This window comes from Vulpes lagopus, chromosome 9, assembly GCF_018345385.1.
Source record: "Vulpes lagopus strain Blue_001 chromosome 9, ASM1834538v1, whole genome shotgun sequence".
In the NCBI taxonomy this organism is placed as follows: Eukaryota; Metazoa; Chordata; class Mammalia; order Carnivora; family Canidae; genus Vulpes; species Vulpes lagopus.
In genome coordinates, this window is record NC_054832.1 from 700,527 (window position 1) to 835,570 (window position 135,044).

The 135,044-nt window shown below is 63.9% G+C and overlaps 5 protein-coding genes and 1 long non-coding RNA gene across 23 annotated transcripts; 3 read left to right on the forward strand and 3 right to left on the reverse strand.

Moving 5' to 3' along the window:
- Positions 1-1,972: 1,972 nt before the first annotated feature.
- OPLAH (5-oxoprolinase, ATP-hydrolysing) lies at positions 1,973-11,923 on the forward strand. The gene is given in 28 exon segments (XM_041768712.1): positions 1,973-1,994; positions 2,885-3,099; positions 3,173-3,364; positions 3,910-4,009; positions 4,090-4,213; positions 4,300-4,495; positions 4,572-4,737; positions 4,808-4,946; positions 5,022-5,089; positions 5,226-5,491; positions 5,621-5,733; positions 5,824-5,994; positions 6,194-6,331; positions 6,422-6,560; positions 6,687-6,799; positions 6,995-7,146; positions 7,698-7,802; positions 7,805-7,857; positions 7,938-8,039; positions 8,114-8,288; positions 9,853-10,037; positions 10,161-10,307; positions 10,406-10,540; positions 10,663-10,812; positions 10,893-11,050; positions 11,118-11,278; positions 11,378-11,475; positions 11,717-11,923. Coding segments are annotated over 27 exon segments (3,864 nt in total). The 5' UTR covers positions 1,973-1,994; positions 2,885-2,928; the 3' UTR covers positions 11,864-11,923.
- On the reverse strand, positions 11,552-14,879 carry LOC121498694 (sphingomyelin phosphodiesterase 5-like). Its single transcript, XM_041768768.1, has 7 exons — positions 13,157-14,879; positions 12,989-13,061; positions 12,680-12,820; positions 12,507-12,596; positions 12,366-12,429; positions 12,145-12,280; positions 11,552-12,075 (listed from the first exon to the last, which is right to left on the reverse strand). The coding sequence occupies exons 1-7, from the start codon at positions 13,982-13,984 to the stop codon at positions 11,983-11,985; spliced, it is 1,425 nt and encodes a 474-aa protein (XP_041624702.1). The 5' UTR covers positions 13,985-14,879; the 3' UTR covers positions 11,552-11,982.
- On the forward strand, positions 14,744-19,409 carry LOC121498731. The gene is made up of 3 exons (XR_005989865.1): positions 14,744-15,674; positions 17,264-17,421; positions 17,976-19,409. It is a non-coding gene; the product is annotated as an uncharacterized LOC121498731 (long non-coding RNA).
- On the reverse strand, positions 15,927-37,668 carry SPATC1 (spermatogenesis and centriole associated 1). The gene is made up of 5 exons (XM_041768769.1): positions 37,458-37,668; positions 23,867-24,359; positions 23,194-23,792; positions 22,932-23,071; positions 15,927-16,256 (listed from the first exon to the last, which is right to left on the reverse strand). The coding sequence occupies exons 1-5, from the start codon at positions 37,666-37,668 to the stop codon at positions 15,927-15,929; spliced, it is 1,773 nt and encodes a 590-aa protein (XP_041624703.1).
- Positions 37,669-54,508: 16,840 nt separating this feature from the next.
- On the reverse strand, positions 54,509-57,568 carry GRINA (glutamate ionotropic receptor NMDA type subunit associated protein 1). The gene is made up of 7 exons (XM_041768821.1): positions 57,412-57,568; positions 56,234-56,590; positions 56,031-56,143; positions 55,765-55,965; positions 55,522-55,650; positions 55,285-55,428; positions 54,509-55,203 (listed from the first exon to the last, which is right to left on the reverse strand). The coding sequence occupies exons 2-7, from the start codon at positions 56,565-56,567 to the stop codon at positions 55,054-55,056; spliced, it is 1,071 nt and encodes a 356-aa protein (XP_041624755.1). The 5' UTR covers positions 56,568-56,590; positions 57,412-57,568; the 3' UTR covers positions 54,509-55,053.
- A 7,695-nt stretch (positions 57,569-65,263) lies between these two features.
- PLEC (plectin) lies at positions 65,264-120,616 on the forward strand. 18 transcript variants are annotated; one of them, XM_041768662.1, is made up of 34 exons: positions 65,264-65,482; positions 66,480-66,674; positions 97,400-97,461; positions 97,691-97,705; positions 97,818-97,907; positions 98,784-98,861; positions 98,943-99,035; positions 99,809-99,975; positions 100,648-100,763; positions 100,842-100,948; positions 101,025-101,144; positions 101,221-101,316; positions 101,496-101,623; positions 101,876-101,969; positions 102,503-102,657; positions 102,745-103,054; positions 103,138-103,215; positions 103,321-103,482; positions 103,617-103,721; positions 103,830-103,925; positions 104,125-104,250; positions 105,201-105,353; positions 105,445-105,599; positions 105,684-105,810; positions 105,912-106,095; positions 106,175-106,332; positions 106,446-106,624; positions 107,633-107,771; positions 107,914-108,270; positions 108,350-108,433; positions 108,608-108,712; positions 108,813-108,911; positions 109,805-113,185; positions 113,286-120,616. In XM_041768662.1, exons 2-34 carry the CDS (start codon positions 66,485-66,487, stop codon positions 119,502-119,504), a joined length of 13,728 nt encoding a protein of 4,575 aa, XP_041624596.1. In that variant the 5' UTR covers positions 65,264-65,482; positions 66,480-66,484; the 3' UTR covers positions 119,505-120,616. The 18 variants fall into 18 exon arrangements, with proteins under 18 accessions (XP_041624596.1, XP_041624598.1, XP_041624597.1 ...); XM_041768663.1 differs by lacking the exon at positions 65,264-65,482 and adding an exon at positions 65,957-65,975; XM_041768664.1 differs by lacking the exon at positions 97,691-97,705.
- Positions 120,617-135,044: the final 14,428 nt, after the last annotated feature.

A 135,044-nucleotide genomic window follows, 5' to 3' on the forward strand; every position in this document is an offset into this window, starting at 1 on the left:
AGCTTCACTCGTTCAACTTGTGCCGAGACCACGAAAGTGAGCGGGAATCCCTGCTTCCACGGCTGTGGGGTGCTGAAGGTGCTGCGGGGTGATAGGAAGCAGTGCAGCAGGGACAAAGTGAAGTCGGAGCAGGACGGGACCAGAGTGGAGCCACAGGGCTGGGGCAGAGCTGAGGGAATAGTCCGTGCAAAGGCCCTGTGGTGGCAGCAAGTTAGGTGTGTCGAGGCATAGTGCCGAGGCCAGCGCAGGTGAAGTAGGGGGTGGACGAGGACGAGGGGGGCCTTATAGGTCAGAAGGAACCTGCTGGCAGGATCTGTGCCCCTGGCTGGGCCCCTAGGCTCCCTGACTGATGGGATGAGGTGCGGGTGGCGGATAGTTCTCCCGGGGGGGAAAATGATGGGTGGGGCCAGGGCAGGGCACAGAGGCTGGTGGGGTCGGGATGTCCACCCCGAAGGTGGAGTAACAGCAGGCTGGGCGTGGCGGGACAAGGCGGGTGCGGGCAGTCCCTCGGGTTGGCCTGAGCACTGCGAGTAGGGCACTGCCCGGTGCCTCATGGGGACGGACATGCGTCTTGTGCGGGAGACGCTTACACGGTCTGGGCGGCTGTATGGCCACTCCGCAGGCGGGAGGACGTCCACGGTTCTGGGGGCGGAGGTCCGAGATCAGGGCCTGGTGGGGTTCTCCGTGAGGCTCCGTGGCTGGCTCGGAGCGGCGTCCTCACTTCCTGGGGAGAGCGGGCGAGCTCCTCCGTCTCCTCTTGCGTGTGTGGGCTGGCTGCAGTGCGCCTGCCGTGGGGGATGGAAGGACCTGCTGGGGCTGCAGGGAGGGGTCCTGGTGGCAGTGGGGCTGTGGACCGCCCCCTTGCGGTGTGCCCGGAGCAGGGAGAGGTAGAGCTCCTGCACCGTGGCCACTGGGACTGTGTAGGGCCCCAGCTGGGCTGGGGAAGGGGAAGGTGATAAGGAGCATGGTAGACGCAGGGGTGGGGAGGGGGTGGCCAGCGGCATGGCTGGCTCCCGCCACGGGGTACACTGTCGTCTGGATTTGGCCACAGCCCATCCTTGGGGCCCTGGGTCCCGTGTGCTGCGGAGCTCAAGTCCTCCACACACTGTCCAGCAGGCCTGGCTGGGCAGAGACACCCCTGGAGCCGGGGCTGCTGGGGGAGGCCACTGTCAGAGGTGCGACGGGGTCAGAGGTCACTGACTCACGTGTCTTTCTGGGTACAGTTCTTTCAAAACTGTGTCTCCTTTCCTTCCCCCACCACACAGAAGAGGATGCCGAGGCTGCCAAAAGCCACCAGTCAAAGGTGGCCCTGATGTAGCCTGGGGTGCACCCCCCCCACCTTCCAGGACCCAGCAGGCCTCCAGGGCCCCCGGGGATGGGGAGGCCTGGGGCGTGGGGTGGGCTGCTGATCCCGCACTAGGTGGAGGCCCGCTCACCTGCTGTTCCCTGTGCTTGCCCCCCCCCTTTGAGGCCTTTCCACCCGCGGGGAAACAGGCCATCGCCCCACCGTCAGGGCACCTGCGGTGGCTTTGGGGGACGTCAGCCCTGCTGTGGGGAGGGCCTCGCTGCTCCCCGCTAGGCTGAGGCGGGGCTGCCCCTGGACGGCCGCAGGGGGATGCTCCCGGAGGGGCCCTTGGTCGCTGCGCCGCGGGGAGCCAGGGGGCTGGGGGGGCGCGGGCCTCCTCCCGACGCCCAGGCCCATCCCCGCGGCGCCGGCCTCGCGCCAGGGCAGGTCGCGCTCCTGGGCCAGCCTCGCTCCGGGGGGCACCCAGGTGGCTGCAGGGCGCCCGGGCTCGCAGCCAAGTCGGCTCCCCCCCCCCCCCCCCCGTCCTCCCGGGTGGCTCCGGGCCAGCCCAGCCTGACGCAGCCGCAGCCCGGAGGGCCCTGCGCGCCCCGACCGGTCGTGCGGGGGGCGGGCCCGGCTTCCGGGAGGGGCGGCGGGGCGGGCCCGGGACAGAGCGCAGCGCGGGCGGGCGGCTCGGACCCGCGGCCAGGTGGGCCCTCGCCCGGGCGCCTCGGCCCCGGCCCCCCCGCGGCCTCCCCCCGCCCTCCCGCCCCGCCGTGCCCCCCTGCAGCCTCGCGCCCCGCCCCGCCCGCCCCGCCGTCCCTCCCCCCCGCCCCTCCCGCCCCGCCGTCCCCCCCCCGCAGCCTCCCGCCCCGCCGTCCCCCCCCTGCACCCTCCCGCCCCGCCGTCCCCCCCTGCACCCTCGCGCCCCGCCGTCCCCCCCTGCACCCTCCCGCCCCGCCGTCCCCCCCTGCACCCTCGCGCCCCGCCGTCCCCCCCTGCACCCTCGCGCCCCGCCCCTCCCGCCCCGCCGTCCCCCCTGCAGCCTCGCGCCCCGCCGTCCCCCCTGCACCCTCGCGCCCCGCCCCTCCCCCCGCCCCTCCCGCCCCGCCGTCCCCCCTGCAGCCTCGCGCCCCGCCCCTCCCGCCCCGCCGCCCGCGCACGCCCCGCCCCGCCCCGCCCCGTCCCTGCGTCCCGCGGGGCCTGGGCCCGAAGGTCGAGCAGGTGGGAGGCGGCCCGCGCACCCGCCGCAGCCCCGGGACCCCCGCCCCGCGACCCCCGACGCACCAGCCCCGGCTCCCGTGGCGCGGCCGCCTCCGCGAGAGCTGCTCCGGCCCGCGGGTTGGGGCGGCCGCGCGGGCGCCGGGATCCGGGTCAGGAGGGGCAGCACGTCCCGCGCCCCCGGCCCTGGGGCTGCCCCGTGAGCTGGGCCCGCAGCCCCGCAGCCCCACAGCCCCGCAGCCCCGCAGCCCCGCAGCCCCGCAGCCCCGCAGCCCCGCAGCCCGCAGCCCCGCAGCCTCTCCCCGACCAGGCCCTGCCCCAGGCCGCCCCCCGCGGGGAGCCGGCCCGGGCCTGATCCGACCCGCGCAGTCCTCCCAGGGCTACCGGCTGAGGAGTCGCTGCTGGACTCCAGCCCCGTCGTCATGGGCAGCCCCGAGGGACGTTTCCATTTCGCCATCGACCGCGGAGGCACCTTCACAGACGTCTTTGCCCAGTGCCCCGGGGGGCACGTGAGGGTCCTGAAGCTGCTCTCCGAGGACCCCGCCAACTACGCAGACGCGCCTACTGAGGGCATCCGCCGCATCCTGGAGCAGGTGGCCGCGCAGAGGGGCGGGCGGGGGGGACACCTGGGGACCAGAGGCCTGACGCTAGCCGCGTGGTTCCCAGGAGGGGGGCCTGCTGTTGCCCCGGGACCGGCCGCTGGACACCAGTCGCATTGCCAGCATCCGCATGGGCACGACAGTGGCCACCAACGCGTTGCTGGAGCGGCGGGGGGAGCGGGTGGCGCTGCTGGTGACACGAGGCTTCCGAGACCTGCTGCACGTGGGCACCCAGGCCCGGGAGGACCTCTTTGATCTGGTGAGCTCTCCCGCCCCAGCTGTTGGCTGCGTGGAGCAGGTCGTGTTTTCCCAGGGATGCCGTGGCCTCTCGGGGAGGGCAGTCCTTGGAAGGGTCAGTGCTGGCCCAAGGCCGCCCGCTGCCAGCCAGAGAGGAGGTTCCAGGCACCCCTGGCAGGCACTGTGTCCCCCAAGCCCTCAGAGCATTTCCAAGTTGTCCTGTTCCTGTCCCGGATTCTGGGGGTGGAGCGGCCCAAGACATACTGTTCCGAGTGGGGGGTAGGAGCCCACCACCCCACCCTCCCACTCCCTTACCCCACCCGCTCTGCATGGTTCCCAGAGGGAGCTGCCCTTGTGGGGGTGTGGCACTTGGCTACACTCAGGTGCCCTGGGGCAGAAAACCGCCCCTGGGTGGGCCCTGCTGGGGCCGCCCATCTGACTGTGCCTCCTGGGCCCATGGACCGGCCTGTTGGGGCACATCCCCTCGCCTGCACGGCCCCCCCCCACGCAGAACCCCAGCAAGGCCCATCAGGCCTGGGCGTCCTCTGAGCCTCTGCCTGCCCCCAGGCTGTGCCCATGCCAGAGGTACTGTATGAAGACGTGCTGGAGGTGGACGAGCGCGTGGTGCTGTACCGCGGGGAGCCGGGCTCCGGGACACCTGTCAAAGGTGCGGGCGCCTCCCACGCTGGGGGTGGGGGCGACCGGCCGTGGGGGGCCTCTGACAGGTGGTCTGGGGCTTCCGGGCAGGCCGGACGGGGGACCTGCTGGAGGTGCAGCAGCCCGTGGACCTTGGGGGCCTGCGTGTGAAGCTGGAGGGGCTCCTGTCCCGGGGCATTCGCAGCCTGGCCGTGGTGCTCATGCACTCCTACACGTGAGCGCAGGCCGGCCCGGCCGGGGGGCAGCGGCGGGGGGCCGTGGGCGAGGGCCGCAGTAGCCCTGGGTCGTCCTCGTCCTTAGGTGGGCCCAGCACGAGCAGCAGGTGGGGGCGCTGGCCCGGGAGCTGGGCTTCACGCACGTGTCGCTGTCCTCGGAGGCCATGCCCATGGTGCGCATCGTGCCTCGGGGGCACACGGCCTGCGCCGACGCCTACCTCACACCCGCCATCCAGCGCTACGTGCAGGGTTTCCGCCGCGGCTTCCAGGGCCAGCTCAAGGTGAGGCCCGCCTGCCCCTCCCGGCCCCCCGCGCGCCGGCCGGCGCCTCACTGTCCGGCTGCCGGTGGGTCCGCAGGACGTGCAGGTGCTCTTCATGCGCTCCGACGGCGGCCTGGCCCCCATGGATTCCTTCAGCGGCTCCCGCGCTGTGCTCTCTGGCCCCGCTGGGGGGGTGGTCGGCTACTCAGCCACCACCTACCGGGCGGAAGGTGGCCAGCCTGTCATTGGCTTTGACATGGGAGGTAAGAAGGGTGAAGGGTGGGGGCGGGCTGGGCGGCGGCGCGGGAGACGACCCGTCCGCACCCCCACCAGGCACATCCACCGACGTGAGCCGCTACGCTGGGGAGTTCGAGCATGTCTTTGAGGCCAGCACGGCTGGTGTCACCCTGCAGGCCCCCCAGCTGGACATCAACACCGTGGCAGCTGGGGGGGGCTCCCGCCTCTTCTTCAGGTAAGCCCCGGCACCTGGGCTGGGCCCCCTAGCCCTGCCTCCCGGCCCGCCTGAGTCCAGTCCTCCCTGTCCCAGGTCCGGCCTCTTTGTGGTGGGGCCTGAGTCTGCAGGAGCCCATCCTGGCCCCGCCTGCTACCGCAAGGGTAAGAGCTGCCACCTGCCCCTCCAGGCCCCTTCCTGTGCTGCCCGGGCTCACCCCACCCCTTCGGCCCTGCCCCTGCTGCCCCCTCCTGGACCCCATCTCCAGCCCCCAACCCCCACACCATGCACACCTCCCAGGGGGCCCCGTGACGGTGACGGACGCTAACTTGGTTCTGGGTCGCCTACTGCCTGCCTCCTTCCCTTGCATTTTTGGGCCGGGAGAGGACCAGCCACTGTCCCCTGAGGCCTCCCGGAAGGCCCTGGAGGCTGTGGCCACTGAGGTCAACAGCTTCCTGACCAATGGGCCTTGCCCGGCCTCCCCGCTGAGCCTGGAGGAGGTAGCCATGGGGTTCGTGCGTGTGGCCAACGAGGCTATGTGCCGGCCCATCCGCGCGCTCACGCAGGTATGCCTGCCTTTGCCCTCCAACCCTGCTCCCCACTCCCACACCTCCCACCCAGGCAACCCAATCTGGGGGAAGGGTGGGGGGCCGGACAGGGTAAGGCACGCCACCGAGCCCCTCTTGGCTTCCCAGGCACGAGGCCATGACCCCTCGGCCCACGTGCTGGCGTGCTTTGGGGGAGCTGGTGGGCAGCATGCTTGTGCCATCGCCCGCGCCCTGGGCATGGACACCGTGCACATTCACAGGTATGTTGAGAGTTGTGCACACACATGTCCTGGGGTGGGGAGCTGGCTCCGGGAGGCAGCCCCACATTGCCGCGGTCCCTGTCCCCACAGGCACAGCGGGCTGCTGTCAGCACTGGGGCTGGCCCTGGCAGACGTGGTGCATGAGGCGCAGGAGCCGTGCTCGCTGCCTTACGCGCCTGAGACCTTTGTGCAGCTGGACCAGAGGCTAAGCCGCCTGGAGGAGCAGTGTGTGGACACCTTGCTGGCCCAGGGCTTTCCCAGGTGGGGCTCGAAGGGTTGGGGTGGGCTTGGCCCTTCAGAGTCACCCCCTAGTTGGATTTACTGCCAACTTCCCCAGGTGGTGCTGGTGCCCCTTTGGGCAGTGGTCAAGGAGGGCTGGACCCCTGAGTGCTGGAGGAGGCAGGACAGGAGTCCTCTCGGGGTGCCCTGTGCAAGTGCCCCGCCTGCCCCCCTGCTGCAGGTCCCAGATCAGCACCGAGAGCTTCTTGCATCTACGCTACCAGGGCACGGACTGTGCCCTGATGGTGTCTGCGCACCAGCACCCGGCCACTGCCCACTCCCCCCGTGCCGGTGACTTCGGGGCAGCCTTCGTGGAGAGGTATGTGAACTCTGCGTCCTGGGAGCCCTGGTGGGCACCTGCCAACCTGGCCACCTTGCCCTGACGGTTCTCTCGCTGGTGGGTGTGCAGGTACATGAGGGAGTTTGGCTTCATCATCCCTGAGCGGCCAGTGGTGGTGGACGATGTGCGCGTGAGGGGCACTGGCCGCAGTGGCCTTCGCCTTGAGGATGTCCCCAAAGCTCAGAGTGGACCTCCCCGGGTAGACAAGGTGGGTGGCTCTGCCTCGGCCTGCAACACCCCCCGCCCCGCCCAAGGATATGGGGTAGGCGGGGGATGGGGATGCCCAGGGAGGGTACTGGGCCGAGGAAGCTCGCTCATCCCACACCCTCCTCAGATGACCCAGTGCTACTTTGAGGGGGGCTACCAGGAAACCCCTGTCTACCTGCTGGGAGAGCTGTGTTCCGGGCACAAGCTTCAGGGGCCCTGCCTCATTATTGACAGCAACAGGTGGGCCTTGGGGGCCTGAGCTCACCCAGGGATCCTGGCTGAGGGTTCTCTGGCCCAAGGCTACAGGAGTGTGAAGGACTCTGGGGTCCCATTATGTTCGGCGTGCCCCCCCCCCCCGCCTGGGGATGTTGGGTCCCTATTTGGGATGAGGGGGTCTGGCTTGGCGCCTCCAGCCTCTTGTGCCCCTGCCCTCAGCACCATCCTGGTGGAGCCAGGGTGTCAGGCGGAGGTGACGGAGACCGGGGACATCCGCATCTCTGTGGGGGCTGAGGCCCCGAGCACCGTGGGGGCCCAGCTTGACCCCATCCACCTGTCCATCTTCTCGCACCGCTTCATGAGCATTGCTGGTGAGTGCCCCCCGCAGTGGCCCTGCTCCCTGTGGAGCATATGGGAGTGTGCACACTGTGCAGAGGTGGGCACAGGCTGTGTGGCTGCAGGGGTGTGCAGAGGGAGGACAGCATGCCCTGGGGGAGGGAGCTGCAGTGGCACCCCTGCTGGCGACAGAATGGGCAGTGCGGCCCGGCACTGGGATGGCCAGCCCCACCGTGCCAGCATTAGTGGCCGTGGGATCCGAGATTACTGTCCTGTTGGACGGGGAGCAGGCTCAGCACAGCGGACCCATCTGTGCAGGGTCAGGCTGGGGGCTTGCTGGGGGCCCTAAGTCCTGCGTCGGGCAAGGAGGAGGGTTGGTGTGGGATTCTGGGTTCTTGTGGAAGCTCCAGGCAGGGATGGGGGGTGCCAGGCAAGACGTGGCCTGGCGGTGGCCTTGCCGCGTGCAGGTGGGTCCCAGGTCTGGGCTCCAGAGACCTCGAAGGTGGAGGTCCCGCCTCTGCATGTTCTGGGGCTGCGCTGTGTGTGGGGTGGGGCCAGCGGGCTCCTGGTCACTCTGTGCCCCCAGAGCAGATGGGCCGCATCCTGCAGCGCACAGCCATCTCCACCAACATCAAGGAGCGTCTGGACTTCTCCTGTGCTCTCTTCGGGCCTGATGGAGGGCTGGTATCCAACGCCCCCACATCCCCGTGCACCTGGGAGCCATGCAGGAGACCGTGCAGTTCCAGGTTCGGTGGGTCCCTTCTGCTTCCCTCACCCCACCCCTCACCTCCACCGCTTCCAACTCCAGACTGTCTCCTGGTTTCAGATCCAGCACTTGGGTGCCGACCTCCACCCTGGCGACGTGCTGCTGAGCAACCACCCCAGCGCCGGGGGCAGCCACCTGCCAGACCTGACTGTCATCACACCGGTGAGGACCTCGGCCTGGGTGTCTTTGGGGGGCAAGGGTGGCTGACACAGCCGACCATTGCTCTCTATCCCCAGGTGTTCTGGCCAGGTCAGACTCGGCCTGTGTTCTACGTGGCTAGTCGTGGGCATCATGCGGACATTGGGGGCATCACACCAGGCTCCATGCCCCCCCACTCCACCACACTGCAGCAGGAGGGTGCTGTCTTTCTGTCTTTCAAACTCGTCCAGGGGGGTGTCTTCCAGGAGGATGGTGAGTGGGAGTGGGGTTGGGGCCATGGCGAGGCACGGGGGAGGGTTCAGTGGGCTGGCACACGTGATCGCTCCTTCCAGTCAGGGCCGGGGCGCGTGGGAGGCACTGGGACGTGGCCTGCTGGCCCAGGCCTGCCTGGGGGAGCCAGGCGGTAACCCCACAGTGGTTGCAGATCATCTCTCAGAGGTTGCCAGACAGCTAAGCCGGGCTCTGCCTGGATCCAGGAAGGCCTCAGTGGTTTTGGGGGTAGGGAGCTGGCCAGGACACCCATGGAACCAGGCAGAGGAGGGAGGGGAGCCTATTTCAAGGTAGGCAGCTGCTCATGGTAGTCACAGTCACAGTCTGCACTGTGTTTGCACGGGGTCCAGAGGCTGCAGAGAAGCAGTGAGGACAGAGCCAGCGACTGCAGGCTCTTGGAGAACTTTCTTGGGCCTGGGTATGAGTCATTGGGTAGCAGGGTGGCCATGAATGGCTTCAGTGGGGCTTGCACTGGAGAGCGCCCAGCTACATGCAGAGTGATGGGGGGCTGGAGGGTCACCCAGAGGCCAGGCTGAGTGGGGTGGGGGGCAGCTGTGGTTGCCCTGGACGGTGCTGGCCCTCAAGCTGGGTGGCAGAAAGGGGGGTAGGGACCACTGTTCTGGAGAAAATCAAGGTTGGCATTTGGTTGGATTTGGGGATGAGGATGAGGAGTCAGGTTTGGACAGCTGGAGGATGGAGGGAGGCTCTGGCACTGAGCAGGCACAGAGCTCCTGCAGGGACGTTAGGATAGAAGTTGCAGTGTGGCCCAGGAAACAAGGGCCATGGAAAATTCAGAGCTGGTGTGAGGCCTCAGGGATCTGGGAGCCCAGGGGGGCATCCCAGAGTGAGGGTCGGTGGGGTAGGCAGGGGGCAGGGTGCAGGGTGGGCTCTCAGAGCTGCAGGCTGCTGTGGGTGCAGGAGACACAACTGAGTAGCCCTGGCCACTCCCTTGGTCAGGGTGGGGGGAGCAGGGGGCAGAGGGCAGGGATCACGGGAGAGACACGTGCAGGCATGTGACAGGACACAGTGGCCAGGGAGCCTGAGAGAGTACTGTGACCCAGACTGTTGGCTCCTGGGGCTCGTCCGGGGGCGGGTAGGGGCCTCCTTCAGCTTCGTGCGGAGGTGGGGCGCAAGCCAGAGCTAGCTGCTCTTTCGCAGGGGTGGGGCGAGGGCCCCTGGGGGCAGTGTGAGTGGGGGAGGGCCAAGGGAAGTGGGTTTTCTCCTGGAAGAGGTGGGGAAAACGCAGGTGGGGGAGAGGTGGGCAGGGGGAATGAAAGGTGGAAGCAGATTGCTGAGGGAAGCACCTCAAGCTCCTGTGAGGTCATAGGCGAGACAGCCTACGGGTGCCCTGGGTGCGGGAGGGTGGGAAGGTTGAGCAGATGGGAGGAGGCTGGGGCTTGGGGGGTTGCTTGTGGGGAGCCAGTGAAGGGCCAACATGGGGAGCCCCACACCATACAGTGCCCAGTAGAGGGGAAGTAGGTGTGAGCAGGGCCCCAGGCAGCCCCAGGGGCTGGAGGGTGGCTCAGCGGTGACCTCCTCCGTCCAGCGGTGACTGAGGCCCTGCGGGCTCCAGGCAAGATTCCCGGCTGCAGCGGTACCCGAAACCTGCACGACAACCTGTCAGACCTCCGTGCCCAGGTGGCGGCCAACCAGAAGGGCATCCAGCTGGTGGGAGAACTCATTGGGCAGTATGGCCTGGATGTGGTGCAGGCCTACATGGGCCACATTCAGGTGGGCCGAGGGGGCAGGAGCAGGTGGGCAGCTCTGTGCCACCCCAGGAGGCTGGGCCGGGAGGCGGGGAGGCGGGGGACCCCTGGAGGCGGCCGGGCTGCGGCTGACCCTCCCGACCGCCAGGCGAACGCGGAGCTGGCTGTGCGGGACATGCTGCGGGCCTTTGGAAGCTCCCGGCAGGCCCGAGGCCTGCCCCTGGAGGTGTCGGCGGAGGACCACATGGACGATGGTTCCCCCATCCGGCTCCGCGTGCAGATCAACCTGAGCCAGGTCAGGCGGCGGGAGCGGGGCGCAGGGCATGGGGGCTCAGTGGCCTGGGGGCTGCTGACCTCTCCCCCCCATCCCCTCTGCTCCCCTCCCGTGGGCAGGGCAGCGCAGTATTTGACTTCAGCGGCACCGGGCCCGAGGTGTTTGGCAACCTCAACGCCCCGCGCGCCATCACGCTGTCCGCCCTCATCTACTGCCTGCGCTGTCTGGTGGGCCGCGACATCCCGCTCAATCAGGTGCGCGGGAGCATGCGGTCCCCGCTGGGGGGGGCGACGGCGGCCGACGGCGCTGGGATCCCCGTGCTGGCCTGGGCCACGGCCCTCCCCACCCGCCCTGACAGCCGGCCCCGCCCCCGCAGGGCTGCCTGGCGCCGGTGCGCGTGGTGATCCCTAGAGGCTCCATCCTGGACCCGACCCCCGAAGCGGCCGTGGTGGGCGGCAATGTGCTCACGTCGCAGCGCGTGGTGGACGTCATCCTGGGGGCCTTCGGGGCCTGTGCCGCGTCCCAGGTGCGGGGCCGGGCGCGCTGGGGCGTGTGGCCGGGGAGGGGCTGCCCGCAGCCCAGCGCGAAGCTCGCTTGTCCCCCCAGGGCTGCATGAACAATGTGACCCTGGGCAATGCCCACATGGGCTACTACGAGACGGTGGCGGGCGGCGCGGGCGCGGGCCCCGGCTGGCACGGGCGCAGCGGCGTGCACAGCCACATGACCAACACCCGCATCACCGACCCGGAGATCCTGGAGAGCAGGTGAGGGCGCGGCCGGCGGGGGCGGGGCGGGGCCGGGGCGGCCGCACTCAGCCCCCCGCCCGCGCAGGTACCCGGTCATCGTCCGCCGCTTCGAGCTGAGGCTGGGGTCCGGGGGCCGCGGCCGCTTCCGGGGCGGCGATGGTGTCGTCCGCGAGCTGCTGTTCCGCGAAGAGGCGCTGCTGTCCGTGCTGACCGAGCGCCGCGCCTTCCAGCCCTACGGCCTCCACGGTGAGCGGCCCTGCCCCCCCCCCCGTGTGCCCCCTCCGGCCGCCCGCCCCGTGTCCCCACCAGCCCCTGCGTCCCTCCCTCCCTGGCCTCTTCCCGCAGGGGGCGAGCCCGGCGCGCGGGGCCTAAACCTGCTGATCCGCAAGGACGGCCGCACGGTGAATCTGGGGGGGAAGACGTCGGTGCCCGTGTTCCCCGGGGTAAGGGTTGCGCCCCATCCTTTCTCCATCCCGCCCGCCGCCCACGGGCCCCCCATTCCACAGGGAGTGAGCGCAGTTGCAAAGAACCAGAGACACTTTAATTTGGTTTCTGAAGGGGAGGGCGCGCAGGGGCATCGGTGGGCCAGACCTGCCGCTGCGCATGCGCCACCCGGAGGGTGGGGGGACTGCAGGGGAGGGAGGGAGGCGGACGCCCAGGCCCAGCCGCCCCTCTGTTTCGCAGGACGTGTTCTGCCTCCACACCCCCGGCGGGGGCGGCTACGGGGACCCGGAGGACCCCGCGCCACCATCAGGGTCGCCCCAGCACATCCCCGCCTTCCCTGAGCGGGGCAGCGTCTACGAGTACCGCAGGGCCCAGGAGGCGGTGTGAGGGCGGCCCCACAATAAAGATCTCCCGGCCCCGTGGCCCCGCGGCAGCCGGCCAGGCTCAGCTGTGCGTCCGTGTCTGTCTGTCCACCCGGCCTCGCCACCATCGCCTGCGTGCATGTGTCAGGGCAGCACGGACACTCGGAGCTGAAGTCCCACGGCCAAGTGGTCTGTGAGCCCGGCCAGGGCGGTGCTGAAGGTCACCTGCTCCACGTCCTGGGGGCAGGAGGCAGTCAGGGGTCGCCCCAGCGCCAGCCGGCCCAGCGCCCTGACCCCCGGACTTACTGGGCTCAGCGGGGCTCCGGCCACTCCCCGGTACAGGACGTAGTCGAGGCGCCGGCCCCGCCAGGGCTTAGGCCGGGGGCCTCCGCGGGCAGGGCCAGCCAGGTAGCGGTGGCGCCCCTTCTCCTGCTCCAGGGCCCTGAGGACGAGCAGTGTCACCAAGGCCAGGGCTCCCCTCCGAGGCAGGGCTCTGGGCGCTGGCTGACCCCCAGGTGGCCACTCACCTCCGCAGCATCTCTGGGGAGCAGACCACCGAGTGGTGGAGAGTGGAGGTGTTCAGGATCGTGCCTGGGGGGGGGCGGTGTCAGCGGGGGAGCCGCGGCCCCAGAGCCCTCCCCAGGACCCCTCCCCAGCGGCCGCCCTACCCAGGGCCCAGGGCTGCTCCCGGCGAGTGCCCAGCCGGCAGGGGTCCCGGAAGCGGTCGAAGAGCTGGTGCTCCTGCTCCTGCGCGTGGTCTGCGGAGGGAGGCCGGTGCTCGGTGGGCGGGGCCCGGCGCCGCCCTGCCCCGCCCCCGCCCGCCCGCCCCGCCCCCCCTCACCTAAAGAGCAGTTGTCGAAGTTCAGGTCACCCAGAAGCACGCTGAAGGCCACGGCCTCGCCGCTCTGGCGGCTCTCGGCTTCGAAGCGCTCGATCCAGTCCAGCAGAAGGGTCAGCTGCTTGCAGCGCAGGGGCCCGTCCTCTGCGGGGGGAGGGGGGCACCGCTGAGCCCAGCTGCGCGCCCCACCCCCGCCCCGCCCCGCCCCGCCCCGCCCCGCCCGCGGTGCTCCCGGCGGCGAACAAACGGCGCGGGCGGCGGAGACGCAGACGAGGGTAGGACCCGCCGCCAGGACGAGTCCGCGGGGCTCACCGCTCGGCGCATGCAAGTGCGTGCAGTGCAGGAAGCCCACGACGCGGCGCCCGTCCAGGATGCCCACCTGCGCCTGCAACACCGTGGACGGCCCCAGCGACCCTCGCGGCTTCCACCCCACGCCCTGCCCTCTCCCCGGCCGGGAGCGCGCGGCCGCCGGGCCCGTACCTGTGCGGAGAGCAGACCCTTGGAGGCCAGCGCGTCCTCGCGGCGTGCGTGGGGGAAAGGCCGGAAGGCGGCGCGCAGCAGCGGGTAGCGCGAGGCCAGCAGCAGCCCGCTGCCCAGCAGCTTGAGGTGCGGCCCGCGCTGCAGGCCGAGGGCGCCCACGTCGTACAGCACCGGGCCCAGGCTGGGCGCCAGGCGGCTGACCAGGCGGTGCGCCGCGCGCAGGTCGAACACCTCCTGCAAGCACACGAAGTCCAGGCCCGCCGGCAGCGCGGCCGTCAGCGCCCCAGCGGGCGCCCCCGGCCCCGGCGGCCCGCAGCCCGCGGTCCCGTAGCGCGAGGGCCGCAGGGCGCCGACCAGCAGGGCGCCCACCTCCTCGGCGCGCCGCCCGCTGCGGCCCAGGTTGCTGAAGCGCGCCAGCCCGTCGGGCAGCAGGCACACGTTGGCGCTGAGGAAGCCGAAGCGGCGCGCGGGCTGGGCCGGGGGGCGCCAGGGCGCGGGGGGCGCCCAGCAGGGCGGAGGGGGCGCGTAGCAGAAGGGGCGGCGCCAGGCCTGCAGCAGCAGCCACAGCGGCAGCGCGGGCAGCGCCAGGGGGAGGCCGGCCAGGAGCAGCAGCAGCAGCGCCCCCGCCGCGCGCGCCGCCGCCCTCAGCCCCGCCAGGCCGCCCGGACGCGCCCCGGGCGCGCAGCAGCCCAGCAGCCGGTCCAGGGCCCAGTAGGCCGGGAAGAGCAGGGCTCGGGCCAGGCGGTGGAGGGCGTGCAGCGCGGGGTGCGGGAAGGCGGAGGGCCGCAGGGCGGCGGGCGGCGGGGGCCAGGCGGGCGCCGACTGCATGGCGCGGGGCTTCCCGGCCTCGGGCGGCCCCGCCACTCGACCCAGCGCGCGAGGCGATTCGTCGGCGCCCGCGGGAGCCGCAGGGAGTCTCGGGCGGGGCTGCGTGGCGCGGCCTGTGCGCGGCGCGGGGACGGTGCGGCGCCCCGTGGGGGCGCGGGCGCGGGCGCAACGGGCGCCCCGGGCCGCGCTCCCCTCCGCCGCGCGGACTCGCCGTTGCACGGAACAAAAGGGAAAGCGAAAGAGCCCCTGGCGTCGCGGCCCCGCCTCGGATCCTCCTCGCCCCGCCCCGCCCTCCGCTGAGGGCCGCGGGAGCCCCCAGGCCTGCGCGCCGGAGCGGCCCGGGCGCAGCTGGCACCCCGGGGAGCAGCAGCCCCTGCGGCGCCGGCGGAGCGAGTGCGGGGCGCGCTGGCCCGGCTCCGTCCCCCGCCCCGCGGGCAGCGCGGAACTGCCGCCGCCGCCCCCGCCCCCACCCCCACCCCCGCCCCCACCCCCGGGTTGCGACGTCCAGCAACTGAGTTCAAAGCCACAGGAGCCAGCCAGCCCCGGGGCGCCCCGCAGAGCTTCCCCGAGGCCCCCGCGGTGCCGGCGCCCGACCCTCCCCCAGGGAGCTCCCCTCCGGGGTGAGGGGCCGTTGGTTCGGCCTGTGCCGCCGCCCCGCCCCCGGGCACGCGAACCGCACGGAAACCAGCTCCCCACCGGGGCCCACCCGCACCGGCTCCGTCGGCTCCCAGGGCCGCGCTGCCCGGCGCTGTCGGGGCTGCCGCGGGGCCCCCACCTGTCGGACCTGAGCTGTGGGCCAGACCCCACCGCGCCCCGGGCTGGCTCTTCCGTTGCTCGGGGCTGCCCTTCACCGCGCGGGCAGGGGAGGCGGGGCCATCCCCTCCGGGTTCTCCGGAATCCCGACCCCCTTCAGCACCAAGGTCTGGTGCTGGCCGTGGCCCCTTCCTGGTGATGCTGGGCCTCCCCGCAGGCAGAGCGACACTTCTGTCTCCGGGTGTCTACCTATCAGAGTCCTCCCTGCCTTCCCCAGGGGTCTGGCTGGATCCCCGAAGCAGCAGGCCCGGGAGTGGGGAGGGCCAGGAGGCAGGGAGCGCCTGGGAGAGGGCTCTAGCACACCCAGGAACCCCGGACCCTCTCCTTCCCTGCAGGAACCCCGGACCCTCTCCTTCCCTGCATTCCTTGCTGGTGGCAGCTAAGATTCCTCTGCCTGCTGGAGTCTTCTGGAAGTCAAGCCCTGGTGCTCAGGGGCCTGCTCTGCTGGGGTCCTCATTCCCCCTTCTCAGCCGCCTCTGCCTCCCACTGCAGCTCCAGCCTCTCTGGCCTCCTCAGACAGGTCCTGTGCTGTCCCCCACCCCTGTGGCCCCAGGCCACCCATGGGCTCCCCCCCACTCACAGCCTCCCAAGGACTAGCATCCTGCCTGCACTGTCCACAGGCCCTTGCCCTCCTGGTGTCCCGACTGACCCCCCTCCATCCTCCATCCTCCCCGCTCTTCCCGCCCTCCCCCCCTCTCCTCTTCCCAGCCCAGTACAGAGGGGATTCCCACATCCACATCCCGTGCCTCCCGCTTCTGCCTTCCGCTCTGCACCCAGGCTTCAGCTCCCACCTGGCACTGATGCTGCACCTGGGCTCCTGTGGCCTCCTGCTCTTCCCCGTCCCAGTGTCAGGGGCCCCTCCTACTCCCACTGCCAGGTGAGGGAAGCCATGGGACCTTTGAACACTGCCAAACTTCGGTCTTGGGGTTCTCATGAAGGGCCCTGGGCTGGGCATGGAGCCCCAGAGCAGGCAGGATTGAAGGGGTGTGGGGGGTGAGGTGCTGGCCAGCCACCCCAGGACAGGCGGCACCACCCAAGAGTTCAGGTCTGGGCCCGGCCCGCGGCTAGCGTCTGTGGAAGCTTTAATGGCCTTGCATCGGGATGCAGGGCAGGGTGGCAGGAGCCAGGGTCACCAGATGAACATGGGCTTGCCATCGTCACGTGCCAACTGGCTGAGGCAGGAGAGCAACAGCAGCGCGTCGGTGAGCACGCTGGGGTGCACGGTCTCCACCAGCACGCGCTGCAGGAAGTCCATGCTGTAGGAGCCGCCCTCGGACGCAGCCAGCTCCGGCCGCTCGCGCAGGATGCCGTAGGCGTTCACCAGCTGCTCGGTCAGCGCCGGGTGCACCCGCCCGTTGTAGCCCAGGCTTTGTAGCCGGTTCATGATGGTTACGTAGCGCTGTGTGAGCGTCTGGCACAGCTCCTCATCCAGCTTGTGGTCGCTGGGGTTCAGGGAGGCCTGAGGGGAGAGCGGCCATCAGGGTCCCTCCACCCTGCACTGGTACAAAGGCAGGAGAGGGGCGACTGTGTCTGTGGGGGTGCTGGGGTTCCTGGAGGTCCCGGGGTGTGCTAGAGGTGTCCTGGAGGTCCTGGGGGAGAGGCTCCAAGGAGCCTAGGGCAGGGGGAACCTAGTGGGTTGAGCTGCAGGGGAGGGTTCTCCACCAGCAGGGATTTGGGACTGAGCTGAGGTCATGAAATGCTGACAGCATGGCTGGGAAGGAAGGAAGACGGGGGGTCCTTAAAGATCCCGGCCATACCACTCAGGGGCTTTCCCAGGCCTCCTGCTACTCCCTGAGGCTTCCACCTCCTTTCCAGCCCCCTTCTCTGTTCCAAGCACCCTTGGTCTCAGCGCTGAGGGTCCCGCCACCCCTCTGGTGACCCCTCCTGGTACCTGGACCTGGGGACTGGCAGCGACTGGTGGGTCCCCACCCACTTCTTCCTTGCCTGGGCCCCCCAACCAGGCACTGACTGCATCCCAGCATCTCAGGAGGAAGCAGGAAGCCAGCTCCTCTCGGCTCCTGCCATCACCTCCTGGGCATGTGACCTGCACATGCACTCAGGGCTCCCTGTTCAGAAGGGCCCACACTCTGCTTCATGCTCTGCTGTAGCCACCCTGAAGTTCTTTATAAGTTTTGAACAAACAGCCCCCTGTATTTTCATTTGCACCGAGTCCTGCCAGGCCCACCGAGTGACAGGTCTGCAGTAGTTGGACAGGGTCTCGCTCTGACTGATCTCCCCCTGCACTTCCCACTGCTGCACCTCCTGGGGTTAGGGCCTATCTGGCCCCGCGCACCCCCTTCCAGCCATCCCCTGGATGCCCACCAGGCTGCTTCCTAAGCCCTCAAAACAGCGTGCTTGGCCTCACCTCCAGGAAAATCCCCTGTCCTCTCCTCCCCCGATGGTCATGTGAACAGAGCACTGGACTCACGGCTGGGCTCAGCTAACATGACCTCTGACCTCTGGCAGATGCACCCAGAGCCCTCTGCTCAGCACTCAGTGCACAGTCAGCACCAGGACAAGCCTGACTTCCTGACTCTAGGCTCCTCTTGGCCTCTAAGCCTTCTCTCTCCATCCGCCGTTTCCTTCCCCACGTCAGGCGGCAGGGAGCTCAGCCGACTCTCTGGGTAAGCGGTGAACCTGCAGCTCTTCATGCCGAACGGCACAGAGCGCAGTGGGTGGACAGCGTTAAGCCTCGTCCCCCTATGGGGATGTCAGGACCCATCGTCTGCTCCCCCTGGGGAGCACACTCCTGCTGTGTGCCACACTGGGTGTATGGAGCCCCAGATAGGAGCACAAGTCTGGGGGGAGCACACGGCACCCACTCTGCCAGGGTGCTGGACAGGGGAGAGGAGTGCGGGCACATTGACATTGAGACAGGCCAGGGCCGCCCCAAGGACATGACCCCTTGAGAGCAGAGGGCCAGGCGAGGGCAGTGAGTGGGGAGGAGCAGGACAAGGACCCCGCCGGAGCCAGGGAGCAGTGGGCATGAGTCCCTACCATGCCTCCTGGCACTGAGAAGCTGGCAGGGCTGAGCAGAGCGTGGCGGGGGGCCCTGTCATAAAGGGCCAGAGATTCCTGGTCCATTGGCTTTGTGACTCTAAAGGATCGTGCCGGCCATATGAGGGGATGGGCAGAAGCTGGCAAGAGAGAGTGAAGGTCCTGTCTATCCATCGCACAGATTCTCAGTCCTGCCCTGTGTGGGGCGCTGAGCAAAGCCTCCTGAGTTTACAAGGATAACAAAGCCGAGGAGGAAGACGGAACTGGGAGTGCTGCCGCGGGGAGCAGCCGGCTGCCGGGGCGAGGGTCTCTGGAGGGGAGAGGATGCCTGGGCTGCCTCTGAAGGATGAGGACGACGGGAGCAAAGGAGCTTCCAGGACAGGGAACAGCACGCATGGCGCAGAAGGTGCTGGGAGGCGGAGCGCAGAGCAGGGGGTCACGTGGAGAGCCGGTTTCAATGGCTGTTTCAGTGACCATACTGGGTCTGAGCCTCAGTTTCCCTGCTATGAGAGGAAGGAAACCACCTGACGGCTATTTTGAAGATTAAAGGAGGTATCTCCAGGGGTGCTGAGCACAGCATCAGTGCTGGTCTGCACCACCACGAGGGGCCCTAGTTCCATAGGACACACCAGTGGGCTCGCTCATGGGGCAGAATTGCGTTTCCCAGGAATGGAGGGAGGAGGGGCTTCCCAGGGTGTTGGAGCTGGCCCGGATGAGGCCACCCCCGCGCCTCGCTCCCACCCTAAGCTCTCCTGCCCCCCAGCATGTATCAGCCCCAAGCCCTGGCGTATATGGTCAGGGCTTTGCTCGCTGGGGAGTGGGGGAGCTCCCCGAGGGTGCGACTACTTGGCGTGAACTCCTAATCGGAGTGGGTCGCTGCAGCGGGAAGGGTGGCGGCGGCCAGCAAGGTGGCAGCAGTTTGGTCCGGGGTAGGTGACGCAGGTGCAGATGTGTGCGCGGGGAACGTCTGCGGGCAGAGCACCTGGCGCTGGAGCACCGTGGAGGAGCGCGCGGCTGTGAGCAAAGGCGCGCGCACCTCCAGGAGGCGGGGCAGGTGCTCAGCGCGCGTCTCTCCGCCCCGGGACTCCCACCGCACCGGGCACGTGTCCGCGAGGGGGCTCCGCACGTGGCTCAGCACACGCGAGCGTCGGGACTGAGCCTGGAGGACGCAGCCGGAGCGCGCCCCGCCCACCCGGGCTTCTGGTTAGGCTCCCGCGGCCCCGCCCCCGCTCCGCCCCGAGGCCTGACGTCACCGAGCTCGAGCCAATGGGAGGGCACCGCGGCCTCAAGCTCCGCCCCTGCGCCCCCGCCGGGCCCTGGGGTCCCGCCAGGGGTGGGCCGGGTCCGAGCGCGCGGCCGAGGGACGGAGCGAGTCCTGGGCACGGGGGTCCCGGCGCCTGGCGCGCTCCGGGGCTGCAGCATCGCAGGTGACCGCGCTCCGCATCGCGGGGCCGCTGCGGTTGAGGATCCGAACACCCTCTCCCGCGCCGCCGGGTGTTAGGGCAGAAGGCAGGCTGGGAAACCTCATGTGATCTTTTCTTTTTTTTTTTTTTTTTTTTTTTTTTAATTTTTATTTATGATAGTCACAGAGAGAGAGAGAGAGGCAGAGACACAGGCAGAGGGAGAAGCAGGCTCCATGCACCGGGAGCCTGACGTGGGATTCGATCCCAGGTCTCCAGGATCGCGCCCTGGGCCAAAGGCAGGCGCCAAACCGCTGCGCCACCCAGGGATCCCCTCATGTGATCTTTTCAATGATAGAAAAACATTGTTTAAAAAAAATATTTCTTCATGGTTAAGAGACCCCAGAGCTCTCAAGAAATGAGGACGAGGAAAGACTTCGTACCCTGGCGTGGGCGACGCAGGAGCTGCCTCCCCCGGCTTCTGTTCGGCTGCACGGCTGCCTGGAGCTGGGAGCCTTTCCCCGGCGCCCTGCGGCTTGGGCACCTGCCACCCGGGCTTCTGCGCGGGTGGAGGCGCCTGCCGGGGGCCGTGGTGCCCTGGGAGCAGGTTCCCTGCGAGCCAGGGCGCAGGGGCTGTGAGCCTGGGTCTTCAGGGGCGGCTGCACCAGCTCTTGTACCCACCCTGGCGTCCTCACCTAAACATTTCCAATAAACGTCTTCCTGTTTACATCAGCCAGTGTGGATTCTGTTATCTGCCGCCAGGAGCTTGACTGAGGAAGATCTGGCCAACAGCCTGGGACACACATCGCACTTAACAGGCACCCTTGACGTGCGTGTTCCTAGGCGAGTCTCAAACTGGACGGGGTTGCTGCTGTTTTATCTATTTTAATTTTCTTGTGTTTATTTTTTAAAGATTTTATTTATCCACTTGGGAGGCAGAGGGTGTGCACGAGGGGGAGGGGCAGAGGAAGAAGGAGACTCCTGGCTGAGCAGGAAGCCCCATCCATGCAAGACTCTAACCCAGGACCCTGAGATCATGACCTGAGCAGAAGGCAGACGCGTAGCTGACAGAGCCACCCAGGTGCCCCTGTTTGCGTCTCTTCAATAGTGTGCAATATGATTGTCTACATACAAAGGCCAAGATGACGTACAGGCTATTAGAACCAGAAAGAGTCTGACATGGTAGCGGGAAACGAACCGTTATGCAAAAAACAAGACCATCCTTTGCAGGCCGGTGAGTGGGACCCCAGAGGGCACCAGAGGCCCCGGGACCCATCCAGACACAGCCGAAAGGTACCACCCCCGCGACCCTCACACGGGCGTGGCTGGACTCCGGGCCTGCTCTGACTGGGAGCCGGAAGGAAAGCTGAGAGCACCCGGTCCCCCAGCAGGAGGCCTTTGCAACTGGGCAGAAGAGGTGACAGTTCTGGGCACTGGGACAACTTTTACTTGAGCTTAAAAGATGGCACAGGAACGGTCTGTGAATTTTTAAAAAAAGATGGCCCAGATTCAGAGAAAACGGTCAACAAGTCCTCACTCAGCAGTGCGGCTCTATTAAAGCTTTTCCTGTCACCCTTCCGGCGTCCGCGAAGCAGACGAGCCAGGCTTGAGCAGGTCGGGGGCCGGGATGGACTTTAGGGATTCTAGCAACGACCGATGCTGGAGTTCCACGTGCAGGGAAACAAGATGCTCTGAGGAAGGGAAATGAAAATCTGGGCAAAGTGGAACTGGATGCTGAGAGGAACCAACACGAGGGCCAGGCGGCCGGCCCGGGGAGCAGGATGCAGCTTCACGGTCCTCAGGTGGAAGCAGACGTCATCCACCTGCAGTGGGCTCTGCAGAGGCCCGGCCAGCGGGTGTTTGCCTGGCGTCAGGGGCAATTTCTGCGCAGCTGGGACCCCCGGGGGGGCGCTCCCCTGCAGTTTGGGCGGCAAGGGTATGACCTGGCAGCACTGGTCGTTGCCGATGGAAGGTGCATGGGGCCAATGGCTCCAGAAGAGCTGCAGGTGGCCATGGGGCACAATGAGCGGATGAGTGTTTGGTCCCACCAACATGAGTGTTTGGTCCCAGCCTCCCCGCCGCTGGCTGTCAGATGGTGGTCGAGGCGCTGGCCACTGGCCAAGGACTCCCGTGGCCGCCAGAGGAGAGGGCCTCACATCCTGCTCTCATCTCCCGCCTCTTCGCTACAAGCTGCCACTTAGAGCGATGACCGTTGTTCGGGGGTGGCGTAGGCAGTGACTCCCGCGAAGTGAGGAGCCCGGGTGAGGCTCGGCTTGCCCAGCCAGCTCCCGCGTCGGGGGTGAGGTGTCTCTACCTCCTTCCATCCGGACGGCATCCTCAAGCAGTAGGAAGCCTCTTTCACAATTTCATATGTGGCTTCCATGTGGGCAGCTGGACTTGTGTTCATTACATGCATCTTGGCCAGTTGATATCAGCCGCAGCATCTTAGAGACACAGATACTGTGCTTCTGCTGTGTTGGCCGCCAGTTTTTAAACAGCCGGGGCCAATCTGCCCTCGGGACCCGGAGGCGCCTCAAGCCTCGTGGGACTGAACGTGACCAGGTGGGCCCTGCTGATGCGAGCAGCAGAAACGGCAGGTGCGCGGGAACCCCCCGCAAGGTGAAGGCGGCCGGCCCCGGCCTAATCGGGAAAGCAGTACGGAACTACACATTCGACCTAGGTTTTTCCTGGAACTTGACGGACAGTCGAGGAGCAAAGAGGGGGGGGAGCAGAGACAGCCTGGAAGAAGGGAGGCGCCCCGGCTCTGCCCCCCTCCCCGTGGGGGACACCAGGGTTGGGGGTGTCAGAGTGGCGGTGGACCCCACCCTCGCTCGCGGGACTGGGAGGCGACTCGGCTGCCCTCCGCCCTCCACTGCTCTAGCCGCAAGGGAGACCCGAAGCGCACAAGCAGTAAAGGCAAAGTGGATGATTCTGACCACATTCAAATTAAAAACCTAACTGAAGGATACAAAGGAAAGGGCGGGCTCAAGCCTGGATACAAATATCGTGTCTGCAGATAAAGACGCCGCAGGGACGGAGAGAGGTGGGGGAGCACAGAGGACTATTGCCCAGAGGCCAAGTGGCCCGCCCGGAGCTGGCGCGTCCACGGGGCATGGGGAGGGGCACACGCGGAGGGGCACACACCGTCAGCCGCACCGCCCATATCCGGCGACTCAGCTCGGCGCGTGGGGCCGAGGTACAGCGTCCAGCACCCCTGCGAAGTCCCGTCCTCTGTGCCCCTCAGCGGCAGCCTGCTCGGTGAGCGGCCTGCTAAGAGTATGGGGGAACCAGCCTGGGCCTGAGGGCCTTGGCCATGAGGCCGCCCGCTGCTCAGAGGTCCTGGGACCTGCCTCCCCTGGGTCACCCCAGTGACCCTTGAGGGTCCCAATGGGTAGGGAAAGCATTAGCTCTGCTAGTCTGGGGGGGCCCTGGGGCCGAGAGATGGCCATGGGGAGGTGATCGCAGTGCAGGCCTGACCATGTTCAGCAACACCCCCCCCCCACGCCCTGTCCTCTCGGGAGCCACACCCCTTGGACCACAGGCTCTCCTGATGCCAGGTGCCCTGCACTCCCCCTGCCCCTCGGACTGAACACCGTGCTTCCTCCCTCCCAGGGTGTCCTCGGATTCTGACGTGCTTGGCCAGGCTGGGCCCCAGGGCCAGGGCCCCCCAGCAGCCTTGCACGGCCAGCGAGCTCCCCGTCCCTGACAGGCGGTGAGTGGGAGAGGGCGCCACACACCTGGATGATCTTCTCTGGAATGTTGGAGACCGTGAAGCCGTAGAGGCGCACGCGCTCCGGGAAGATGCTGGACAGGATCCTGCGGTCCAGCTGGAAGGCGATCTCGCCCACTAGCCTCTCCCAGGCCAGCTGCTTTGACTCTGGGGACGACAGGGGGCGGAAGGAGTGCTCAGCGGCCACGGTCAGCGGCCCAGGCCAGTGCCAGGGAGGTCCGCGAGGGCGTAGGGGACACCCCCTCTTGTGTTGAACGCATGTCACTGACCTCGGGGGCTCTCAGGGAACTTGCTGCTCTTGCGGTGAGCCAGCTTCCGTTCCAACTCAAGGATGCTTTTGCGAGAGGTTTCTGAGCCACGTGGGCCCCGGGTGTCGTTGATCGAAGCCGGGGAGGACGAGGTTCGCGGCGGGGAGTGTGGGTTTCGTGGAGGGGAGTGAGAGGTGGGCGAGGGCTGGGTGGGGGGGTGGTGTGCCCGGGTGGGGGACTGGGGTGGGTACGGGGTGATGTGGGTGGTGCTGGAGGGGGTGTAGTGGGTGACAGGAGGGGGGGCGGGAGTAGGGGCAGGGGCGAGGACTGCGTCCACCGTGGGGGCCGTTGTGGTGCTGGGGACAGGCACGGGGACTGCTTGTCCCTGAGTGGCACTGGGCTGGGGCCTGACATCTGAGCTGCCGTAGGAGAAGGTGGTCATGGGCCCAGGTGCGCTCCTGGTGGTGATAGGGGTGGAGGTACGGATGGGAGAACCCACAAACGTCATGCTGAGGGGATCCAGGTCCTGGGCCGGCTGGGGATGCTCCGTGGACATGGGGACTGGAGATGGGGGGGCAGGGAGGAGAAGAGGAGGGTGAGAGCAAGGCCAGCCCGCGGACCTGCCCTGGGCCGCCCCCCCCCCGCCGCCCCCCGTTGCTTACCCTGGGCAGCGGGCCCTGCTCCGGCCAACGGCTGGGGCCCCGAGGGGCAGCCTTGCAGCGGCTCTGCCAGCCGCACCCTCGGGGCCTCGGGCAGCACCAGGTTGCTCAGGGGGGTGGCCAGAAGGTTCTGAGAGACGCCGAGAGGCGCGGCCGTGGAGGTGAGCAGGGGGCTGCCCAGAGAGACGGCCACCGAGCCCGCCACCGGGCCCATGAGGGGGCTGCCCAGGGGCAGGGGGCCGGCGGAGGGCAGGCCCAGGGAGCTGGCCAGCGTGCCCCCCGGGGACACTGCTACGGGGCCGGCCAGGTGGCCGCTCAGGAGCCCGGTGAGCGGGCTGCTCTGCGACACGGACCCCGGGCCGGGCAGCAGCGAGTTGAGGGGGCCCGTCAGGGGGTTCACGATGGGGGCGGTCGCAGGGCTGGGCTGCGGGCTGCTTAGCACGTCGGCCAGGGGCGCCAGGGTCAGAATCCCCAGTTCTTCCAGGACGGGTTCGTTTGCTGCTGCCGGGGCCTGGGGCAGGAAGACACCTGGGGGACACAGAGAGAGCGCTGAGACCCCAGGCAGGCCCGAGGGGAGGGGCTGTCACCCACCGAGGCAGGGCCCAGGCCACGGTGCCCCTTTGTTTGCCTCTGACGAGCTGACCAACCGTGACCCGCCTCCGTTGGGTGGGCCAGACCATGACCCCGTACCTCCGAGGGGGCCTGGGGGCAGCCGGCAGATCCCCCAGGAGGGCCTGGCCCTTCGTCTCTCCGTCTTCGGAGGGAAACCTCATAGGGCCCTTCCACAGCTGCCCACCCCTCCTACCGGCCCACGAACAGAGCTGCTGATCTCTCGCTGGGGAGGGTCTCCAGGGGGCTGGTCCCCCGGTTGCCAAGTTGACCCACATGTTCCCTGGTGGGGAGGGGTGGGCCCAGGCCCCCTGACCACTGTTCCTGTGGGGACAGCCTAGCCTCACCAGGTGGGGGACCCACAGGGCGGCCAGAGCGAGAATAAGCGCACGGGCTCAGCGGCACCAGTGGTGGCTTGTCCCTGCCCAGTGTCTCTGGGGACAGTAAATGCAGGTTCAAGAGGGTGGGTCTGCCCTATACTTGCTGCTCTACACTCCTGGATCCCCGTGTGGGGGCCCGAGAGCCCTAGGGTTGTCCTGGGGTGTCTGAGAGTGCCCTTGATGACCAAGGTTTGGGAAGATTTGGGGGAGTGTGCATTTTAATTGAAAACTGCCACATTTGTTGTTGTCATAAAAGCCATATGTGCTCACTGTGGAGAAAGAACAGAGCTACAGAGAAGTCAAAATAAGATTGGAAATTACTGGGGGCAACTGGGGGCTCAGTGGTTGAGCATCTGCCTCCCACTCGGGTCGTGACCCCCGGGGGTCCTGGGGTCGAGCCCCCGTCAGGTTCCCCACAGGGAGCCTGCTTCTCCCTCTGCCTCTGTCTCTGTCTCTCTCTGTGTCTCATGAATAAATAAATAAAATCTTAGAAAAAAACCACACACACATTACAAACTACTGGCCGTCCTGTCACCCCACTGCTGGTCATAACACGAAGCTCCGGTTGCCTCGAAGACCTTCTCCCCGTGTTTTGTAGCTCAGGGGCCGATGCGCCTTGTCTAGGAAGGGCTGCTGGTAAATATTGCCAGTTTTGCAGCCCATCTGCTCTCTGTTGCAGCAACACAACCCAGCTGCCCTGCTGCCAAGGCCGCCTCGGACCAGCACATGGAAACAAATGTGGATCTGTAGCAACAAAACGTTATTCAGAGACACTAATATTTGAATCTCGTGTACTTTTTGTACATCCAGAAATAGAGTTCTTTTGATTTTCTCCCGTTTAAAAATGTAAAATCCGTTCTTAGCTGCAGGGCCACGTACCAACAGGTGGCAGGCAGCCTTGTGTGAGCTCCTCGCCCTTGCGTTCTCCCTGTCTTCACGGGTCGGCCTCCAGCAGCCCTGGGGGCGAACCTGCGCCGACCCTGGAGCCCCTTCCAGTCCTGGGCAATGCACATTGATTCCAGTTTTCCCAGCGGCAAATAATTCTACTACACAAATCTTTTTTAATGAGGTTTTTAACTTCCATTCGGTGTAGTTCACGCACGCCGTGCGGTGTACAGGGCGGCGATCCAACATTTGCATAAGACACGCGGTGCTCATCCGGACAGGCGCAGCCCCGAGTCCCGTCACCTGTTTCCCACCCCACCCTCTCCCCTCTAGGGACCTTCAGGGTGTTCTCTAGCCCTAAGAGTGTTTCCTGCTTTGCCTCTTTCTTTCTTTTTTCCATTTGCTTGTTTCTTAAATTCCACCTATGAGTGAAATCATGTGATAATTGTCTCTCTCTGGTGGACTTCTTTCGCTCAGCATCATACCCTCTAGTTCCATGCACGTCGTTGCAAATGGCAAGATTTCATTCTTTTTGCTGCCTGAGCAATATTCCGTTGTGTATGTGTGTGTGCGTATGCTGCTTCTTCGTTATCCACCCATAAGTCCACCGACGCTTGGGCTGCGTCCACAGTGTGGCTCTTGTGGATGACGCTGCTGTAAACAGTGTGCACGTGTCCCTTGGAATCACCGTGTCTGTGTCCTGTGGATAAGTACCCAGTAGGGCCGTTTCTGGGCCATGGGGTAGCTCTACATTCAGCCCCTTGAGGACCCTCCACACTGCTCTCCAGAGCGGCTGCCCAGCCTGCATCCCCACCAGCAGGTCAGGGGGCCCCTTTCTCCTCATCCTCACCAACCCCTGCCGTCTCCTGACTTGCTGATTTTAGCCATTCTGGCCAGTGTGAGGTGGGATCTCGCTGTGGTTCTGATTTGTTTTTCCCTGAAGATGAGTGATGTTGACCATGATACCTACACAAAACTTTATTATTGGTTCTTCACCCCGAAAACAGACGTTCCAGCGCTCCTTAGTGCACACTGCTAAAGCTACCCTCTTGCAGAGCCCTCAGAAGCGTTCTTGCATTCCCTCGAAGTCCCTAGGCTTGTTGCTGAAATCTGTGCCCCTGGGACCCTGCGCGATGTGTGGCAAGATGTCCTGCCACTTTACTTTTATTTTTTAAGATTTTATTTATATATTCGAGAGAGAGAAAGAGAGAGCGCATGGGGGGAGGCAAAGGGGTAGAGGGAGAAGCAGGCTCCCCACTGGCAGGGGGCGGACATGACCGGTGGGATCCCAGGGCCCCGGGTCTTGACCTGAGCTGAAGGCAGATGCCTCAGGCGTCCCCACCACCACTTTACTTTTCTTTTACTTTTGTTATTTGTGTTTTCTGAATGAATACATTAAAATACATTAATCAAATCAGCTGTTCTGTTTTCTGATTTCTTTTTTTGGCTTTTTGGAAATATTTGCTTTAGGATCAAGGAGACAATAAAACTTTGGGGGCCAAAGGGAAGTAGCCTGCAGGAAGAGAGAACCTGGAGGGGGGAACCGGGTTGGGGGAGACAGCTGGCGGGGCTGGGAAGACCTCCTAGAGCCGCAGGGTGAAGGGGGGACGCGGGCGGGAGCTGGGGCCTGTGTCCTTCTCAGGTGGTCTCCTCCGAAGCTCTGGATGCTGTGGGGAAGGAGCACTTGGGTGAGGAGCCGGCTGGGGCTCAGCTGGGTGCCCCCAGCCTCCCTGGGTGACCCCTGTCCCGCCGGCTCTCCCCCGCTTCCCTCGAGGCCGCGTCTGGGCGTCCCCGCACTCGCTGGCTCCACCCGTCCCTTCCTCCTGCGGCCTGTCCGCCTGTCCGGCCAGGCTTCTCCGTCCTTCCGCCCGGCAACCCCCCCGCCCCCCGTTGCCGCTGCAGGCCTCAGGCCTGCCCTGGCTCATGGGGGTGGCATCCCCATGCAGGGCGCACCCTGAAGGCCTGCGTTGGCGGGCATCCAGGCCCCGGGCTCGGGGTGCTCCCCCGCAGCGGGCTGCTGCGGCTCGGGCCGGGGAGCTCCAGGCCCTGTCCGTCCTTCGTCCGGCCGCTGGCGCCCGCCCCGAATGGCCTGGCCTCTTCCCGGCTCCGCCGAGGGCTCCAGCCTCGGCTCCCGGCCCCGGGCGCTGCCGTCACCCCGACTCTCCGCCACGCTCACCCAGGCCCCTGCCCGCCGGCCACTCCGTCGGCCGCCCCAGCGGGTACCCCAGCAGCGCCCCACCTGGTCCCCACCGGCGTCTCCTGCCTGCATCTCAGGGGACCCTCCTGGCCGCTCTGACGCCAGCTCTCCCCGCCAAGCTCCCGCCAGACCGTGCCCGTCGAAACGGCCGCCTGCCCACCACCGTCAGGGCTGGATCACCAAGGCCCGTGCCGGGCCTGTCCCCCCTCGGGCCTGGCTTCCCGCCTCCCCCACTCCCTCTGCCCCAGCCCCCGGGGCCTCCTGCCTGTTCCGCGAGCGCCCCGGGCACAGTCTGGCCTCGCGTGGGCTGGTCCTGCCGCCGGCTGCTCTGCCAATGCCGCGCTGCCTGGCCCCTTCCCGGGCGCCTTCCCCCTCGGCGCTGATCTCCAACATGCTCTGCTCTGACTTGTCCATCTGACCTGTGTCCCTCCACTGGAGCGGACGCTCCACGAGGGCGGGGGTGGGCGGCCTGCGTGCCACGTTTCCTGGGGCCGGGAACAGGGCTTGGGCCACAGCGAGTGTTCAGTAAGTAAGAAGAAACGATGGCAACGGAAGCAAAGATGAAACTTGATGATTAAAAGAAAATTGGTCAGGATAAGCCTTGAAGTCTATGTGTGCCTTTAACCACGGAGAGTTGGGGCAGCCCCGGTGGCTCAGCGGTTTGGCGCCGCCTTTGGCCCGGGGCGTGATCCTGGGGTCACGGGATCGAGTCCTGCATTGGGCTCCCTGCATGGAGCCTGCTTCTCCCTCTGCCTGTGTGTCTGCCTCTCTCTCTCCCTCTGTGTGTGTGTGTCTCTAATGAATAAATAAAATCTTTAAAAAAAAAAGAAACCACAGAGAGTTTAAAGTGACCACAGAAGGAAGTGTCCATAAAGTGACCGCTTAAACTGTGACCACTGAGATAGCCGTGTGAGATGTGAAATTCTTTTTTTTTTTTTTTTTAAAGATTTTATCTATCTATTCATGAGACACAGAGAGAGAGAGGGAGAGGCAGAGACACAGGCAGAGGGAGGAGCAGGCTCCATGCAGGGAGCCTGACGTGGGGACTTGATCCCCGGACCCCAGGATCACGCCCTGGGCTGAAGGCGGTGCCAAACCACTGAGCCCCCCAGGCTGCCCAAGATGTGAAATTCAATGAGCATGTTACTGTCTGAACAAGTTGTTGGTCCTCAGAACACAGAGAATGCAAGATTCATCAGGGTCTGGGGCGCCTGGGTGCTCAGTTGGCTAAGTGTTTGACTCCTGGTTCTGATTTCAGGGTCAGGAGATCGAGCCCCGCATCAGGCTCCGCACTGGGCATGGGCCCTGCTTCAGACTCTCTCTGCCCCTCCCCCTGTTCTCCCTCTCTCAAATAAAGAAATAAATCTTTAAAGAAAAAAAATTCATTGGAGTTTACAAAAGCAACGGTATTTCCATTCAATTGCAATGAACAATTCAAAAATGAAATTAAGGAAATAGCATCAAAAAGAACAAAGTATTTTGAAATAAATTTAACAAAAGAAATGCAAAACTTATTCTCTGAAAACTACAAACATTTCTGAAAGAATTAAAGATCTAGGGGTGCCTCTGGTCATGACCTCAGGGTCCTGGGATAGAGCCCTGAGTCTGGTTCCCCGCTCAGCAGGGAACCTGGTTCTCTCTCTTTCCCTCTGCACCTCCCCTCTGCTCATGTGTGCGTGCGTGCTCTCTCTGTCTGGGTCAAATAAATAAATAAAACCTTAAAAAAATATTATGTGGCACTGGCATAGTGAGGAACATATAGATGAATGAAATAGAATAAGGAGTCCAGAAATAAACCCATGTATCTGTGGTCTGATGTCAACAAGGGGACCAAGACAGTTCAATGTGGGAAAGAATAATCTTTTTTTTTTTAAAGATTTTATTTATTTATTCATGAGAGACACACAGAGAGAGGCCGAGACACAGGCAGAGGGAGAAGCAGGCTCCATGCAGGGAGCCCGATGTGGGACTCGAACCTGGGACCCCAGGATCACGCCCTGGCCAAAGGCGACGCTAAACCGCTAAGCCACCCGGGCTGCCCGGGAAAGAATAATCTTTTCAAAAAACAGTGATGGGACTGCTGGAATCCACGTGCAAAAGAATGGAGTTGGATGCTTATCTCACACCATATACAAAAGCTACATGAATCAAAGGCCTAAATATAAGAACTAAAACTAAAAAATTCTTAGAACAAAACATAAGGGTAAGTTTCCATGACCCTGGATGTGGCAATGTATTCTTAGATATGGCCCCAAACCGGTGAGCAACGAAAGAAACAACAAACGAGATGGATTTCATCAAAATTAAAAGCTTCTATGTTTCAAAAGATACCATCAAGAAAGTAAAAAGAGAACCCGTGGAATGGGAGAAAGTAATGCGAGTCGTGTACTTGATAGGGGACTTGTACCCAGACCCTATAAAGAATTCTCTCACTCAATAATAAAAAGATAAATTGCCCAACCTAAAAACGGGCAAGGACATGAGCAGACATTCTCAAAGATGATATACAAATGGCTCGTTAGCACAGAGAAGATGCTCAGTGTTATTATGCATCAGGGAAATGCAAATCAGAACCACTTCACGCTCACTGGGATGGCTCTAACAAAAAAATCAGATAATATATACTGGTAAGGATTTGGAGAAATCGGAACACTCACACATTGCTGATGGGAATAAAAAATCCTGCAGCCACATTGGGAAACAATCTGGCAGTTCCTCAAATAGTTACACGTACAGTTACCATACGACCTAGCAATTCTCCGCTTAGATATGTGCCCGCGAGACGTGCAAACACAAATCCACACAGAAACTCTTCTGTGGATGTTTATAGCAGTTCATTCAGAATAGCCAAAAGGAGGAAACAGCCCAAAAGTCCACCGGCTGAGGAATGGATGCACAAAATGTGATGTGTCCATTCATGAAATGGTATTCAAGCATGAAACAACAGAAACTCCAGTCCCAGTCCCCAGATTCACGGGACAACACGGCCCGACCTTGGAGACATGTGCCGGGTGAAAGAAACCAGACACAAGAGCCACAGGTGTATAATTCTATTTATAAGAAATATCCGGGACGCCTGGGTGGTCTGTCGAGTGTCTGCCTTCGGCTCGGGTCAGGATCTCAGGGCGCTGGGCGGAGCCCCGAGTCCGGCTCCAGCTCCCTGCTTGGCCGGAAGCCTGCTCCTCCCTCTCTTCCCTGCTAGCGCGCTCTCTCTCTCTCTCTCTCTCTGTCTCTCCCAGACAAAACAAAAACAAAAACAACCTATCCAGAATAGGCAAATCTGTAAAAACAGGAAGTAGATAAATGGTTGCTGAGACGTGCAGAGGGGTAGGTGGTAGGAGCATGATCGCTGACGGGGTTCTTTCCCAAGTGATGAAAATGTTCTAAAATCGCGGTGATCTTTGCACATACCTGTGAGTATATGAAAACTACGGAATCGGGGCAGCCCGGGTGGCTCAGCGGTTTGGTGCTGCCTTCAGCCCAGGGCGGGATCCTGGAGACCCGGGATCATGTCCCACGTCAGGCTCCCTGCATGGAGCCTGCTTCTCCCTCTGCCTGTGTTTCTACCCTCCTCTCTCTCTGTGTCTCTCATGAATAAATAAATAAAAATTAAAAAAAAAAAGGATTCCTGAGGGTCACAGGCATTTAGTTTACAGGGAAAACATTAGTGGTTCAGAGGCCAGTTCAGTGCACGGCTCGGGGCACAGAGCACAGAGAGGGGTGTGTCCACGGCTCAGGGCCAAGACCACGGTGGCTTCTGTCATGGACAAAGTGCTCACAGGGTCTGCGATCCCTCAGGGCCACCAAGGAGAATCCCGGGAGCAGGGAGACGGGGAAAGGAGGTTGGGTGGGTGGGGGGATGGGGATAAAGGCGAGCACCTATCCAGCTGAGCCGGGGGTGGGGGGAGTGGGGGTGGCGGTGGGGGGGCGGGTCTATGGAAGTGTTGGATCATATAATCTCCACTTGACACTAAGGTGACACCGTATGTTAAGTACCTGGAATCTTTTTTTTTTTTTTTAATATATATATTTTTTAATTTTTATTTATTTACGATAGGCACACAGTGAGAGAGAGAGAGAGGCAGAGACACAGGCAGAGGGAGAAGCAGGCTCCATGCACCGGGAGCCCGACGTGGGATTCAATCCTGGGTCTCCAGGATCGCGCCCTGGGCCAAAGGCAGGCGCCAAACCGCTGCGCCACCCAGGGATCCCAAGTACCTGGAATCTAAACCAAAACTAAAAAAGACATTTCAGCCCATAGCTTTGTATTCGAATGCAAAATCTACACGTGATTATTTTAATCTTTCTATAATTTGAACCTAATTGATTTTTTTAAAAAATATTTTTTTTATATATTGGAGACAGTGCCCCCCATGTGCCCACAAGCAGGGGAGGGGGGGCGGAGGCAAAGAACCTCAAGGGGACTCCCCCCTGAGCAGCCCCGCCCCCCAGGGCGGGATCCCACCACCGCAGCTCAGCACCTGAGCGGAAACCAAGAGTCTGACGCTTAACTGAGCCACCCAAGGGCCCCTGATTGATTTTGTTAACCTGTACCCCCAACATGGACTTAAACGCACAACCTGCAGCTCACAGGCCGCGGGCTCCAGCGCTGAGCCAGCCACCCGCCCCCCCCCATCTTTTTTTTTTTTTTTTTTTTTAAATTTTTTTTTAAATATTTTTTTATTTATTTATGATAGTCACAGAGAGAGAGAGAGAGAGGGGCAGAGACACAGGCAGAGGAAGAAGGCAGGCTCCATGCACCGGGAGCCCGATGTGGGATTCGATCCGGGGTCTCCAGGATCGCCCCTGGGCCAAAGGCCGGCGCCAAACCGCTGCGCCACCCAGGGATCCCCCCCCCCCATCTTTTTATCATCTACATTTAATTGATTTTGATTTGTGAGTTGAAACCTTCCCAGGTTTAGGTGATAGTGTTAGAACCTTAAAAAGTTTTAGATTCGCTGCATTTACATTTATTTCACACGTTAAGACTTATTTAGGGTCCAGGAAGGTTGGTTTGCTATGTGGGATGATTACAAACAGGGACACAAAGGTCGTAGGTTCACAAATGCACTTAACAACGCTTTAAACTATTTCACGGAACTGTGACTCATCCCCACCTGCTCCTCCCGGCAGCAGCCCCCCTGCTTCGTGCTGCCGCCCCTGGGGATGGGGGAGGGACCAGTGGGGGGGGGACGCGGGGAGGGAGGAGGGGGTAGGGGGAGGAGGGGGAGGGGAAGGAGGGAGGAGGGGGAAGGAGAGGGAAGGAGGGAGGAGGAGGGGGAAGGAGGGGGAGGGGAAGGAGGGAGGAGAAGGGGGAAGGAGGGGTAGGGGAAGGAGGGAGGAGGGGGGAGGAGGGGGGAAGGAGAGGGAGAGGGAAGGAGGGAGGGGGGGAGGGGAAGGAGGGAGGAGGAGGGGGAAGGAGGGGGAGGGGAAGGAGGGAAGAGGGGGTCGCGCGCCCGTCCGCAGCCTGGCCTCTCGCCCCGCCCCCCTGCGCTCTCGTCCCCCACCGCACCTGTCCCCCACCGGGTCTGCAGGCAGGCTCCGGAGGAGTCAGGTTCGCGCGCGAGAAGGCATCGGGGGCGGGGCCTCGTGTGGGGGCGGGGCTTCGTGTTGGGGGCGGGGCCTCGTGGGCGGGGGCGGGGCCAGAGCCCGGGAGGCTGGGCCCCCAGGGGGCTGACCCGGTGGGCGCAGGCGGCTGGGGCCGAGCTTTCCCAAGAGCGCAGGCGCGGCGGAAAGGGGGGAAAGAGCGAGAGGGGAGTGACAGGTCCTGAGATAGGGGATTGTGGCCGCCGCAAGAACCTCAGGGCTGAGGCGTGGCGGGTCCTCCGCGGGGGACGGATCCCCAGGAGCAGGACCGGTCCTCAGGGGGGTCGGGTCCCAGGGGGGACTGGTCCTGGGAGGATGCTGGTGAGGGGGGTAGAGTGGGGGGCGGGGCCCCAGGTGTGGGCTCGTGTCCTGGGGACCGCGATCCTGAGGGGGAGGGTTGGTCCTGATCCTGAGGGATGTGAGGAGGGTTTGGGGGGAGGGGCTGGGTTCTGATGGAGGACGGATGGTCCTGGGGGAGGGGTGGGGGGCGACCGGAGAAGGCCCGGGGAGAAGGCCCGGGGAGGACGGATGGACTTCGAGGGGGAAGGGAGCCCCTGGTTTGGGGGAACTCAGGGGCAGGGGACTGGGGAGCCCCCCAGAAGGGCTCTTCTGGAAAAAAAGAAGTTGGCTGCCCCCTGCCCCGGAAGCTTGCAGCCGCCTGCAGCCCCCAAGAGAAGACAGAGGGGCAGCAGGCAGTGGGCTGGAGGAGGGGGCTGATGGGCGAGGGGAAGGAGGCGCAGGGTACCAGGTAGAAGGAGCCACAGAGCCCCTCACCCGCAGCTGCCCGTCCACCCCGACGGCCTCTGCGTTGAGGGACCAGGCGTGAGCAGTGGGGGGGAGCAGTCGCTGTCCGGTCACCTGGGCCCTGAGCGTGGCCGGCTCGCCGTGTCTCCCGCCACAGCCCTGCCTTCCTGTCCATCTGCCCTCTGCTCACCCCGGAGCCTCAGGAGCACGAGGCCTCTGCGGCCTAAGCGCAGCCCGGCTCTTCCTCCCACCTGCCGTGGTCGCGGAGCCAAGGCCCGGAGCTCCTGGCACCTGGCACCTGGCGCCTGTCCTTTCCGTGTGAAGTCAGTGCAGCCGGCAGCCACCGCGTCGTCACCTCCTGCGGCTCCCGTGGCCCCCGCTGACCCAGACCCCGGGCCTGCGCCCTGCTCGAGGGACGCCGGTCGCCAGGCCTCCCAGCCTCCGCAGGGCTGTGGCCCGAGGGTGCGGGCCTGTCTTGTGCCACCCACAGCTCGCCTGGTCTCCGGCTGAGCTGCACCCGCGCTGCCTCCCGCGCCCCCACCTTGCGGCGGCCACAAGAGCCACCGAGCCCCCGCCCTGCCACCCACCGCCGCCGCTGCTGCCCGTGCTCCGCATCCCCATCCCCGCTTCAGGGAAAGCAGAAGCCGCACCCGCAGTTGCCTCACCTCCCGCCCTCCCTCCCCGGGCGCTGGGAGAGCTTCCGGCACCTTCCCCGCACCTTCCCGCCTCTACGGAGCTGGGCCTCGGGGAAGCTCGGCCGGCTCCGCCCCAGCCCTGCTCCAGGAACCCGGCCTGCGGGTCCCTCTGGCGCTCTGTGCTCCTCCCCCGCCGCGGCTCCGGGTGCTGGGGTTCAGGTCTAAGCAGCTCACAACCCCCCCCCCGTCACTCCGTCGCCCCCTCGTCCCTCCAGCAGCCTCATTGTTGAGACCACGAGGTCCCCTCCAAGCTGTGTCGTGGCCTCTGTGACGTTACACTTTGAGGTTTCCTGGCATCTCCGCTGGCTCTGCTCTCCCCTCCCCTGTGGCCTCACCCCTACTGCGGCTTCAGCCTTCACCTGCCTTACACCCTCTTCCTCCTGCCCTGACCCTGCCTGGAGCTCAGGGTTGCATCACTGCTGCCGCCCGCTTGCGCCACACTGGTGGTGTCACTGGCGTCGCTGGCCAGGCTCTTTCCTCCTGCGGCCCTGCTGACCTGCTGACCCGGCCCTGCTGACCTGCCGACCATGGCGGGGCTCGGACTGAGGGTTGGGAGGACACAGCGCCATGAGCCCAGCCAGAAAGAGGAAGTTGAGGTCACGGTCACAAGAGCAAATCAAGAGTGAAAGCTTGATCCCCGAGGAAGATGAGCCACAAGGCGCGGGCAGGGGCAGCGGGTGGAGTGAGGACATGGCCAGAGAAACGGGTCCCCCTGGGCTGGCCTGGGGACAGTAGTCTCAGGAGGCCACAGCACCGGTCACCCAGCCGCCTCTGCAGGGACAGAGACACCTTCTGGACGCCCATTTGTCCCTCACGTCCAAGCACTTCATTCTCTTTAATGACGTGAGCTGAGTGCTCTCTCCCCTGGTTCCTCCATGGTCCCACCCGATGCCTGAGAGCCTCAGCTGCCTGGCTCGCTCTGGTCCCCTCCAGGTCCCTTCCCAGCAGAGGGGAAGCACAGACACGGGGCCCCGGCGCCATTGGGTCATCAGGAACAGGTCCAGGCTCCCTGCAGGGTCCCCTGACCCCCTTGCTCATCCGACCTCTGCTGACCTCGTCCACGTCTCACTGGCCCTGATACCCCCTTGCTCACAAACACGCAGTCACACACACACGCAGCCTGGGCTTTAATGCTGGTGTTTCACGGTCCTGCAGGCCCCCCTCCTTGCATGAGCTGTTCTTCGTCCTGTACCCTCCTCCCGTCTCTTCCGGGATCACCCCCACAAAGCCTTCCTACCCCCCTAAGCTGGACCCTTCAGGAGGTGGAAGCCTTGACATGGTCCAAGGATTCTTTTAAGAATGAAGCCTAAATGGGGAAAACTTATTATTTTTTTTCTTAAACTTTGGGATTTCTTCTACTTTGTCCCTCCCCACGTCTTTATTTTTGTGGGCCTGATGTCCTGGTCATTGTAGTAAAGCCTTCAGAGGAGGGGGGGCTGTGTCCTCGGGGTCCGTGGGGGGGTGTGGAGACCGGTGGGATGAACAGCCGGGCTGATAGCAGAGAGGCCGGGCCGGGATCCAAGCAGGCAGCTTGGAGAGCAGAGCGGGGAGCAGGCTTGGGGCAGAGGCAGGGGCACAGGCCCAGGGGGCTGGCATCCCAGGCCAGGGGCGCTTCTTAATCAGAAACACTGTGCTTTGGAGGGAGCTGGGCACCAGGAGGTCGCTGGGCCTCAAGACCCCCGGAAAGGACCTTGGCTTGTGCTGGGGCCTGGGGGCGGAGGGCAGGGAGCCGCGGGGACGGAGGTGGCAGGGCGTGGACGGCCCAGGGTGCGCTTGGAGCTCGGAAGGAGGGGGGTTATCAGCCCCAAACTGCGTGCAGAGGCTTAGACAGGGCACGTAGGAAGCCACGGGGGCCTTCCTAGAAGCACCACCCCCAAGGGTTGGGGTCGCGGCCCAGCTGCAGAGGCCCAGCGGCGGACACCGTGAGAGCTCAGGGCTCCTCTCAGGGAAGGATGCTAGTTCAGGCCCTCGGGGACGCTGGGCGCTGTCACTGCGGCCCGTGTGACCCCCACCGACACCCTGTGAGCCACGGTCTCCCTCTGCCTCGCCCTGGGACCCGGCCACCTGGTTCCCGCCCCCCATCAGCACAGTCGCCTCCCCCCACCCAGAGCACCTGCTGCCCCGCCTCTTCCGTGTCCCCCTGGCCTCCGGGTGTTCCTCAGCCCGGGGCTCAGTCGGCGGCACCAAGGACTCGCCCTCTGTCCCTGGCTCCCGGGCTGTCACCTGCCCACTGGCCATCTCTAGGTGCCGAGGAATGGGGCGCGACGGGTGGCGGAGGGGAGGGGAGGCTGAGGGTGAGGGACTATTGGACCCAGTCGGGGGCACCGGCACATGTGGGTTCCGGAGCTTGGAAGTGGGGCTGAGAGGAGCGGAGCAGGCTCCGGCCAGGCCATCGGGGTGGGCGGCGCTGGGGCCTACCCCATCCCCAGGTCCCGCGTCCTCCCCTCCCGCCCCTCCCCGGCTGGGGCCACTGTCCCAGCAGCCTGTAACCGACTCCCCAAGATCCCCCTTCCCCTCCTCGCTCGCTTACAGTTTCCCAGGCGCTGAGAAGGGTTGGCCGTCGGCTCGCCAAGCCCCGAGCTGAACCCGCTGATGCCCAGGCCACCCGCCTGGGTCTTGATCGCCGACCTGAGCTCATGATTCTCCCGAATGAGCCGCACCAGCTTCTTCAGTTCCTCGTTCTCCCTCACCAGCCTCTCGATCTGATGCCGAAGCCCCTCATAATTGGTGAGCAGAGACATGCCCCGGGGCAGCGGGGCAGGTGCCGCCCGAGGGGGGCTGCACCTGGAGGCTGCCCAGGGCCCCGGGCCTTGCCCCGCCTGGAGGAGGGCGCGGGGGTTTGCGAGTTGCAAGGCCAGCCCAGCGGGCTCTGGGTATTGTGAGGTCAGAGCTGCCCTCCTCCTTGCCCTCCCTGCTCTGGCCCTGCCCTGGCCTGGGGGGCACGGACCCTTCCTCTGCTGGGCGAACGCCGCCGTGCAGGCACCTGCTCCTTCCAGCGCCCTGCGGCCTGGGCTCGCGGGCTTCCCTGCGGCCCGTGTGGGTCATGCCCCCCGCCCCGGCTCCCTGCACTTGGCTGCTACTGCCCTCAGGCTCGCTTTACACGGGGGCCCTGCACCCCCCCAGCGCTCAGCGCAGGGCCTAGGTGCGCCGCGGGCAGGTAAGCAGTGAGCGTCCGCTGGCGAACACTCAGCGCCCAGCTCCGTGGCCGGGGCGCCCTTTCCTTGGGAGGTTGGGCACACCTGTCAGCCTTCCCCTGCGACATCGTTACCTTGGCCACACGCCCTTCCGACCCAGGTGCTCAGAGCCTTCCTGGGCCTGCCGGCCCAGCAGCTCCCCTGTCCAGGCAGCTGGCTCCCCATAGCTTGGACTTCCCGGTCCTGGGGCTCCGGCTCCCCGACTCGCCCCTCGGCGCCCACGCCTCTCTTCTCTGACTCCTTGAGTTTTCGTGACCGTGGTCCTTCAAGAACCGAAGCCTTGCGCCTGGTCAGGTCGTCAGGTTCCGAGAATTCGGACCTGGGAGTCCTCACCACGCTCCCTTTGGGGGGGCTCTCTACGCTGAGATCCCGGCGGGCCTGACCGTGGGAGTCAGGTGAGGCCGCATCCGGGTGTCCCCCAGGCTGTGTCGGCGGCGGCATCAGACGGGGAGGCCCGCGAAGCCCGGGTCCAGGCTCCCGGGAGGCAGGTGGGGGTGAGGCCGGGCTTGGAGGCAGCCCTAGTGGAGCATTCTACCCAGACCTCACAATGGGGCCCGCCCCCACCCTCCTCCGACACCCCGGACTGTGACCCTGGCCAAGCGACTCGGGCCCTGGAGGCCTCCGCTGTCGGTCAGACACCCCAGCGGGGGCAGCAGCCTCTGTGGGCTTCCCGTGCATCCGGGCCGGTTCAGCGGGCGGCTGGGCGTGGCCGGCCTAGGGTGCCCAGGTGTTCGGTCAAACAGTGGCTCGGACGTCACGGCGCAAGGATTTTGTAGAGTAACAACATGTAGTTCAAGGAGACGACCCTCAATCCCGTGGGTAGACACAGTCCAGTCAGTCGAAGGCCTCAGACACCTGAGGCTTCCGGGGAAGAAGGGATTTGGCCTCTAACCTGCCTCAGTTTCCCGCTGGCCTGCTCTGCGGGTCTTGGGCTTGCCGGCCCCCACGACCGTATGAGCCGCTTGCTTGAACTACGTCTCTGACTGTAGAGACATCGGACTGACACGCCGTCCGTGTCGCCCTTTACACCTCTGCTGCTTTCCTCCCGAATCCGTGGACGCAGCACCAACAGTGTGGCAGGCGTGGCGTTAGAAATTGGGGGTTTAAAAAGAAAAGAAATTGGGGGTTTAGTGAAAGAGGAAACTGTACACCTGAAACTCCTACCCACCCTGTATGTTTACTACAGTGGAATTAGAATAAAAGAATGTAAAAAAAAAAAAAAAAAAAAAAAAAAGAATGTAAAAAATAGAACGAGGGGGGCCGCCTGGGTGGCTCAGTGGGTGAAGCGTCTGCCTTTGGCTCAGGTCGTGACCCTGGGGTCCTGGGATTGAGTCCCCACGTTGGGCTCCCTGCTCACGGGGGTGCCTGCTTCTCCCTCTGCCTCTGCCTCTGCCCTTCCCCCTGCTGGTGCTCTCTCTCTCTCTCTGTCAAATAAATTTAAAAAATAGAACAAAAGAAAGAAAGAAATTGGGGCTTTAGCACTGCTCCTAATCAGCCAGTGTCGGTGCTGTCGGGCTGGGGAGCAGGGGCAGCGGGAGCCGGGAGGAAGCCCTGGGGGGGTGGACACGAGATGGGGTGAAGGAGAGTCTGGGGGAAGAGCTCTGTGGCTGGGGGAGCGCCTGGGCCCCTACAGGGCAGTGTGTCCCCCCAAAAGCTGCAGGGCCTGGCTGCCAGGTGGGCCTGGGATGAGGGGTGGAGTGTGCGGGAGGCCGGGGCGCTGGAAGCGTCGAACGGACTTAGGGGAAAGACGTGGCTCAGGTTTGGGCGAGCTGCGGAGACCATGCCCCCCCCCGCCCCCCCCCACCAGCCTGGTGTCCCCAGCTCTGGCCCCACCCGGGCTCTGCTCACCACCTCCGGCCTCTCCGGCTCCTCTCAGTTCCTCCCAATTTTCTTACATTGTGGTGCCGGTTCCTTCGAGGGGCCAGCATCCTGCGTTGGGCTTGAGCTGGGGATGGAACAGCAGGAGTTGGCAGGGAGCAAGGCTTCACCCAAAGCCCTCCACAGGCACCTGGCGACGTGTGTGTCGGCGGGGGGGGGGGGGGGGGGGGTCGGGGAGGAGGGCTGTCCTGCACCCCCGGCCCTGTGCTCCAGGAAGGGGACACCGGCACGCCCTTCCTGGGCTCCTTAGGAATTCACCGCACACCCCTTCCCTTCCAGTCCTCGCTTGCTGCTGCTGAGTCAGGCGACCCCCCCTGGGCTCCGGTCACCAGCTCCGCACAGTCTGTCCCCGTTCACATTTGCCTCCTGAGAGTCCCCTCAGCCCAGCGGCTTGGCGAGCCCGCCCGGGATCTGTGCTCCCTTCCTGGCTTGGGACTCAGTGCAAGGTTCCTCGTGAAGGCCACCTTCCCGCGGCCACAGGGTGTCAAATAAAGGACGGGGACCCGGGCCCTGGAGCCCTCCGTCCATGCAGACAGGCTGCCCCTCGGGGTGGGGGGTCCCCGGGAAGCAGCCGTCCAGCAGTCCCGCTGTGCCGTCCCCACCAGCTCCATCCTTCCCATGTGCCCGTCGTGGCTTGTGGACCCCCTCAATCTGGGCTCCGCTCAGAGGGAAGCCTCGGGGTGCTGTCCCTGGAGAAGACAAGGACACAGCACACACTCTGCATCCTAGAGGCCAGCACGGGTCCTGGCCCATGGCAGGTGCTCAGTAAACTTTTGAATGCATTTTTATTTGACTTTTAAAAAAATTATTTATTTAAGATTTTATTTATTTATTTGTGAGAGACACAGAGAGGCAGAGACACAGGCAGAGGGAGAAGCAGGCTCCATGCGGAGGCTGATGTGGGACTTGATCCCAGGACCCCAGGATCCTGCCCTGAGCCGAAAGCAGATGCTAAACTACTGAGCCCCCCAGGGATCCCCAAAAATTTATTTTCCAAAATAATTCTGGCCATGAAGCTGGAGAAGGGATGCTGGTTGCTGTGCGCTGCCATGTGCTAACTGGCCCATCAGTGTCTGAGGACGTGGCCTGGACTCATGTGGCTCTGGGGGCCCCTCAGGCCTGTGGGGGGGCCCTGGATAGAGCCACTCAGCCCAGGGCCCTGGAGCCAGAGCTGCTAAGAGGGGCCTCAGGGGCAGGTCCTCCAGGTCTTGGCTAAGGGCAGAGTCTTTGGGGGAATGTGGGGTCTCAGTCACCCGTCGTGAGGGGCAGAGGGGAGATCAGGAGGTCAGTCCCTGTCGGTCCCTGAAGTTGACATTATTTGGGGGGCAGCCAGGAGGGGAGAGCGGGGTGTCCTGTTGGCCAGGAGCTCAGAGGCCCCAGGTGGGGTGGGGGACTGGCGGCGTGCGGTGGGGCCCCAGACCCTGGGCTCCAGGGGTCAACCGCACGGTCGCCTCCCCCAGCCCTGACCTCGGCTGATTCCTCCTCCTCCTTCAGACCGTGGCTGGTGAGCCACCCATCCGGGGCCTCCCCTCGGCCACACGGGAGGAGGGCCGGGCCTCGCTTCCGGCTGAGTTGCGTCCTGAGTCTGTCCAACGGTGACGATGGCCCCTCCTCCTCCTGCACCTGAGCCCAGCTGAGCCCCACGGCCAGCAGCCTCTGGCAGGTCCCCTGGGTCCACCAGCAGCACTTTCAACGGCTCTCAGTGTGTCTTCGTGGATGAGTGTGTGGACCGCACCCGCTTCCCTCGGCCTCCAGGAGTCCAGCCTCTCTCCAGCCCCGTGCCAACCCCTTACCTGCCTCCTTGGGGCCCCAGGATCATTCCAGGGGCGATAGGGGCCTGCCCCGCCCCCAGCCCGGGCCTCCCCTGCTCTGGGACCCAAGGGCCTGACTCGGACCTCCACTGGCCCCGTAGCCGAGGGCAAACCTGGCTTCTGAGCGGGGGAGCCAATTGGCCTTGGCCGCAGCCCTCGCCCAGCTCAGCGCAACGGAAATAGATCCTTCCAAAGGAATTTTCATCAGGAATCTGCAGGCACAGGCGGGGAAATGGCCAGCCACGGGGACCCCGTCCTAGGCCCATTCTGGAGCTTGGCCTTCTCCTGGGTGGGCAGCAGTGGGCCTGGTGCTTCCCGTAGGCCGGATCACCACACCCACCCTCCGTTTGTCTTGGGGGTCAGATGACATCCAAGGGGCGGTACTGAGGTCAGTGCTTGCAGGTGGCGTGCGACACCGTGACTCCAGGCTTTCCAGGCTCAGGGCCTTCCTGTGCCAAGCCCGGCGCCGCCGGAGGACAGGCCGCTCTGACCGTGTGTGGGAGCCGGATGGTCTCAAGGCCGACTGACCCATACTGGGGGGTCCTGAGCAGGTCACCAGGCCTCGTGTCCGATGTTGGTGTGGGCGCAGGATGAGGGCCCAGCCTGCGGGGTCCCGCCGGCCCCCTCTGAGGCTGCTCATGCCCTGCCCCTGGGCCCAGAGGCCGCCCGGCTCCCGTGCCTGCAGGCTGGCGCCCAGCGGGGCGTGCGGGCTCTGGGCTTGGGGTCGGCTTTCCCAGCCTGCCTGTCCCCTGCCTGGACTCCTGCCACGTCCCGGGGACGGGCTTGCCCCTGGGGAAGCGGCGCTCCCGGTCACGGTTTTGGCCAGCCTTCTCTGCTTGGCCTTAGGGATCGGCTCTCTCGCTCCTTCAGCGGGATCTAGGTGCGAACCTCCTCAGGCCCCATCGCCTTAGGACGCCCCGCGGAGCCCTGGGTTTCCCCACGGGCCACCTCCCTCCCTCTGAGCTCGTTTGCTGCGCGGGGACGCGGGGCGGTGGACACCTGCATAGGCCCACCCACACTCGGCCGGAGCCCTCCTCAGCCGGGGCCCTTGGCCTCCCTGTGGCCAGTGTTGCGCTGCAATTTTAGGCGCTGGTGAGTGAGAGTGCTCCTGTGCTCCTGCCGGTGAGTGAGAGTGCTCCTGTGCTCCTGCCGGTGAGTGAGAGTGCTCCTGTGCTCCTGCCGTGCAGCGGGGCTGTGCCCTAAGCAGCGGGGCTGTGCCCTAAGCAGCGGGGCTGTGCCCTAAGCAGCGGGGCTGTGCCCTTAGCAGCGGCTGGATGAACGAGAAAATCCCAAACCCAGTCCTTGTGCGGTAATGCTTGTTTGCAAATAAACGTGCGTTTCTTCAGGGTGATCGACATATCTGGGAACAATCTGAGCGTCAGGCAGATTCCGTTTATGTGCAAATAGGACCGAGAGAAACGTTAGGTGAAAACCGGGAAAACCGCACCGGCTGAGCGGACCACCCGCCCTCAGGAAGCGCAGGAGGCAGGGCCCCAGACACCTGCTGCGTCACTGCGGCCTGGGCCACACCCACTCCTCCCCCGTGCCTGGTGTCACAACTTCCCACTCCCATGACCCGCTTCACAACAAGCCACAAGACCCGCCGCGCCACGTAACCACCACCTGCTGTCTGGTCTGCACCTCCCATCCTCACGGTCAGGCTCCCGCCACTGGGTCGCTGGTGCACGTTGGCGGGGCCTCCACCCCCGGGCTTCTGGCTGGTCTTTGGGCTTTCTGGCCGCTCAGCGCCCAGGGGCCTGCTGCCTGCTGCCTGACTGCGTGGAGATGAACCTCCGCAAGCCGCAGAGCCTCCCGCCCCCGCGCCGCAGCCCTGTCTGTCCTGCCTCCCTCTGCTTATCTGTCCGTCCAGCAGCCCGTGACCCGGGCATGGCCCAGCTGTGTGCAGACGTGCCTGGAGCCCGAGGCACACGGTGTGGGCGACACAGGAGGGGCGTCCGACCAGCAAAGGGGCCCCGAGGGCAAGGGCCGTGCGGCGTTAGGGTGGGGAGGTGACGAGAGGGTGCAGGGGGTGGTGGGCAGGGTGGGCGCCGAGAAGGGGAGGCACGGTGGTGAGGGAGGCTCAGGGAGGCCGGTGCACAGGAGGCTGCTGAGCAGGCTGCCTGAGTCCTTAGCCACCGTGAGGTATCACTGCAAGGACATCAGGCCTGTCCCCCAGGTGGGCTGGCCGGGGCAGGGGTGGTGGTGGTGGTGGTGGTGCTCAGGACTCGATGGCAAGGGGCTGTGGGAGGGGACTCAGAAGGAGCCAGAAGGCCCGGACAGCAGGGAGGGAGCTGCAGGTGTCAGATGGGAGGGGCCCCTGGGATTTGCAGGGGACAAGGGAGCAGGGTGAGAGGCTGTGGGTTTGAGCAGGGAGTGGGAGGGCAGTGCCCCAGCCGGGACCCCCGTGCCAGGCTGGTCTAGTCCATCCCAGCCACAGGCTGGGGCCTGCAGGGGAGGTGTCTGCACCGGGGCCAGGAGTGGGGGCAGCCTTCCCAGGAGGGGGGCACTGAACGGGGGCGGGGGCCTGGGCAAGTGGGGCCTCCCAGGGGGCACGTTAGAGGCTGGGGGTGGGGGCAGAGGCACCAGGGGAGCAGATGGTTGGAGACCCTGTTGGAACTGGCTCACTGGGGATGAAGCCAGACTGGTGCTGGTCACAGGCCGGTGGCAGTGAGCGTCCGGGGTCGCAGGCCTCCCCTCGGCCACTGCTCCTGCTCCCGCAGAGCGCCCTGCACGGCGCAGTGCTCCTGTCGAGGGCTGGGACTCAACCGGAGCAGGAGTTTCGGCCCTGGGCTCGCTGTCCAGGGGACAAGGCACCTGCGAGGACGAGGGCGAGGCTGGAGGCAGGGCAGCCATGGGGCCCTGACGGGTCGGGCTGCAGCTTGGTCTCTGCCCGCCACCTTCCGTTGGCCTGGTTTCTGGCTGGCGGTGGTGGGGACCCTGCGATGGACAGGCCCTGGCGGGGCCTTCCGGGTGGGGCGGGAGGGGCCAGTCACCTGCAGAGCCGCTTCTGCTCCCTGGGGCCCCAGGCCGCCCGAGCCGTCTTTCCCTTTCTCACATGTGCCCCCACGTGGGGCTCGGGAGCGTGGCCTGCTGGCTCACGAGGGCTAGACGTGCTGAGCGCCAGACGCGTGTCACGCTGGGCATGCAGGTGGCAGAGGCTGGACACACAGGCCCACGGGGGCAGCGGCCACTCGGTGGGCAAGGGCTCGCAGGAGACGTCGGGGCAGGGCCGCATAGCCCGGCTGGGGGGTCGGGCTGCTGGGGGCGAGCTCTCGGGGTAATGGGAGAGGAGGAGCCACCGGTCACGGAGTGTCCGCGGGGACGGGGACGGCGACGGCGACGGGGTGGTGGCCGCAGCCGAAGCACCACAGGTCAGCGGCAGGTGAGGGGCGGCGGCAGGGCCTCTGGGCCTGAGGGAGCGGGGACCTCACCCCGAGTGAGCGGCGGGGGCTGCGGGGCTGCCCGCGGAGATGCGTGGGCTTCGCTGTCGCCAGGCCGGCCGCTGAGCGCGATGCGGACTCGTCCCGCTGAGCCCCAACTCCCGTGCGCATCCCGCAGGGCGGTTTACTTTCCAGACGCATTTTATTACCTTACTGTGAATTTTTAAGTCCTCCCCACTGTGGCCCGAGGCCGCAATCAGGGGACACGTGTGTCCGCACTCCACGGCCTCACGGCGGACACCTGCGTCCTTGCCAGGCCTTCGTGAGGGTGGACGGTGAAGGCCCCGGCGGGCCTCGGGGACAGCCCGGCTCTCCTGAGCTGCCGCCACGGGCTGCCCCCTGGCTGGCCCGGACAGAGGCCCCACCGTGGGTGTCCCTCCAACGCCCGCTCGTGGCAGACTTGATCTTTCCCACCCACTGTTTGCCGGCTGCGAGCGTGGAGCTCCTGACGTCACCCCGCTGCTGAGCGGTCCCCGCGGGGCGCATCCTCCGGTTGGCGCGGCCGCGGGCCCGGCTTGCGGTCCTGCGAGAACGGTCGAGTCGGACTCGTCCCCGTGCGCGTGGTGCCCGTGGGTGCTGCTCCTTCCCCCGGGGGCACCCCGAGCCTCATCCGCAGGGAACCCAGGCCAGCGCGGCGCGGGCTCGGAAGGCGGGCGCTCCTGGCCAGCGCTGGCTGCTTCTCCTGGAGCAGCCGGGGAGCAGCGGGGGTGCGGCCACCGACCCACAGGTGGCACGTGCCCAGGGCGGAGGTCCACACTGGCCACCGGGCCCTGGGGTCCAAACCTCATGCCTCTCAGCCGTCACTGTCTTGTGACAGTTCCACAGACGGGGCTCGCAGGGCCCTGCCGTCCACTGGGTAGCTCAGAGCTGTGGCTTCCTCTGAGGCATTCATAGCTCACGCTCAGCTGCCCACCGTCCACGTGCAGCTCACCAGCGGGGGCAACTGTCACCATAAGCAGTTAAATTGTGGACAGGTCACCAGGGGAACAGAGCTAGACAGTTAACCAAAGGTCAGACTCTCAAGCAGAAGAGGAAAGGGTTTTGTTAATCTTTTGCTCATATTCATGTTTTGTTTCTTTTCACATTCATTTTTGTATTTCTCATTTTTTAAAGGATTTTTTATTTGGCTGGGCTGGGTGGTGCCTGAGTGGCTCGGTTGGTTAAGCGTCTGACTCTTGATCTCAGCTCAGGTCATGATCTCAGGGTCGTGAGTGCAAGCCCCATGTTGGGCTCCACGCTGGGCATGGAGCCTACTTAGAATAAAAAAAAATTAAGATTTTATTAAAAAATTATTGCATTTATTTATTTGAGAGAGAGAGAGGACATGAGGAGGGGTTGGGGAGAGGGACGGGGCAGAGGAGAAGCAGATGCCCCGCTGAGCAGGGAGCCCGATCTGGACTTGATCCCAGAACCTGGGGTCATGACCTGAACCAAAGGCAGACGCTTTACCGATTGAGCCGATTGAGCCACCAAGTACTCTCCACTCCCAACGTCCAACATGAGACTCGAACTCACAACCCTGGGATCAGCCATCCGGGTGGCCCCCTCACATTCATATTTCAAAAGTCACCTTTATTGAGGTGTGATTTTCATGCAATACGATGTACCCATTTTAAGTGAACAATTTTATGAGCTTTTCTTTTTTAAAGATTGTTTATTTTCAAGAGAAAGGGCATGAGCAGAAGGGGCAGAGAGAGAGAGGGAGAGAGAATCTCAAGCAGACTCTGAGCTGAGCGGGGACCCGACGGGGGCCTGGACCTCACTACCCTGGGATGACAACCTAATAATTTTATGAGTCTGGACAGGTGTCCCTGCCACGTGACCACTGCTACCACGAGGTATAGAACATTTCTGTTACCCTAAAAGCTTCCTGGTGCCCTCTCTAGCAATTCCCGCCTCTCATCCATGGTCCTAAGTCTTGATTTTTTTATTTTTATTATTTTTTATTTTTTATTTTTTTGGCCCTAAGTCTTTTCTGGAGTTTTAATCACACAGGGTATGTTCTTCTGTGTCTGGCTTCTGTTGCTCAGCATAATGGTTCTGAGACCCACTGATGCGGCTGCGTGTATGGCCCGTGTGTTGCTTTGTTCGGCCAGGTTGTGCTCCAGGCCGTCTCCTGTCCACGGGCAGAGCAGTCGTTTCCCTGTCTGGCTGTTATGAATAAAGCTGCTGAGAACAACTGTAGAAACCATTGGATAAAAACCTAGGAGCGGCATCACTAGATCGTAGGCTGAGTATTGTTCAACGTTATAAGAACCCGCCAAACTGTCCTCCAAGCGCCTGTACCTTCCACTTTTCCACCGGCGGTAAATGAGGGTCCCGGCTGTTCCACATCCTCGCCGGTGTTTGCTGTTGTGAGTCCTTTCCTTTCAGCTGCTCCAGCAAACGAAGACTGGCATCTTATTGTGGTTTCACTTGCGTTTCCTTGATGACAGACGATGATGAAAACATTCACCTGTGTTTATTGGCCGTTCGTGCATCTCCATTTACAGGGCTCCTAGAGTCTTTTGGCATTTTTGAAACTTAGATTGAGCATCTTTCTAATTATGAAACTGCAGAAGCACGTCTCTGGCCTGGACTCAAGACTTCGCCAAACACGCGTACTGCAAATATTTTCTCCAAGCCGTGGCTTACCTTCTCATTTCCTTAGCAGGACCTTTTAAAGAGAAAAAGCTTTTAAGTTTATCAAAGATTTTTGTAGTGGTTCATGTTTTTTAGTGTTTTATCTAAGATCTGCTTCCTCTAAGGCCATGAAGATATTCACCTAAGTCTTCATCTAGACGTTTCTGTAAATTTAGCTTCTACATTTAGGTCTAGGATCCATTTCAAGTTAAGTTTTGTGTGTGATGTGAGGTAAGGGTCGAGGTTCTTTCTTTTCCTTTAATAGTGATATGAATCGTTCCATTAGCATTTGTCTAAAAAGCATATGTGGGGATCCCTGGGTGGCACAGCGGTTTGGTGCCTGCCTTTGGCCCAGGGCGCGATCCTGGAGACCCGGGATCGAATCCCACATCGGGCTCGCGGTGCATGGAGCCTGCTTCTCCCTCTGCCTGTGTCTCTGTGCCCCTCTCTCTCTCTCTCTCTCTCTCTCTGTGACTATCATAAATAAATAAAAATTAAAAAAAAAAAAGCATATGTGGAGGTCTATTTCTGAATCCCCTATTCTGTCCCACTGATCTATGTGTTCCTCCATATGATTATTGTCACTTTACAGTAAGTCATGAAATCAGAGAGTGTGGGTTCTCCAGCTTTGTTTCTTTTTTTTTTTTCAAAATTGTTTTGACTTTTCTACATCTTTTGCATTTCCATATATGTTTTAAGATGTTTGTCATTTTCTTTCTTTTTTTTTAAACATTTTTTTAAATCTTTATTTATTTATGATAGTCACAGAGAGAGAGAGAGAGGCAGAGACACAGGCAGAGGGAGAAGCAGGCTCCATGCACCGGGAACCCGATGTGGGATTCGATCCCAGGTCTCCAGGATCGCGCCCTGGGCCAAAGGCAGGCGCCAAACCGCTGCGCCACCCAGGGATCCCTGTTTGTCATTTTCTATAATAAAGCCTGCTGGGATTTTGATTGGGAATGTGCTGAATTCCTAAACCAGTTCAGAGAGAATTGACATCTTGACACTATAAAGTCTTTTGATTCATGGACATGGTATACCTCTCTCTTTAGGTCTTTAAAAATATCTCTCAGAAAGGTTTTATAGTTTTCAGCGGACATGCATTGCACGTATTTTATTAATGTATCACTGTGTGGAGAAGGTCTGAGGCCACTACCCTTAGAAAGGCCTGCCTGCAAGGTTGGCCCTTGGTTCTGAGCTAGAAACTTGATTTTAGGAGGGTTCCCACAACTCCCAGGATGGATATGGCTCACTGTGCCTAAGCTGTTTGTTCAAACAACATGGCTTGTGCTGAGCTTCTGATTTCCTTCTGAGAGCCTGGAATTTTGGTACAGAATATGGGCAGAGGAAGCCTATGTGGTCAGCCCATATGAAAACCTGGGGCACTGGGTCTCTAACGACATCCTTGATAGACAGCATTTCACATATGTGGTCACAGCTCCTTGCTCGAGGAATTAAGTTCATCCTGTGTGAATCCAGAGGGAAGAGACTCTTCAACACTTGCACTTGATTTCCTTCAGCTTTTGCCCCATGAGTCTGTTCCTCTGTACTAAATCATAGCAGCAAGTAGGACTATATGTTAAGTCCTATGAATCCTCCTAGTAAATCATCAAACTTGGGAGTGGTCTTAGGGAGCCTCAGACATAACCCCTAAGCAATTTATGCTCTTTAAAAAAATGAATATAGGGATCCCTGGGTGGCGCAGCGGTTTGGCGCCTGCCTTTGGCCCGGGGCGCGATCCTGGAGACCCGGGATCGAATCCCACATCGGGCTCCCGGTGCATGGAGCCTGCTTCTCCCTCCGCCTGTGTCTCTGCCTCTCTCTTTCTCTCTGTATGACTATCATAAATAAATAGAAATTGAAAAAAAATAAAAAATAAATAAAACTGAACTCCCTTCCCCAAGGGCTGCTTTGTTTAAAAAAAAAAAAATGAATATATAGTTTTTTGTAAATATATAAAATCTTAAAATTTTGTGTTCATAGCAGTATGTAGTTTCATAATTTTTCAGCAATATGAGCAATTTATTTATTTTTTGGCTTTATACAACACACATTTACTATCTTACAGTTCTGTAGGTCAGAAGTCTGACAAGCCTCACTGGGTTAAAAACCCAGTGTAGGTAGAACTGTGTTCCTTTTTAGAGGATTCAGGAAGAATTTGTTTCCTTGCCCTTTGCTGGTTCTGGAGGCCACCTACCTTCCTTGACTTATGGCCCAAATAGGTACATGACTTTTTTTTAGAGAGGTGCAGAGGGGCAGACGAAGAAAATTTCAAGCAGACTCCCAAGTAAGCATGGAACCTGACATGGGGGTTAATCCCATGACCAATGAGATCATGACCTGAGCTGAAATCACAAGTCAGATGCTTAACTGACTGAGCCACCCAAGCGCCCCAGTTACATGACTTTTTTTATTGTTGACCTTGTATCCTACGATCTTGTTAAACTCACTTGTTAGTTCTAGTAGTTTTGAGGTAGATTTCATAGGATTTTCTATTTACATGATTGTGCTTCAATAAATAAACATGCTCTTTTGTCCTTGCCTTACTGTACTTGCTAGAGACTTCAATATAGTATTTTGAGAAAAGTCACCTAACATCTTTATTATTTTGGGTGGAGAGTGCTCAGGAGCTCTTGGGGGAGTGAGTTGGCTTTTGCTTTATCATCACAGGCCTCTGGCTACACATAGTGGCACTGGCTCTGGGGAGGCAGTGGCTCTGGAGAAGTGGCCACCCGCAAATCAGGCTGTATTTGTTCCTGTGGGTTGTGTGCCAGGTCCTGCTGAGGGTGGCCTGGCATTCTTGAAGGCGGTGGGCTGCACACGGCAGGCAGCCAGCTCTGCTGGATGGATCTCCTGACCTCCATGACACCTTGGCCATCAGCATCGGCCCCATGCTTGCGGTGTTGGGCTGAGTGCCTGTTTCTCCTGATCAGGACGCCGGGCACTCCTGCCATCACTTGCTGCAGATCCCCAGACATGGTGACAGCTCCTTTTGAGGCTGTGGCCAGACCTGGAAAAGTTGCTGTGTCCAAACTTCCCCTTTGTACAAGGACAGCAAATGCCCTGGATTAGGGACCCACCTTACTCCATGACGACCTTATCTTATTACACCTGCTATGACCTAATTTCCAAATACGATCACGCCATGAGTACTAGGGGTTAGGACTTCAACATGTGGATTTTGGAAGGACACAATTCAATGTACAATGATGGGCTCATAAAATAGATCGGGGAATTTTGTGTCAGTTTTGGTAGATTGTCAGCTGATGTCCTTTTGGTTTTGGAAATTTTTCAGCCATTATCTCTTCAGACATTACTTTTCCATTCTTTCTCTCTTTTCCTTCTGGAACTCTACTTATTGTGCACCCTTCCCGCCTCACCACCCCTACAGCTTACATTTTCTTCATCCATTCATTATTTCTCTTTGTGAGTTTGGATATTTTCTATTGACCTCTCAGTTCACTAATCCTTTCCTCTGGCTTGTGTAATCTGTTCTTAAACTCAGCTATTGACTTTTTAGTTTCAGTTATTTGTATTTTTCCATTCAAGATGCTCAGTTTGATCCTTTAATATAGAATCCAGTTCTCTGGGGGGAAATTCTCCATATTATCTTCCCTGTGTCTCTACCCCCCAACCCCCATTTTTCTTAAGATATTAATCATATTTATTTTAAAGCCTTTTTTTTTTTTTGCCAGCTCCCATTTTTGAATCACCTCCAGATCTGTTTCTGTATCTTATTTTTCCTCTTGGTTTTTAGTCCTGTCTTTTGAAATGCCTAGTAATTTTTAATTAAATGACAGAAATTGTGTGTAAAAAAAAAAATAAAACAACTGTAGAGGTTCTGGGTGATGTTATCTCCTTGTCAGACAGGTAGAGTGGGGATGGGTACTTTCAAACATTAAGGACAGAGCTGAACCCAGTCCGGGGTGTGGTTCTGGTGAGGCTCTATCCTTAAGGCTCCCAGATGCAGTCCTCCAGGCTTCCAGCCGAGAGCCCAGGGTCTCGCCAAGTCTCTTTCTCTGGTGGGTCCTGGATGCTGATTCTTATTTTTTTTAGCACAACTTCTCCAAATCCCATGGCTATAACTTTAAAAAAATTTTTTTTATTTATCTATGATAGTCACACACAGAGAGAGAGAGAGAGAGAGGCAGAGACACAGGCAGAGGGAGAAGCAGGCTCCATGCACTGGGAGCCCGACGTGGGATTCGATCCCGGGTCTCCAGGATCGCGCCCTGGGCCAAAGGCAGGCGCCAAACCGCTGCGCCACCCAGGGATCCCTATAACTCTTCCCTTATAGCTGAGGGGGGCTCTCCTCACATTTATTTCTTGCATTCCTGTTCAGCTATGTGTATTTTAAAATATAAAAATATTTTCTCTAGCAACGTTATGTGTTAAGAGTGGGAGTTGGGGGCAGCCTGGGTGGCTCAGTGGTTTGGCGCCGCCTTCAGCCCAGGGCGTGATCCTGGATACCCGGGATCGAGTCCTGCGTCGGGCTCCCTGCGTGGAGCCTGCTTCTCCCTCTGCCTGTGTCTCTGCCTCTCTCTCTCTCTTTGTATCTCTCATAAATAAATAAATAAAATCTTAAAAAAAAAAAAGAGTGGGAGTTGGTACCCCGGGTCAACCGTCTGGACTGGACGTCCTCTGACAGCGTGTATGTGAGCAGGGGTGCAGTCATCTCGCTCTGTCTGCAGTGCTGAGGATGGGTTGGGGGCTGCTGCAGAGACGGTGGGGACCTTGACACGGGGGAAGGGTGGAGATGGCGCAGGGTCCTGACAGCAGCGGGGGTGGAGAGGACTCTGCACCTGTGCTGGAGTCCTCCCGGGACCAGGAGCCTGCTGGGCAACGGTGACAGCGGGCAGGGTGGGATGAAGGAGCGCAGGGGGCACAGACTCGAGGGGGCCTTGCCTCACGAGCACCCGAAGGCTTGGAAGGTGCCATGGCGGGGGATGGGGATGATGCCACCAAGTGGGTCAGCGGGGTCCCCGGGGAGAAGAGGCACCTGGCGATGGAGACGGGAGCTGCTGAGACAGGGTCTGGGCCCAGCGGGGAGGGGGCTGCGGGGGGGACAAAGTGTGGGAGCTGCCTCTCCACTCACTCTCCTGCTGCTCCCCAGTCCGGGCTCTCCCCGCCTGTCCCCTGCAGCATCACGAAGTCCACGCTGACCTCCTGCCTTGACTCACACCTGAGCTTCCCATCCTCGGTCCTCCACACCTGGCCCTGAGCACTCACGACTCTCCGTGCATCCTCTTTCTTCACTTGGCTTCCCTGGATGTGCCTCCATGAATTCTCCGGGGCTTTTAGTGTTGCTGTCCACGCTCCCGAGCCAACTCCCCACTAATGCTGATGCTGAGCCAAGGCCCTGAAGTCTGAAGCACGCTGGGTCTCTGGTCCTGGGGCAGCCAGGCCGCCTGAGATCGTTCATTCACTCCACGGTCGACACCTGCGCTGCGCCTGGCCCGGACGGGGCGCCGGCCTGGGTGGTAAGGAAGCTGGGGTCCCGTGCCAGGCTCTCGGTGTGGCCTCCGCCGCCACTGGCAGTGTGGCTGGGCAAGGAGTGTGCGCAAGTGTGACACTTTGTGTCTCTGCATCCCGAAAGCAAGGATGGACTCCACGATGGCCTAGGGACGTAAGCGTTGTTAGCCCAAGGGCCGTGGCCAGGTGAGCGTGAGGCCGCCTCGGGGCAAGCGGGCAGGCCAGGCGGGCAGGGAGGGCACACAGGAGGGCCCGGCGGCCGGGCCGAGACCTTGGCTGGGGGACGTGGCCGCAGGCAGGCCCGGCAGGGATGCGGGAATGCTGGCTCGTGGTGTGGGAGTCTCTCTGCGGACGCTGGGGTCACAGGCCTGTTGCAGGGTTGGACTAACAGGCTGGGGGCGGGGCGGGCCGAGTAGCCCCAGGAGCGGGCTGTCAAGCCACACTAGGTGGAGGGTCCAGAGGGGAAGGCAGGCTGAGCCCAGGCGGGGAGGTCCTCGGACAGTGCTGGGCCCCTCTGGGGAGGGTGAGGCGGTGGACAGCGGCTGACCTCCGAATGCACACCCGGAGCCAGGGTTGGTGAGGCAGCAAGAGCAGAGGGCACGCAGAGCGGGCAGGGGCTGAGGCGAGGCGGGGGCAAGCTGCTCGAGGCAGCCCGACGGGGCCCACTGCCGACTCGAGCGCTCAGAGCCTTTGCCCGGTGTCCCTCCAGAGGCGCGGGGCGCAGGTTTCTCTGGGGAGCGCAGAGGATGTGCAGGGCCTTCGCCCAGGGAAGGTGCCCGCTGGTGGGCAAGCAGAGCCAGGCAGTGTGAGCAGCGTGACGGGCGGCTCCAGGGCAGCTCAGGCACAGATCCCGGCCCCAGCGGGAGGCAAGATGGTAAGGGTCCGTGAGAGCCCCCACCACGCCGTGCAGCTCCAGAGCCGGTGGCAGACGAGGTCAGGCCATTTAGCACCACGTGAGGCGGCGGGCACCACGCTGAGGGTCCGTGTCCTAGGGCCGTACGTCCCGGGGGGCAGGGAAGTGGCAGGGAGGGCAGTGGAAGTGCCACCCCCGTCCTTCAGCCCCCTCCCAGCAAGCCAACTGCTCCTGCTCCCTTTGCCCCGGTGATGCCCAGAGCCCCCTCCCCACCCCACAGAAAAAGTGGCCACGAGAGCGAGCACAGCACAGAGAGCACAAGGTCCCATTTATTGGAATTTTAGACAGCAAGACGAGAGGAAGGCCTCCTCCTCCCCTGAAACGGGCTCATCCTCTCTGCCCTCAGGGCTCAGCACAGGGATGAGGGCAGCACTCCAGGGCAGGGGAGGGGAGGGGAGGGGGGGACTGGGTACTCTATGCCAGGCTGGGGGGGGGGAACGGGAGGGGACACGTGCACCCTCACCTCTTGGCTCGGCCCCTCTCCCCTGGGACCTGGTGTTGCCCCCAGACCCTAGGGTGGGCTGGCAGACAGGGCTCATGCAACAGTGAGTGGGCATGGGGTGGCACGGAAACCGGGCCCCACTGCCCTTTGGCGGGGCCGGAGGGCGAGAAGGGGCCATGCTGGCCACGGCGGGTCCGAACAGAAGTATCTGCAGTGTACACACAGGAGGGTTGGAGAGGGGCCCTCGGTCCCAGGCTGTGCCCAGGGATGAGAGCGGGGAGGTACGATGGCACTGCCACACCAGGGGCAGGGTCCAGGCCAGCCAGGCCACCCGAGCGGGGCCCCCAGCGTGAGCTACTCCTTGGCGCGGCCGATGATGGTGAGGATGTACAGAAAGATGTTGATGATGTCCGTGTACAGGTTCAGCGCGGCAAACACGTACTCCTCCGGGCTCAGGGACAGCTGCTTGTTGCCCAGCAGCAGCTGGGTGTCCACGGCCAGGAACTGGAGGTGGCGGACAGGCGGTGAGGCGCGAGCCCGCCCGCCCAGCACCCCTGCCCCCGGGCCGCCCGCCGCCTCACTCACGCAGGTGAAGAGCAGGGCGCCCAGCGAGGCGTACACGATCTCCAGGATGCGGTTCCGGATGAAGATGCAGAGGATGGCGAAGATGACCAGCACCACCATGCTCACCAGGAGCACGCCCATGCACGACGTGAAGTCGTAGCGGGTCTGCGGGCACAGGGGACAGCAGGCCCTGGGTGCCGGGCCCGGGAGGCGTCGGGGCCCTCAGCGCCAGCAGCCCTGCCTGCGGGGGCCCCTCACCTGCATGGAGAAGATGACCACCGTGAAGCAGACGGTTGTCGTGATGCCCACGGCCATGATGACCGCCTCCGTGTTGTAGAAGCTGGCGATCATACCCACCATGTAGGACAGGCTGACGGTCAGGATGGACTATGGGGAGACGGGGCCTCGTGGGTGGGGAGCCGCTCCCCACCTCCGTCCTCCCCAGCTGCAGAGTGTGGGAGCGGGACGCGAGAACGTGGGGGGGCCCAGGGCTGGGGTTACCAGTGCCACGAGGTTCCAGGGGTGCTTTCGCCGGAAGTCTCCACAGCAGCTGAGGACGATGAGGGAGATGAAGAAGACGGCGTAGGACACGTAGTACGTCCACACGTTCTCCCGGACGAAGCCCTTCACCTCCCCGACAAAGGTGAACACGGCCACAGTGGATAGCGTCACGGACAGCTGCAGGGTCAGCACGAGGAACACCTGCGGGGGGAGCGCTCAGAGTCTGCCCGCCCCCCCCGCCCCCCCCCCCAGCTGCCGGTGCCCACCTTCCGGATGAAGGCCTGGCGGATGCTCTTGTCATCCCAGTTGATGGCAGGGAAGTCCTGGTTGTCGTAGTAGGACGGGGGGCCCTCCTCATGATAGTTTCCATGCTGAGGTGCTGAGGAGCAGGATGGGCTAGGTCAGCGCCCCCCGAGGGCGCCTGGAGCCCCCCCCCCACCCCGCCCCCCTCCTCTGCCCCGCTACTCACAGCCAGGGTCCTGCGTCGGGAAGGCCTGGGGTTGTCCATAGGGGTTGGGGGGAAAGGGGCTCTGTGGATACGGCCCCTGGGGGTAGCCCCCCTGCGGGTAGGGGCCCTGGGGGTAGGGGTCCTGGGGGTAGGGGCCCTGGGGGTAGCCCCCTTGGGGGTAGGAGCCGGGGCCCTGGGGATACCCTGGCTGGCCATACGGAGAAGGCTGGAAAGGGGGTTGCGGGTAAGGGGCCCCGGGGTAGGGGGGCATGGAGGGCTGTGGCCCCCCAGGATATCCGGGGTTGGGGGGAGGGTAGTTGTCCCCAGACACCAGGAAACTCTTCTCATGGGGCATGGCCGCGGGCTGCGCGTCTCCCCCTAGAGGACACAGACAGGAGTCGGCCGCAGGGACAAGTCCCCGGAACCGCCGCCGCGCCCCGCCCCACCTGCTGCCGACAAAGGGGGGCCCTGGACTTCTGCCCCCAGGCCCTGGCCGCCGAGCCGCAGGCGGGGCGCGGGCCCGGGGCTTCGGGGGGCCGCTCTGGGGCCCCGCGGCGGCGGCCGAGCGCACCCCGCGGATGACCTCGGGGCCCGGGGTTCGGCACCAGCGCCCGGAGCAGGGCAGCGCGCGGCGGGCGGCCGGGGGGCTGCGCGGGCGGGGCGGGCGGGGCGGGCCGCGGGGCGCGGGGCGTGGGGCCGTGCCCGACCCTCCCTGCGCCGCCCGCCGTAAGCAGCTTTCAGGGGCCGCGGCCGGCGGCTATTTCCATCCCAGGAAATCCCCAGGCCATCTGCGAGCGCCGCCCGCCAGGTGGGGGCAGCGGCCCGGGCGGGCGCCCGCGAGCCGCGGCGCGGGGGTGTGTGGGGGATGGAAGCACCGGAGGGCGTGCGGGGAACAAAGCCGGCGCCGCCGCGACGGGGGCGGGCGGCGGCGGGCGGCGGCCACGGAACCGCACCGAGGGCGCTGGGCCCCGGGCCCGGTCGGGGGCGCTCGGGGCGCGGGTCCCGCCGCGGCCGCCCCCGCCGCGCCGCGCCCCGCCCCCGCCGCCCGGCCGCGGAGCCCGGCCCCGAGCTGGCCGCGCGCCCCGCCGGGACCTCCCGCGGACCCACCCGGACGCCGCTCGGCTGCGCAGGGCCCGCGCGGGGGCGGCGGGTGGGGGCCGGTTGGGCGGTCACGCCGCGGCGCTCGGCCAAGGACTCACCACTCGCGGGGCGTCTCCGGAACGGTGCGCACGGTGGCCGGTGCGCAGCCGCGCGGTTGATGGCCGCTGCGCCCGCACCCACACCCGCACCGGGACCCGCACCCGCTCGGCGGCCGGCTCGGCTGGGCCTGCGCCTGCGGCTCCGGAGACGCTGCGGGGCCTTGTGACGGGGCGGGGCCTGGGGCGGGCCGGGGCGGGGCCGGGGGCGGGGCCTGCGGCTGGGGAGACGCAGCGGGGCCTTGTGACGGGGCGGGGCCGGGGGCGGGGCCTGCGGCTGAGAGACGCTGCGGGGCCTTGTGACGGGGCGGGGCCTGGGGCGGGGCGGGGCCGGGGGCGGGGCCTGCGGCTGGGGAGACGCCGCGGGGCCTTGTGACGGGGCGGGGCCTGCGCGGGGGCGGGGCCGGGGGCGGGGCCTGCGGCTGGGGAGAAGCCGCGGGGCCTTGTGACGGGGCGGGGCCTGCGGCTGAGAGACGCTGCGGGGCCTTGTGACGGGGCGGGGCCGGGGGCGGGCAGGGGCGGGGCCGGGGGCGGGGCCTGCGGCTGGGGAGACGCCGCGGGGCCTTGTGACGGGGCGGGGCCTGCGCGGGGGCGGGGCCGGGGGCGGGGCCTGCGGCTGGGGAGACGCCGCGGGGCCTTGTGACGGGGCGGGGCCTGCGGCGGGGGCGGGGCCGGGGCGGGGCGGGGCGGGCCCGGAGTGGGGGCGGGGCCGGCAGGCGGAGGAGCGGGGCCGCGGGCGGGCCGCATCTACCGCGGAGGCAGGCGAACGCCCAAGGCGGAGGCCGGTGTCCTGGCCGTTGGGTCCCACCCAGGGGCCGCCTTGCTGGCTCCTCTCCGAGTCCCGGGCCTGCGCCCTGCGTTCCGCACTGTCCGCCAACGGGCAGGCTGGGCCGTGGGGGCGGAAGACCCCCGGAGGCAGAGGCCTGGCCCCGCCACCCTGGTCGGGGAGCCGGGAAGTATATTCCTAAACCGGGAGACGCTGAGGCTGCAAGGGCGGAAAACACCACTTTCCCTTTCCCTCGCCCTTCATCCCAGTCTGTGCCTCATCGGGAGGCCTGAGGGTTGAACCGCCCATCCTCCAGCAACCGTTCCTCGGCCCTGATTCACCGCATCTGGCGGGCTGTCAAGGTGGCGTTCTCGGCCCCGTGCACCGCCAGGACTAAGGCCAAGCAGCTTCGTCCCTGGGCCCGGGTGGTCCTCCTGACGCCGCGCTGGTCGCACAGCCAGGGACCTTCCTGTGCTGCCCGGTTCCTGCAGGGCGGCCTCCCCCAGCCCCGCAGAGGGGGATGGTGCCGCCCCCGCGGCCCCCTGCGTGATCACCGGGATCACCGCCTGACTCCTGCAGCCCGCCAGGGAAGCCCTCATCTCTAACTTTTGCACGTGTCAGTGTGGGAAACACACCCATCACAGCTGGCTCCAAGCTACCACCAGTTCACCTGGTTCACAAAAATGCCGGAAAACTTAACAATCTGGTCATGACATGAGCTGCCCCAGCCCACTGCTGCCTGCAGGGGACCCTAACCAGCAGGGTTTGATATGATAACTCGCTCTGCGACTAGAGATGTGGAGCAGGCAGGGACGGATTCAGGTTTTGCAGGACCAGAAGCTCATACAATTTAAGGGGCTCGCTTCAAGAAAAATAATTAAAAATGACAACCATGAAGTTGAGGCCTTGGATGGGGCCCATACGAGTCAGAGGTCCTTATGTAGGAGTGCATGCGGTAAGGAGAGTGGGCTGTTACACGGAGCAGGGGGCGTGCAGGGGGCAGCAGGGGGCAGAGCCTTGCAGGGCCCCCACCGGTCTTGGGGGCTCACTGTGAGTGACTCTGGCCTTCCCAGGGCCCAAGCTGTAGCAGCTGTTGCACTTGACAAGGCTCACGCTGCCCTGACTGTTGAGGATGGGCAGTGGGGTGGGGTGAGTGGCAGAGGGAGATTAAGACAAGAGGTTACAACAGTGATCCAGGGAAGAGCTGATGGAGGCTCAGGGGAGGGTGTGGAGCGTGCAGCCCGACGAGCAGGCTGGGCAGGCCCTCTGTGGCCTGGAGGAGCAGCGGGGTGCGCTGAGGGATAAGGGACACGCAGGAGACAGCAGCAGTGGCAGCAACTGTGAAAGGCTGGGAGCAGATGAGCAAAGGGAGGGGCTGTCGGTGGCAAGAGCCAAGGCGGACCCCAAAGACGCGGCCTGGGTGAGGCCTGGCACTGCCTTGGGCCCTGTCTGTGCCTCCGTGTCCCCTTCTGTGATGAAGATTTGCTGCAGCAACACATGTCAGCAAGTGTCCGTGGCTGCTGACTTAGCCATGATGACGGCAACGATGGATGGGGTCCGGTGGGAGGCCTGGCAGGTGCGCCTACCAGAAGCCACCAGAAGGAGAGTGGAGGGAGGCTCGCGGGGAGGGTGCAGGGCAGGTCCAGGGCTGCTCATCTTCAGCACTCATGAAGCAGGGGGCCCAGCTCCCCTGCCAGGTGTGGAAGGTGAGAAGTCGAGTTTGGGAAGATTGCTGGCAGGACGGGACAGCCAGCCTCCCCAGGAGCAGGCCTGGAGGCCCACGCTGCTCCTGCTCTAGGGGTAAGTGACACAGAGTCCTGAGGTCCCTGAGTGCGGGGCAGCGACTCAAGGCCCTTGGTGGACTTAGTAGGGAGGGTGATGAGCCATTTCGAGGTTCGCGGGCAGAGGCCAGTGGGAGTAGAGGACCACCAGGGGCCTCTCCCCACACCCTACTCGCCTGTGAGCTGGGGTTAGTGGGTTGTGCCAAGGGGTCAGGTCAGCTAGGGGCTCTTGGCAGGCTCAGGAGCTGGGTGGGGCTGGAAGCTTCTGCAGGAGGAGCCTGCCAGCAGGAAGGGAAGCTTGCAGCAGGGGGTCCTCTTGCCCCAGATCCACATGCTCTACAATATCCCTTTTGTTTTCCTGTCCCAGGCCTTCTGCCTGCAGAGCGGGCTCAGGAGTCCTGGCTGAAGGTAGGGGCTGGGCCACTCAGGGCCCGAGATGTGTAGGTTCTGGACATGTCCCCTCAACACACACAACGTGATGGGGGGACAGCAAAGAATGATGATGAGGGGCCTGGCAAGGGCTGGAAGGTGTGGAGTGGGACTGGGGCACCCCCCCCCATAGGCCCCAGGGTGGCCATGGCGGGACAGCAGTGGAGCTCAGTGGGCTGTCCACTGACATCCCTGCTCATGCTCTACTTTGAGGACGGCCATGGCTGTGATGAGCCGAGACCTGGCGGGGGGAGCACACTCACTGTTCAGGAGCTTGCAGGTTGGGGGTGCTGCTGGAAGGGGCAGCCCGAGGGCCCTCTGCTGGCTGCCGCCCTGGCAACCCGCTCCACCCCTGCCTGCAGGTGCAGGGAGGGTCCTGGCTGGGGAGCACACGCTCTGCGGTGCTGATGGAGCCTCAGGTCTGCCCTGCCGTGCACCCCTGCATGCCTGCTGCCCAAGGACTGCCCCCCGACACCACACCCCAGCACCTAAAGCAGCACATCCAGAGCCTGCTGCGTGCCACGGGGCACCCAGAGCAGCCATGCTATGCCCTGGACAGTCCCAGCAGCCTGGGTCCTGCCCCACTGCCCCAGGCCCTGTCGGAGGTGGTGGTGAGAGGCAGGATTGGGGCAGACATGCCCATTAGGAGAGATGCTCTGAGCCGACTTGCACCTTCCCTCACAGTATTCGGAGTCCCACAGACCCAGGCCCTGGCCTGGAGGGGGCTGCAGTGTCCCAGGCCTGAGCCATGCATGTAGTAGGGTGCCTGGCCCCCCAGGACCTGCCACTGCTGCAGGAGCTGTTCCTGGGGGATGAGCCTTCGCAGGTCTCCTGGGCACCTGGGCACGGGCGCGTCCTTCCAGCGGCGGCAGGGTGAGTGAGGGGGGCTAGACAGCCCGGGCACCCCACCCTCCCTGCCCCCCGGGGCCCGGGCGGCCTTCGGTCCTCTCCCTTCCTCCATGTGGCCCAATGGCTTCTGCAGCAGGACCCCAGCCGCGGGGCTGAGAGCCGAGCCTCGTCCCCACCAGGAGGACCTGGAGTGCAAGGGGCCCGCCAAGGACTCGGCAGAGGGGCCACCTGGTCAGGTGGGGGCCTGGGGCGATTGTCCCCTGCAGAGCTGGGTGCTCACTGGAGCCTGGCCACGGTGTGAGGGCGCCCCTCGTGGTGACTTTGGGGCACACACCCCCTGTGTGGCCCACCACTTAGCAGTGCTGCCGGCTGCCCCCCCCTCCCTCCGGCCCCAGGATCAGAGTTTGGCCTTTTTCTTGGCAGCTCCGGGCCCCACCTGTGAGTCTGCGACCCGGCTTGGGGGTGGGGGGCGGCTCTCCGGCCAGCGGCCTAGGCCCCACCCCTTCCTGTCTGGGGCTCGGGGCCTCGGCAGAGGCTGCAGGAACCCTCGGCCAGGCTGGCATCTGGTGCACGGGGTGGGGGGCGCGGGCCTTCTCACCGGCGTCCGCGCCGTCCAGGTGAGTCCACACCAGCCTCAGGACCCCCTGGGCTCCTGGCACCGCTTCTGCTTCGCAGAGCCTGTGGGAGCTGGGGGACGAGGCGGCATGTGGGGGCCCGACGGAGTCCGGGGTGGGGGGACGACAGACCGGGCCCCAGGACCTGACAGGCCTGAGCTTGGGTCCCCAGGGCAGAGGGCAGGCCCGCGGCGGCCCCCAGGTCCGAAGCATGGGGTGGTGGCGCCATCTCGTGGCACCGTGAGGGCCTCCCATTGCCACAGACAAGGTGCCTGGCCGGATGGGGTGGGGGCCCCCAGCCTCTGCCCCAGCCCCGACAGCGCTCCGGCCCGGCTATCCGTGGCAACTCGGCACGTGTGTTTCAAGCACTGGGAAGCACTGCCGGGGTCGCAGGGGGCGCCCTGCCTATCCGGCAGGGGAAGGAGAGGCTGAGGAGGGCCTGGGGCACGGGCTGTGAGGGGCCGTCGGGGCAGGAGGTGGGGGGACCGAGCTGCTCAGGTGAGGAGGGCGGGCAGGTCCCTGCGCACGGTGGTGGGTGCGCGGGCGACGAGGAAGGGGCCGAGGGGCCGGGACTCCTGACTGGGGGCAGGCCCCACAGGGCTGCAGACCCCCGGGCTCCCCAGACCACCCCACCGCTGTTTCCTGGAGGTGATCGCTCTAACCTGGGGGGTACTTTCCCTCCAGATTTGGACTTAGCCGCGGTCACTTCTGCAGTTTGCAGACGGCGGGACCGCGGTGCTGGGCTCGTTAGGTGCGCACCTGCCCCTCGTGACTTCAGGGCTTCAGGAGCAGCTGGGGGGGGGGCGGGGGGAGCAGCTTCCTGACCCGCGGGGAGGATGGGGACAGCAGGCTCCCTCCTCCGCCTCCATCGCGCAGTTGGGGCAGTTACTTTTATTTTGTCACCAGCCCGACAGGTGCATCTCTGGTCGTGTGACAGCCGCAGCTCCACGCCTGGGCCACACGCCCACGGGGGCATAATGATAACGAAAAGGTACTTGCCGCTGAACCAGAGAGGAAACAAGGAACTGAACAAGTCCTACCTGTCCAGACTGTGTTGCAGGAAAGACTATGCTGGGGCTCAAAGACTCATGGCTCCCTTTTTAGATTTTTATTTTTTTGAGTGCGCTCCACACCCACCATGGGGTTTGAGCCTTTAACTCAGACCCTGAGATCGCTGACCAAGCCAGTCAGGTGCCCCAGGACTAACGGCTCTTAGGTTTTTGTTTTTATTTCCCTCATTTTTTCTCTCCGTACCCCCTTGGCCCCTTCTTGCAGATTCTATCTCTGCATAGTAGACGGATCTCCCTGACTGAGTAATAAATACCTTGGACTTCTAGATGTATTTGTTTGTTTTTTTTTTTTGTATTTTGTTTTTCATCATTAGACGTAACTGGCAACTGTAATTGGTGTAAATTTGTTTTTCAAGTGAAAGTTGCTCTGTGTTTGAGACATTTCTGCCTAGTTACATAAGCACAGTGAGTTCCTGTAGATCTTAATACGTCCTGATTCTGTCCTCACCATTAATAGTTCCGCTGGGTGGAGTGTTCAGGGTCAAAATATGTTTTCCTTCTGATCTTTGAAAGACATTACCCTTTCTCTTTCCCCTAAAAATTTTTGTTTTCGGAAAGTTAAAAAAAATCAGTTTATGGCTTCTCAGCATCCAGTAGTATTGGGAGTGAGCATGTGGATTTTTCTAAGATTTTTTTCCCGGTTGCATGTTGACTTAGGGGTGTGTGTGTGTGTGTGTGTGTGTGTGTGTCTGGATACTTGCAGGGTTTTCTTTTGCTGTGAAAGTGGGAGTGTGCCCAGCAGGTGGGTTCGAGGGGTATGTCCCTCACCACATTTTAGGGAGGATCCTCTCCAGCCGCAGATCCTGGCTCAGGGCAGGGAAACTGTGCTCCGGGGCACCCTCACTTCCTGCAGGGACAGACCTTGCAGCCCTGCCCTTGCCACACCCCATGGGGCCCTCACTTTCTCCATCTCCTTCCTTTAGCTCTGCACTGGGGGCACTTCCCTCCCTCCACTTCTGGCCTCCTCGGCCAGCCTGCCCACTGTGGACTCCTCCCCGAGGTTCCATTCCCAGGGCTTCAGAGCGCCTAGGCCTGCTGCATGGATATATTCTTTTCAATCCCCCTGAAGAGATCAGTTAGAATTTCTTCAGAGGCTCTGTTTGGGTCACCAAACTGGGTCCCGCATGGCTGGCTGTTGGTCTTCCCAGTACTGAGAGGTCCAGGGCGTGTCTTGGTGGTCCCAGGGAAGTCCTGTGGGCAGGACAGGCGCTTAGCTGGGCGTTCACCCACAGAGGCCTGGCCGTGGTGCCCAGGTCTGGTAAGCGCTTGGGTTTGCCCACCGGCAGACCTCCCTGGAGGGAGCCAGCCTTCCTGGAAGCCCTCCAGTGCCACGTGGGGCCCCATCCGGTGGCGCAGGTCTGCTTAACCTCGGCAGCTGGACAGAGCATGGCAGGAACTCTGAACTCCACCCAGAGAAGGCTCTTGATTTCCGGGTTTGGCTTTGTTGGGGGTGCCCTGGGGCAGGAGGGTCTCCAGCCAGCCTGGCCCAGGTTGGCTTTGCAGACGGGGTGCCTGTGTCCCTGCTGCAGCAGAGGTCCGACTGGTACGCGGAGAGCCCGGAAGAGCCCCTGAGAGGCCCGCGGTGGAGCAGTCCCGAGCCAGCACATGGCGGGCAGGGCTTCCACCGGAGCCACTGAGGCCTTAACAGCGGGGCCAGGTGGCGGACTCTGGCTCTGCAGACCCCGGAGGACCTTGCCCTTCTCCTGTCCCCCTGCAGGCGCGCTCTGTGGGCAACGTGCGCTTTGCCAAGCGGGCCTCCGTGTCTCCGCAGGGCCCTCCCTGTCTCCCTAGGACCCCTAGTCTTCCCCCAGCGCTGGTGGCCACAGGCGGCTCCTGGCGGGGTGCTGGCGGGCGACCACAGCCAGGGTGGTGGGGGCCTGCGGGCAGCGCCCTCCGCTGCCGCCCCTGGCCACGGGCTCCTGCACTAACAGCACAGTGGCTGCTCGCCCCGCACCTTTGTCATCTTTCCCGACACCCAGGCGCTGCCCACGCGCCTCATTACCTGCGCGCACAGCACCGGGCTTCCCCAGGGCACCCTCCTGGGCGCTAGGGCGGCTCCGCAGCCCCTAACCACCGCCTAACCCCCCTAACCCCCCGCCCCGGCTCCCTGGCTCCTCTGCGCACGGCCTGAGATGCCCGTGGGGGCGCCCCCGCCCCTGGCTGCGGGCTCGGAGGGCGCGGGCTGGGTCGCCGCGGGGGCGGGCACTCGCCGGAGCCGGCGGCCGCCAGGGGTCAGCAGAGCCCGGGGAGGGGGCAGGGCCGACCCCGCCCGCCGCGGCCCGGTCCCCGCGCGGCTCCGTCGTTGGCGTCGACGTGTGCGCGGCAGCGGGCGGGGTGTGCGGGCGCCCCGGGAGCGGCCGCGGCAGAGCCGGAGCCACCCTGCGCCCCGCAACGCTCTGGAGACCCGCCCGCCCCGCAGCCGCCCCTCGGCGACGGGCCCCCACCGCGGCCGGGGCGGGCGGGCGGGGCGGGGCTCCGGGTGGCTCCGCCCCGCGGCGTCCGCGGCTCCCGGGCTCTCCGGGCCCAGCAGTGAGCGCGGCCGAGCCTAGCCGAGCCGGGCAGCAGGCACGTAGCGCGCGGCGGGGCTGCGGGGCTGCGGGGGTGCGGGGCTGCGGGGGTGCGGGGCTGCGGGGCTGCGGGGGCCGGGGCCGGGGGCTGCGTCGCGGCCCGTCCTCCCCGCGGAGGACCCGCCTCTGCGCGCCCCGGACTGCGGAACTGCACGGGCGGCGCCCGGCGCGGGGGCAGGAAAGGCTGCTGGGGGCGCGGCTGGCCGCGGGCGGGGCGCGGGCGGGGCGGGGCGAGGCGGCCCCCAGCCCGGTGCCCGCCTCCCCCCAGCCCGGTGCCCGCCTCCCCCCAGCCCGGTGCCCGCCTCCCCCCCCCCCCCCGGCCCTTGGCCCCGGGCGGAGGGAGGCAGAGTCCGCAGCGAGCCCCTGCCCCAGCCCCGCACGCCGGCGCTCGGGGGCCCCGGGCCGAGGACGGCCGCGCGGGGGTGTGCGGGGCGGGTGCGCGTGGGGCTGCGGCGGCTGCTGGGGGGCGGCCCACGCCGCTGCGGCTCCGGGTATTTATAGGCCTTCGCTGCGGAGAGCAGGGTGGGGGCGCGGCCCGGGGGCGGGGAGGGCCCGGGAGTGCCGGAGGCGGGGGGGGGGCGGCGCGGTCGGGGCTCCCGGCGGTGCTGAGCTGAGGTCTACGGGGGACGCGCAGGTTGGGACGAGCCGGTGGGGGCTGGGGTCCGAGTGATGGGGTGAGCCGGCGGGTGACAGCGTGGAGGGGCCAGTGTCCTGCAGACAGACGGGGGAGCACGGTCGGGGCTGGGGGAGGGGCGTCGTTATGCGGCGTCCCAGGGGCGAGCCGGGGGAGCGGGGCAGCTGTGGGTGGGAGCGGAGAGCTGTCCTGTCTGCCTGCGGCGGGGTCAGGTGTGGACGAAGCGGGACATAGCACGGCCGCGGGGGTCAGTGTCCAGGTGGTTGGGTGGAAAGGGCCAATGTGCGGCCGAGGACGGGCTGGCGGCTGTGCAGTGTGCCCCTGAGCGCGGAGGTGTGACCCGCTCCTGCTCCCTCTCCAGGGGCCATGTCGGCCGAGGACCCCGAGGTGCGGGCCGCGGCTGAAGATGCCAACGGAGGCAGCGGCTCGCCCAGCCCTGGGGACACACTGCCCTGGAACCTGGGGAAAACACAGAGGAGCCGGCGCAGCGGCGGCAGCTCCGGGGGCAACGGGAGCGTGTTGGACCCTGCCGAGCGGGCAGTCATCCGCATTGCAGGTAACGCGGAAGGGCCTGGCAGTGTGCACGTTTGCACCGGCTTGTTGACGGAGCACCTGCGGTCTGCCGCCTGCGGTGTTAGCACTGGGGTGGGAGGGGGACCTGCAGGTCCCCAAGGCCTCTTGGGTGGCAGGTGATTGTGCGCGGCACAGCGCCACCTGCCGGGCCCCCTTGTCGCCGCAGGAGGCCTCAGGTTGAGGCCTGAGGTGGAGTCCACTGCAGTGGCGCCCTCGCTGGCCTCGTTTCAAGGAGACAGTGCCCAGTTGCCATGATACTTTCTTGGGCTTCTGGGGCAGAGCCACCTTCCAGGCCCCTTGCTCTTGGTTGCCGCCACTGGCAGTGCGGGGGAGCATGCAGGAGCAGGAGAGGAGGGGCCACCTGGTTGGCTAGAGCTGCAGCCCTCCCCGGAGCCGGGGTCCTGCATGGCCCTCCAGCAGCTGCCATTCTGTGGAGGAGGATGGGAGAGGCTCCAGGAGAGCCCCTGAGTGTAGGGCTGGGGCCGGGGAGTGGCCCCTCCCCCTGGGAAGTCAGTGACCCAGGGCTGGCCGCCATCAGGCAGAAGGATGTGCTGGGAACATGAGGAGCCCGCTGAGGGTCTGCAGGCCAGGCCTGCCCAGGCTGCAGGGTGCTGACCCCATTCTTGCAGGAGGGCGGCGCTGGCCCCTGCAGGAGGTGGGAGGGTGCACTGAGGCAGGTGGGCAGAGGGAGGACAGGACTGCGGGCAGGAGCTCTGTGGGTGGAAGCATGGGCAGCAGCTCAAGGAGATGCAGGGGAGCAGGGTGGCCTGCGGCTTGTGTGGGTGGATCACATATGGATTTTAAGGGACGGTTGTTACCACGTGAAAGCCAGTCATGAGTGTCCTGCAGCGCCGCTGTACCGTCTTCACCGTTACTGGCCCTGCGCGGTGGCCTCCAGCTCTCCCGGCCTGGTGGGACCCTTGTGCGCCTGCCTGGGGGTCTTCGGGCTGACTCCCTGCCGTGGGGCTCGTGGTCACAGGGTGGGCAGCACCCAAGGTTGCAGGGACACTGCGAGGGGTGTTTCGGAAGGAGGGAGACAGGGTCTTTCCCTGTTTCATGGGAGAAGAACTTATCTTTTTTTTTTTTTTTAAGATTTTATTTATTCATAAGAGACACAGAGAGAGAGAAGCAGAGACACAGGCAGAGGGAGAAGCAGGTGCCATGCAGGGAGCCCGACATGGGATTCGATCCCGGGTCTCCAGGATCACGCCCTGGGCTGAAGGTGGCGCCAAACCGCTGCGCCACCCGGGCTGCCCGAACTTATCTTTTAATCTTACCAAAGGTTTTTTTTTTCTTTCTTCTTTCTCTTGCAGTCCCTTTTTTTTTTTTTTTAAAGATTTTATTTATTTATTCATGAGCGAGAGAGGCAGAGACCCAGGCAGCGGGAGAAGCGGGCTCCACGCAGGAGCCACGCGGAGCCTCCTGTACCTAGTCTTGTTGGCTGCCCGGGGCTCTTTTTATATTGAGGGCGGGCGGCGTCTGTGCAGCGAGGGCAGGGCGCGCCCGCGGCCAGGTGAGGTCGCGGGGGCGGGGCGGGGCGGGGCGGGGGCGCGCGTGGGGCCGCCCCCCCCCCCCCCCCGCGGCGCCGGCGCTCCCGGCCCCTGGCCCCCGGCCCGGCCCCGCCCCGCCCGTGGGGCATCCTGGGTGCGGGGGCGGGGCGGGGCCGCCCCTTTAAGCGCGCGCGGCCGCGGGGACCGGGGGCTGGAGGCCGCCCAGCGCAGGCATGGCCGCCCCGCCGCCGCCCGACGAGCTGGACTTCATCCAGGCCTACGAGGAGGTGCGCGAGAGGTACAAAGGTACGCGCCACCTGCCCGGCGGCCGCCCCGGCCCGCAGCGCCCCCCCCGCCCCGCCCCCCGCCGGCCCCGCGCTCTTGCCCTTAATAGGGCATCGTGCGGTGCGGGTGCTGGGGCGCGGGGGGGCTCCCGGGCCGGGGTCCGGGACCCCAGTGCGTGCCCAGCACCGGTGGGTCAAGGCCCAGCGCCCGCGCCCCAGCAGGGTGCCCGTGGGGTGGGGGCCGCGCCGCCCCTGGCAGTGGGTCACATACTTGCGGCCTCTCCTCACATCCCAAACTGGCCGGCACCTAGGCTGCCACCCTTCCTTGGCAGGGACCTGCTCGCACCCGTCCCTGCCCCCGGGAGGCAGGGCAGCCCTCTCCTCCTCTCCAGAGGATGGGCTCCGGGCTCTGACGGACCCCTCGCGCCCCTGCCCGGGCCCTCACTGTCGCCAGCCGCCCACACCGCTGCCCTCGTCGCCCCGGGTCGCCGGGCTCCGAGCGGGCACCAGCGCAGCCCTGGCCCCTGGCCCACGGAGGCTTAGGCCCTGAGAGGGTCGGGTGGGGGCCGTGGGCAGAGCCGACCAGAGCGGCCTCCAGCTCCACGTGGCCGGTTTTGCTGGCTCTGCCCCCAAGGGCAGCTCAGGGAGAGAGGTCCCGCTGGGCCTCGCCGCTCCCTACCCACTGGCCTCGCCCAGGCAGGGGGAGGCCGCCCCCGGCCTCGCTGGCTCTGGCGGGGGATGTGCCGCGGTCAGCCAGTTGCCTGGTCCTACGGAGATGCTCCTGCCACCACGGGCTCCTGACGGAGGCGCCTCGCGTGGAGAGGACCGGCCTGCGGCTCTTACCTCCCGCAGCGGCCCGGCCTTGCAGGGTCGGTCCGGACAGGTCCCTGGCACGGAAGCAGCTGCCCACGGGGGCCGCGGCTCTCCTGGCTCACCCCAGGACGGAGCTGTTTGTGAAGTGGCCGCTCTGTTTAAAGTAGGGCCACCTGCACAGAATAGTACCGGTTTATTCCAGAATCTTTCTTGGTGTGATCAGATCCCAGGGCTGCGTGTGGGTCCAGAACCATCCAGGGCATAGGGCTGGGGCGTCCTGGCCCGAGTGGCTGTGTTCGCTCTGCTCCTCGGGGTGGAGACCTGCCTCCCAGCAGTGAGAGCTCATCGGTCCCTGGGGGTGTCCTGTCTCAGCACCCGCCCCTGCCCCAGCCTCCCTGGACGCCAGGCTTGGTGTTGGACACGCGGGGCTGCCCTGGCCCGTGTCCACCTCCTGGGCGTGGTGGATGCAGGCTGACAAGAGGGCAGTGGGCAACTCCGGCCTGGTTCTTGCTGGTGGGTGCAGGGCACTTTCCCGAAATGGACTTGCCGGTGCTGCGGCTCAGGCTCCCCAGCTGGGTGTGGTGCTGGCAGCTGAGCGTGGCTAAGTAGGGCTTCCCATGCGGGTCTGGGGCCGGGGAGGGCGTCTGGTCGTACCAGGCTCCCCTGTGACTCCTTAGCTCTTTGAGTAAGAGGCTGGGTTGGTGCCTGTGGCCGGGCCAGGGCCACTGCAGGGCCAGGAGTAGCCCACAGAAGGCCGTAGGTGGCTGGGCCGCGGGCTGCAGGCCTGACCGCTGTGAACTGCTCGGACCTTCCAGAGGACCAAGGCCCCGGCGGGTCTGTCCCTGGGGGTGGAGGGCCGCCCCCAGTGAGGGAGGCAGGGAGGGAAGGCATGGCACCTGATGTCGGCCAGTGTGCGAGTGGGGAGGAGGCCGGAGCCCCCTGTCTTGGGGCCCAGCACCACACTAGCTGGCTCCGCCCCAGGGACTGCCACCCAGCCCTGCCCAAGCACCCCTGGTCCCTTCCTGGGGCCACGAAGGGCTCTGCCTTCTGCCTCCTGGTTTCTGACCCAAGCTAGTACCCACCCCCAGCCCCGAGCCTGCCCTGCTCCTTCCCAGGGGAAGAAGCTCCTTCCCCATCTGCCCCTCCCAAGTCTAACCACTTGGCCCTTCCCCCCGTGATCCCCTCCCCCCACACCCCAGGCCCTCCCTGGACACGTCATTCATTCCTAGGCTGTCCCCCTGGAAATCCCCAGTCCTCCCTTCATGGTCACTGCTCCTCCTGGAACATTCTCAATTTCCTGTCTGCCTTCTCTCCAGGGCAGATTCCCCAAGGGGCGGGAGCCATCGGGTCTATGGCGGGAGAGCTCTTGGTGCCCCGTGGGAGAGGGGCCACAAGTTCCCTGGAGCCTGGAGCGACTCAGAGCCTGGGTGGGGAGGAGGGGAGGTTTGATGTGAGGGAGAATCCAGGTGGGTCAGGTGAGTGGGGTAAGGGCGTTTATAGAGGAGCAGCCCAAGTCCCCCAGTGGCTGTCAGGGCAGGAATGGGGCTAGCCAGGAGGGCCTGGGCAGCCGGGTGGAGCCCTCAAGGTTGTCCCATCGGCCGGGAGCAGGGTGGCAGCAGAGTCTGTGTGGATCAGCGGGCAGTGCTTGGGTGTTCCTACAAAGCTGCTGTGGTGCCCTGGAGGGGGAGTGGTGTGTGCGAGGGGGTACACAGGCAGGGCCCCCAGGCGGGGGTTTGGGGAGGGAGCCTGCGTGGGTCTGGGGAGAAGGTGGGTCAGAGAGGCAGTGGGAGGGGTGTCCGCCGGGGCATGTGCCCCGCATGTGTCCTGTGCCGTCTGCGAGGCTCAGCCGGAGGGGCTTCCGCACCTCCCTGGCAGGGCTGCCGTCGTGCAGGCCTCTCACTGTCCCACCTTTTCCGGTCCTGGACTCTGAGCTGGGTTATCTGTGTTGTGTCCCTGGCACCAGCCCCAGGCTCTCAGCCAGGATTTGTGTGGGGTGCTTACACGGGTGAGTGGGTGATCAGCGTGGGGTGTCGTCTTTGGTGACCGGGGCTCAGCTGGCGGGCGCTGAGGCTAGCAGTTATCTGGGCTCTTTGGGAGGACTGGTGGCTGTGTTCGCTGTCAAGAGTAAAATGTGCTCAAAGAAAACGAGACAAAACAAAATGATGACCAAGCACTGAGGAGGAACATCAAGAACAACAGTTAAAGGCACACCTCTGGCCCCCAGTCTCACTGGCCATGTGTGTGTGTGTGTGTGTGTGTGTGTGTGTGTGTCAGAGAGAGATCAATGGTTTTTAGCCTATTAATAGACTCGTGAGATCACCGCCCCCGTCAGCTCCAGGACACTGACGTCCCCTGGCCCCTGGCAAAGCCTGATCTACTTTTAGTTTCTATGGATTCGCCTGCACTGGACGTTTCCTCTGAGTGGAATCAAGCAGTTCTGTGTCTGGCCTCTCTTACTGAGTGTGATGTTTTCAGGGCTCATCTGTGTCGCACCTGGACGGCACTTCATTCCCTCTGCGGCCCAGTAATACCCGGGGTGTGGCTGTCCGTGGTTTGTTTCTCCGAGCATCGGTTGCTGGACCTCGGGCTGCTTCCACCTTTTGGCCGTTACGAGTAGTACCGCTGTGGACATCTGTGAGCAAGTTCTTCTGTGTGCACCGATGTCCTCAGCTCTCTTGAGTAGACGCCAGCAAGTGCCATTGCTGGGTCATGTGCTAATTCTATGTTTAACTGTTTGAAGAACTGCCAGATGGTTTTCCACAGCAGCTGCACCATTCTGCATTCCTCACAACGGTGTGTGAGGTCTCCAGTTTCTCCACATCCTCACCGACACTTAAGGTTATCTGCCTTTTTGACTACAGACCTTCAGTCCTGGTGGGTACGGGGCGGATCTCATTGCGGTTTTGGTTTGCCTCTCCTGGTGGTGAATGGTGTCCTCTCGTGTGCTCATTGGTCGTTTGTGTATCTTCTTTTGAGAAATGTCTCTCCAGATCCTTTGTCCATTTTTAAGTTGGGTTTTTATCTTTTTATTGTTGAGTTGTAGGTGTTCTTTATGTATTTTAGATACATGTCCTTTACCAGATACGCGATGGGCAAAAATGTTCTGACTCTGCGGGTTCTCTTTTTACTGTCCTGATGGTGTCCTTTGAAGCATAAAAATTGTTGATTATGATGAATCCAGTTTATCTTTTTGTTTTTTTTTTTTTTGGCCCTGGTGCTTTTAGCCTCAATATCTAAGAAATTATTGCTCATTCCGAAGTCGTGAAGATTTATGCCTATGTTTTCTTCCCTTTAGTCCTTAATTTAGGTTTTTGATCTATTTTGAGTTAATTGTTTGAGCAGAGCATGAGGGAAGGGGCAACTTCGTTCTTCTACACGTGGATATCCGGTTGTCCCAGCACCATTTGCTGAAGTGATTATTCTTTGCCCGTGGAATGGTCTTGGTCCTCTCCTGCTTTCTAATGGGCACTGAATATCCCATGACATGGAAGTACCACCGTTGATCTCCCTGGTCCCTTTACATGGACATTTGGGCTTATCGTTAAAAATGATGCTGTTTCTAGATTGGCCTCCGGTGTAGGTGCACGGGGTGGAAACAAGACCCACTAGTTCTCCAACTGCCAACTGATGGATGAGAAAATCCCAATTGCTTTAATTCACATTCTTTGATCATTAAATGAAGTGAGCATCATTTTGTAGTTCTTGGCTATTTTCATGTTTCTTCTTTCACGAGTTGCCTACTCAAACCCGTTGCTCAGATCTAGGACAGAGGCAGGCAGGAACTGGGGTTAAAAAAAGAAAAAAAGAAAGAGCATTGTTCATTTTTTCTGTAAGATGTGTTTCTCTTTGAATTATTAGAGCTCTTCACTGGGGCTCCCGGGTGGTACAGTTGCTTAAGCCTCTGACTCTTGGACTCTTGGTGTCCACGCAGGTCATGGTCTCAGGGTCCTGGGATCGAGCCCCGCATCTGGCTCTGTGCCTGGTGGGGAGTCTGTTTCTCCCTCTCCCTGCTCGCCCGTTCTCTCTCTAAAATAAATGAATCTTTGGGGCATCTGGGTGGCTCATCAGTGGAGCGTCTGCCTTCGGCCCAGGGCGTGACCTCAGGGTCCTGGGGATCCAGTCCCCACATCGGGCTCCCTGCATGGAGCCTGCTTCTCCCTCTGCCTGGGTCTCTGCCTTTCTCTCTGCATCTCGTGAATAAATAAATACAATCTTAAAAAATAAAATGAAATAAATGAATTGTTAAGAAAAACCTTGAGAAAAGAGCTCTTCGCATATTATGAATGTTAACTCCCTTCTTTATTATACATGTTTCACATTTCCCCCCTAGTTTGTTACCTACCGTTACGTAAACTTTTTGCTGAAATCTAACTTTCCCGTAGAAAAGCGTACAAATTATACACACATAGCTTTTCACTTAAATTTCAGTTTCCTTGTGGCCGGCACCCAGATCATGAAAAAAGCTTCTTAGCCTCTTAACGGGTCCCGTGTCCCTGGTTGCGGCCTTGACCTCTCACACCACGTGTCATGTCTGGTTGGTGGGCATGTACATCTGCCTGCGGTGTCTTGCCACACAGCACCTTTAAAAACTTACCAGCCTTTTGTTTCAGGACCTCTGAATTTTATGTCCTGCTCAAGGTGCCCTTTGGTAAAAACCTTTGCGGAGAGCGTCTTCCAGTTCTGGTGTGTGCGTTTGTTTTCTGGCATCTTCCTCTTTAGTGTCTCTGGAATTTGTTGTGGGCCGAGGCGTGTGTGGGACACTTGGGGTGTCGTGCTCAGGGCTGGACTTGGGTTAGTGGGGGACAAACAGGATTTTATTTTATTTATTTTTTTAAAGATTTATTTATTTATTTATTTATTTATTTATTTATTTATTTATTATTTATGATAGACACAGAGAGAGAGAGAGAGAGGCAGAGACACAGGAGGAGGGAGAAGCAGGCTCCACACCGGGAGCCCAACGCAGGACTCGATCCTGGGTCTCCAGGATCGCGCCCTGGGCCAAAGGCAGGTGCAAAACCTCTGAGCCACCCAGGGATCCCCCCTAAACAGGATTTTAAATACCTCCTTTCCCATAAGCTCAGCTTCCTGAGGGCAGGGTCCACATCCTGCCACGCTGGTCATAAGACAAGTGTGGCTTAAAAATGAGTGGATGGATGCAGGGGAGAGGTGGGGCCCGAGTCAGACCCCTGTGGGCTCCTGGTCTGGCGAGCAGACCCCTAGGCGCCTGCAGAGTGGTTGCGGAGGAGAGACCCGGTGGCGGCAGGGGCAGGGGCAGGGGCAGGGTGGGAGCAGTGGGGATGCAGAGCAGCCTGGGAACCAGCAGCATTTCTGCATCAGGGAAGGCGGAAGGATGGGGATGCCTTGCCTTGGCGGGGAGCTGGGGATGAGCTCGCCTCTGGAGACTCTGAGATGCCGGAAAAGGCTGCATGAGCCGCGGGAGGCCGGTCAGGGGCAGTGCTGTGGGGCCCCAGCGAGGAGGAGAAGGGGCCCACGCTCTGACCCGTGGGGAAGCAGAGCAGGAGGCTGGGTCCTGGCTGCCTGGCCAATGGGAAGGGGTGAGGCAGGAGAGGGCCCCACGAGAGGGCCACCTGGGCGAGGGGTCTCCAACGGGACAAGGCCCAAAGAGTGCCTGGCACCTGGTGATACGGGACACTGGGGACCTTGGTAAGGCCTGATGGAAGGCTTAGTCGGGTGGGAGGTCCCAAGGGGGATGCAGGGGCAAGCGGGGCGGGGGGTGTCCAACAGTGTGGGAGGGAGGATGCCCTCCAGACACAGTGGTGGCACACACGCAGGACACCTGACAGGTGGGGGAGGGGAGACCTTGACCTAGACGGTCACCCGTGGCCATCGGGGGCATGGGCACTGCTGAGTAATGATCTCATTTACCCACCTGCCCACATTACCCCTTGCTACTGAGGCACTTGTGGGGTGAGCAGGGGGGCCGTCAGGCTTTAGGGCCTGGGAAGCGGGGTGATGGTGCCCTAGCCTGGCTCTCCACGCAGCCTGCGGGGAGCTGGAAGTAGGGGCAGGGTCTGGGGGCCTTCAGAAGGGACTCAAAGAGGCCGGAGAGCGTTGATACAAGGGGGCCCGTCACTCAGGCCCACCGTGGACGGCAGGAGGTGCGGGCTGGGGGAGCCGGCTGGGGGTGTTTGGTGGGGCTGTGGCCACTGAGGGGGCGGGCACTGGCTTACCTTCTGGTGGTCCAGGCTGCTGGTGGCCCGGTGGGCGTGAGGTCAGGAAGCCAGTCTCAGGTGATGGGAAGGCAGGACGTGGGGGCCCACGGGGAGTGATGGCTCTGCTCTCCTCCCTTCCTCCCTCTGGGGGAGCTGGGGTCATGGGTTAGCTGCAGAGGGGTTGTCGCAGCGGGGTGGGCAGCTCTTGGCAGGGACCTTCCCTGCTGGCCTGAGGCAAAGGGGATGTGGGGCCAGGGAGAGGATGGGGGGACCCTCTGCTGCCCTGTCCAGTTCCTCGCTGGGGACAGATCCAGGTCCACTTCTGCAGGAAAGGAAGGCACTAGGACACCTGGCATAGCTGGTCTGAGTGTGGGTTCAGGGGGGCAGCTGGCAGCACTGGTGCCGGGACAGTGGGGCAGGGGAGGGCCTGGTGCGGGGGTGAGGCAGCTGGTGCGAAGCCAGAAGTGTCCAAAGCAGGTGTCTCCTGGTGTGTGGCTTTTATAGTCTCTTTTTGTTCTTCTGTCTTGTTTTGTTTTGCAAGTGAATGTGTCTTTTGGACTTTTGAAATGTATCTTTTTTTTTCTCCTTTCTTATTAAGTGAATGGCTGCAGGGAAGCTTCTAGAACCAGCATGGGAGCTAGCCTTGAGGGCCATGGCTGAGCCTCACTGTTGTCCTTACGATAACAACTCCTGCCTGCCTGTTGCGGAGTACAGATAGCCACAAAGAACGCCCCTCGAGGAGGTTCCCATGGCAGCTGGAACAAGTTGCCACAGTCTGGGCGGCCTAAGACAACAGAACTTTATTCTCTCACTGTTTTGGAGGCCAGAAGTCCAAAATCAAGGTGGCAGCGGGGCCACACGCCCTCAGAGGCTGTAGGCCAGGCTCTGCTCCCGCCTGGCCCCGTGCCTGGAGGCTGTCGGCCTCCCCTGGCGTGTGGTCTCCTGTCTTTGCCTCTGTCTTCAACATGGCCTTCTGCCTGGGTCGTCTTCTGCCTCTTGTAAGGACACTTGTCATCAGATTTAGGACTTCCCGAGTAATCCGGGATGATCTTCTCTGAAGATTTTTTTTTTTTTTAAGATTTTTATCTATTTACCCATGAGAGATACACAGAGAGAGGCAGAGGGAGAAGCAGGCTCCCCGTGGGGAGCCCGATGCCGGACTCCATCCCAGGACCCCGGGGTCACGGCCTGAGCCGAAGGCAGACGCTGTACTGCTGAGCCACCTGGGGCGTCCCTCTGAAGATTCTTAATTATAACAGCAAAGACCCTTTTTCCAAATAAGGTAACATTCATGGGTTCTAGGGATTTGGAGGTGGACATGTATTTTGGGGACCACCATTCGAATCACTGCTGTCTGCCCTCTGGCCCCCACAATTCATGTCTGTCACATGCAAAATGCATTCATCCCTTCCCACCATCCCCAAAGCATCAGGCCGTTACAGCGTCAACTCAAATTCAAAACCTCATCTAGACGCCTGGGTAGCTCAGCGGTTGAGCATCTGCCTTCCGCTCAGGTCATGATCCTGGGGTCTTGGGTTCGAGTCCCCCATCCGGCTCCCAGCCCAGAGCCTGCTTCTCGCTCCCCCTGTGTCTCTGCCTCTCTCTGTGTGTCTCTCATGAATAAATAAATAAAATCTAAGAAAACAAAACAAAAAACACCTCATCTAAATTTCAGCAGCTCCAAAGCCCCAAGTCTTGTCCAAACTCTAAGTCAGGACTAGGTGAGGCTGTGGCGCTGGTCCACCCCGGGGCACATCCCCGTGCGGACGTGTGAAGCTAGTAAGGCCAAGTGCTTCCAGAAGGCCGCGGTGGGACAGCCGTGGAAGGGCGTCCTCATTCCAAAGGCGGGAAATAGCGGTCAGGGGGTGGCCAGCCCCAAGCAGCTTTGAACCCCGCAGGGCGAGTCCCCTGCTTCTCTGCGGCTGGGTGCTCGGCTCCCTGGCCTCCGCTGGCCCAGGGCTCTGCTCTTGGGGTCTCCTCGGCTCCTCCCCTGACGGGCCCCTCGAGACCGAGGCCCTAGCTCACCAGCCGCCTCCCGCCTGAAGAGTCGCAGGGTCCTAACCGCCTTTCCGCATTGTCCCTCTGTCCCCTCCGGTCCCAGCGGGGACCTCTGTCGCTTCGACATTCTCAGAAACCTGGCGGGTCTCCGTGCGTGTGGCGGGCCCGTGCCCTTAGACGGGAGGGCTCTCCGCGGATCTCTCTGGGTGGCCCGTCCCTTCCTGGCTTCTGCTCGGATGGTTGAGGGGCCGGCGGGCAGGCACCCCGCGGGCTCCGCGGCAGCTGGCCGGGCACCCCCGGCTCTGTGTGGGGCGTGCTTCCCGGCGTGAGCGCGCCCTGCAGTGGGCACGGGCCGCGGCTGTCCTGGGCCCCCGGGCCGACGGTCCCTTCCGCAGCGACAGCTTCCCCCCCCACCCCCAACGTTCCTGCAAGCCCGGGAGGACGGCAGGTCATGCCTCCCCCTGAGCCTAGAGACCCAAGTTCCCGGCCATGAGCTGCACCGTCCGATGAGGCTCGCCTTCCTCCCGCTCCCAGGGACGGCTCCTCACTTCCCTCCGGGTCCCCAGCACCGCGTCCCTGTCCCGGGCATTCTGTCCCCGGCCTGGTGCGGTGCCACACGCGCTCTCGGGCACGGGGCTCCCGCTCCCGGGAACAAAATGTTGACTGCTTCCCCGTGTCTGCGTCACAATCGCCACAAACATGCGGCCTAGAAAACCAGAAATGCATCCTCTGCGTCCTGGAGGCCGGATGTCCAAAATCAAGGTGTTGGCAGGGCCACCCTTCCTCGGAAGGCTCTGGAAAAGCACCCCGCTCCTCTCTTCTAGCCGTTGGTGTCTTCTCACGGCTCCTCCGTGGCTCTCCTCTCTTCTGTGCCATTGGGTGGGGGGCCCACCCGGGTAGTCCGGGGTGATCTCGCCGTGAGGTCCTTAATTATATCTGCAAAGACCCTGTTTCCAAATAAGGCCCAGGCCCCAGGGATTGAGACAAAACTCAAGTTGTTTTTCGAGGCCGCCGTTCATCCCCCTCCCCGGTGCCCCTACCGTGTTGGCTGAAGTAAAACGTCCACGTCTTTTGTGTTGTGCTTATTTTTTAAAAATGTGTGCAGTAAAAAAAAAAAAAAATGTGTGCAGTATTTTCCAATATAACTTAATTCATTTGTAAATTTATAAGTTGATATTGCGGAGTGTTTTAGACGCCTGTAGCTTCCTTTTACTTAATGTTACAAGATGGACGTGTTTCTGTAACATTCATTTACAATATGACGTAATGTTCTTTCATACGGTAACTGTATTATATTTAAAACCCTTTTTTTTTTTTTTTTTAAATTTTTTTTTTAAATTTTTATTTATTTATGATAGTCACAGAGAGATAGAGAGAGAGGCAGAGACACAGGCAGAGGGAGAAGCAGGCTCCATGCACCGGGAGCCCGACGTGGGATTCGATCCCGGGTCTCCAGGATCGCGCCCTGGGCCAAAGGCAGGCGCCAAACTGCTGCGCCACCCAGGGATCCCCCTTTTTTTTTTTGACTAAGTAAACTCTGCCCCTAATGTGGGGCTCGAACTCAGGACCCTGAGACCAAGAGTTGCTCACTTTACTGAGACAGCCAGGCGCCCCAACCATATCGTATTTAAACTAATCCCCTCTCATAGAACATTAAGGTGATTGATTGATTGATTGATTGGTATTAGAGACTCCTGCAAGGAGTGGTTTTGTGGCTGGATTGTTGGGTGTGTCTGTGACTACTGTTTGAAACGGGATTTCTGGATTAGTGTGTCAAAAGTAAGCCTTATCTACACCAAGATACCATTTTTTTTTACTATCAGATTGGCAAAAAGCCAAACACTTGGATTCGAGGATGGTGTTGGTGATGCTGTGGGAAGCAGGCCAGTGACGGCGCCTCTGAGATCCGGGTACAAGGGACCCGCCCTCGGGGGTCCTGCCAGGTGGAGGGCTCCCAGGAGGAGGGGCCCAGGGCTCTGCGAGCAGCTGCGGGGCGCCTCGGTGCCTCTGATGGAAAAGCGAGGGTCAGATGGGACATGTGAGGTGTCGCTTTTTGTGTCAAAGGGAGGAAAGCCAAGAATCGTGTTTGTATTTGCTTGATTTTCCATAAAGAAATTGCAGAGGCGTGCACAGGGAGCCCCACGGCGGCTGTCAGGCCGCGTGGGTGCAGGGGACGGGCTGGGAGGGAGACTGTCCAGCGGACGTTCCGGGCCCGGTCGGGCGACTGTCTCCTAAACACAGTATCTCCAGAGTTTCTGAGGCGTTTGCCAGGCGTGGCAGGTGCTTCTCCCGCGGGGCCTGGGCGCTTCACTCCCCACACCTGCCCGGCACCGTGTGCCCCTTGCAAAGGGAGAGAACTTGGCCGATCCCGAACGGCGTGCAAGTGGGTAAGCGAGGCGGTGTCAACGGAGGGGCCGACGGGGCCAGCGCGAGGGCCGAGCGGACGTGCAGGGTAGCTGGTTGGCTTGGGGGCGGTGGCCTCACACCTGCTTTGTGCGTGGGGGCTTTCCACACGTAGGTGCTCTGACTTCCGTTTTGTCTGCTTCTAGAGCACTTTCTATCTAGCATCGCCGACGAAGGTTTCTGCCGGTTGGGTCTTCCCGACCGGTTGCTGCTGGCCTGGAGGACGCCCCTCGCTCCCACGCAGGTCCAGCCAGGTGCGTCGGTGAGCTCCTCCCTGGCTCTGACGGGTGGGCCGCGCAGCCTGTGCTGGCGGTCAGAGGACAGGTGCCGACGCGTCAGCTCGGCGTGTCCTGCTGCTTCCGCCGCAGTGACTCCTGTGGCCCTCGTGTGCCCTGGATCGAGCTCAGGAAGGAAGCCGCGGCGGAGCCTGCCTTGGCCCTGCTTGGAGTGGGAGTGGGTTTAGGAGGTGGCCCTGACCGCTGCCCCCAGGGCCCCTACCGCCCCCGCTGTGGGACGTCCTTGTGTGACCCCGGGGCCCCTGGGAGGACGCGTGGTGAGCGAGTCGAGTCTCACATAACAGCGTGCGCCTTCCCTGGTTTGCTGGGCCACTTTTTAAAACTCAGAACCACTTCTGGGTTTTAGTCAATGAGTTGTCAGCATTTTTGAGATCAATATACAGGTTTTCTCCTTTAACCTATCGAGGCAAAATGATATGAATAGGGGTCCTGGGAGTCATCATTGGGGCGCTGAGAGGTCATTCCCTTTTCTCCCTGTGGTGGGTCCCGGCCTGGGGTTTGGTGCTGCTGAGTCAGCTGCCTGGCCACCCAGCCACCCAGCTGAGTGCGTTAGACTGCGCTCGTCACCCCTGGGAGGGACTGGCGGAGGGAGGGTGCAGGATGCGGGCCTCTCTGCTGGCCTGGAGACCGGGGTCCCGTGCTGTGGAGCAAGGCGGCCCAGGCTGGGGGCCGCAGGGCTGGGGAGGGACCTGGTGTGTGTGTACCCGGTGAGGCTGCTGTGACCAAATCCTCGAAGTGGAAGAGTGGGGCTGCCAGGAGGCCACTGCTGGCCTAACGGTGACGGAGGTGGTCGGAGTGGGAATGCAGATGGGTTTGAAAGATATTTGGGGCCAGGATGACAGAGCATGGGATGTGAGGGAGGACCCGGGACCCCCAAAGTGTCTGGCCAGTGCCTGGTAACCGCTATTCTTGAGCGGGGCTATGTGGAGAGAGCCAGACGGGGCCTGGGGGGTAACCTCTGTGCGGTGCAAGCCTTCACCAGGATCTGCGGGAGCCCTGGTGGGCCCCCAGCCTGGTGGTATAGTGGGCCTGGACCTCCCAGGAGCCTCCCAGAGCGGCTGGTGTGGTTGAGGCCCTGCTGTCATCATCCCGCAAAGGGAGGCCCCCCAGGTGGAAGAGGCCCCTCCTGCCCCAGCCCAGCAACTTCCCAAGGTGAAGCTGGACTCAGCTTTGGCTGTGCGGCAGGATGGCCCCCGTGCTCCCACTGCAGGCGCAGTCCGTGGGGTCTCACTGGGTCGGGTCCTCCCTGGGCGATCGTCGGGGACCCTAGGTGGAAGGGATCTGCATGCCCAGCTGTAGAGCTGTCACGTGTGACCCTTGCATGGGATCACCTGGATCACCTGCTGTGAGCCCAGCAGGGCAGGCCTCCCTGGGGGTAGGAGGCGGGTTTGAAGGTGGGGGGCCATAGGGAGGAGTGCCCTGCCGAGGGCAGGTAGGGTCATGGGAGCAGTGGGACTATCTGCATGGCAGCTGTGGATGTGTAGGTTGGGGCAGGGATCCCTCCTTGGCCCTGGGGCATAGCCAAGCCTACCAGGGTCTCCTGGGACGCGTGAGGAGGGCTTTGTTGCAGACGCAGGGGCCAGCACGAGGAGGACCTGGCTGTGGGGCCAGGGTTCCAAGGGTGTGACCTGGCTCCTGGAATCTATGTAAAGCTTCAGACAGCGTGAGTCGTCCAAGGTGTAAGTCTCTGGCCCAGGTGACCTGATGCCCCAGCAGACGTGAGAGAGCCATGCTGCCGGGTCAGACCACCTGCCCTCCTGAGGACCTGGACATGAGGCCCTGCGGGCAGTGAGGCCGGTGAAAGCTGAGGCTGTAGGCTGTGCCGGAGCCTTGACTCCTCGCACCCCGGATCTGGAGGACCTGCTTCCTTTCCTCCTCGAGGTCTGTGTCTCCCACCTCCGGGCCCTGGTCCACGGTACTTTGAGGAGCTCCCTAGCTTGGCGACACCCGCCCCCGAGCTGTCTCGAGCCCTGCCTCCCTGCTGCGGGGGTCTCCACATGCCTTGTAGTTGGCCGGACTCCCCTTCTCTTGCCTTCTCTGGGTCTCTGCAGGTGTGCTGTCTTCCTAGGCTTGCTAGCTGCCGCCTGTCTCTTGGTCCCCAGTCACTGGGCCTTCTTCTAGGAAGCCTACTCTGCTAACGGGCCAGGGGAAGGGCTCAGTGTGTCCCGTGGAGCCTTTCCAGGGTCTGCGTGGCTGCTCCCCACTTCTGAGGCCACACCACGTGGCTGCTTTGGGGGAGCAGATTTGGCAGGGCAGGCTGAGATCCCCTTCTCACTGGACCTTCCAGCTGCCACCACTTTTCTGAGAGCCTCCTGGTCTGAAGCGGCTGCAGATGATCGCAGTGTCCACTTACGGGTGGGCGGCTCAAGTGGTAGCAGGGGACCAGTTACGGGCCTGGGACGCTCCTCGAATGGTTGACCCACAGACAGTGAGGGTGGGCGCTTGCAGGTGGTGGCCTGGGCCGGACGGAGACTGAGGCAGGCTGGCCACATCTTTTGGAGGCCCAGCACCGAGGGCCAGGGTGGAAAGGCAGGGTGCGGTCCTGGGGCTGACACGCTAGGTGTGAGCAAGGCTCCCACAGTGGCTTATGGCTTCCTGGGGTAGTGAGTGGGACAGACCTGCCAGTGCCGCATTCTCCCCAGGCGGCAGGCACGGATGGTCAGGACACTGAGCCCTCAGCAATAGGCTGCTGCTGGGGACCCTGCAGGGAGATGTGCTGGGGCCTGGACCTGTGGTAGCAGTTGGGGGAGAGGGTGACAAGCAGACAGACTGGAGGGGGAGCCACCAGGACCTGTGGGGCTGGCCACGTAGCCCCAGGGCGTTGGCCTGCCCCACTGGACAGTGAATAGAGGCCTGCCGGCTGAGCTGGCAAGATAAGAGCATCCCAAGACAATCCCGACTGGGAGACACAGGGGCTGGGGTGCAGTTTGGGGTCCTGCTGGACCTGGAACCCTTGAAGTCAGAGTACAGAGAGCATCCTGAGTCATAGGACTGGGGGGTGGCCCAGAGGAGCATGTGGCCACCCAGGGAGGAGGGAGGAGGGTGGAGGAGGCCAGGGGCAGAGCCGATGCGGCAGGGGAGGTGGGGACGTGAATAGTGGGGATCAAGGAGCTGGCACAGGGTCCTGGGGTACCTCTGTGGGCAGGCCTCGGGCCCTTGCCCTGGGGGATCTGCCTGCCCTCCACAACCAGGGTGCCCAGGGTGGGTATCCTCTGCAAGGAGTGAGTGGCTGTGGCTTCGAGGTCCGGGAAGCCACGTGCAGGAACGACCCCGAAGGTCACTCGGGGTGACCGAGGCCAAGCCCAGGCACTGTGGGGGTGGGGAGGGTGGGCCACCAGGGCGCACCTGGATCCGGCCTGCAGGCCCGGCCCTCTGGCCAGAGTTAGCAGGGTGGCGCTCGCTCCACGGGGCGGAGGCTGGAGGGGCGGTGCGCGGCGGGAGGTCGCGTGGGGCACCCCTGCGTGGCGCATTGATCAGCGCAGGCCCCGCCCCAGCCGGCCAGCCCCGCCCCGCCCCGGCTCCGCCCCCCGGCTGCGGCTCGGCTCCGGCCGGGCAGGGTGCTGCGGGGTGGACTCGGCGTGGCGGCCGCTCCGCCCTCGGCCGCGGCGGAGACATGGACCCGTCCCGAGCCATCCAGCAGGAGATCAGCTCCCTCAAAGGTGCGGCCGGGGCCGGGGCCGGGGCCAGGGGCGGGGGCCGGGGGCGGGGGCCGGCAGTGACCTCCGGCGGGTGCAGCCCTGCGCACGGGAGCCTCGGGGACGCGGAGCGAGCGCGGGACCCCGGGCCTCTGCAGCGCCTGCGCCTGCGCTGCCCCGGTCGGGCCGGGCTGGCGGGGGGTGCGGGGGGTGCGGGGGCCGCAGCCGCCCCGCAGCCCCAGCCCTGCAGCCCCCCAGCCCCAGCCCCCCAGCCCCAGCCCTGCAGCCCCCCAGCCCTGCAGTCCCCCAGCCCCAGCCCTGCAGCCCCCCAGCCCTGCAGCCCCAGCCCTGCAGTCCCCCAGCCCCAGCCCTGCAGCCCCGCAGCCCCCCAGCCCTGCAGCCCCAGCCCCAGCCCTGCAGCCCCGCAGCCCCCCAGCCCCGCAGCCCCCCAGTCCTGCAGCCCCAGCCCCGCAGCCCCCAGCCCTGCAGCCCCGCAGCCCCCCAGCCCTGCAGCCCCACAGCCCCAGCCCTGCAGCCCCGCAGCCCCCCAGCTCCAGCCCTGCAGCCCCGCAGCCCCCCAGCCCTGCAGCCCTGCAGCCCCCCAGTCCCGCAGCCCCAGCCCTGCAGCCCCACAGCCCCACAGCCCCAGCCCTGCAGCCCCGCAGCCCCCCAGCCCGCAGCCCGCAGTCTGCAGCAGTGCCGGGGGCGGGGCGAGCCGGGCCGGGCCGGGGCGGGGTGAAAGCTCCCGGCGCCGCCTCCTCCCCCCCTCGCCGAGCCCTGCCCGCCAGCGGCCCTGCCGGCATCCCAGGGTGTGCGGCCCCGCAGCCCCGCAGCCCGCGACCGGGAAGGCCGGGCGGGCATCCCTGTGGGGAGGCGCCGGGCGGGCTGGCCCCGGGCAAGTCCACACTGCGGCTCTTTGTTCTGGGGTGGGGGGGCCGGGGGCTGCCCGCAGGCCCCGACTGGTTGCCCTGGAAACCTGGAGGGCCCCGGAGGGCCCGAGTGTGAGGGGAGGAGGCCGCCCTGCCCCCCGCCCCGGCCTCCCCGCGGCTCTGCAGGGTGTGGGCGGGCACGAAAGGGCACCCTTCCAGCCCTGGGGCTTGGGGGAGGGGCCCCCAGGCGCGGAGGGGCCGGGAGCTGTGCCGAGCAGGGGGGCTGCCCGGGCGCAGGCTCCCAGCTGCTCCTCCGCAGTCCCCAGGGCGCCTGGGCTGGGGGGATTCCCTACAGGCCCCGCCCCCTCCTGCGGACGCCGAGCGGCCCTGCAGGACAGAGCTTAGGTCCAGGTGTTAGGTCCAGGTGTTCGGGAGGCCTTGAGGGGGGCCTGGAATCGCTTGGGGGCATCGGTTGGTTTGGGGGTGGCTGGGGATCTGGAGGGAGTCGGCCGGGGGAAGTCATCATACCAGGAAGTCGGCCTGGAGGTTTGGGGTCTGCGTGGAGGGAGGGCAGGCGGGGAGTGGGGGGCTGCAGGGAGGGCAGGGGGACACCAGGACACTGGGAGGACACTGGGCGTGCTTGGGGCACGGGGTGGGGCCGGGCCACCGCCTGAACCCCAGGGTGCAGTCCCGAGGCCACGGCCGTCCGGCTACTGGCCGAAGGAGCGTGGGCGCTGTCCACTCCCGGGCTAGCCCTGCGTCCTCCCGGAGCCGCCCTCCTCGGGGCTGGCCGGCTTCCTGCCCCCGGCTGCAGGGGAGCGGCTGCAGGGGAGCGGCGGGGGCAGAAGGAGGGGCCGCGGGACTGTGGTCTGTGCCTTCAGTTTCCAGCGCCGGGTCCGCCAGGCCGGCCCCAGGCCCTGGGCGCGCGGGTCTAATGAGTGTGCGCGCGTGTGTGTGCATGTGTCGGGCGCCGTGTGGCCCGGCTCTGCGGTGCCATGGCAACTGCCCATAAACTCGCCCCCATCCGCCGCCAGTTGGCCGCCTGCCCGGGGCGCCTCCCACCCCGGGATCCCCCCCCCCCCCCCCCGCCCTATTTATAATCAGTTCCCGGGTTAGCTGCACTTGTGGGAATGGGTGTGTCGGCTTGGGGGCGGGAGAGCCCAGATCCGGGTGCCGCCGGCGGCACCAGCACCGCGTGGACGCTGGGGTATTGGGTGGAATGGGGGGGGCCCCGCAGGATATGCACGGCTGGATCCCATGCTGTGGGATCCTGGAAGTGACCCAGGCGATGGGTGTGGCCAGGCCGGGCTGCGGCCTCACGTGGAACCTGCAGGCGCCTGTGGTCCTTGGGCCCCTGGCCCTCCTCCACTCGTGCTGCTCGCCCTGCATCTGCCCAGCTAGTCCACAGGCGCACACTCCGGGCCCCCAGGGCAGGGTGTCTGTGTGGCAGTAGGGGAACCAGGCCTGCCTGGGGTGGCAGGAACTTGGTGACTTTGATTTTTTGCGGCAGCTGAGAGTTTCTGGCTTCCGACAGCTGGCCCCGGGGGTTGGGGTGGATGAGGGCTCTGCTCAGAGCCCCCTACTCTGTGCCCTCCTCAGAGTGTTTTGGGGTCCCTCCCAGCAGACTCTGTGTTCCTGCGTCCCCCTTGATCTGGCTTGGTATGGGGGGTGTCAAATAGGGTGGCTGCCGTCTTGGGCCTGGCATTCAGAGGGGGGCTCCGTCCCTTTTCCTGTTTGATGGACAGCAGCCAGTGGTGTCCGAAGCCTGCCTGTCCATGTGCCATAACAGCTGCCCCTGCCATTCCCCCTCAGACTTCTCTCCAAGACCCCCCATATTTCCGCCCCCACCCCAGGACCCCAGCTCTGCCCTGGACATCCAGTGCCACCCCATCCCATCCCGCCCCAGACAGCCAAGCACCCCGCCTTCAGATCCTGTAACTCCCTGAAACCCTGAGAGCACACCCCTGACTTGGGTCCCCAGCCTGAGGACCCCTCCCGTCCTGCTTCCCGCTTCCCTCCTGCCCATTCCGCCACCTTTTTAGGTTCTGGGTCCACAGCTACTACGGGACTCCCTCCCCTAGTCCGAGGGATCTTGGAGGAGGCGTTTAGAAACTGATGTCATTCCTGACGCGGGAGCTCGGGCGGGAAGGGAGGGGGCCGCGGGGTGGCGCCGGACCTGGGGCCCCGACTCTGCGAGGCCCCCCCACTGTGCGAGGGGCCGCCGCCGCGGTGGGAGGGGCGCGGGGCTGCTGAGTCAGAGGGGGCCGGGCTGGCGGGCGGAGGGCGGCGGCGGGAGGCTCGCGCAGGCGGGGGCAGGCGGCAGTGCCCGCCGGGATCTCGCGGAGCCAGGGCGCCAGGGCCGGACCGCGAGCCCCGGAGCCCGCGCCCCCGAGCTCAGGGCCCCTGCCGCGCCGCCCGGCCGGCTCCGGCAGCCATGGTGGCGGGGATGCTCATGCCGCGGGAGCAGCTGCGGGCCGTCTACGAGGTGCTCTTCCGAGAAGGCGTCATGGTGGCAAAGAAGGATCGGCGGCCCCGCAGCCTGCACCCTCACGTCCCTGGCGTCACCAACCTGCAGGTCATGCGCGCCATGGCCTCCCTGCGGGCCCGGGGCCTGGTGCGAGAGACCTTCGCCTGGCGCCACTTCTACTGGTACCTCACCAATGAGGGCATCGCCCACCTGCGCCAGTACCTGCACCTGCCGCCGGAGATCGTGCCCGCCTCTCTGCAGCGCGTGCGCCGCCCTGTCGCCATGGTGATGCCCGCGCGCCGCACCCCCCACGTGCAGTCTGTGCAGGGTCCCCTGAGCTGCCCGCCAAAGTGGGGGCCGGTGCCAGCTGAGGACCCTGCCCGCGAGGAGCGGCGGGTCTACCGTCGGAAGGAGCCTGAGGAGGGAGCACCTGAGCCCCCTGTGGTGCCTGCTACCACCCCGGGGAACCTGGCGAGGCCTGGCCCGAAGCCTGCCCCAGCCACAGGTCAGCTGCATCCTGGCCCTAGCCCTGGGGGACCAGAAGGGGGTGCCTGGGCCCAGGCCTGGTGGACTGGGGTCAGCGGCACCCACGTGGGGACTCGGCTCACGCCAGCAGGTGGTGCTCTCTCTGCCTGAGGGTGCCGGGTGCTCCGGTAGTGGGCCCACGTGGCTCCTCCTCCTGGCTTGAGGACCTTGGGTGGGTAGGCCAAGGAGGAGCCCATGGGCCACAGCCAGGCCATCCCTAGGCTCCCCCTGGGGCCAGGGGTGGGGCTTGCAGGGCCTGGACTGGCAGGACCAGCTGTCAGCACAGCCCTGCCCTACTCCAGCTAGTTGCTGTCCCCAGCACTGCCTTTGGCCATTGGCGGGGCACATCCCTGTGGCCTGCCTGCCCCTAGGCCCTCTCTGCAGGAGGCAGTAGCGTGTAGAGGAGGTGCCAGAGTGGAACGGGGTGGGGGCAGGTGTCCGCTCTCTAGTAGCGCGGCGCAGGCAAACTGCCTGACCTTTCTGAGCCTTGGTACTGTCCAGTGGGGGTGACATCTACCCCCGTGGTTTGGCGATGTGCTATGTGCCTGGGAGCTTGGCTGGCGAGGGGTTGGGGATGGCCTGGGGGGCGGTCCTCGGTTGGGGGAGAAGAGAAGGCCCCAGGCAGAAGCATGGCCAGTAGACCAGAGGCCAGGATATGGTGGGTGCTGGGCCTAGTCCTGGTCTGGGCAGATGGTGGAAGGTGGGTCCCAGGGGTTGCCAAGCGACCCCTTGAGGTGCCTTCCTCTGTGGCATCTGTCCCTCTGCCCCAAGCAGCTGTGCTGGCAGGACCCTCATGTCCCACGTAGCTCGAGGCTCACACAGGTACTCTCAGAGCTCACTGGCCTTGGTGCTGACTTGGGGTGGCCCTGGTCCCCCGCAGAGTCAGGCTCGGCTCCTGTTTCCTTCTCTATGTCCTGTCACCTGGGGAGGAGCCTGGTTTCTGAGGCTCTGGGAAGGGAGCCTGGCATGAGGCTAGCCAGGGGCCGAGGTGCAGGCCCAAGGGTCTGAGTGGGAGCCCCAGTTCCAGTGTGGTTTGGGCCAGACCCCCTGGGGCTGTGCCATGGGAGCCCATGGGGGAGGATCAGCGAGGGGGTAGGATAGAGGGATGGACTCTGGGCTCTCCCTGGGGCCTTGGATGGGATGCTTGGCCTCCCCAAACGGGTCAGTGGGCCATTGACTAACATCCAGGGGCGAAGTCCCAGCCCGGGGGGCCTGCTGCCCTTGCCACCGGGGCTCCTTCCCTCTCCCCCTCTTGGATCGTGGGTGTGGTGAGCGTGAGCTCCTCGTTCCTTTCCTCTCCTTCCTTCCTTGTCTGTGGCCAGGCTGGGCGGGCAGATGGTAGCAGGGCCAGGCCGGGGGACTGGGTGTGGCCGCAGTGGGCAGAGCGGAGGGCACCCCCAGCCCCGACGGAGGTGACTCAGTGTTCCCTCCCAGCCGCAGCCACAGGCAGCAGCTCAGAGTTTCCAACAGGAAATGAACTCCAGCTCCAGGCTGAGTCAGGCCTGCGGGTGTGGGCTCCCCAAGGGCCGAGCGCAGGCCCCGGGGGCCACCCTAACTGGGGGCACCTAGAGCATGCTGGGGGCCGGCTACGGTGCAGGCACATCCTGGGCCGTGGGGTGGTGATGGCTCCACGCTCAGGCTGCGCCTGGGATCGCGGACTTCTCAGGGTCTGAAAGTACCACCACGCAGACCCCTAACTGCCCAGCCCCGTGCCCCCATCAGCTGCTAGAAGGGCGGCGGCAGCCGCCTGTGGAGCCGAGGAACCGACCACCCGAATGGCCTTGGCCAGTGGGTCGCCTGCGCCCGTTGTCCCTGGCCTGGGACCGCGGATGCCACAGGGTGCTGGGTGCCCCGCTATGTCGTCCCCACCCGTGAGCCCTGGGGCCTGCTCAGCTGCAGGGAGGCCGTCCGCTGCTCGTTCAGCCCCGGCCCGGCAGGGAAGCCCCCACATCTGGGGATGGACCAGCTGAGGGCTGAGCCAGCCAGACGTGGCTTTAGGGGCCACCAGGGAGGCCCCAAGGGCTGAGGGGCGGTGGCAGCAGCGGCTGCAGGGGGGCCGCAGGGCGGGGTCTAGGCCTTGGGGCTGCGGCTGCGGGGGGCTCGGTTTTGCTTTCTGTGGTGCAGAGAGGCTCTCGTGTGTGAACTTCAGGTACTTTCCAAACAGCACTGCCTTGCCCCTGCCGCGCTCCAGAGTGGGGGTGCTCCTGCGGCCGCACAGGTGGCCTTGGGGACCGGCTGCTGCCCACCCCGCCGTGCCCCTGGACTTCCCGTGTGGCACGCGCGACCCGGAGGAAGCCCGGGCCCAGCACGCACAGCTGCCTTGCTCTTTTTCACGGCCACGTAGTGCCACGCGCTGGGCCGGGTCTCTGCAACAGTCACTAGCTTTGTGTCTGCACCTGTGCGTGTTGGCTGGGGTGTGCGTACGACTCGGTGGGTCCTCGGAGCCGGGTTTTGGCAGGATTAGGTTTGCCCCTGCCCCAGTCCTGTTTGGCGGGGTGGGAAGATGCGAGGAGGAGGGCAGAGCCCGTGGGCTGGGGCTGAGCCGGCTGTGGGGTCTGTGCTGAGGGGACGGATGAGGATGGCGGGGAGGGGTGGGCCCGTGGGCAGGGCAGGGCAGGGCAGGCATCCCTCGGCAGGACTGGCAGGCCCTGTGCGCCGCGCTGAGGCTCGGGGATTTGGGGCAGGACCCGTCCCCTGTACCACCTGGGCTGGTTGGACCCGTCGGTCCAGCGGGCTTCGGCTCTGCTGCTTCGGCTCCGCTCGGCTCACTGACTAAGGGGTGGCCGTGAGGAGGAGTCACAGCTCCCGGGGCTGGGTGGGGAGGCCAGGGCCTGAGTGAGCCCTCCCTCTGCCTCCCACCCTTCCCTCCTTCCTGCCATCCCGGCCTTTCCTCCCGCCGGTCGCCATGGACAGGTACAGCATGGAGGAGCTGATCCAGCTGGGCCAAGGTAGGTGGCGCCCGGCGGGCTGCGGGCGGATGGGCTCCAGGCGGGCAGCCTGCGGCTGGGCCCCGGGGCGCTGGCAGTGCCTGCCTGGGACGCCAGCAGGCAGAGATGCAGGGATGAGCTGGGCTCCGTCGCAGAGCTGCCCGGGCGGTGTCTGGCATGGGGATGGCCAGAGGCATCTGGAGGGGAAAGGCCCTGCCCCACGTGGGCGGTGGGGGGCTGCGCTGCCCTGGAGGGGCCCCCTAGCCTGATGGAGCTGGCCTCCCACTGACTGGTGAGTCCTGGGCTCCTCTGAGGTTTTGGTCAAAGCCAGCTGCCCCAGGCCGTTTCTCACCCACGAGCTTCTGAACTGTGGGATTGGCCAGCTGGAGGTTTGGGGCCCCAGGCCCCGAGCTCATAACTCCTGGTCTCCCCCATCGACCACATTGCCTTGTCCCCAGCTGCCTTGTCCCCAGCATCAGAGGCCGAGCGTGGTCTGCTGTGCTTTGCTGCAGGGTGACCACATGTGCCAGACACTGCCTGGGCTCAGAGCACAGCCTCGTGTGGCCAGAGGCAAGCCCGTCCCTTTCCTGGGCTCCTCATCTGCAGCGCCCAGAGGATAGCACAGGGGACGGGGCTCTCAGACTGAAATACAATGGTGCTTCACACACAGGAAATGCTACAAAATAGGATATAAATCCTTCCCTCTGGGCCTTAACTCTTTGTCTGCCGGGGCCTGAGGGTGCCTGGGAGCAGAGGGGGAGCATGGTGAGCCCTTCCCACGTCCTGTCTCCGGGCCACGCTGAGGTCTGGGTCTCCAGGATGGCATCTCCAGGCCGCCCGCCCCAGGCCTCCTGCACACCAAAGGCTGCTGGGGGTTCTGGGGTGGGGCCAGGGCAGGCCCAGGAGCAGCCTGGGGCAGGGCCCTACAGCCCTGTGCTCGGGGGCTGGCAAGTGTTCACGTGGCTCAGCCCGGTTTGGGGCATCCTGGATGCCTGGCTAGTGCTGTGACCTTGGGGAGCTGTTCTGTCTCCCCGGGGCCAGGTGTTGTGTTGAGTGACTTGAGTGGGGCCCTCTGGGAGAAAGGGAGCCAAGTTCCCCTTGCCCTTGTGGCCTTCCCCGAGTGTAGCCCCACTACCTCCTGCACCCTGAGTGGCCGGCGGGGCGGGCAGGGGCTGCATCTCCTCCCGTGGGACACGAGCCCCCCAAGCTTCGACGTCAGTGCTAGGCTTTTTTCCGAGGTGGATTCTGACGCCAGGTGGCTTCTTATTATTAGAATCATGGGTAGGAGCCTGGGGGGGAGTGTCGGGTGGCGCCGCCCAGCCACACTGGACTCCAGCGAGGGCCTGGGCCCCAGTGCCCTAGCTCTGCACGTCATGTTCTAAGTCTGGACAAATGACGGGCCTTGCTTGCCCTCCTCAGATATTTATATCCCCCCCCCCCCCGGCCCCCTGCCCACCCCTCCCCTCCCCCATGGACACAGGCACTGCTGCTGACAGCGGCTCCGCCAGCCGTGCCCTCCTCCCACCGCCACCGCCACCGCGGGGCTCGCGGCCGCCTCAGAGGGGTCTGTGACCCTCCCGCAGCCTGCTCCCGCTCCCTGTGTGCCCGTGGGCTCCCGCCGCCGTCCCTAATGAAGATCGTGCCGGGTAGGTGAGAGCCCACAGGGGGCCCTGGGGGCGGCAGCGGGCAGGAGGCTCTGTCCTCACTTCCCTGCGCACACCCTGCCCTCCCGGGCCATCACCCCCGCCCTCCCTTCGACCCTGTTCCTGTTCGCCATCCCACATGGGGTCTGGGGGCTCTGGGGGGGTGCTTGTCATCAAGGGTGGTTGGGTCAGCTACAAGCCTGAGGGGCCGGTGGGGGCTGGGGCGCTGGCATCTCCCCCCCCCCGGGTGTCTGGCAGCTGTCACCAGAGGGCTTCTTGGAGGCAGAGTGGGGTGCTAGGACACCGCAGTCACCTCCCGGGGAGGCAGGGGGGGCCCAGGGCCAGGCTGTGCTGGGGGGCAGGCTGTGCGTCACTAAGGCCCCTCCTCCCGGCGGGTGTGGCTGCGGGTAAGCAGGGGTTAAGGCTCCAGCTAACCTTGAGCGTGCTGGCTCTGCGTAGGGACAGCTGAGCAGGGTGCAGCGGGAGGTGGGTGGGGAGCTCCGAGTGGCCGAGTGGCCGAGAGGGAGGAGGGAGAGGAGGCGGGCGGGAGCACAGTTGGTGCCGGGGCCGGGACTAGTCCCCGGGGCGCCAGGCAGACGGTGCGGCAGGGCGGTCTTGCAGGCTGGGCGGTCCCGGGTCCTGGGGCGCCCCCCTCCACACCCGCCTTCCAGGCCGGGAAGGGAGGGATCCACCGGTCGCTGGCAGCCGGTTCCGAAGGGCGGCTTCCCCTGCTCTGCCCGCCGCCTGCAGCCCCAGAGCCATGGAGCCCTCGGGCAGCCTGTTTCCTTCACTGGTGGTCGTGGGCCATGTCGTTACCCTGGCCGCCGTGTGGCACTGGCGCAGGGGGCGCTGGCGGGTGCAGGATGTGCAAGGTAAGCGCCTCTGGCAGCTACCACCTGGCCGAGCCGGGCTGCGGTCTCCAGCCACCGCCCCTGCCTGGTGGCTGGAGGCGGGGCGGGGTGAGGGGCCGCCTCCTTCCCACTTCAGGACTTCCCTGTGCCCTCCCCTTCCTGTCCCAGGGCTAAGCACCAGCACACAGTTGGAGAGCGGAGGCCCCCCCCCGCCCCCCCATCCTGCATGAAGACCCTGTCCGTTTCCCTGGGGTAGGGCCAAGGTTCAGTGTGGTTCCCTCAGCCTGGAGCCCTGTCCTGGCCAGGTGGGTGGAGAGCAGGCCGGGGCAGGTGGCTCCAGACCGGGGCCAGGAGCAGTTACAGCAGAGCCCACCCCCCACCCCACCCCACCCCCCCGCGGCAAGTGGAGGCCTCTCCCTAGCTGCCAGCACCAGGGACTGTCAACACAGAAACCACAGCTGGCAGGTGTAGGGCAGGTGCAGGGTTGGTGTCCTGGGGCAGGTCTTGGGAGAGGCTTCTGCCCTGGACTGAGGAGGGGCCGGGCCTCAGTGCCCTCGGCCCGGGCCCAGGACTGCCGCGGGGGCAGGCGGCCAGGCTGTGCTCGGCCTACCCACGGCTCAAAGTCACCGGCTCTGGGCGACAGCCCAGCCCAGGAGGGGGTGGGGCCTGTCTCCTCCGGTGAATGGAGCCGGGTGGGGCCCTGGGGCCTGGGCTCCCGGGATGTGGAGTGGGTGCGCCCGCCGTGCAGAGGCGCGCCCGCCGCGAGGGTGGCCAGTGCCGACCCTGGAGGGTCTGCGCAGTCTCGGCCTGGGAACCAGCGCCGCTGGACCCGGGGGCTGAGTCAGGATGGGGCTTCTAGGCGCGGCTTCGGGGACTGGGGAGCCGGGTGACTCAGCTGCGGGGGCGTCCAATAAAACGCATGGGGCTGTGGCTTCTCCCCCCTCGGTGGGTGGCCCTGTCCCCTGTCGCCACGTGGGGAAGGGGCAGCCCCGGTGCCCCCCCCCCCCCCGAGGGTCGGCCCCTGCGGGTGCCTGGAGGGCGGTTTCCCAGCTCCTGGGCGCCCCGAGGCTCCCCCGCGTTCCCAGGCCCGGGCCTCCCCGAGCCTCCCCGGGCCGCGGGGTCCTCCCTCCAAGTAGGGGCGCGGCCTCCCGGCGCTGGGCGGGTGGGGCAGGTTCCTCGCCGGTGGCACCGCCCCGCAGCCTGGCGGGCGTGGGCCCGGGGCAGAGGTCGCCGCCGTCCTCCTCGCTCGTGGCGCCCGGGCTATGGCGGCGGCGGGCACCGGGCGGGCGGGCGGCGCCTTCGCGCTGCGGGAGGTGCTGCTGGAGCGGCCGTGCTGGCTGGACGGGGGCTGCGAGCGGGCCCGCCGGGGCTACCTGTACGGGCAGCTGTGCTGCGCAGGTGGGTGTGGCTGCGGGGGGCTGGGGGGCGCCAGGTGCAGCCCCGCCCCGCGCTGCTCCGGAAACACCTGGGCAGGAAGGCGGCTGCCCGCGGTTCCTTATCTGCCGAGGGGGATGGGCAGGTGGGCGGGGGCCTGGACGGAGGAGGCGGGGAGGCGGGGAGCAGGCGGGGCGAGGGCTGTGCGCTAGGCCTTCAGCCTCCCTGCCGCCCTCCGTGGCCCCCGCCACCCTCGCTGTAGGGCTCCCATCCCAGGAGCGTCCACTGGCCGTGGGAACGCCAACCGTAGTCTGCACATCTGTAGAGGGACGCGATGATACCCCTCAGAGGGTCGTGGGCAGCTCTAGGGGACACTGGCTGTGGCAGAAAATCGTGCCCTGGACAGTAAAGGGTCAAGCAGACATGCAGGACCCCCGGTGCAGGGGCGAGGGGGGCGACTGCGTATACAGTTGCGCTGGAGGCCGTCCAGCCAGTGAGGGCACACGGGCTGCGCCAGCCTGGGCGGGGTTGCCTGTTGTTCCAGGGTCTGAATCTCAGGGACCAGGGACAATCTAATCTACGGCCCCGGGGGCAGGGCCCGGCCGGCCAGGCTGGGAGGAGAGGACTTTGGAGGCGAAGGGACAGGAGTTGCTCCCGGGAAGGAGGCACCAGAGGCAGGACGCTTCCCCTTCCCCGGGGGCCCGGCATCCGTGGAGACCCCAAGTGGCAGAAAGCTGGGCCTGGGATGGGGGCTCAGCCAGTGTCACTCGGGCCCTGGCTGATGCTTGTCCTGGAAGTCCCCGCGTCCACGTGCTGGCCCGCTCCAGGGGCCTGAGATAGCTGCGCTCCTCACCAGGAGGGGCCCCACCTCCCCGTTGGTGCGGGGCCAGCCCAGAGGGTGCAGGGGGCAGGTGTTCAATACAGGCTTCTCGGACTCTGGGCGCCAGGCTTCCTGACCTGAGGACCGGCAGTGGGGGGGCCGGGGGCGTCAGATTTGAGATGTTGAAGGGCTTGGGGAAGGTGAAGAGCTGAGGACGTGTGGTGGGATGCTGGGGACTGCTGAGCCAGGCTGAGCCAAGCCTCCCAGGTCGCCTCCCCAGGTCACCTCCCGTCCCCAGGCCCTGCAGGAGGGCGTGGGGTCTCCTGCGTCTCTAGTCAGGCTCAGCTCACAGTGTCCACCACCAGCCCAGGGGTCTGCCTGTGTCACCAAATGTGGGGGGTGGTGGGCTGTGGCCGCCGGGCCGAGCGCCCGTTACCCCGTGGTGTTAGGGTGCCCTCCTGTGGCCACGGAGGGGCAGCATGGACGGGGGTGGGGCGAGCTTTTCCCGGAACGCCGGCCCGTCGGGAGGCTCAGGGTAGGGGGGCAGCGGCTCACAGCTGGATCGCATCAAGCCAGATGCTCTGACTGGAAAATTCTTGCGGCTATTTGGGCGGCCGGGGCAGTCCCAGTGCCGGCCCTGGGCGGAGGGAGCCCGACGGCACCCCTGCACCCTCTGCCCCCCCCACCTTTACAGCCCCCAGGAGCTGTTATCGGTGAGCCCCGCCCAACTGCGCACAGGCCCCAGGTGTGGCTTCCTTTCCTGTGAGTCACTGCACTTAGGACCCTCCCCAGCCGTGACTCACTGGCCGCCCCCTGCACCCCGTGCTCCCCACTGCCCCCCGTACACCTCCCCCCAGCGCCCGCCCCGAGGTCCTGCAGACTGGCGCTGGGCGGGCCTGCCCGATGAGTCAGCGCTCAGCTATGCGCGGCTCCTGCCGGCTCTGCCTCCGACGGGGGCACTGCTGGTGGGGGGGCGCTGCTCGTGGGGACGGGGGCAGCCCCCGGGGCCAGGCCAGCACAGGGCCGAGGTGGCCCCCGGGCAGGGGGCCAGGGCACAGGGGCACAGGGGCACGGGCCCGTGAGGGGGTGGCGTTGCCAGGGCTGTGGGGAAAAGATGGTCTCTGCTCCCCCGAGCCGGCAGTCCCTCAGCTTGGGTCGCCGCCGGCGTGCCGGGTCCCCTCGCGCCCCTGGGTGTCCCCCCAGGACTGTGGCGGGCCGGGTGGGTGAGGAAAGCCCCGGGTTTCCTGTTTCTGTGGGGCCGCGGGTGTGGCCCTGGGGGCGGGGCCGCCTCCCTTGGGCGGGTGGCAGGGCGGGTGGGGCCGGGGCGGGGACAGCGCCAGGGAGTCCGCGGGGCCGGGAGTGGCCCGGCCAACTCCGCTTGGAGCGGGCGAGCGACGAGCGAGTCCCGTGCGGGCGCCGGAGTCGCCTGTGCCACGAGGCCGCCAGCCCGCACCTGGGGGCAGCATGTCTCAGCGCCGGCTCCGCGTGCCCGAGCCCGAGGGCCTGGGGTCCAAGAGGACCAGCTCAGAGGACAACCTGTACCTGGCTGTGCTCAGGGCCTCGGAGGGCAAGAAAGGTAGTGGGTGCTCCCCTGGGCCGGGCAGGGCAGGGCAGGCGAGCTGGGGGAGCGCCCACTTCCTGCCGCGCCGCAGGAAGCCTGGCACGGGCTGGGGGCCCTGGAGGGGCCGAGAGTAGGGAGCAGGCTGAGGCCCAGGTGCAGAGCTGGGGGGCGGGGAGGGCGGCCCTGGGCAAGGCTGGCGCCAGCCCTGAGTGTAGGGCTGCGTGGGTGGGACGCCCGCTGCCCTGTTGGGGGATCCGCCTTCCCCTCGGCCACCCCGGCCTGTCCTGGGTCCAGGCTGGGAACCTTCTGCCCAGGTCTCCGGAGGTGGCGTGTGTGGGGTGGGGCCGGCCAGGACTTGCCCTCTGGGCTCTCGGGGAGCCTCCAGCTCTGGACCCTCCCATCTCCACAGGGACTCGACGGCGCCCCCGAGCCCCCCACCCCCGCCCTCGCGGCCTCCTGTGGGTGCTCGGGAGGCCACGGGTCGTCGGGGGCTGCCCCCGCCGTGTCTGCCTGGCAGTCACCCCGGCCCCTGCGGCTCCTCCCGGGCCCCGGGTAACCTGGCTTTGTCTCCCCCAGATGAACGGGATCGTGTGCAGAAGAAAACCTTCACCAAGTGGGTGAACAAACACCTCATCAAGGTTGGTGGTGCGCGTGTGCGTGGCCGCGGGCAGAGCCGCGTGGGTGGGGGTGAAGGGGGGTGCCCCGGCCCCGCGCCAGAGCAAGGGCTGCCCACTGCTGGCCTGGGGCTCAGCTCTCATCTCTGAAACCTGTTCTTTTCTCTTCTCCCTGCCTCGTCATGCTGCTCCTGTCTCTTCCTTCCTTCCTCTTCCTCCTCCTCCTCTTCCTCGGCCTCCTGCTCTCCTGTAGCACTGGAGGGCAGAGGTAGGTGCTCCGTGGACATGGGACATGTGGCGGGGTCTGTGCCCGTCCCCCGGCCAGGGCCCGTGGGTGGTGGTGGGGGCCGCGCCGCAGCCCAGTACCTCTGTCCCCACAGGCCCAGAGACACATCAGTGACCTGTATGAAGACCTCCGCGATGGCCACAACCTCATCTCCCTGCTGGAGGTGCTCTCGGGGGACAGCCTGGTGCGTGTGCCTGCCCACCTGCCCCCTCTGGGGCCCCGCCTGCCTTTCACCTGGACACCCCCGCCTGCCTTCCTGCACCGGGGCCTTTCCCACACGCCCACTCCACGTCCAGCCTGGCCTAGGCCCCTGGAGAGCTGGGCCCAGCCCGGGAGTGGCCCCGACCCCCGTGCGAGGGCTCCCGACCCTCCTGCTCTTCGTGTCAGGGCCCTGACCCAGTAACCTCACCCTCTGCTCTGCTTTGGTTTCTCTGCTGCTTGGACTGTGAACCTTGGCCTCTGCCCTTTACCCTATGCCCTGCTCTGGCCGGGCAGCCAAGAGAGCGGGACGTAATCAGGAGCTCGCGCCTGGTGAGTGGTTGCGCGTGCTGGCTGAGGCAGCGCGTGGGCTCCCCGAGACCGGGAGCCCAGCTCACCTGGGGCTGGTGGCCAGTCTGGCTCGGCCCGTGCCTGGCGCTTGGGCAGGCGGCCGGCTGCCTGATGTCCTGCCTGTTGCGGTGCCTGGGGCTGGGCCTGGGACCCAGCGGGGCCGCCACGCCGTCCAGGAGGACCCCTCCCCCAGTGCCACTGCCCTCCACCCGCGGCTTCCTGGCTCCTGTCCCCTCCCACCCCTTCCTTCCTCCCTACAGCCTGGGCCTGGCTGCCGGACTTCCAAAGCCCCTGCTGGGCCTGGCCCCTGGGCCAGCGGCCTCCCTTCTCTGGCTGGGGAGGGTGAGGGGAACCGGGGCACGGGCAGGGCTGCCGCCCGCCTGGGGAAGACCTGCAGTCGGGTTAGCGCAGAGGCCGTGGGGGTTCTGAGGGCAGGCTGGGGCTGCCGCTGGCAGGCGGACGGTGCCCGTGCTCCGGGGTGGCCGCTGATTGGCTGCGCCTCTTCCCACAGCCCCGGGAGAAGGGCAGGATGCGCTTCCATAAGCTGCAGAACGTTCAGATCGCCCTGGACTACCTCCGACACCGCCAGGTGAGGCTGCCCGGCTGGCCGCTGGCCCCGACCCCCCTCCCTGGCTGCCCACTGGTACGACTGAGCCTCGTTTGCCCGCAGGTGAAGTTGGTGAACATCAGGAATGATGACATCGCGGATGGCAACCCCAAGCTGACCCTCGGCCTGATCTGGACAATCATCCTGCACTTCCAGGTAGGGCCTCCGGGACTGGCCAGCGTCTGACTGGGTGTGCAGCCCCCGAGCCGGGGCCCCTGGCGTCCTGGCACCGTGGAACCTTCCCGCCAGTCCCGGCCCTGCACGGTCTCCGTGGCCTGAGGGCTCAGGGCTCTTGGGGCCTGCTGTACGGTGCCCTCTGGCCCCGGCTGGGCAGGGCCTGAAGAGCCTCCCTGCAGAGGAATGCGTCCTCTGTGCGCTGCAGCCTCCCGCCCTGGGAGGACTGGGGAGAAGCGTGCTGTGCACCGGCTGACTCACCCGTTGCCTGCCCTGTCCGCACAGGAAGCCACAAATCTAAGAGCTGAGCAGGCAGGGAGGCTGGCTGGCACGGCAGCTGAGTCACATAGGCTGGCAGGCCGACAGACAGGCAGACAGGCAGACAGGCTGCCAGCCATCCCGGGCCCCTCCTGCAGCTAGAGAGGGGCTGGTGTACCCCCCTCCATGGTGGCCTTTCCGAGGCCTGGGGCTGCTGGGCCAGCTCGGGGGCCCTCAGCTGCTTCCCGTGGCCCAGCCCCCCTCGACTCAGGGAGGCGTCCGGGTACCCACCATGTGAGGGTAGCATGGACGGGGGGCTCTGACCTGCACCACAGCGCCGAGGCGTGGGTCCCCGTGACACCCCTGACGTGGGAGGGACCCTGGGAGGCCTCACTGTGCCTCAGCTGCCTGGCCGCTCCCGTGTACTTCAATGGGAGGCCATGGGTGGCAGCGGGGCCCGCGGCTGCGGCTGAGCACGTGCCCACTGCGCGGGGCAGATCTCGGACATCCAGGTGAGCGGGCAGTCAGAGGACATGACGGCCAAGGAGAAGCTCCTGCTGTGGTCACAGCGCATGGTGGAGGGCTACCAGGGCCTGCGCTGTGACAACTTCACTTCCAGCTGGCGTGACGGTCGCCTCTTCAACGCCATCATTCACCGGCACAGGTATGTGGGCCGGCCTCCCCCCCCCCCCCCCCAGGCTCGGGGCAATCCAAACAGGTCAGGGCCCGGCCGGTGGCAGGAGGTGCATCTGCCATTGACAGGAACCCGCTGCCCAGGGGGATGGGTGCTGGCCCCAGCCCACCCCGCAGGTAGGGTGCCGGCAGGCCCAGCCCCACCCACGTCCCTCCCTCCTCGGCCCGCGGCCTTTCCAGAAGTTTCCCTGGCTTCTTTGAAGCAGGATGGCCCGTGGGCGAGTGGCTCTCAGAGCCCGGAGTCTCAGGCTCCATGTGGCTCCCAGAAGGGGCCAGGGAGCCCAGACCATGGGGGGAATGGCCCTCAGTGGACCTCTGCTCCTACCCGGGGCCCGGGGCCTGGTGGACAGGGCAGCTGCAGGAGCCCTGGGCCGACTGGTACCCTCTGCTTGGTGTGTCCCCCCGTGTCTCTGCCCACTGTAGGCCCCTTGAGCCCCCGGGGGCGAGGCCCAAAGTTCACAGGGTCCTACACGGGGCCACATAGGTGGGCAGTACTGGGCACTAGTGGGCGGGTGCTGTAGTTTTCAGGGTGAGCATGGGGTCGGGGTCCCCTGTTTGCAGGTGGAGGATTCTGTCCCTCTGTGCCCGTCTGTGCTGACCCACCGAGGGTGCCTCACTGTCCCACCCGCCCCTTTGCCCACAGGCCCATGCTCATCGACATGAGCAAGGTGTACCGTCAGACCAACCTGGAGAACCTAGACCAGGCCTTCTCAGTGGCAGAGCGGGACCTGGGCGTGACCCGGCTCCTGGACCCTGAGGGTGCGTGCCCCTCCCCCTGCCCCGTGTCGCCCCCCCTGCAGCCCCCGCCCCCTGCTGACACCCGCCCCTCCCACACAGATGTGGATGTCCCTCAGCCTGACGAGAAGTCCATCATCACCTACGTCTCCTCCTTGTACGACGCGATGCCCCGAGTACCTGACGTGCAGGATGGGGTGAAGGCCAACGTGCGTGCCGGCCGGGTGGGCTGGTGGGGGTGGGCTGGGTGGCCCGGGCCCCTCACGGCCTCTCACTCGCCCCCAGGAGCTGCAGCTGCGCTGGCAGGAGTACCGGGAGCTGGTGGTGCTGCTGCTGCAGTGGATGCGGCACCACACCGCCGCCTTCGAGGAGCGCAGGTTCCCGTCCAGCTTTGAAGAGATCGAGGTAGGCCTGGCCCCTCGCCCGGGTCCCCTGCCCCCCGCGGGGCCTAGGCGGGCTGCTGACACCGTCTCCTATACAGATTTTGTGGTGCCAGTTCTTGAAATTTAAGGAGACGGAGCTTCCGGCCAAGGAGGCAGACAAGAACCGGTCCAAGGGCATCTACCAGTCCTTGGAGGTTAGTGGGTGACCCAGAGGTGGGGGCAGCGGGGGCACCCGGGGCTGAGTGAGGCCGTCCAAGGGGCTGGGGCCGGGGACCTGAAGGCCGGCATGGCCTCCTTGCTGAGGTTCTGGGACCAGGGCTGGGGGGTGGTGGCTGGGTGGCTGGGCACCCCCCGACTTGGCGCCTGCCCACAGGGTGCGGTGCAAGCAGGCCAGCTCAAGGTGCCCCCCGGCTACCACCCCCTGGATGTGGAGAAGGAGTGGGGCAAGCTGCACGTGGCCATCCTGGATCGGGAGAAGCAGCTCCGGAGCGAGTTTGAGAGGTGGGCGGGTGTGAGGGTGGGGGAGGCAGCTGTGGGTGGGGCCCCGGGGCAGCGGGAAGCCACCCGGGGGTGAGTCACTGCCCGAGGAGGAAACCACCCCCCGGGCTGGGAATCCCACAGAGGGGCCGGCTCGACTGCGGGCCGCGGGAGGGCAGGGAGGCCCGGGCGGGCGGCGAGGCCCGTATTCTGGAGCCACAAGCCTGGCGGGCGGACCCCACTCACGGCGGCTCCCGGGGGCCCTGTGAGCTGCAGGCTGGAGTGTCTTCAGCGCATCGTGAGCAAACTGCAGATGGAGGCTGGGCTGTGTGAGGAGCAGCTGAACCACGCCGACGCCCTGCTGCAGTCGGTGAGGGGAGGGGCACACCGGGCTCTGGGAGGCGGGAAGGGGGCGGGGGGGGGGGGGGGGGAGGGGGGAGGCTGGAAGAGCCGGAGCCTGCCACGCCCTGTGGCCAGTGGGTGGAGAGCGGGCCCAGCTCCGCTCCTGGTGTGCTGCCAACTCTGATCGCTCCCTTTGGGCGGAGCTGGCGTCTGGGCACCAGGCAGGACAGCGGCGTAGCCAGGTCCAGGCCTGCCGGAGAGGCTCGTGGCCAGGGGAGGTGGTGGGGAGGCTCCAGGTCCTTGGCGCCCAGCAGGAGCTTGTGGAAGGACCAGCTTGGTGGAGGGTGGGGCCTGGGAACGTGCGCAGGACGGCCTGGGGGTCTGGCCCCTTGGACCTAGCAGAGCCAGGGGTTCCTCTGGAGAGCTGGGGGCTGGCGGGCTGGCCAGAAGTGCACATTGGGAACATGTGCAGGGCAGTGGGTGGCGGGTGGGGGCGGGGGGACGGGTCAGGGCCGCGGGCAGCCTGCCAGCAGGCCCGAAGTTGTGGGCGCCACCCTGCAGGACGTGCGGCTGCTGGCTGCGAGCAAGGCTCCACAGCGGGCGGCCGAGGTGGAGCGGGACCTGGACAAGGCAGATGGCATGATCCGGCTGCTGTTCAACGACGTGCAGACCCTCAAGGATGGGCGGCACCCACAGGGAGAACAGATGTACCGCAGGTGGGCCAGGGCCCTTGCTGGGGGGGGGGGGTCTTCACACAGCCTGGTCTCAGCTCATGCCGCCAACTGCCCCCCCACCGCCCCCAGAGTGTACCGCCTGCACGAGCGCTTGGTGGCCATCCGAACCGAGTACAACCTCCGGCTGAAGTCCGGCGTAGCTGCCCCCGTGACTCAGGTGACTGTGCAGACCACGCAGAGGCGCCCTGAGCTCGAGGATGCCACACTGCGCTACCTGCAGGACCTGCTGGCCTGGGTGGAGGAGAACCAGCGCCGGGTGGACAGTGCCGAGTGGGGCGGGGACCTGCCCAGTGTGGAGGCGCAGCTGGGCAGCCACCGTGGCCTGCACCAGTCCATCGATGAGTTCCGGGCCAAGATTGAGCGGGCGCGGGCTGATGAGGTGTGCGGGCACCCCAGGGTGGGCAGCGGCGGGGGGGACCCGACCCCGGCCACTGTGAGTTGCACACCTTCCGTCCCCTGCAGGGCCAGCTCTCCCCTGCCCCCCGGGGCACCTACAGGGACTGCCTGGGCCGGCTTGACCTGCAGTACGCCAAGCTGCTGGTGAGTGGGGGACAGGGGGCAGGGGACATGGGGGGGTGGGCAGGCAGGGGTGGGGGGCCGGGCTCGGGGCTGTGGCCTGCTGACAGAGCTCATGCCTGCCTGCAGAACTCCTCTAAGGCCCGTCTGCGGTCCCTGGAGAGCCTGCACGGCTTTGTGGCGGCTGCCACCAAGGAGCTGATGTGGCTCAGTGAGAAGGAGGAGGAGGAGGTGGGCTTCGACTGGGGGGAGCACAACTCTAACATGGCCGGCAAGAAGGAGAGCTACTCGGTGAGGCCGCCCTGCCCCGTTGGGCCCCGGGCGCTGGCTGGTCCCCCAGCGGGAGCCTTGGGGGTGCGTATGGGAGGCCGGTGGGCCTGGCATGGCCCTGACACCATCCCTGAGACCCGCTGCCTCCATGTCAGGCCCTGATGCGCGAGCTGGAGGTGAAGGAAAAGAAGATCAAGGAGATTCAGAGCACCGGGGACCGGCTGCTGCGGGAGGGGCACCCTGCCCGGCCTACAGTGGAGGTGGGGGGCCTGGGTCCTTGTGGCTGGGAGGTGGGCGGGCTGTGTGGGACCTCCCTGGGGATCCTAGTGGCTGGACGGGAGCCTGAGAAGGCAACTGTGGGCCCCCAGTCCTTCCAGGCCGCCCTGCAGACCCAGTGGAGCTGGATGCTTCAGCTGTGCTGCTGCATCGAGGCGCACCTGAAAGAGAACACTGCCTACTTCCAGGTGAGAAGGGGGCCCCTCCCTCCCCACAGGCCCAGCCGCAGCATCCCGGGGTCCCGGACCACTCCTGGGGAGGCAGGGCCCCCTCCCTGTGTCCATCTGCACATGACTAAGCGATTTCTGTGCATCCCGTGGAGCTCGGGTCACAGTGCCTGCAGCCTGTGGCCCTGGAGGCCCAGCGTGACCGCTCCTTACCTCCTAGTTCTTCTCGGACGTGCGGGAGACTGAGGAACAGCTCCGGAAGCTGCAGGAGACGCTGCGCAGGAAGTACACCTGTGACCGCTCCATCACCGTCACGCGCCTGGAGGACCTGCTGCAGGATGCCCAGGTGAGTGGACCGTCTAGGCCTCGGCCGGCCCAGGGCTCTGCAGCTAATGAGAGGTGGGCAGTGAGGCCTGGAGGGATGAGGGCAGGTGGTCATCAGAGTCAGAGACCGGATGGCAGAGGTGTGGAGGTGGCGGGGCACAGGGCAAGCGGGAAGCTGGGAGAGGCTCAGCATCCGGGCCACGTGGACGCTCACCAGAGTGACAAGAGGGGCCGGGGGTGCTAGGGGAAAACGACGGGCTGGCCAGCGCCGTGGGTAGGGGTGTGGGGGTCCTGCAGTAGAGGCAGGTGGCTGCCGTGAGCTCCTCCATTGCTTGATCCACTGGATCCGCTCAGGGCGAGCAGAGGCCAGGGTCAGCCTCCCCGTCGCCGGCACTGTGGACAGCCCAGTCACATTTTGAGCCTGGTGTCGGGGCAGGCAAGGTCCAAAGGGCTGCGTGGGGCAGAGAGGAGTGCTGGGGTCTCCTGGGCGTGCTGGTGGGGGCCCCTGTGGGCTGTAGCTGGGGTCAGTGGAGGCCCGAGAGCCGTTGTGGGGGAGGCACGGGAGATCCAGGCGGTTTCAGGGTGGACTCTGACCGCAGCTTCCAACAGTTCCTGATGGGGTTTGGCCCCTTGGTTGGGGCTGGATGGGAGGAGGTTGGTGTCCTCAGTAGGAGTGGGGGTGGAGGGGAGAGGACATTGCAGGACCTAAGTGCGGCTGGGGCTGCTCTCCTAGACGGCAAGGTGTGGGGCCCCAGGACGGGGAGTCTTTAGTCCTGCGCAGGGAGAAAGGAGGCTCCGTGAGGTCTGTCGGGCCAAGCCCCGGGTTGCTGCCTCAGCCACACCTCTTGCTTCTCGGCACCCCAGGGGCTGCAGGGGGGGGTCACCTCAGTCTTGGGGCAGAGGCCGGTGGGGGGCCTTGCTCATCGCTGGGGCAGGAGCGTGGGTCTTCACAGGGCCTCCTCTCCCTGGCAGGATGAGAAGGAGCAGCTGAACGAGTACAGGGCACACCTGTCAGGCCTGGCCAAGCGGGCCAGGGCTGTCGTGCAGCTGAAGCCCCGAGACCAGGCCCAGCCTATGCGGGGTCGCGTGCCGCTGCAGGCTGTGTGTGACTACAAGCAGGTGGAGGTGAGGCCCGGCCCAGCGGGCCTATGGGCGGGGAGGGGTCTGGCCGGGTGGGGCATAGGCGTGGCCACCCTGTGACGACTCTGTGCTTTAGGTGACTGTGCACAAGGGTGACCAGTGCCAGCTGCTGGGCCCCGCACAGCCCGCGCACTGGAAGGTGCTCAGCAGCTCTGGCAGTGAGGCCGCCGTGCCCTCCGTGTGTTTCCTTGTGCCTCCACCCAACCAGGAGGCCCAGGAGGCCGTCAGCAGGTGGGTGGTCTGGGGCACGGCAGCCAGAGTGGGTGGCAGTGGGCCGGGCCCCCCACAGCACTGACCATGCTGCTGCCCTGCCAGGCTGGAGGCCCAGCACCAGGCCCTGGTCGCACTGTGGCACCAGCTGCACGTGGACATGAAGAGTCTCCTGGCATGGCAGTGCCTCAGCCGGGACGTGCAGCTCATCCGCTCCTGGTCCTTGGTCACGGTACGACTTACCCACTGGGCCGCTCTCGGGGCAGGGGTGGGGTGGCTTCCCGTGGGCCGGGCCCTCCCTCGCCCTCGCTCAGCCCCAAGTGCCGCCCGCAGTTCCGGACGCTAAAGCCCGAGGAGCAACGCCAAGCCCTGCGCAGCCTGGAGCTTCACTACCAGGCCTTCCTGCGGGACAGCCAGGACGCTGGGGGCTTCGGGCCTGAGGACCGGCTGCAGGCCGAGCGCGAGTACGGCTCCTGCAGCCGGCACTACCAGCAGCTGCTGCAGAGCGCGGAGCAGGGTAGGCAGAGGGCGGGCGCGGTGGGCAGGGAGCCTGGCGGGGGGCTGGGGGGCGGCCCTGTGAACAGACGTGTCCCCAGGCGCGCAGGAGGAGTCCCGCTGCCAGCGCTGCATCTCCGAGCTCAAGGACATCCGGCTGCAGCTGGAGGCCTGCGAGACCCGCACCGTGCACCGCCTGCGGCTGCCGCTGGACAAGGAGCCCGCGCGGGAGTGTGCGCAGCGCATCGCGGAGCAGCAGGCAGGCACCCGCCCCGTCCCGCTCCCCGCCCCGCTCCCCACCCTCCGCAGCCTTCCCCGGGGGCCTGGTGTCGCTCCCCAAGCGAGCTCGTCCCCTACACACTTTCTCCTCAGAAAGCACAAGCTGAGGTGGAAGGACTGGGCAAGGGTGTCGCCCGGCTCTCTGCGGAGGCCGAGAAGGTCCTGGCCCTGCCCGAGCCGTCACCTGCCGCTCCCACCCTGCGCTCAGAGCTGGAGCTGACCCTGGGCAAGCTGGAGCAGGTCCGCAGCCTGTCTGCCATTTACCTGGAGAAGTGAGTGCGCCTGCGGGGGCCTGGGACGGTTCTCAGCAGACGGGGCCTGACCGCCCAGTGCCGTCTGGGGCAGCAGGGTCTGCTGAGGGATATGGCCAAGACGGCCAAGACGTGGGTGTGACCAGAGGGGTCGGCCCTGCTGTGGCACTTCCTGTGTGACCAGCATGGCGGGGGGAGGGAGGCACAGCTCCGTGGGACGTCGGGGCCGGGGGCAGGAGAGTGAGGAGGGCAGGCTGGGGAACCCCAGGGTGGAGGTGGCCGTGGCTTGTAGGGTTCAGACGAGGGGCTGGGCTGGCACTTCTTGGTGGAGGGCAGGGATGAGGAACTGCAGAGGCCTTGAGGCTGAGGTCTTCTCGGGGGCCTGCCCCCATCCCTCGGGCGTGCTTGCTCCTGTGCCCCTGGGAGACGCAGCCCGCCCAGGCTCCCTCCTCGCAGGCCCCTTGCCACCCACCCACAGGCACCCCTTCTCTCCTTTGCTGCTGATCCCAGCACAGACGTGCATGGGCTCAGACTCTTGGAAGGACCGTGGGCGAGTCTCTGCCCCCTTCCCTCCGTCTCAGCACTGACTGGGCTTCAGGGCCCGTTGTTGTTCTGTAACATTGTCGACATGCCTGACTGTTAGCCGTTCTTTCTCCACAAAAGCAGACGGGTCGTGTCAGGAGACGTGTCGTCAAGCACACACCTGATACGAGGTGTTGCCACTTATGTGGTCTCGGGTCTGGAAGGCCGAGCGCTCCCTCCTGGGCTCCAGGGGCAGCAGCCTGGAGGTCTCTTCTGCCTCCGGGTCTTGGAGCTCGCTATCTCCCTGGACGGCACAGCTGCCTCCAGGACTCAGTCCAGAGCTGAAGTGTCCGTGTGTCCCCGAACTCCCCAGCCACTCTCTCCCCGAGGCCCCTGAAGCGAGTGGGTGCAGCGGTCAGCTGACCACCAGGGCTGTGCTTCCACCTCATGGCACTCGATCCCCGCTCCCCCCAGCCCACCCCGTGCTGAGCCCCATTCTTCCCGCAGGCTCAAGACCATCAGTCTGGTGATCCGCAGCACGCAGGGGGCTGAGGAGGTGCTCAGGGCCCACGAGGAGCAGCTCAAGGAGGCCCAGGCTGTCCCTGCCACCCTCCCGGAGCTTGAGGCCACCAAGGCTGCGCTGAAGGTACTACTGCTGGGCCTGGGCCTCACCGTGAGGGCCAGGGGCACAGGGTGGCATGGGCGGCACGGGCGGCACGGCGGCCAGAGGCAGGGCCTTGGAGCTGAAACCGGACCTGCCTCTCTGTTCCCCACCCGCCCCCCTGCAGAAGCTGCGGGTCCAGGCGGAAGCACAGCAGCCCGTGTTCGATGCCCTGCGGGACGAGCTGCGGGGGGCTCAGGAGGTGGGGGAGCGGCTGCAGCGGCAGCACGGCGAGCGGGACGTGGAGGTGGAGCGCTGGCGAGAGCGGGTTGCCCCCCTGCTGGAGCGCTGGCAGGCTGCGCTGGCCCAGACCGACGTGAGGCAGCGCGAGCTCGAGCAGCTGGGCCGCCAGCTCCGTTACTACCGCGAGAGCGCAGACCCGCTGGGCGCCTGGCTGCAGGACGCCAAGCAGCGGCAGGAGCGGATCCAGGCCGTGCCACTGGCCAACAGCCAGGCCGTGCGGGAGCAGCTGCAGCAGGAGAAGGTGGGTGCGGGCCGGGCCCCGGTGGGAGTGGGTCCGGAGGGGGCGCGCCTTGTGGCTGCTGACCACCCTCCCCTCCCAGGAGCTGCTGGAGGAGATCGAGCGGTACGGCGAGAAGGTGGATGAGTGCCAGCAGCTGGCCAAGCAGTACATTAATGCCATCAAGGTGAGGCTTCCTGGCTTCCTGCTACCCGCACGGAGGCTTGGCCGCCTGAGGAGGTCTTGCTGTGCCGTCCGCGGTGCCCCCCAGCCCAGGCCACACCCGCGAGAGCCTGGGGCAGGTTCCAGGGTACGGTGAGGGGAATGTGAAGCTGGCAGCTGACTGTTGTTGTCTTCATAGGACTACGAGCTCCAACTAGTCACGTACAAGGCGCAGCTGGAGCCAGTGGCCTCCCCAGCCAAGAAGCCCAAGGTCCAGTCCGGATCTGAGAGCGTCATCCAGGAGGTAGGGCCGGGGGTGCTGCTGCTGGGGCTGGGCGGGGTGCACGGGCCCCGTGGCTCAAGGCAGGCCTGACCCCGGATGCCTCCTTCCCCGTGGCCCCCAGTACGTGGACCTGCGCACGAGGTACAGCGAGCTCACCACGCTCACAAGTCAGTACATCAAGTTCATCCGCGAGACCCTGCGGCGCATGGAGGAGGAGGAGGTATGTCCTATTGGGGTGGGAGTGCCGTCCTCCTGCCCGCCCCGCCCCGGTGCTGCCCCGGGAACCTGAGACCACTCAGGACGGCTCTCGCCCCTCCCTCCTGCCTGGTGCTGTCAGCACCCTCCCCTGCAGCACGGCCCGCCCCCCCCCTTGCCCTGGCGCTGCACTGCTGTCCCCGTGGTGGCTGGCACCTCCTCTCTGTTGGCACGTGCTCCCTACCAGGCGTCCTCCTGGCTCTCTTGTGTCTGTTCCTCCTGGGGGTCCACGTGGCCTCTCCGCTTGGCCACTTGCCGTGGAAGGGCTGGGGACGGAGGGTCCCGGAGTGTCTCGGCAGGGCAGGTGGCTCCCTGTCCGTTCCTTCTGCTTCCTGGGTGGATTCGCCGTCTGGCCTACGTGCGGCCTCCTCTCTGCAGGCTTGCAAGCCCTGGGGGCTGCGCTGCTGTCTCACGCTGGCTGCCCCGGCTCAGCTCGGGGAGAGGGGCCCTGTGGGCAGAGCCCAGCCAGCAGGTGTTCAGCAGCGCTCTGGCAGGGCGGTGTGGTGGGCGCGGCTCGCACGCCCTGCGAACTTCCTGCTTTGCTCTCTCTCTCTCTCCCTGTCCATCTGTCTCGGTGGCCTGTCTGCGGGAAGAGGGGAGGACGCCTGGGCCTCCTCCCCCAGGCTGGTGAGCACGGTGGGGCCAGGCTGCGCTCGCTGCCCTGAGTGCCCTGGGCGGGTGCACGCTGTCTCCCTCGGCCGCGCTGTGACCTCTGTCCTCCCTCGACCCTCCCACCCCTACCCCCGCACCGCGCTGTCGGAGTGAACTGTGGTGGTGCCGTGTCCTGTGAGTGCCCGGCGGCCCGCCCTGTGCTCACGGCTCTCTCTGGTTCTCTCCCTCTCTCTGCCGCCGCCGCAGAGGCTGGCTGAGCAGCAGCGGGCAGAGGAGCGGGAGCGGCTGGCCGAGGTGGAGGCCGCGCTGGAGAAGCAGCGGCAGTTGGCCGAGGCCCACGCGCAGGCGAAGGCGCAGGCCGAGCGGGAGGCGGAGGAGCTGCAGCGACGCATGCAGGAGGAGGTGGCGCGGCGGGAGGAGGCCGCGGTGGACGCACAGCAGCAGAAGCGGAGCATTCAGGAGGAGCTGCAGCACTTGCGGCAGAGCTCGGAGGCCGAGATCCAGGCCAAGGCCCGGCAGGTGGAGGCCGCAGAACGCAGCCGGGTGCGCATCGAGGAGGAGATCCGCGTGGTCCGCCTGCAGCTGGAGGCCACTGAGCGCCAGCGGGGCGGGGCCGAGGGCGAGCTGCAGGCCCTGCGTGCGCGGGCGGAAGAGGCCGAGGCGCAGAAGCGGCAGGCGCAGGAGGAGGCGGAGCGCTTGCGGCGGCAGGTGCAGGACGAGAGCCAGCGCAAGCGGCAGGCGGAGGCGGAGCTGGCCCTGCGCGTGAAGGCCGAGGCCGAGGCGGCCCGAGAGAAGCAGCGGGCCCTGCAGGCGCTCGAGGACGTGCGGCTCCAGGCCGAGGAGGCGGAGCGGCGCCTGCGGCAGGCGGAGGCCGACCGGGCCCGCCAGGTGCAGGTGGCCCTGGAGACGGCGCAGCGCAGCGCGGAGGTGGAGCTGCAGAGCAAGCGCGCCTCCTTCGCCGAGAAGACCGCGCAGCTGGAGCGCACGCTGCAGGAGGAGCACGTGGCCGTGGCACAGCTGCGCGAGGAGGCGGAGCGGCGGGCGCAGCAGCAGGCGGAGGCTGAGCGCGCCCGGGAGGAGGCGGAGCAGGAGCTGGAGCGCTGGCGGCTGAAGGCCAACGAGGCGCTGCGCCTGCGGCTGCAGGCGGAAGAGGTGGCCCAGCAGAAGAGCCTGGCGCAGGCTGAGGCCGAGAAGCAGAAGGAGGAGGCGGAGCGGGAGGCGCGGCGCCGGGGCAAGGCGGAGGAGCAGGCCGTGCGGCAGCGGGAGCTGGCCGAGCAGGAGCTGGAGAAGCAGCGGCAGCTGGCGGAGGGCACCGCGCAGCAGCGCCTGGTGGCAGAGCAGGAGCTGATCCGGCTGCGGGCCGAGACGGAGCAGGGGGAGCAGCAGCGGCAGCTGCTGGAGGAGGAGCTGGCACGCCTGCAGCGGGAGGCGGCCGCAGCCACGCACAAGCGCCAGGAGCTGGAAGCCGAGCTGGCCAAGGTGCGGGCTGAGATGGAGGTGCTGCTGGCCAGCAAGGCGCGCGCGGAGGAGGAGTCCCGCTCCACCAGCGAGAAGTCCAAGCAGAGGCTGGAGGCCGAGGCCAGCCGGTTCCGCGAGCTGGCCGAGGAGGCCGCCCGCCTGCGCGCCCTGGCTGAGGAGACCAAGCGGCAGCGGCAGCTGGCCGAGGAGGATGCGGCCCGGCAGCGGGCAGAGGCGGAGAGGGTGCTGGCCGAGAAGCTGGCTGCCATCAGCGAGGCCACGCGGCTCAAGACGGAGGCCGAGATCGCCCTCAAGGAGAAGGAGGCGGAGAACGAGCGTCTGCGGCGGCTGGCGGAAGACGAAGCCTTCCAGCGGCGGCGGCTGGAGGAGCAGGCCGCCCAGCACAAGGCGGACATCGAGGAGCGGCTGGCGCAGCTGCGCAAAGCGTCAGAGAACGAGCTGGAGCGGCAGAAGGGGCTGGTGGAGGACACGCTGCGGCAGCGGCGGCAGGTGGAGGAGGAGATCTTGGCCCTGAAGGCGAGCTTCGAGAAGGCGGCTGCCGGCAAGGCGGAGCTGGAGCTGGAGCTCGGGCGCATCCGCAGTAACGCTGAGGACACACTGCGCAGCAAGGAGCAGGCTGAGCTGGAGGCCACGCGGCAGCGGCAGCTGGCGGCTGAGGAGGAGCAGCGGCGCCGCGAGGCTGAGGAGCGCGTGCAAAAGAGCTTGGCTGCTGAGGAGGAGGCCGCGCGGCAGCGCAAGTCTGCCCTGGAGGAGGTGGAGCGGCTCAAGGCCAAGGTGGAGGAGGCCCGGCGCCTGCGTGAGCGAGCGGAGCAGGAGTCGGCTCGGCAGCTACAGCTGGCCCAGGAGGCTGCCCAGAAGCGGCTGCAGGCCGAGGAGAAGGCGCATGCCTTCGCCGTGCAGCAGAAGGAACAGGAGCTGCAGCAGACACTCCAGCAGGAGCAGAGCATGCTGGAGCGGCTGCGGGCCGAGGCGGAGGCGGCGCGGCGGGCGGCCGAGGAGGCGGAGGAGGCGCGGGAGCGGGCCGAGAGGGAGGCAGCACAGTCCCGGCGGCAGGTGGAGGAGGCCGAGAGGCTGAAGCAGCTGGCCGAGGAGCAGGCGCAGGCCCAGGCTCAGGCGCAGGCCGCCGCGGAGAAGCTTCGCAAGGAGGCGGAGCAGGAGGCGGCGCGGCGGGCGCAGGCAGAGCAGGCCGCCCTGAAGCAGAAGCAGGTGGCCGACGCCGAGATGGAGAAGCACAAGAAGTTTGCTGAGCAGACTTTGCGGCAGAAGGCGCAGGTGGAGCAGGAGCTGACCACGCTGCGGCTGCAGCTGGAGGAAACCGACCACCAGAAGAGCATCCTGGACGAGGAGCTGCAGCGGCTGAAGGCCGAGGTGACCGAGGCAGCCCGCCAGCGCAACCAGGTGGAGGAGGAGCTCTTCTCCGTGCGCGTGCAGATGGAGGAGCTGAGCAAGCTCAAGGCACGCATCGAGGCGGAGAACCGTGCGCTCATCCTCCGCGACAAGGACAACACGCAGCGCTTCTTGCAGGAGGAGGCCGAGAAGATGAAGCAGGTGGCGGAGGAGGCCGCCCGGCTGAGCGTGGCCGCCCAGGAGGCAGCCCGGCTGCGGCAGCTGGCCGAGGAGGACCTGGCACAGCAGCGGGCCCTGGCGGAGAAGATGCTCAAGGAGAAGATGCAGGCGGTGCAGGAGGCCACACGCCTCAAGGCCGAGGCGGAGCTGCTGCAGCAGCAGAAGGAGCTGGCGCAGGAGCAGGCCCGACAGCTGCAGGAGGATAAGGAGCAGATGGCACAGCAGCTGGCTCAGGAGACGCAGGGTTTCCAGCGGACGCTGGAGGCGGAGCGGCAGCGACAGCTGGAGATGAGCGCCGAGGCTGAGCGCCTCAAGCTTCGCGTGGCCGAGATGAGCCGGGCCCAGGCCCGCGCCGAGGAGGACGCCCAGCGCTTCCGCAAACAGGCCGAGGAGATCGGCGAGAAGCTGCACCGCACCGAGCTCGCCACGCAGGAGAAGGTGACGCTGGTACACACGCTCGAGATTCAGCGGCAGCAGAGCGACCATGACGCCGAGCGCCTACGGGCGGCTATCGCCGAGCTGGAGCGTGAGAAGGAGAAGCTCCAGGAGGAGGCCACGTTGCTGCAGCAGAAGTCTGAGGAGGTACCGGCCGTCCCTCCACGTGCACGTGGGTGGGCCCTGGGTGGAGGCCCGCTCTCGGGGGTCCCCTGATGTCCCTGACTGTCCCCTCCCCTCTTTCTAGATGCAGGTGGTGCAGCAGGAGCAGCTGCTGCAGGAGACGCGGGCCCTGCAGGAGAGCTTCCTGTCAGAAAAGGACCGCCTGCTGCAGCGGGAGCGCTTCATCGAGCAGGAGAAGGCCAAGCTGGAGCAGCTCTTCCGGGACGAGGTGGCCAAGGCGCAGAAATTGCGTGAGGAGCAGCAGCGGCAGCAGCAGCAGATGGAGCAGGAGCGGGAGCAGCTGGTGGCCAGCATGGAGGAGGCCCGGCAGCGCCAGCGCGAGGCGGAGGAGGGCGTGCGCCGCAAGCAGGAGGAGCTGCAGCTTCTGGAGCAGCAGCGGCAGCAGCAGGAGCGACTGCTGGCCGAGGAGAACCAGCGGCTGCGCGAGCGGCTACAGCGCCTGGAGGAGGAGCACCGGGCCGCCTTGGCGCATTCGGAGGAGATCGCCGCCTCCCAGGCCGCGGCCTCCAAAGCCCTGCCCAACGGCCGGGATGTGCTCGACGGCCCAGCCGCGGAGGCAGAGCCTGAGCACGCGTTCGATGGCCTTCGGCGGAAGGTGCCAGCCCAGCGGCTGCAGGAGGTGGGCATCCTGAGCGCGGAGGAGCTGCAGCGGCTGGCCCAGGGCCGCACGACAGTGGCCGAGCTTGCTCAGCGGGAGGACGTGCGCCAGTACCTGCAGGGCCGCAGTGGCATCGCTGGGCTGCTGCTCAAACCCGCCAACGAGAAGCTGAGCATCTACGCGGCCCTCCGGAGGCAGCTGCTGAGCCCAGGCACAGCACTCATCCTGCTGGAGGCGCAGGCGGCCACTGGCTTCCTCCTGGACCCCGTGCAGAACCGACGGCTGACTGTCAACGAGGCCGTGAAGGAAGGCGTGGTGGGGCCCGAGCTGCACCACAAGCTGCTGTCGGCCGAGCGCGCCGTCACCGGCTACAAGGACCCCTACACCGGCGAGCAGATCTCACTCTTCCAGGCCATGAAGAAGGAGCTCATCGTGCGCGACCACGGCATCCGCCTGCTGGAGGCCCAGATTGCCACGGGCGGCATCATCGACCCGGTGCACAGCCACCGGCTGCCCGTGGATGTGGCCTACCAGCGCGGCTACTTCGACGAGGAGATGAACCGCGTGCTGGCCGACCCGAGCGACGACACCAAGGGCTTCTTCGACCCCAACACGCACGAGAACCTCACGTACCTGCAGCTGCTGGAGCGCTGCGTGCTCGACCCCGACACGGGCCTGCGCCTGCTGCCCCTCACGGACCAGGCCGCCAGGGGCGGTGAGCTGGTCTACACCGACTCCGAGGCCCGGGATGTGTTCGAGAAAGCCACTGTGTCTGCACCGTTTGGGAAGTTCCAGGGCAGGACGGTGACCATCTGGGAGCTCATCAACTCCGAGTACTTCACGGCGGAGCAGCGGCGGGATCTGCTGCGGCAGTTCCGCACGGGCAAGGTCACCGTGGAGAAGATCATCAAGATCGTCATCACGGTGGTGGAGGAGCACGAGCAGAAAGGCCAGCTCTGCTTCGAGGGCCTGCGCGCCCTGGTACCCGCTGCTGAGCTGCTCGAGAGCGGGGTCATCGACCACAACCTCTATCGCCAGCTGCAGCGGGGCGAGCGCTCTGTGCGAGAGGTGGCCGAGGTGGACGCCGTGCGGCGGGCCCTGCGGGGCACCAGCGTCATTGCAGGGGTGTGGCTGGAGGAGGCAGGACAGAGGCTGAGCATCTATGAAGCCCTGAAAAAGGATCTCCTGCCTCCAGAGGTAGCAGTGGCTCTCCTGGAGGCCCAGGCCGGCACGGGCCACATCATTGACCCCGCCACGAGCGCCCGGCTCACCGTGGACGAGGCGGTGCGTGCCGGCCTGGTGGGGCCCGAGCTGCATGAGAAGCTGTTGTCGGCCGAGAAGGCCGTGACGGGCTACAAGGACCCGTACTCAGGGCAGAGCGTTTCTCTCTTCCAGGCCCTGAAGAAGGGCCTCATCCCCAGGGAGCAGGGCCTGCGTCTGCTTGATGCCCAGTTGTCCACGGGCGGCATCGTTGACCCAAGCAAGAGCCACCGCGTGCCCATGGACGTGGCCTACGCCCGGGGCTACTTGGACCAGGAGACCAGCCGAGCCCTGTCGGCGCCCCAAGACGAAGCCAAGACCTACCACGACCCCGGCACGCAGGAGCCCGTCACCTACGGCCAGCTCCAGCAGCAATGCCGGCCCGACCCGCTGACGGGGCTGAGCCTGCTGCCGCTCTCGGAACAGGCCGCTCAGGCCCGGCGGGAAGGGCTCTTCTCCGAGCTGCAGGCCCGTGAGACCTTTCAGAAGACCCCCGTGGAGGTCCCCGTGGGCAGCTTCAAGGGCAGGACAGTGACAGTGTGGGAGCTCCTGAGCTCCGAGTACTTCACGGCCGAGCAGAGACAGGAGCTGCTGCGGCAGTTCCGCACGGGCACCGTCACCGTGGAGAAGATCATCAAGATCGTCATCACCATCGTGGAGGAGGTGGAGACTGTGCGGCAAGAGAGGCTGTCGTTCAGCGGCCTCCGTGCCCCGGTGCCAGCCAGCGAGCTCCTGGCCTCCGGGGTCCTCAGCAGGACCCAATTTGAGCAGCTCAAGGACGGCAAGACGTCGGTGAAAGACCTGTCAGAGCTGAGCTCCGTGCGGACGCTGCTCCAGGGCAGCGGCTGCCTGGCCGGCATCTACCTGGAGGACTCCAAGGAGAAGGTGACCATCTACGAGGCCATGCGGCGGGGCCTGCTCAGGCCCAGCACAGCCACTCTCCTGCTCGAGGCCCAGGCGGCCACGGGCTTCCTCATTGACCCCGTGCGCAACCAGCGCTTGTACGTCCACGAGGCCGTGAAGGCGGGTGTGGTGGGGCCTGAGCTGCACGAGAAGCTGCTGTCGGCCGAGAAGGCCGTGACCGGCTACAAGGACCCGTACTCGGGCAGCACCATCTCGCTCTTCCAGGCCATGAAGAAGGGCCTGGTCCTTCGGGAGCACGGCATCCGCCTGCTGGAGGCCCAGATCGCCACGGGCGGCATCATCGACCCGGTGCACAGCCACCGGCTGCCCGTGGACGTGGCCTACCAGCGCGGCTACTTCGACGAGGAGATGAACCGCGTGCTGGCCGACCCGAGCGACGACACCAAGGGCTTCTTCGACCCCAACACGCACGAGAACCTCACGTACCTGCAGCTGCTGGAGCGCTGCGTGGAGGACCCCGAGACGGGCCTGCGCCTGCTGCCCCTGAAAGGCGCCGAGAAGACGGAGGTGGTGGAGACCACGCAGGTGTACACGGAGGAGGAGACCCGCAGGGCGTTCGAGGAGACGCAGATCGACATCCCTGGCAGCGCCGGCCGCGGCGGCTCCACTATGTCCCTGTGGGAGGTGATGCAGTCGGACCTGATCCCAGAGGAGCAGCGGACCCGGCTCATGGCGGACTTCCAGGCCGGCCGCGTGACCAAGGAGCGCATGATCATCATCATCATCGAGATCATCGAGAAGACCGAGATCGTGCGCCAGCAGAACCTGGCCTCCTATGACTACGTCCGGCGCCGCCTCACTGCCGAGGACCTGTACGAGGCCCGGATCATCTCCCGCGAGACCTACAGCCTCCTCCGGGAGGGGACCAAGAGCCTCCGACAGGTGCTTGAGGAGGAGGAGGCCTCGCGCTACCTCTACGGCACGGGCTGCGTGGCCGGCGTCTACCTGCCGGGCTCCAGGCAGACACTCACCATCTACCAGGCCCTCAAGAAGGGGCTGCTGAACGCCGAGGTGGCCCGCTTCCTGCTGGAGGCGCAGGCGGCCACGGGCTTCCTCCTGGAGCCCGTGAAGGGCGAGCGGCTGACTGTGGACGAGGCCGTGCGCAAAGGCCTGGTGGGCCCCGAGCTGCACGACCGGCTGCTCTCAGCGGAGCGGGCCGTGACCGGCTACCGCGACCCCTACACCGAGCAGACCATCTCCCTCTTCCAGGCCATGAAGAAGGACCTGATCCCCACCGACGAGGCCCTGCGGCTGCTGGACGCCCAGCTGGCCACGGGCGGCATCGTGGACCCGCACCTGGGCTTCCACCTCCCCTTGGAGGTGGCCTACCAGCGTGGCTACCTCAACAAAGACACGCACGACCAGCTGTCAGAGCCCAGCGAGGTGCGCAGCTACCTGGATCCGTCCACGGACGAGCGCCTCAGCTACACGCAGCTGCTCCGGCGGTGCCGCCGCCACGAGACCAGTGGCCAGATGCTCCTGCCCCTCTCGGACGCCCGCAAGCTGACCTTCCGCGGGCTGCGCAAGCAGATCACGGTGGAGGAGCTGGTGCGTTCGCAGGTCCTGGACGAGGCCACCGCGCTGCAGCTGCAGGAGGGCCTGACGTCGGTGGAGGAGGTCACCAAGAACCTGCAGAAGTTCCTCGAGGGCACGAGCTGCATCGCGGGCGTCTTCGTGGACGCCACCAAGGAGCGGCTGTCGGTGTACCAGGCCATGAAGAAGGGCATCATCCGCCCCGGCACGGCCTTCGAGCTCCTGGAGGCGCAGGCGGCCACCGGCTACGTCATCGACCCCATCAAGGGGCTGAAGCTGACCGTGGAGGAGGCCGTGCGCATGGGCATTGTGGGTCCCGAGTTCAAGGACAAGCTGCTGTCGGCCGAGCGCGCCGTCATCGGCTATAAGGACCCCTACTCTGGGAAGCTCATCTCCCTGTTCCAGGCCATGAAGAAGGGCCTCATCCTGAAGGACCACGGCATCCGCCTCCTGGAGGCCCAGATCGCCACGGGCGGCATCATCGACCCCGAGGAGAGCCACCGGCTGCCCGTGGAGGTGGCCTACAAGCGAGGCCTCTTCGACGAGGAGATGAACGAGATCCTGACCGACCCGAGCGATGACACCAAGGGCTTCTTCGACCCCAACACGGAGGAGAACCTCACGTACCTGCAGCTGATGGAGCGCTGCATCACGGACCCCCAGACGGGCTTGTGCCTGCTGCCCCTGAAGGAGAAGAAGCGGGAGCGGAAGACGTCCTCCAAGTCGTCGGTGCGCAAGCGCCGCGTGGTGATCGTGGATCCCGAGACGGGCAAGGAGATGTCCGTGTACGAGGCGTACCGCAAGGGCCTCATCGACCACCAGACGTACCTGGAGCTGTCCGAGCAGGAGTGCGAGTGGGAAGAGATCACCATCTCGTCCTCGGACGGCGTGGTCAAGTCCATGATCATCGACCGCCGCTCAGGCCGCCAGTACGACATCGACGAGGCCATCGCCAGGAACCTCATCGACCGCTCGGCGCTGGACCAGTACCGCGCGGGCACGCTCTCCATCACGGAGTTCGCGGACATGCTGTCAGGCAACGCCGGCGGCTTCCGCTCCCGCTCCTCTTCCGTGGGCTCCTCGTCCTCCTACCCCATCAGCCCCGCCGCCTCCCGGACCCAGGCGGCCTCCTGGTCAGACCCCACCGAGGAGACGGGCCCCGTGGCCGGCATCCTGGACACGGAGACGCTGGAGAAGGTGTCCATCACGGAGGCCATGCGCCGCAACCTGGTGGACAACATCACCGGGCAGCGGCTGCTGGAGGCCCAGGCCTGCACGGGCGGCATCATCGACCCCAGCAGCGGCGAGCGCTTCCCCGTCACGGACGCCGTCAGCCGGGGCCTGGTGGACAAGATCATGGTGGACCGCATCAACCTGGCGCAGAAGGCCTTCTGCGGCTTCGAGGACCCGCGCACCAAGACCAAGATGTCGGCCGCGCAGGCCCTGAAGAAGGGCTGGCTGTACTACGAGGCGGGCCAGCGCTTCCTGGAGGCGCAGTACCTGACGGGCGGCCTCATCGAGCCCGACGTGCCGGGCCGCGTGCCCCTCGACGAGGCCCTGCAGCGGGGCATGGTGGACGCCCGCACGGCCCAGAAGCTGCGGGACGTCGGCGCCTACTCCAAGTACCTCACCTGCCCCAAGACCAAGCTCAAGATCTCGTACAAGGACGCGCTGGACCGCAGCATGGTGGAGGAGGGCACGGGGCTGCGGCTGCTGGAGGCTGCCGCCCAGTCCACCAAGGGCTACTACAGCCCCTACAGCGTCAGCGGCTCCGGCTCGGCCGCCGGCTCGCGCTCCGGCTCGCGCACGGGCTCCCGGGCCGGCTCCCGCCGGGGCAGCTTCGACGCCACCGGCTCCGGCTTCTCCATGACCTTCTCCTCGTCCTCCTACTCTTCCTCAGGCTACGGCCGCCGCTACGCCTCAGGGCCCGTGTCCTCCCTGGGGGGCCCCGAGTCCGCGGCGGCCTGACCCGCTGCCCGCACCCCGCCCTCCCGCTCTGCATGTGGCCCGGCTCCCCGCTCAGGCGTTGGGGTCTTTAACGTTTAAAGGTGTCTTCCTCCCAAGCGGTGCCTAAAGTTTAACCAAAAAGAAAAAAAACCGGACTAATGTATGAATATCGAGCTGCTGTCCAGACGGCCCGTGTCCCGGGGGACTCGTCCCCCAGGCCTTCCTGCTCCTGTCTACCTGCCACTCACCACAGCCAGGTGCCTTGGAGGGTCCCGAGCCAGGCCCCCAGCCCAGCCCGCCGGTCTCTCTGGGGAGGGTTTTGTCCGGGCAGGGTCCCCGCAGCCCTACTCTCCGGGCTCACGGACGCCCAACCGCCCGTCCCAGCCGCCCGGGGACACGGGGCTCGGCGCCGGGGCCAGCAGGGCCCTCAGGACCAGCTTTCCTCCCCCTCTTTCCAGGACTGACTTCCTCGCTCAGCGGGCCTGCTGGCGGGGAGGGGGGGGTGGCTGGGTCCGCATCTCTTCCGGCCTGTCCGGAGGAGCCCCTGCCCCACGGGAAGATGAGGGTCCAGTCTACAGAACCAGCTGGCCCGGCCGGGCCTCCCCTGTGCCTGGCTCCTGCCTGGCCCCGCGCCCCAGCCCATGACACTCTCCCAAGACCCCAGGCCTCTGGCTTCAGCCTTCCAGCCTCAGCCCCCTAGTAAGTGCCTTCAGTGTCCTCCCTCCCACCCCAGGCCCCGAGGACCCAGATCTGGGGTGGGAGGGAGGCCCTCCTGGTGAAAGACTCGCCACGGGCCCAGCTCCCGGGCATGCCAGCCCCCGGGCCGGGCTGGGTACGGCTGGGGCTTCTGCAGGGCTCTGCTCCCCTGCGGCGCCCCCGGGTGCTTCCTGCCTGTCTCTGGGGGGAGCCTCACCCTTCTTCTGGCGCCGGGACAGGCAGCCCAGCCCAGGGCCACCCCTCCCGTTCCACCTTGGTGGCTTCCACCCCTGCCTCCACCCTCTGAGCTTTGCATGTCCCACTAACCCAGGCAGGCGGCGGGTGGAGGCGCCAGGCTTCCGGCAGCCTCCATGAACACTAACCCGACCATGGGTGGGCCTGCAGCGCTCACCCCAATAAAAGCAATTCCAACCTTCTGTGGTTCTACGTGGCTTTTCTGTACTGGGGCCCCGTGTGTGCTGGGGTGCGGGGTCCTGTGCCGTAGGCCCCGAGCGTGGCCGGGGCAGAGGAGCAGGGCCTGGCCCGACACACCCACCCGAGCAGAGGCCAGGCGGCCCACTCCCCACCCACCCCGGGCCCGCAGGGCTCCGTTCACTGCTGGCACTTCTGTCCCAGGGGGTCTGCGTGCTCTCGGGTCAGCTAACATGGGCTGCCCCCAGCCCCCCACCCCGCAGCCCCTCGGGGAGGACGCGGTTGAGAGCCGCAGCAGCTGGGCGGTGGGGGCATAGCCTCCTCCCACCCCGGCCCCCAAGTCCACGCTGTGCCCCTCATGTCTGGTTGGTGCCAGCCTCCAGGGATCTTTCTGGGAAAACCTCCAAGAGCAAGGTGAGCGGGGCCGGGGGCAGCGCCCCTGAGCCACGGGGCCAGAGGCCACGACTGATGCTTTCCTGCCCGCTTTGCCCTGGGTGAGGGCCACCGACCGAGACCCCGGTCCTTGGGCATCTGAATCCGGGTTCCTGGCTCCTTGTCTGGCTCTGCCCTTTGGCCCCACTTCCGTTTACAACAGGGCGTGGGGGTAAACGCCCAGTCGCCGTGTTCCGGCCAGGTGGCATCCACAGTGAGCCCCCTATCGCAGGTCCCTGGCCACCGGCCCTCGGGCGCTGCTGCTCCTCCTGGGCGCCGGGCCTGCTGGTCTCCCACGGCCCCCGGTGCAGGCCTGGGAAGCGCACACGCCTCAGTGGGCCCCGGCGAGCGTGCTGGGTGGACCACTGCTTCCACCCCTGGGTCCCAGACCCGGGTCCCCCCTCCTGGGGCCACTGAGGCAAGAAACCAGCCCCATCCTGAAGGACGGCGCTGCCCGGCCAGCAGCATCTGCGGGGTCCTGGTCCGGGCACCCAGGCCACATCGGCAGTGGGCCCCGGGCAGGCCGAGCCCGAAGCGCCGGGAGCACAGGTGGCCTGAAGGTGACTGTTGGCTGCGCCACCTCACCCAGCAGCGGCCCCGCGGCTTCTGCAGGGGCCTGGTCGTTGGATTAAAAGGGCAGACGGTGCGCAGCAGCCCTGCTGACCCCTGCCGTTGCAACCGGGAGGCGATATTTTATATTTATGACGCTGCGGGGCCCGGGAGGAGCTGGATCAGCCCGTAGCGACCCTGACCCGCATGCCCCCGTAGAGACCCATGTCCAAGCACGCTCACCCTCTGAGGTCCTGAGGCCAGGACTCGGCACACGGATGGGGCCACGGCTCACCCCGCTCGCGGCCGGAGAGCCGTGCCCTCGGGCGCGGCCTGCGTGGCAGCCACGCTGACGTCACCCACCCGCTACCAGAGAGCAGCCTGGGCCCAGCGGCCCGCGGGCACTCGGAGCGCAGTGCGCTTCCCGGGCCGCACCCCGCCCTGGCCGTCGGGTCCGTTCCCCAGACGCGGAGCCCATGGTGATCGCTCGGGTGCGTCTGGCTTATGGAAGTCGTGCTGTCGGGGGCTGCGAGGACGGCCGGGCCAGGGCCCGTGTCCAGCTGCGGGCTGCCCATAGCTGGTACCACGGCCCCCTCCCAGCCATTCATTCACTTGAGAGCGAGCACGAGCAGGCCGAGGGGCAGAGGGAGACGCCGCCTCCCCACTGAGCAGGGAGCCTGAAGCGGGACTCGATCCCGGGACCCCGGGGTCATGACCTGAGCTGCAGGCAGGCGCTTCACCCACGGAGCCCCCCAGGTGCCCCCAGGATTTCACCTGAGAGGTTGCTTCTCCAGCGACAGGGGCCTGAGCTGCGACCCCCCGCATCGATCATTGGCCAGCGGCTGCCCCGGGTGAGCGCGCCGAGCCCGCGAGGGGGTCTGAGGACGGCCGGCAGCGTCTGCGTTAACCGTGACAGCAGCAGCGACGCGATAGGCCTCGGCGTCCGGCAAACGCCTCCCACCATAAAGTTCCCAGGTAAATCCTAACGAATATGTCCTCAGATACCTGAGGTCACAAAACAGAGAAGGAGATTCCCCGGGGAGTGGGGTGCAGGGGACAAGACTTCGGTGCGCAGCCGGCACTTCCCTGGGCTGTTTGCTGACTCTGGGAACCCAGAGCCTCAAGTCTGAACAGGTCCTGGGATGCAGAGCGACCTGCACGAGCCGAGGCTCTGGGTGAAATCTGGGTCCTCCTCGGTCTACACGCGGTGAACACATGCACCAGGGAAACCCTGCCGCTGGCAGATGGTGCCAGAAAGGAAACCCCCCAGCCTCTGTCTGGGTCCTGCAGGAAGAGCTTCTACTGGAGACATATGCACACGTGTGTTGTCAGCCCAATGTGGAGCCTGATGCGGGGCTTGAACCGGCGACCGTGAGCCCGGGGCCTGAGCTGAGATCAAGAGTGGGCTGTTTAGCGGGCTGAGCCACCGGCGCCCCTTGCACTGCATATTCATAATCCAGGTTTTCCCCCTGTGTATTTGGGGGAACCGCATGCAGAGACACTAAGCACAGTCCCCCATGGATGACGAGCCGGTGCGGGGCGTGAGCCCACACGCCTTCTCTGCAGGTCTCGTCCCCGGGATGTCACAGGACGCCCAGAGCACACGCTGGGCCCCCAAACGCCATCTCACCATTCAAAAGCAAGAGAGTGGAAATGCGGTGCGTCTGCCAGTTAGAGCCCCGACAGGAAGCGGGGTAGCTGGCGAGAGTTTAAGGAACGGATGGTTTACACAGATGTGGGCGGGGGAGGCCGGCGGCGCGGGAGGGCCACCTGAGCTGGCCGCCACACGTCCACCATCCCGGCGGAAAACTGCCGGTCCTGTTTTGATAGAATGGATCTCTTTTCCCTGTTCCCAAGGGTGCTTTTTCTTCTGTTTACGTGCCTGGTTCTGTAAAGTCCCCGGTGACAATAGGACAAACTTTATCATCAAAACAGCTGACCCCAGTCAGGGAACATGCAGGGGCTTGGCAGTTCTAGAAGCCCAGCGATTGTCGCAGCCTGGTCAGGGAGGCAATCGGGCTGCCCCAGACCCGGGGCCGTGGCAGCAGGTGATTCTTCAGTGCGAGGGATGGACCAAGGTGTGCTCCAGCCGGGGCCAGCGCCCCTGGGACATGCGGGTGTCATGGTTCAGGGACTGAGAAGCTGAGCCTCTCGGCCCTGTGGGGACCATGCCCGCTGATGGCAGAGGGCCTGGCACGGGAGACGGGAGGCCTACAGGCCCGCATGCCCAGTGAGCACGCGTCCACCTGCTGAGGACCTCTTGGGGCAGCTCCACACGGGTGGGCGGTGCCTTGGTGGCAGCACGGGCGAGGCAGGCAGGACCCAGGTTCCTATCTCCTGAACTCTGACCCCTTCCCGTTCGCCCTCCAGGACCGGCGATAGCGGTGTCCAGGCTCCGCCTCCCCAGGCCCAGCCCAGATGCGCTGTCCTGGTTTCGGGGTCGCAGCTGTTGCGGCCGACCCCTGTATTCAGCCCAGCCCACGTTGCCCCAGCAGGCCCCACCGGAACCGGCCGCCCTGTGAGCCCTGGACTTCAGGGGGTGACGGGAGAAGAGCGGAAGCCGCCAGCCTTCCTTCCAGGCACAGAGGCCAGCGGCTCAGGCAACGGTGGCTGCCCGGGGCGGAGGCCGGGAGTCCGCTGGAGGAGGCCTGGCCTTCACCGAGCCTCTGCTTTGGCCTCCAGGCCCCAGTGCCATCTCAGCTCCCGTCCCAACGGGACATCTGTTCCACAGACCCAACATGAAGCAAGGGAGCGCCACCCAAGCAAGACAATCGGCCGCCCTGGGCACCCCGGGCCCAAAACGACGGCAGCTCTCACGAAGCCAGTCCCCGGAAGGGACGGGGCTTCTGCGATCTACTGACAAGGGGCTTCTTGCTCCGCTCGGCTCTCAGGACGTGCGACTTCACAATATGACACGTTGGAAGATGGGACAATCTTAGTATCCGTAAAGAAAACAGGGGCTTGAATCCACCAATTCAAAAAAAATAATAATTAATAGCTCATCTTCAGAGGATACTGGAACCAGCTTACCGCACTCCTACGTATATCAGTTTCGATACTGATAATGCAAGCGAGTCACACGTTGGGAGGTGCGAGGGCAGGACGGCCAGGGGTGCAGCCTCCACTGAGACGGCAGTCGCGCTGGGAGTCTGTCCGGGGGAACCACTAATGGGAATCTGGCGTCTGCTGAGGGTTTGTAACCTCCAGGGAAAGACTTAGATGGTACCACGTGGCTAAATTAGATAATATGAGCTCTTCGCACCGGAGTGGCTACTCATCCCCCACCCGTCTCAGGCAGGGGCACAAGTCCCCCTGGAGCATCGTGCACACAGCTCTCAGGATCCCGGCTGGACAAAAGGATCCGGTCCTCCAAATATTGGGGATCTGTGCTCTGATCACTAACGGCTGCTTCTGATCACATAGATGCTGACAGAGAGGGGGAGGCTCTTGCTGCACCCCCCACACTGATGCCAGCCCCTCCCCCTCTGGCTGAAGTGACTTCCAGGGGATTTAAAGGGCTGGAACCAGGGTGTCTGGGTGGCTCAGGTGGCTGGAGCGTATGACTCGGTTTCGGCTCAGGTCGCGATCTCAGGGTCGTGAGATTGAGCCTCTCATGCTCAGAAGAGTCTGCTTGAGATTCTCTCTCTCCCTCTATCCCTCCCACCCCTCTAACATAAATAAATAAATCTTTAAAAAAGTAAAAAAGGGCTGGCACCCATTCCTTCAACTTTATTTTCCTCTTTTATCCCTTTTGGAAGCCAAACATTACAGACTAGGACATTCAAAAGCAACTGCATATAAGAGGAAAGTTAGACAGTGACCATCAGGATGCCTGGGTGGCTCAGCGGTTAAGCACCTGCCTTCGGCCCAGGGCGTGATCCTGGAGTCCCAGGATCGAGTCCTACATCTGGCTCCCTGCATGGGGCCTGCTTCTCCCTCTGCCTGTATCTCTGCTTCTCTGACTCTCATGAATAAATAATAAATAATAAAAAAATAATAAAAAATAATAAATAAAAAAATAAATAATAAATAAAATCTTAAAAAAAAAAAAAGTGACACTCAGGCACAGTGAAAGGAACAGCCTCAGGAAAGAGCAAATAAAACCTGAGGTGTACCCTTCATACTAATCCTTAGCACAGAGACAGCTAATAAAACAGCTAATAATAAAAAGATAATAAACAGCAAACCTTGAGGAAAGAGGAGAATCTGAATCACATTATTAAATTCAAATATCCAGTCTTCAACAGAAAAATCAGAAGGTACACCAAGAAATAGGGAAGCATCCTCATTCAAAGGAAAAAATGTCAACAGAAACTGTCCCTGAAAAAGAACTGAGGGCAGATCTACTATACAAAGATTTTATTTTATTATTTTTTTATTGGGCCCTTCTATATTTTATTATTAAAAAATCCATACATGCTATGGAGCCATTAAAAATACTTACAACCTCATGATGACACAGAAAATACTCATGTCATAATCCCAGTAATAGTATGAAAGTGTTATAACCTACTTCGTGTCCTCACCCGATTTCCTCCACAATCCACATGTGTTTTTCTTCCTTTCCTCGACAGGGGACTCTACCTGTCAAGGTCACCAGTGACCTTCACCTCATCAGATCCAGCAGCTACTTTCCTAGCCTCAGCTTCCAGCATAGTTGACCCCTGGTTCTTCTGTGCCAAGACTGGTCCGTATCTACCTCACTGGCTCTATCCACCCCATTCCCCTTCCAGTCTACTGGAATGTTGGAGCACCCCAAGGTCCAACTGGATCCTCTTCTCTTCATCCTCCTTTCATCACTCTCTCCCTAAATGATCACAACCAGTTCCGTGGCTTTGAATTCTCTACATGGCTCAATGAAGAGTATTTCAGGCATTTAAGTCACACCTCCAGCTCTGACCCCTACACTGACCTCTGGACAGGAATGTATTCAGTTGTCTACTCAACATCTCTTCTTGTCTAAGACGTAAACATCTCGGACTAAATACTTCCAAACAGAATTATTATTATGTCTGTCTTGTTCAGCTCACAGAACAGGGCATGGCCTATAGGAGATTCTCAAGAAATAGTTGCTGAATGAGTAAGTGAAAAAAATAAGCACACGTACAACTATTTGTTGTACAATTATGTTTCACAACATAAGAGTGAGAGGAAAAACACCAAAATATTAACTGTTTGCGCATGAAATTATTAAACTTTTGGAACGCCTGGGTGGCTCAGCTGTTGAGCGTCTGCCTTCAGCTCCAGGACATGATCCCAGGATCTGGGATTGAGTCCCGCATCAGGCTCCTTGCGAAGAGCCTGCTTCTTCCTCTGCCTGTGTCTCTGCCTCTCTCTGTGTGTCTCTCATGAATAAATAAATAAAACATTAAAAAAAAATAAATTATAAAACTTCTTTCTTCCTTAAGCTCCTTTTCCTTTTTTCAACTTTATTTAGATGGTAGTAGTTAAGACTATCAGACTGATGCTTGGAGACTTCTGCTAGACTGCCACATACCAGGGCACATCCCCACTTTCATCATATGCCAAAGGGGTTTAAAAATAGGCACTGGATGTTATATTATATGTTGGCAAATTGAATTCAAATTTTAAAATGTAAAAAAGGGACACCTGGGTGGCTCAGCGGTTGGGCACCTACTTTCGACTTGGGTCGTGATCCCGAGATCTGGAATCAGGTCCCTCATCAGGGTCCCTGCAAGGAGCCTGCTTCTCTCTCTGTCTGCGTCTCTGCCTCTCTCTCTCTCAGTGTCTCTTGTGAGTAAATAAATAAATAAATCTTACAAAAAATGTAAAAAATATAAATAAAAAAGAAAAAATGCTCCTTAATTATGTTCACCAAGCATTCACAATGTACTTAACTATGAAATTATTGATGTGAAGAGCTTTGCACAGTGCAGGGTACATAGTGAGGGTAATGGCTGTTAGTTGACAATGCTGACAGGCACGTTTTCTTTTATAATAAAAACACATTTTGGGGGGATCCCTGGGTGGCTCAGAAGTTTGGAGCCTGCCTTTGGCCCAGGGCGCGATCCTGGAGTCCCGGGATCGAGTCCCACGTCAGGCTCCTGGCATGGAGCCTGCTTCTCCCTCCTCCTGTGTCTCTGCCTCTCTCTTTCTCTCTGTGTCTATCATAAATAAAAATAAATAAATAAATCTTTAAAAAAAAAACCCACATTTTTTCTTATAGAGCTTTCCTGAAAGAAGAAAAAGAAATCCACACCAGTACCCACATCAGCTGCCTGCCCACTGCCCCGCCGGGGTCCCCGAGAGGCTGTCTATACAAAGATTTTAAAACAATTATCTAAAAGATGCTCAAAGAACTTAAGGGAGATGTGGAGAATATTTTTAAAATGACGTATGAATAAAATGGAGATAACAAAGAGAGAAAATCTAAAGAGGAGCAAAAGAAAAAGTCTGGAGCTGAAAAATACAATAACTGACATGAAAAAATTGCTAGAGGGAGACAAAGGCAGACTTGAGCAGGCACAGCAAAGAGCCAGCAAACGTGACGAGAGGACGGTAGGAATTACCGAGTCTAAAGAGTCTAAAGGAGAATAAAAATTGAGGTGAGCCTAAGAGACTTGTGGGACATCACCAAACAGATAAATGTATACATCATAGGATCCTAGAAGGAGAGCGAGAGGGAAAGAGACAGAGAATATTTGAAGAAATGATGGCTTAGAACGTTCCAAGTTTGATGAAAGACACAAATATGAACATCCAAGAGGCTCAACAACCTCCAAGCTAAGATGAACCCACAGAAACCCACATAGGGACACAGTATAATCAAAACTTCAGAAGGAAAAGACAAACAGAATTTTGGAAGCAACAGGAGAGAAGCAGCTCATCACATCCAACTGGTCCCCAATAAGATAAGGAGCAGATTTCTCATCAGGAGCTTCAGAGTAATATCCAAAGTATTAAGAAGAAAAAAAAAGTCAACTAAGAATCTTATTTCCACCAAAACTGTTCTTTAAGAGTGGCGGAGAAATTAGCACATTCCCAGATACACAAAAACTGAGGGAGTTCATTACCATTAGGCCTGCCCTGAAAGAACTGGAAGGAGTTCTGCAGGGTGAAATGAAAGGACATATTAACATGATAAAAGAAATTCCCTCGTGATCATCTCAATTGATGTAGAGAAAACCATTAGACAGAAATTCAGCACCCTTTCACGTTGAAAACACTCAACAAACGGAGTAAAAGAAAACTGTCTCAACATAATAAAAGCCATACTTGAAAAACCCATGGCAAACGTGTACTCAATGGTGAAATACTGAAAGCTTTTCCTCTAAGGTCAGAATAAAGCAAGGATATCTGCTTTTATTATTTCTCTTCGATATAGTACTGGAAATTCTAGCCAGAGCAATTAGACAAGAAAAAGAAATAAAAGGCATCTTAATTGGAAAGGAAGAAGTAAACTCATCTCTGTTTGCAGATAATATGGTCTTATATGTGGAAAAACTTAATGATTGCACACACACACACACACACACACACACACACACAAAACCCTGTTAGAACTAGTGAATCCATTCAGTGAAGTAGCAGGACACAGTCAACACGCAAAAATTTGTTATGTTTCTGTATACTAATAAAAAACAATCTGAAAAGGAAATTACAAAACAATCCCATTTACAGAGCACCAAGAAGAATAAACAACTTCAGAATTAACCAAGAAGGTGAAAAACAAGGAAAAATACAAATTATTGCTCATAGAAATTAAAGAAGATGTAAAAAATGGAAATGCATTCATGCTCATGGATTGGAAGTCTTACTCTTATGAAAATGTCAATACTACCCAAATGGTCTACGGATTCAGTACAATCCCTACCAAAATCCTTATCACAATTTTTACAGAAATAGAAAAACTCATCCTAAAATTACATGAAATCTCAAGGGAACCCAAATAGCCAAAACAATCTTGAAGAAGAGGCGGGAGGACTCACACTTCCTGATTTCAAAACATACTAACAACCTACTGTAGTGGAAACAATATGGTAATGGCATAAAGACAGATGTACGGACCAAAGGAATAGAATAGAGAGTCCAGAAGCAAACCTTCACATATGTGATCAAATGATTTTTGTCAAGGATGCCAAGACCACTCAATGGAGAAAGGACAGTCTTTCCAACAAATTGTGCTGGAAAACTGGGCATCCCTGTGCAAAAGAATGATGTTCGGCCCTTTCCTCGCATCATATATAAAAATTAACTCAAAATGGATCAAAGATTTAAGACCCCAAACCATAAGACTGTCAGAATAAAAGCAGGACAAAAGATTCATCACTTTGGATCTGGCAGTGATTTCTTGGTTACAGTTAACAAAAGAAAAAGTAAACAAACGGGCCTGCATGAGAACTTAACGTTTTTGCACGTCAATGGATGTTATCCACAGAGTGAAAAGGCAACCCACAGAACGGGAGACAACAGTTGCAGATCCCGTATATGATGAAGGATTAGTATCCAGAATATGTAGAGAGCTCCTCCAACCACAACCACAGCGACCTGGCCCAACGACGGGCGGGGGCTTGAACACAAGACGTCCGAATGGCCAACAGGCCCGCGAGAAGGTGCTCAGTCATCAGGGAAGGTGGTCATCAGCGAAACCCAAATCAAAACTAGGATTAGATACCACCTCACGGCCATGAGGATGACTACTAAAATAAAATAAAATAGGGACGCCTGGGTGGCTCAACGGTTGAGCATCTGCCTTTAGCTCAGGTCTTGACCTTGGGGTCCTGGGATCGAGGCCCACGTAGGGCTCCCCGCAGGGAGCCTGCTTCTCCCTCTGCCTGTGTTTCTGCCTCTCTCTGTGTCTCCCATGAATAAATAAATACAATATTTAAAAAAATAATAAAATAATATAAAATAAAATGCATAACAAGTGTGGGCAAGGCTAGGGAGTGCCCGAACACCCCTTGTGCACTGCTGCTGGGAGGGAAGGTGCTAGAATGACGGTGGGAAACCCTATGGCATTTCCCCAAAGTATCAATGACATCGTGACCGTAGGATCCTGCCTTTCCACCCACGGGCGTCGACGCCAAGGAATTGAAAGCGAAGACTTGAGTACGTACCTGTGCACCCGCATTCCCAGCAGCGATATTCGCAGTAGCTGAAAGATGGAAGTGACACAAGTGTCCATCGACGGAGGAGTGGGCAGGCAAAGGGTCCAGCTGTACGCGGGACGTGATTCAGCCGCCACTGGAAGGACCTTCTGACTCGTAATCGTGGGCGAGCTTTGAAGACACTGTGCTCTGCGAGGTAAGCCAGCCTGGGAAGACGAACGCCGGACGATTCGCGAATAGGAGGCCCGCAAAGTGACAGAGACAGCAAGTGGCAGGGTGACCAAGGGCGGGAGGACGTGACCGTTTGGACTTCGTGTTTGATGGGTATTGTTCCCGTTTTACAGGATGGAAAGGGTTCTGCAGAAGGACAGTGGTGATCGGCTGCATGCCGGGCACGGGTAGGATCCGCGGAAGCCAACCCTCAAAAGTGGTGAAGGTGAAGGCCGCCCGGGGCTCAGTGTGAGAAGCTCCTGCCTTCGGCTCGGTCATGATATGGGGTCCTGGGACCGAGCCCCACATCGGGCTCCCTGCTCAGCAGAGCCTGCCTCCCCCTCTTCTTCCCGCCCCTGCTCTCTCTCACTGCCGCGGTCTCTCTCTGTCAAATAAATAAATAGAATCTTTAAAAAAACATTTATGATAGACATAGAGAGAGAGAGGCAGGCTCCATGCCCGGAGCCCGACGCGGGACTCGATCCCGGGACTCCAGGACCGCGCCCTGGGCCAAAGGCAGGCACCAAACCACTGAGCCACCCAGGGATCCCCTAAAATCTTTTTTATAAACATAAATTTTATGTATATTTTACTGCAACAACAACAAAAGGAAATGTAACAATTCTTTTTTTTTTTTTAAGATTTTATTTATTTATTCATGAGAGACAGAGAGAGAGAGAGAGAGAGGCAGAGACCCAGGCAGAGGGGGAAGCAGGCTCCATGCAGAGAACCCAATGTGGGACTCGATCCCGGGACCCCAGGATCACGCCCTGGGCCGAAGGCGAAGCTAAACCACTGAGCCACCCGGGCTGCCAGAAAAGATAACAATTCTTTAAAAATTGGAAATAAGCTAAACATCATACAATTGGAGATTAATTAAATCAGAAGGAAAAAAAAGGAGCCAAGCACCTATCCTGCTTTTCCTATGCAAACGAGACTCTGGGTCAGCAAATAGCGGGGAAGGGCGTTTCTGGCCGCAGAAATACCCCAGCCAGTGGGCAAGGTCGACCCCACGGACCTCGCAACAGACGCACAAAGACCCGGTCCACGTCACCCACGTCCCGTTCTGATGCGTTTCCAAGCCTTCTGGGCATCCCCCCACCTGCACAGCAGGAGGCCCCCCCGGGGCACGAAGCGGCACAGGGCTGGGGGCGGGCAGTGGGACACGCTGCTGACTCTCTGGGCTTCGTCCCCCAAGGGGGCGGCCCAGCCTCTGGGGCCCTAGCTTAGGGAACCACAGGCCAGTGGACATAGGGGAGCCGGGAGGTTGGGGGAAACCCTCTCCCCTCACCCTGGAAAAGGGGGGGCTTGTGTGTCGGGTCTGGAGCGGGGCAGGCGGAAGCATGGGCCGCCCGCCCCGTTGGCGCTGGGCTGCTCGCCGCCCCCAACCCGCGTACCCTGCGGGGACCACCTGCCTGCCTGTGAGAGCGGGGGCGCTGGGGACCTGCCAGGGGGTGGCCGGTGCCTGTGTGGGGAAGACGGCGCTGCGGGAGTTCCCTCCGTGCGGTCCTCCCCTCCGACTGGTCCTCCCCGTCGACTCCTCCGTCTGTCTTTGTGACTGGCCCTTGGCCAGGCGGGGAGCACAGTCACTGCGAGAGCATTGCTATTTCTTTTTCTTTTCATTTTTATTTATTTATGATCGTCACTCACACAGAAACAGAGAGAGAGGCAGAGACACAAGCAGAGGGAGAAGCAGGCTCCACGCACCGGGAGCCCGACGTGGGATTCGATCGCGGGTCTCCAGGATCGCGCCCTGGGCCAAAGGCAGGCGCCAAACCGCTGCGCCACCCAGGGATCCCTATTTCTTTTTCTTTTAAAGATTTTATTTATTGATTCATGAGAGACCCAGAGACACAGCGAGGCTGAGACCCAGGCAGAGGGCGAAGCAGGCTCCACGCAGGGAGCCCGACGTGGGACTCGATCTCGGGACCCGGGGTCACGCCCTGGGCTGGAGGCAGACGCCCGACCGCTGAGCCACCCGGGCGCCCCGAGGGAGCATGTCCCCTAAGGAGGGGCATCGTGCCACAGACCTCCTTCGTCTTTACTCAGCTGTTTCTGTCTTCTGGGATCGGTTCCGCCCGGCGCTGTTGGCAAAGGCGGGTGTTGCCCTGGGACCTCCCAGCAGATGGCGGCCCAGAGCCTTGCTCCGACCGAGGGGTGCGGCCACGGCGACGCTGCAAGCACAACAGCCCTCGGGACAGAACCCGTCGGGAAGCAAAAGGCCTTCCAGGGCTGCCCCCTGTTGTGCCCAAGATCCCGAATCCGAGAAACCACCGAGGAGCCGACACCGATGCAAACTCCCGAGGGTTTCTTCACAAGCTGGAGCTTGGGTCCAAGTGCACCCGACACAGCGGAGCAGGGACTTGGACCCCGAGACTAAGAGGCGAAGCAGCTTTATAGGGCCAGTGGCCCATGGGATACGCAGAGAGTCGCACAGTCCTGTCGGTCCACACGCAGGTGGCCGACTGAATTACTCCTTACCCTATAGGATCCCCTTGAGCTGGCCTGTTCCTGTGGCCAGAATGGGCGCGCAGTCTTGGCGGGCACAAAGCAGGGTTACATGGTTATGAGCCGATTTCGGATTAGGGTGTGCCCAGGGGCTCGACTAGGGTGGGGCAGCACCTTAATAAGCAGGTCATGTGGGGGTCATAGGGGAGGTGGCGGGTGTAGCACAAAATGGAATCAGTCCTGCTCTGCTTGTCCAGGGGTAGGGGATTTTTGTTAAATTTCCTGGGTCCCACCCCCCCCCTCCAGCTCTGAGCAGCGCTGCCGGCTCACCTCCAGCGACACCGTCCCAGCAGGGGGCTGCGGGACACTTCTTAAACACGGTTTCTTCCAAATGGTGAAATTGAGGGGAAAAAACCCTTAAAGCTTGTTATTTCATAAAACATAACACTCAAAAGATTTTGTTTTTATTTCAACTTCTTCGGGCACAGAGAATGCCAGGTGATGAGTGTGGCTGCAAAGTGTGTCTCAGTGAAGGCGAAGATGTAATGTGCACGTCAGTAATGATATGGAACATTCGGGCTTTTTCAAAAGTGTAAAAAAGGGCAGCCCGGGGGCCCAGCGGTTTAGCGCCGCCTTCAGCCCGGGGTGTGATCCTGGAGACCCGGGATCGAGTCCCACGTCGGGCTCCCTGCGTGGAGCCTGCTTCTCCCAACCCCTGTGTCTCTGCCTCTCTCTGCGTGTGTCTCTCATGAATAAATAAAATCTTTTAAAAAATTTGTAAAAAATTAGTGGATTAAAAAGTATGATTTAGGTGTTTGCTGCTATCAGTTGCTCACACATAGGTGTCTCCCATGTAATGTCAAGAGTCTACTCCTAAAAGTCAGACATTCTCCACAAAAATACCAGTTAGGAGTCTACTTCAAGGGGGGAAAATTGCAACGTAACTAAAAACCAGTATAAGGTCGGTGTGTAAGTAACACATATAAGCGAATGTAAAACGCAAACACTTCCCTCCTCGAGTCCGGGGCGGAGCACGGGCTCACACATCCGTCTGCAGGAACGAGGCCTCTTTCTGCCCCAGGCCTGGCCCAGGCACGCACGCGCAGGTTTGTTCACCCCTGAGCTGTGCAAACGCCCTCATCTGATTACCATCCTCTGTCCATTGTTTCTGAGACGGGCCTCCAGATTTCCCCCACACATTATTTTTTCAAGATTTTATTTATTTGAGAAAGAGAGAGCGAGCACGAGTGGGGTGGGAGGAGCGGCAGAGGGACAGGGAGAAGCAGACTCCCAGCTGAGCAGAGACCCTGACACTGGGCTTGATCCCAGGACCCCAGATCATGACCTGAGCCAAAGGCAGATGCTGAGCTTAACCGACTAAGCCACCCGGGGAGCCCTCTCCACACATTGTTTTGGTAAAGTTCTTTCATTGATTTGGGGGGATAGAAATATAAAAGGTTCCCGTGTAAATATTGCTGGAAAGAAAATTGAGAGATCCATATTAAAACCCAGAAGTGTTTTTTTAAGCTCTTATTTATTTGAGAGAGAGAGAGCGCGAGAGCACAAGCGGGGGGACGGGGAGAGGGAAAAACAAGCTTCCCGCTGAGCATGGGGCCCAACATGGGCTGCGTCCCAGGACCCTGGGATCGTGACCTGAGCCGAAGGCAGTTGATTAACCTACTGAGCCACCCAGGCGCCCCCAAACCAAGAAGTTTTCAATGTCAGA

Coding starts and splice junctions, on each gene's coding strand:
- PLEC (XM_041768660.1), top strand. CDS start 87,090: ATGGTGGCGGGGATGCTCATGCCGCGGGAGCAGCTGCGGGCCGTCTAC. Junction 106,625..107,632: donor TCTGCCATTTACCTGGAGAA/GTGAGTGCGCCT, acceptor TTCTTCCCGCAG/GCTCAAGACCATCAGTCTGG. Junction 108,434..108,607: donor AGTACATTAATGCCATCAAG/GTGAGGCTTCCT, acceptor TTGTCTTCATAG/GACTACGAGCTCCAACTAGT.
- LOC121498694 (XM_041768768.1), bottom strand. CDS start 13,984: ATGCAGTCGGCGCCCGCCTGGCCCCCGCCGCCCGCCGCCCTGCGGCCC. Junction 13,062..13,156: donor AGGGTCTGCTCTCCGCACAG/GTACGGGCCCGG, acceptor ACGGTGTTGCAG/GCGCAGGTGGGCATCCTGGA. Junction 12,281..12,365: donor TCCCCAGAGATGCTGCGGAG/GTGAGTGGCCAC, acceptor GCTCGTCCTCAG/GGCCCTGGAGCAGGAGAAGG.
- SPATC1 (XM_041768769.1), bottom strand. CDS start 37,668: ATGTCTCTGCTCACCAATTATGAGGGGCTTCGGCATCAGATCGAGAGG. Junction 24,360..37,457: donor TTCTCAGCGCCTGGGAAACT/GTAAGCGAGCGA, acceptor TGTGTCCCCCAG/GTGTCTTCCTGCCCCAGGCC. Junction 16,257..22,931: donor TTCCAGAGAAGATCATCCAG/GTGTGTGGCGCC, acceptor CTCTCCCCTCAG/GCCTCCCTGAACCCCAGCGA.
- GRINA (XM_041768821.1), bottom strand. CDS start 56,567: ATGCCCCATGAGAAGAGTTTCCTGGTGTCTGGGGACAACTACCCTCCC. Junction 56,144..56,233: donor CCCGACGCAGGACCCTGGCT/GTGAGTAGCGGG, acceptor CCTGCTCCTCAG/CACCTCAGCATGGAAACTAT. Junction 55,966..56,030: donor GCCAGGCCTTCATCCGGAAG/GTGGGCACCGGC, acceptor CTCCCCCCGCAG/GTGTTCCTCGTGCTGACCCT.